The sequence below is a fragment of the Electrophorus electricus genome, chromosome 5 (genome assembly GCF_013358815.1).
Source record: "Electrophorus electricus isolate fEleEle1 chromosome 5, fEleEle1.pri, whole genome shotgun sequence".
NCBI classification, from domain to species: domain Eukaryota; kingdom Metazoa; phylum Chordata; class Actinopteri; order Gymnotiformes; family Gymnotidae; genus Electrophorus; species Electrophorus electricus.
The window spans coordinates 25,818,870-25,961,434 of NC_049539.1; the positions used below are offsets into that span (position 1 = coordinate 25,818,870).

Genomic DNA, 142,565 nt, shown 5'->3' on the forward strand with positions numbered 1-142,565 from the left:
CCTGTTTCTTTTAGTTGACACTGGACATATCTACATCAGGAGAAGTCAAAACAGCAGGTCACTGGAATTATTTTAATAACAATTTTAGAATTTTGTTGTAATTAAAGAATTGCTAAGAATTTCCACGTTCGAAAAAAGAAAATACATCGTTGGTGGAGGTTTACGTGGCTTGCGAACACAACTTGAAAATGAAAAGAGCTTTAAAAAATTTAAGATTTGGTCTGTGGCTATATTTAAGATGTGAAGATCTTCTTTTTAATAGTACAGTAGCAGGTATGGTGAGAAAATTCCCTTAGGAGTTTATAAAGTAGAAAAACCTAGAGTGAGAGACAAAAGGTGAAAATCAACAACTATGACAAATGATAGCAACCTTTTTGGCAGGTAGCCCAACATGCCATACCTAGCTGGGCAGCAAAGAATGCAGATTCTATAGCTACCTCTTCACACTAAGGTCAGGTTTGATTCAGATATGCTTGGGTCTGACTTGTAAAGCAAGATATACGAGATGTAAAATAGGTCGCCAAAATAATGTGACCTAAAAACAGGCACCCCAGAGACTTTTAGTCCTTTCACTAATAATAAACATACATCACATCACAGGGTTAATGAACCTTTTAGGACCGAAAGAGTAATACTATTTGTAATTGAAGCATGAAAATGAGCAATCTATTACTTTTTTGACTTGTTTTTGACCTATGTATGGATTGTCTGATTTGTGTACATTTCTTTAATTAGCTGAACACATGTGGACATAACCTGCCCCTCTGAATAATTTAGCAGGAACTGGACACCCACCCACAATGTGTGGGGCCATTAAATCCGCCCTCTTCCTAGAATCATGGCTGTGTTCCTTTGAAAGCTTGTCTTCCTCTGATATCCCACTCCTTCACTGGGGACTGTCTGTTCTCTGCTGGCTTCTTTCAGACCATATTTGGATAAAAGCACTTTCAGAAAACAACAAATAATCAACTCTACCTGACAATGGCCTGAAGCATTTCATTAATTTAATTTTAGGAGTTTTACTTCAATAACAATTTTTGATCACTCAGATTTATGGAAAAATGAATTACCAAAAGTTACTAAAGTAATTTAACAATTCAATTACTTTGATTAATTGCAGTTACATTTACTATTATGTAACTGCATGCTAGTTCTGTGGTGTCCCACAGGGATCTATGTGTAGACCTCTCCTGTTCAACTCCAAATGCCTTTACTAGGCCAAATCATTTAAAGCATAACTATAACTAAAAAAGCCATCATATCTGGCAGTAAAGAGCAAATATTTGAGGTGAGCCTTGACACCAGTGCCCGTATCAGCAGTCACGTCAGATCAATAGGAAAATCAGCCTTTCTCCATTTTGAGAATATGTCAAAGTTTACAAATGTCATGTCCATGCTGAACCTTGGGACCCAAATCATACCCAAGTCTCCATCAGGCTGGACTACTGTAATGGTCTTTGCACTGACCTTCCCAAGACAACAATTAAACATTTACATCCAGCTACTGATTCCCAGTAAAACCAAAAGGCCTCTCAGATCACTAGGAATCATTCAGCTAGTAATGCCTGCGATCAGAACCAAACAAGGTGACGCAACCTTTGGTCGTTATGCTGCCAGATGCTACATCGATCTTCCCGGTGATGTCAGAGTTGCCCTATAGGGATTATGTTATTGTTTTTCTCGGTGCGTTTCCATTTCTTTTCATTTGTAACATATTCTGTGTTTTTCATCTTTTTCTCTTGACACTTTACATTTTTACTTTTATTTTTCATTTTCGCATTTATTTTAATTCTTAATTTGGTTAGTCATTCATATTTTTTAACATTTTATTTTAACTCTTTGTCAACACCCCCCCCCCCCCCCCCAAAAAAAAAGCCTTTCTGAAATTATATATCTTATGATGTAAAAGGTTTTATGGTTTAATTTTTTTCCTTCATTGTTTCTATTTGGTTTTGTTAAGCACTTTGAATTGCTGTTGGCTTTCAAAGGTTCAATACATTAAAATGGGCCTTGCCTTGCTTATGAAATGATCTGACCTGGTAATTTCATAGCAGTTTTCACTGCATTTTACGATGACCTTGGACAAGCTACAGTCCAAAGTCTCCACTTAAGGGTAGTCTTAGTTAGAGAGAAATTTACTTCCTGTCCCCTACATAGAGTAGTAATATCCTCATTTGTTTTCTTATGTTTGGACAGTTAAACCAGTTACACTGCAATTTATCATGTACATTACTCCATTTTTGGCACTAACACCAATAGATCCATTGCACCCTTCATGGCAACACTGATCGAATCCAGAAAATCATCATTACAGCACATTTCTGGAACCTGTTCCATAATGACATGAGACTCGCTGACATCCTATCTTGAAGTGAGACCCGCTGGCATTCAATCATGAAGTGAGACTCACTGTCATTAACTGTGCTAAATTAATCTTCTACATAGTACTACAGTAACATGTGATAACATGAGAACTACAGACTAACAGCTTGAATGTCTGCTTACAAGGGCAATTTACACACACTGCCCCTTTGATCAGATGAAATGCATAAATTTCTTCAGGTGAAGAGATGATATTCATATCTGTCAAGGACTCAGTAGCAACTTAAAATTTCTGTATGCGCAGTTTCTATATAGTATAATAATTTGTTTTGCTAGGAAATCACTTGCTTAGTTGACTGTGATACCCGAAACAGGGAGACTGGCATCTTCCAGTTACTCACGTCTTACCTAAATGGATAAATAAACAAAAATCTCAAATGTCTTACATTAATAGTTAATGATATTCACCAATGCATTTTGCATGAGTGCCTGCAATGTTAATGAAATGTATGCATCAAGTCTCCAATGAATAAATATCAAGTGCATGAAATTAATGCAGAGCTGTTGACAGGTGTGTGTGGATTTAATTAGAGTTCTGGACGCGACCTAATAGGTGTAGACTCTTGTTATGATCGGTCCTTTCTAGGCTTTGAGAGACGGTGCGTTGTAGTAATAGTATCCAATGCCATACCTAAGTGTAGCGTAAGGCCCCCCTAGATGATTAGTGAACCTCACATATCTTTTCTAGAAAATCTGTGGCAGTGTGGAAAAGGATCCGTCAGCAGGACAGCGTATGCCCACAGAGCAGAGAATAGATTTGGGAACGTAGCCCAATGTCTGGAAACAGCACTGTGCATGTGAGGCTCCAGCCATGTGAATCTGAAGACTGGGAAAACAATGGCAGTGGAGGTTTCTTAGATTCGTATTTCTTAATGCATAGCATTCCTACTGCAGAATTCTTCAAGGGTATTCTCAGGAATCTTGCTAACACTTTACCGGAATTTTGGTAACACTTTACTGGAGGATACTGTTAAGAAGGCTACATGGCACACATATGAGCCCTTCATGACAACTGATGTAAACATACATAAACATTTATGAATGCACATTCCAACCAGCGTTAGACGTCACAAAAGCCAATTTTGTCAACTTGACACGACACTTGACAACTACGTCAAGCGACAGAGTAATGGTGACGTTACGATGCGTCATGACACTTTGTGCATGAAATGGCATAACATACTATGACAACAGACTCTGCAGCTCAACGTTTGTTTGTTGTTGATGTTGGGTTTTTTGGGTTTATCAAGGTGAAATAATGCTAATGGTATGACGCAGCTTGCCAAGTGACTCTGCTGGTAAAAATGAACATCTTTATGATGACTTCATAAAGATGCTCTGTAGTATCTCCTCTACTGTTGTAACAGTAACATGGAAAAAAAAAAAAAAAAGTGCTGACCCGAATTAAAAATACTTCAGTGAGACGTATTGTCCTGCTTTACTGTAATATAGCACTGGCATTTCTACTCTGAGCCTGTGAGGTTTCTTCTTACAGATAAGACATAGGACAAGAACACATCACTTCAATTTTTCATTTCTGGATGACTGAAAAATGCAAAATTCATGTGGGACATTTACAAAGATTGAATGGTTTACAATCACCTCTGTCCCTAAAAATGAAGGTGGTATTTTTCAAGAAAATAAACTTTTTAACCGGCTCAATTTGAAGAACCCGTCTAATAATGCGAAGACACTGAGACGTGTTGTAGAAGTAAGCGATGACCTCAGTCTGTCACTGTCAGTCCTGTGGGATCAGTAAACGTCAGTTGGAATAGAAGTGAACAGGCAGTACTGAAAGTTAGGCAGCTGAGCATCTTCAAGCCATGCCAGAACCACCCTCTGTAAAACTACTACTGCAAAAACTACTGAACCTACTACTGAAGACCAAAAATGTGCACCTAAAAATGACCATTGTATTTCGACTAATGTATAATGTATTTCGCTGATAAAATTGAGGGGAATTAACTAAATAATTATATAAATATTTTTTACACAAAGTAATATTATGATGCACATATGATTTGGAAAAGTGGCAGAATTCCAAAACCAAGAGCAGCCCATCCAGAAATCATTGCCCCACTTGAGCTATCAGACATTTTATCTCCCTTATGCTGTTAATGGAAGACATGTTTATTAGTGCCACACCACCACCAACCCCCACCCTCTTGACGTTGTGTAACTAGAGAGGTCATTCTCTTTCGCGAAGATAACAGTCCAGTCAGCCTAGTCCTATCAAAAGCCATGGGACTTCAGACCTTCATTACTGCGAGCAAATAAACACTCAAGTCTTGAGAGGCCTTGAATAAACATTTCCTCTCCAGCTGGATGGATAAAATACTCTCTGTGTTGGTCCTACAATGGGCTTTAGTTACAAATTGTATAGTAACTATCTCAAAGTTCAGTTATTAATAGTAGTAGTAATGGTAGTTTCAGCCACAATAGTGATATTATTTTATTAAGCAGGCAGATTTTTTTCATGTGCTTACTGACACCAGTCACAGGGCTCTAAAGCAGCCTGGGCGTAAGTGCGTTTTTCAGGGCTTGGATTCAGTGCCATGACATTATCAGATGGAATCAAACCCAATGACCTCATAGTTCATGACTGAACTCTCCAAACATCACATCATAGCATTAACAGGGCAGACAGATAACGCTGGTCTGCGCTTCCTATGGTGTGTTTGTGTACTTCTAAGGGTATTAATGAAAAGTGGCATTCTCTATGTGGCACTGCCACTTACTTTGTGGGTTAATCCAAGAATTAGGTTTAATCTGTGTCCAAAAATGGCCCCGAAGAACCAGGCACTATTGTGTCCGATAGACTCACACATGTGCAGCACCCACTACCATGTCAGTACCAATATCAGCTCAGCTCCCCCTGGATGGTGCATGCTGTTTCCTAGACGATGGTTGCCGGGGTTGTCCCGGTAGTGATCCAGATGTGGGATGGGTTTGGGTTACCGGGGGTCTGATGGAAGGAGGGGTCTGAGAACTTGAGGCCGCAGAGCTTTTGGTGCTGGAGCCAACCTGTACTGCAGGAGAAATGTGGCCACAATTTTGTCTGCTGTTCTTGCTGCTGTCTCTCTCTGAAAAGAGGGAGAGAGAGAGAGAGAGAGAGAGAGAGAGGGAGAGAGAGAGAGAGAGAGAGAGAGAGAGAGGGAGAGAGGGAGAGTGAAAGAGGGCGCGAGAGAGAGAGAGAGAGAGAGAGAGGGAGCGAGAGAGAGAGAGAGAGAGGGAGTGAGAGAGAGAGAGAGAGAGAGAAAGAGGGCGCGAGAGAGAGAGGGAGAGAGAGAGAGAGAGAGAGGGAGAGGGAGAGGGAGAGGGAGAGAGAGAAGATAAAAGTTCATCTGCCCAGCTGCTTCCTGACACGGTGCAGACTCTGCCCAACTGCTTCCAGCGACCCATGCGCTCACCTTTCCGCGATGCACTGCCGCCGCTCTGCCTGGTCTGTGCCTCTGCAGCGGCCGTGTTCTTGGCCTGCTCCGCTGCCAGCTTGTTCTTCTTCTTATTCTCCTCACTTTGCTGTTGAGTGGAGAATTACGGCCACAGGCAGCGTTTTTATGAGTGTGATCAAAATACAGCTGTAATCCCTCACAGCTTTCCAAATCCAGTTCTTTAGTACCACACCACTGCAGTGTAGTGTTTTCCATGCTCAATATCAACTACTTATCAAGTGAATCAAGTTTGTGGAGTGTTTTGGCTCTTCTGCACTGATGCCACAAAATTTCTCACAATTCACACACACCACACAGTCTCTCACAATTCACACACACACCACTCAATACCACAGATCCATCTCAAGCTTTCAACTTACGGTCTGGAGTTTCTTTTTCAGTTCCAGATTGACCTGCTTGTACGTCTTTGACGTGGAGTTCAGGTAATATATAGCAAGACTGAAACAACAGAAGACACATTTCTTCTGCTCTTCCATTCCTGCTTACTGAGAACATGTATTTATGATGAATGGGTGGAGGAGGAGTCCCCAGACTGATACCCACACCATAAGCAGTAGAAAAGGAAGGACCAGCCCCGGGTTGGAGACGTAGCTGAACACTTTTCCAAACCAGGCCGGGAAGTCTGTCTCCAGGGTCTCCTGGATGACATCGAACATGCGGCTTTTCCCACTACAGCAAAAAGGACCGGGTCGGAGGAAGCTGTCACTATAGAGTCATTAGTTAAATTATCTAAATGATTTTCCACTTAGCCTTTTGTTGTTGTTGTTGTTGGTTAATCACTAGTAATGGTTATTTCACCTATAAAACTGTTCTTTAAATAAAGGGAAGTTGTTCCGACATTGGACAACTGTCACGGGACACCCCCGCCCCGCCCCGCCCCGCCCCGCCCCACGAGTCACGTGGTACGGCCTGCCGCGTGCAGCGGGGTTCACCTTGTTTGTGGCCTTTTGTGATTGCGCGCACCCGCGCGGGGTTTAATGTCGCGTCTATTTAAATCTCAGCTAGTGTGTGCATGGTGTTGGTCGTTGTTATTCTGCTGTTATATGTAAAACACATTTAGTCATTGTTAAGTGTTATTTTAATTATGGAAGTCGTGTCTTTCGTTAATATTGTGTATGAGTGCCACCAGTGTTGTTTGTCTTTCCTTAATAAATGTTTCACCTTATCGAGGGAGTCTGTGCGTCCTGCTCCACGCTCATCGGCACTCGGGCCAGCAGATTCGTTACAACAACAAATTGGCATGAATAAAAATTGAGTTTTTTGGGGTGGGGGGGGATGAGATTATTTAGCTTTTCTTATGTCGCCCTCTACTGGTTAAAATGAAGACTTCCATATGTTGTCTGTTTCTTTTGAAAGGTTCCAACACCATTGTTTTTTCGCTTCAAAACAACAACAAATCTAGATTATAAGAAACCTGTACCTGACCAACATCTATTGCTGTTGTTGGTTTTACATTTGAGAAATTGTTCTGAGGTTTAAGTGCCATACGATTTCGTTCCACCCACAACCTGACCCGCTGTTCTATTCACTAGAACACCCAGAAGCACACGAATACCCAGCACAAAGGTCGTCACCACCAGACAAATGAGATGTCAATCGGAAAGCCACGGCTCTCCTGAAGTGCTTCTGGGGGAAGTAGGGCCGAGCTCCCGATACCTGAACGGCCCGCAGTCAAAGGAAGGCGGGATGGACACGACGGTGTAGATGGCCGGCAGTGTGGAGAGGAAGAGAATGACCAGTAGCATGGCCATGTAGAAGTTGTTGGAGCCGGAGGCCTTGAAGACGCGCTCCTGAGGGACATCACAGCACATGACAGCCCAGCACTGAAGGTACATGGACACATGCAGGCGCAGGACGTTTAGAGCGGGCAGGCAGGGCGCGTAGAATGCTCCCATCCTGGAAGAGAGAGCACACACACACACACACACACACACACACACACACACACACACACACACACACACACACACACACACACACAAATGAACATGCTCACACACGTGCGCGCACACACACACACAAACACGCTCACACGTGCGCGCACACACACACACAAACACACGCGCACACACACACACACACACACACACACAAACGAACACGCTCACACACGTGCGCGCACACACACACACACACAAACGAACATGTTCACACGTGCGCACACACACACACACACGCTCACACACATACGCACACACACACACAAACGAACACGCTCACACACGTGCGCGCGCACACACACAGACACACAAACACGCTCACACACGTGCGCACACACACACACACATACACACATGCACACACACACGCACACACACACAAACGAACACGCTCACACACGTGCGCACACACACACACACACATATATGCACACAGACATAATGACACACAGAACAGGTGAAATAATGTTAAAACCAGCAATGCACAAATAGATTAAATCATTTGGAAAGGTTTTTACTAAATGAAGTTCTGGATTTCTGGAATGGAATTCCATCCTACCAGATCATTCCCTGGTTGAATATGAGGCCAAGTACGTTCCCACTCACATCGAACTCCGAATATGAGGGCTAATATGGAAGCAAGAAAATAAAACTTGATGAATTTCGATTACTATAATTTCAATGCACATCCACAGATATGTGTCAGTGGGAACTGCCTCTCCCAATTAAAAGAGCTCCAGTACAGATCACGAAAAAACTGTACTGAGTTACCTAAACTGGTTACAGAAAATTACTGTCATGTTGGATTGTCATGCAATTCACCTGCACTGAGTGCTATATTTAACATACACAACTAAATCAAATTATCTTAATCTTAATCCTAATCTTAAATGTACAATGCCCTTGTGTCCCACATCTGACCGAGGAGTTGCGTTGACTTTGCTCCGTCTGAAGTGGGCGGGGCCACTCACGAAGCTGTACTCCAGGTCCCAGCACCAGCAGTAGTTGAGGAAGCGCACCAGCACGGCCCGCAGGAAGTCACCGATCAGCAGCGTGATGTAGGTCGTCATGGTGTCGGATATGATCAGGCGCACAAACTCCTGTGGTGGTGAGGGAGACCTCGGTGGGTGTCCGCACCAGGCATGGGTAATGTGGAGGAGAGGTGATGTGAGAGGTGGAGGAGAGGTGGGGGAGGGGTGGAGGAGAGGTGATGTGAGAGGTGGAGGAGAGGTGATGTGAGAGGTGGAGGAGAGGTGATGTGAGAGGTGGAGGAGAGGTGGAGGAGAGGTGATGTGAGAGGTGGAGGAGAGGTGATGTGAGACATGGAGAAGAGGTGGAGGAGAGGTGGAGGAGAGGTGATGTGAGAGATGGAGGAGAGGTGATGTGAGACATGGAGAAGAGGTGGAGGAGAGGTGATGTGAGACATGGAGGAGAGGTTGAGGGTTTCTCTGGTGGTTGCGCTCATAAAGGACAGTGTTGGCCAGACTGCTTGCAGACAGGTTCATTTTTATGCTTTATTACTGATTCACTTGATCCTCAAAAGATAAGCAACTGATCATTTTAAATGTTTTGCAATTGTGTTATTCTACTTTTAAATAAAGCGTTTTTTTACAGTAATTACTGGAAATTATAAGTTGTCAAGTAAATTAATTCGTTACTAGTTTATGAAGGGGTGAACTAAAACTTATGTCGGAAATGAAGTGAACAGTGAATAATTCATCCTTGGATTGCCGTGCTTGTTGGTCTCCCAGCAGGGGCCCCTGGCATGAGTACCTGTCCCACCATGGTCTCCCAGCAGGGGCCCCTGGGCACATCAGCAGGGTGCACTGTGATAGGAGGAGCCGTCGAGTTCTCTGGTGTGGTCCCGTTATATAGGCTGGCCTGCCATATCGTCATATTGAACTTCACTATCTCCTCTTCAGCCCTCTAGAGACACCAAGCAACAAACGAACAAACAAAACAGCTCCATTCTCAGGTACACGCCAAACCTTTAGACAGCTTAACTGACTTCTGTTTCAACCTTTGAGTTACACAAGGAAGTAGTTTTTCTATAGCTAGTTTGCTCTTTCCTATAAAAAAAAAAAAAAGAAAACAGAAGATGAGAGGGAGAGTGTTATCATGAATAACACCACAGCTGCATATATTAGATCCAACAGGCCAGGCAGAGCACTTTTCCAAACAATCAGATTGTGAGGTTAGAACTAACTTGTGAAAAAGCCTGTAATTTGAACACTGGGAAAGACCAGTAACACACACACACAAAACCATATCAATAAAAACATATATACATGTAATCTTTCACACAACGTGAAAAAATAATTCAGAGCTGGACCGTAACCCACCTCGCCGTCTTGCAGAAGACTGACCATCTTTGAGTCATTAACTTGATTATAAACCTCGACTCAAACCTGCTCTGACAGGCCATAGTGTGAATCACAAATTACAGGGACGCCAAAATGCACCCTTGAGGTGATTCTGTCGAACACATCAGGGCCTTGGACGAGGTGACAATAACGCACCTTCTCTGTGGCCTCCTTGTCAAAAAGTCAACCAGCTAACAAATGTTGCCTAAGTCAGTTGCATGTTATTCAGACCGTCTCTGAGCTAGAATATGGCTGCATACTACTGCAAAATCAACAAAACACAAGTGCGCATGCGCCTTCTCGCCCTGCAGGTGCTCGACAGCAGGATTCAACAGTGTTGCTGTGGCAACCTGTATCCCGTTCCTTGTTAATATGCAAATGTGAATGGGGCAGTTACGTCACTGATTTCTCTTCATGATTTGCTCATTATCAATTATGGAGAAAGATATTTAACAAGAATACCCTCGAGGTCTGGAAACAGAGGGTGCGAATTGTCAATGAATGGGACAGACCATTGTTTCAAACACCCAGGATGAACAACTGGTTATATAATAGCTAATATGCAAATGTGGTTACAAAATATAGCTGGCAATAACAGGGTGTTACGGTCCCAATAATTTCACACAAAATGCACAGGGGCAAAAGTTGAATGAGAACACAGAGAAAGCAGATCTAGCAGCCGAAACAGAACGAGAGATATTTTAATCAGGAGCTCGATATAGTACTTGAAGCAACTATGGCGACACACAAGGAGGAAAACTAATGGAAACTGTGTGACCATTCGGATCATGCGGGCAGAACATTTCGGAATCGAGGCGACAAACACGTCATAAGACGAAAGGGAACAGGCACCTCAGCGAGTCTGGAAATGTGCGGTATTACTGGGGAAGGCTGAGAAGGGCTTTCCATGAAGCAAACAGGGGTGCGTATTTAGAAACGTCATTGTAGTTCATTGGTGGTGCTTACGCTGGTGTGTTCACCTTAAGGTTGATCTGGTCCATGAGGGCAATGATGAAGGTGTAGAGGTTCCCCAGGAAGAGGGCGAAGATGCGACCCAGCTGCCAGCGCAGCGCGATGCGGGGATGATAGTTCTCCAGCGTGCTGATCACGTCGAAGAGCATGGGACAAAACATGCCCAAGAGAGACATCACCATGTTCACCTGGAAGACACGTGGGTTCGGACTTAAGCTTCAGGTGTTTTCATTATCCATAGCAGCTGCTGGACCAATAAACACACAGGACACTTGCTTCGTTTCTCTCCCACCAGCCGTAGTTATCCAGCCCTTCTAGGGCAAACTTCTGGGACCGGCGCACCACGAAGTAGATCAGATACCCACTTCCTGCCAGACAACACAGAACCAGGAAGTTGGCTAAGACGCGGAGGAATCGTGTCAGGTGGATGTTATCATCTTTTCTGCTCTCCTGCTCCTCTACAATGGCCTCCTGGTGAAGAAAAACATTTGAAATGAAGATTAAACACACACACTCAAGCACACATAACCTCTTACGCATGCCTCACCCTCACATACTATATGCATTATGATATATTTTAGGGCACACACTACACGCACACAGTCATAACTTCACATGCATGCTGCGCACAGTATAAATAACAACACAGCAGGAATACACACACACACACACACACATACACACTTTAAAGCTAGTTGTGATAGAGGCGAACTTGTTGTCTGCCGTCTCCACGTTCCCAATGAGGTAATCCCAACTGGTGAATATTTTCCAGCTGAAATTAAAGCTGGTGTCATCTCCTCCTCCATCTTCACTGGCGTTCCGCGCCATGCTACAGAAAACGTTTGACATCGGCGGGTGGGGGGAAGCAAATCAAACCTCAGGTAATGCTGTCTGCCTTGAATTTTACTACAGACAAAATGCAGAGATATTCTCGTCACATGTTGTTTGGTGCTAGTTCCTATCCCTGCAAACTGGAGACCAGCCAGCCAGCAGAGTATCGCCGGGTTTTCACACGCTTCTGGAGGTCTTGCTGCGCTGGATCAGGCGCAGGAAAATTGTTCATCAGTTACTTTGCTGGAGACCTCTGCTCTAGTGCAGTTCACCAACAGGCATTCTTCATCACTACATATGTTTACATTTACAGCCCTCGAGAGGCAATTTTATCCATAGCAACTTATATATTTATCAGCGCATGTACTGATAAATATCAGTATATGCATTGATAAGTATCAGTATACGTTTTAATAAATATCAGTATATGCGTATATAAATTTCAGTATATGTACTGCTAAATATCAGTATATGTATTCATGAATATCAGTATATGCATTGATAAGTATCAGTATACGTTTTAATAAATATCAGTATATGCATATATAAATTTCAGTATATGCATTGATAAATATCAGTATATGTATTCATGAATTTCAGTATATGCATTGATAAATATCAGTATATGTATTCATGAATTTCAGTATATGCATTGATAAATATCAGTATATGTTTTAATACATGTCAGTATATGCATTGATAAATATCAGTATATGTATTGATAAATATCAGTATCTGTTTTAATAAATGTCAGTATATGCATTGATAAATATCAGTATAAGCATTGATAAATATCAGTATGTTTTAATAAATATCAGTATATGCATTGATAAATATCAGTATATGTTTTAATAAATGTCAGTATATGCATTGATAAATGTCAGTATATGCATTGATAAATGTCAGTATATGCATTGATAAATATCAGTATATGTATTGATAAATATCAGTATATGTATTCATGAATTTCAGTATATGTATTCATGAATATCAGTATATGTATTCATGAATATCAGTATATGTATTCATGAATTTCAGTATATGCATTGATAAATATCAGTATATGTATTGATAAATATCAGTATATGCATTGATGAATATCAGTATATGCATTGATGAATATCAGTATATGCATTGATAAATATCAGTATACGTATACCTACTCCACCCTCCATATATTTGGCATTTATTCAGTAAGGCCCAGCTGTGATGAAGACAAAAGCATGACTAAATGACATGGCGGGAGGTGGGGATCTGACTCACGTCCTAATCACCACCATGTAACTATAAGCGGCCATGCCCACCCCGACCAGGAAGTAGGAGAGGGGCATGCGGTACTTGAGCCAGCCGATGGTTCGCTGGTTGTTGTAGTAGCCGTAGAAAAGGACCGAATACTTCGCATAGCCCTGCAAGTTGGAAAATATGCAACGGTGTAAGGTTAAGATCGCACTCAGGAGGCTGCACGTCACCGTACATCACACCATCCCTTAAACCGGTGAAAAGAAAACAGCAATACGAAGAGCAGGAATGCACTGTGCGAGATGTCTGATTATCGACTTTAAAAGATGTGACATTATTTTGGTATTTACAAACGAATCATACAATTGTGAACCAAAGTATCGACTGCTAGAGGCGCAGAGTAAACAAACCATTAGTCCGCTTACCCCAAAGTCCCACAATATGGCAAAGTTCATGGCACTCGCTTCTTCATCTCTGGGGACCGTCTTCCTGGGAATGCTGCCATATGGCCGTCCCATCAGTGCCTGCAGAGAGACAGCCACTGTCACTTGACACAGTCTTCTCCTGACCATCCAGCTTCCACCTGCTATCTAGGTCTCTCCATCACACGTCTGTTAACGTCTCCTGCAGTACATATATCAGGCAATTAATCTTTATGAACCGTGAACGTACTTGGAGAAGAGCATTAAACGCCAACTTTTTAAAAGGACGGGGGCCACGCCTTCCTTCCCATCCAAAAACCAAAAAAATACACCAACACACCAGTCAGTATTTTTTGTCACCACCATCATATGCACTGAACCATATTGAGGAGCATTTAAATGAGCATTCAAACTCAAGAGTTTTAATTTAAAAGGCATTCTTATTTCTGAATGATGAAACTGATAAGAAGACTGTCTGCTCGTCAATGATACAAGTAACCCCCAAAACCTATAAAAGGTTCCTCTCAACTATAGCAGTAAATGCAACTATTTGATTCATTACAAACATATTGCTCTTTGTCTCATAAAAATTTGAATTCGATCTGAAGATTTTAAACGATGGTACTCGGCTGTCGGCACAACCATTTATGCTAACGCTCCAGGCGTTACTCAGACATGAATGCAACTGCCCATGAAGGGTCTGAGCTAGCATGTCTCCTGCAGTACATATATCAGGCAATTAATCTTTATGAACCGTGAACGTACTTGGAGAAGAGCATTAAACGCCAACTTTTTAAAAGGATGGGGGCCACGCCTTCCTTCCCATCCAAGGAGAACATGGCTAATTGTGGCCACGCCTTCCTTCCCATCTAATGACAACACAGCTAATTGTGCTTTCTTCGACTCCCACACACCATGGTACAGGTCTCAGAAATATGAAAGAATTGTGTTTTTGTAATGTTTTACATTTTCATGCTAGAGAAAACTTTCTAAGTTCTAGTATTAATATGAAATAACCAGTTGTATCTGTTTATACACTTGCCATGTGGCCTGTTGTGACAGGTCTGGCAAACCTATCCAACAAAATCAATAAAAAGAAAGCAAAATATGTATAAAATAAATAAGTATTGAAAAATGCATTAATCAAATCAAAGATGAAAATCATATTTTTTTAATTCAAATTTCTTCTCAAATTTTTAGTCAGAAATAAAGGACAATGATGAAAGAGTTTGAGGCTAAGAGCAAAGTTTTATATGAAATATGTTCGGTCTAAGTTGTCTCTCACCTCAGGAACCATGACAAGGCCAAAGGTCAAACCAAAGAGGATCATGTTGATGCCATACATCCATCTCAGAAAGATGAAGTAGGAGGCCACGGATGAACCAAAATGACCTAACAAACATTTTGAACATGTGGAAAACCATAGAATATATATAATCAAACAGCTGAAGCTATCAATTTCTGTCTACTGGATGTAATTCAAAAACTATAGAAACAAAATAATCATCAAATGATTTTCCAGAACCTTAAATCAGACAGCAGGAGAGCATAGAAAATGCAAAATTGAACACACTTTCGATTTCTTTAATCTTCATTTCCCATGGAATGCAGGCTGTCTTGAAGTTCTCAAAGTCTCTCTGAAATTTCTTCCATTTCTGTTAGACAAAGTAATATTATACATCATGCCATATCACGGTTTTAAAATAGTTATTTTGTTTATCAAGTTCTAAAAAAAAACTACATCCTTACAGCACAATGCTAAATTGTCATCCATGCTATGAAACACATTGTGAAACACACAGAATACTTGTAGCTTACAATCAAACAAATAAGTGAATAAACAGATGCCAAAATGGTAAGGTTTGCCACTGCTACTGACAATCTGTTTGTTTTTGGGTCATGTGCCACTCACCTTCCTCAGCGTAACCTTGTAGGCATACAGCTTCCTCCCTCTGCCTTTCCCCAAAGCACCCTCAGACTTCTCCACAAACTCCTGTGACTCCCTTAGACATGGAGAGAAGGAATCACCAAAGCCCAACTGACAGAGTCCAGGGTCATGATCCATGTCATGGTCCAGAGTCATGGTCCGGGGTCATGGTCCGGGGTCATGGTCCGGGGTCATGGAGGCAAGCATGTTGGGTGTAATATGCTAAATGGTTGGGATTCATAGTCCATTTTTCAAACCAATTTGAGTCTGAAAATGCAGTTGTGACAGCACAACAGACAAGCGTTTTATGTTTCCTAAAATCACGTCAGCACGTTAAAACATCCATCTACACTCATCTGTTTGTGCTTTTAGGATCTTGCAGCTGCCAATTGCTAAATCACGTTTGTCTGCATTAAGAGAGGTTCATGGGTTGGTTTTCATCTCTTTATGGCGACAACTACCTCAACTGACACATCAACCAAAAACCAAAAAAATACACCAACACACCAGTCAGTATTTTTTTGTCACCACCATCATATGCACTGAACCATATTGAGGAGCATTTACATGAGCATTCAAACTCAAGAGTTTTAATTTAAAAGGCATTCTTATTTCTGAATGATGAAACTGATAAGAAGACTGTCTGCTCGTCAATGATACAAGTAACCCCCAAAACCTATAAAAGGTTCCTCTCAACTATAGCAGTAAATGTAACTATTTGATTCATTACAAACATATTGCTCTTTGTCTCATAAAAATTTGAATTCGATCTGAAGATTTTAAACGATGGTACTCGGCTGTCGGCACAACCATTTATGCTAACGCTCCAGGCGTTACTCAGACATGAATGCAACTGCCTGAAAACCGTTTGCCTTAATATGTCTGATTTAGCCACATATAAGAAATCTTAGGACCAACTACACAGGAACCTCTGCCTAGAGTTTTCTAGATGGCCCCACATCTCACTGTTCCCACGTCACTAAAGTTGCTGCATGAAAGGCTCAGCTTGGGGTTTTCCTCTACCTGCGACACACTGAGGAGTTTGTCTGCCTGACCCAGACTGCATAGACCCGCCGTTCGTCTGCGCGTCACTGCTCCGTGCTACATGCTACTCTCTGTTTCTCAATCCTTTTTTGACGTTTTTGTGCTTTGATCATAGATTTGTCTAATATGTACCCATCTGCCTGCTTGTTGCGATGACAGTTCCTTTTGGTTTTTGGGTTTTGGTTCTGGCTCCATCTCTCTGTTCTCTGTTCTCTAGCTGTAAACACTGCTAGCTAGCCATTATATTATTTACATCAAATAAATATTTAAGTTATATAGGAAGAAAGACTGCAGTCTACAGCCTCAGATGTTTCACTTTTCTTTTCAGCATTAGAGTGAATGATTATAAACATAAAATTATGTTTCGGGGTAGCACGGACATGTACGTTTTGCTTACAAACCCATAATGAAGTCGGTTCCATATTTTAAACATGCATTAGCGCTGTATGTATTTGCCAAAAGCAGAGGAGTAATTTACGCAGGGGACGTTGGCGACGTCTCCCCGCCACTTTCTGAAACGAGAGGATTTTATCCCCGCCTCTTTTTGAAAATTTAGGAGAAGGGATTTCTGTTTCATCTGGGCAAAGTGTTTCCTTGGAATGTTGCCTTCATTTATTCCATAATCATTTGACAACATGCTTGTGTCATTACTACTTGATCTCCTAAAGGGAACGTGAATTTGACGGGCAATTGAATTGAGTACAACATCCGTCCACATTTTTGCCCCCAGCAAAGTTACACCCGTAGTCAGAAGCCCACGGAAGGCAATGTAAATGCTTTCAAAACATGGTAAATAACTGGCCATTATCATTAATAAAAACATGATTAATGGTCATTTAAAATTATACACAGTTTCTGTACCATGTACAGAGAGGGCCAATGTGAAAAATCATGATTAGTCTATTAGTGTAATACGGTGAAAAGGTATTTTCCTTTGCCTTATTTTGACCTCATTATGGGGCACCGCAAAACAGATTTTAATAACATTGTGCGGGCGTGTGTGTGTGTGTGTGTGAGAGAGAGAGAGAGAGAGAGAGAGAGATATGGAATCAAAAGAGTTCACATGCAAGACTTTGGATGAAATCAATGTTAACTCTAAAATGTATACACTGCATCTTTCTCACGTTTTCATTTGTTCAATAACTCATTCACAATCACACTGATATGGATGCAATTTCACGTCAACCAGCAGACGAGGAATATTTACAATGTTGTGAGAAATGAAAATAACGATATTTACAGTATCCTTAATAGGAGTCTCTGTTTTAACCACCAGCTTAATGAGTGGGGTGAAAAGTGAAGTGCCCCTGACTTCTGTAACTAACAAACACAGCAGAAATTAGAGCAAATTATAACTGGGCGTGAATATCTGCTGTAGTACAATATGTGTTACTGGGTGCATGTGATATACAGTGAGGCCAACTTCATGTGCACAAATATATGCAGGTGTGTGGTGTCAGACTTTAGAAAAGTGCATTACACAAGTTTGTTTTTTTTTTTTTTTTGGCTGATTTCCCTGCAAAGATATTTACTATTAAATTAAGTACTGTGTTTTGGGTTTTTTGTACTGTGGAGGATAATAAAGTTAATGAATGAATGAATCAACCAACCTGCCAACCAATCAACCAGCCAACCAACCAATCAATCAACCAATCAGTACAGATATCTGCTTATCACATTTATCACAGAATGTCTGCTTGGAACAGATGCATGCCCAGGTTCAGGTAATCAAAATGCAACTGAAGACTAATAATGAAGTCTTCATGCATATGGATAAAAAAAAAAAAAAAAGATATTTCAACCTTTTAATTTACTTTTCTTTTTAGGTCATTTGAGTTCATAATGCTGTTTTCACAAACTGTTACAGAAGACTTCTGAGTAAGAGAGCAAATGTATTAGAATGTACTAGTTCCCTTATTCTCATGGTGAATGAGTAAATAAAAATGCTATTAATGATGTAATGATGTTCTTTTAAATGTCCAGTTGTGATGGTCAGGCTGGGAGACTTATATAATCACAGATCAAATCTGAGCTGGTATATGAATTGCTAAAATTATACATGCATGATCATTTGGTGATTCCAAAACACATTAATTACAAACGTGTTAACCTGGACACGAGCAGTTTCTTGTGTGTGTGTGTGTGTGTGTGTGTGTGTGCGCGTGCGCGCGTGTGGTGTTACCTGAGCGTGACGAGTTTCTTGCTCATGGGCCAGGGTTTCCCTCTCAGTGTACCGATTAATTTCTTTCTGTCATCCACCGCCTCTTTCAGCTTCTCCAGCTCCTCAGGACTCAGAGAGCCCAACACGACCTCCACATCCTTCGCCTCCTCTTCCTCCCCCGAAGAACATATCTCGAACTCGGACCTAAAAAAGCAACAAACTTTCAAACTGCGTAATTGCAACTACTATGAAATCGAGGCGTGTCAGGCAAACCTGCCTGTCTGGGTCAGGCATATTCACAGGCGTGATGACGTGATCCGTGAAATGTGTTACATTCATGCGGCGACTCATACACCTTGTACGGCGGCATGCACTGAGCAGTGGCCGTGTTATTTATTCGTATGTATTTGATAGCTCACGTCGTCTCTGCTGGCTTCATGCTTTTCTCTTGCTCATGTTCCTTCGCTTGTTTGAGCTCTTTGTCACTCGTCTTCCTGACCGCCTCATGCGCCTCCTCTCCGCTCAGGCGCTTCTTTTTCATCGCCTCCTCAGCTTCTTTTCCCGCCTCCCCCCCCCCGCGCTCCTCTTTTCCACGCAGTTTCTTGGTCCTCTCGTTCTCACTGTTCTTATTCTCTTTCGCCGCCCCCTCTGCGCGCTCCTCCCTTCCTGTCCTCTTTCCATCCCTCTCTCTTCCCTTCTGCTCCCCGCCTGCGCGGCGGAAGCGCTCCCTCCCCTCCTGGGATCTCTTCGGCGGCCTCCCGGTGGACGGAGCTCCCCTTCTCTCGGTTCTGGCCTCCCGCTCTCTTCTCGTTCTGGCCTCCTGCGTTCGTCCGCCGTTCGTCTCCACGGAGCAAATGCTGAGCTCCCCTTCACATTTTAAAAATGAATGTCACGAATAAGGAGACAGTAACCTTCTGGAACACGGACAATTTCAAAAAATCTGTAACCTACCATCATCCACTTCAAGGCCGACTGCAAAAACAAAATAAAACCCACATTTTAGTGGCCAGACATTCAGCAAAAAGACGCTTATATGTTTACATTTATTATCAAGTTGTATGACAAGTTATGCATGAACATTTTAGGAGATCGTAAATATTTATTTTTACTTGTAGTATTTTTGTGAGAATTTCGCAGTTGGCCAATTGCAACTCGGACATACAGTTATATTCTTTTGTGTCCACTGTAACCAGACCTGAGTGTTCTGTGGAGGTCATTACAAGCATGTGATTGTCAGAAGGCACAACGTGAGCTATAGCGAATACTCCACATACACCTGCAGTTGTGTGGGGGCAGCAGCCAAAGGGTCAATGGGCAGTCAAAGGGTCAAAGGGCAAAGACAGTCTCTCTTTTGGTCATGCTTCATAACATATACACGTTCACAAACCGATGGGCATAATTATGCGGGTTAGTCACTGAATGTTTACGCTAGGCGCATACACACCGGCACTTCATACATACATATGTACATGTACACATACATGCATACATACATACACACACACACACACACACACACACACAATCACACTCATATATACACAGATAACACAGTCAGGCCATCTGTTAAGCTGCAGATAGTTCAGTTATTTGGGTTCAGTCATTTATATATGCAATTCATGCTGTTATACATCATGCTACAATTAATAAACAACAAAGCATGAAACAACAACAACAAATGAAAGAATTGTTTTTATTTTACACTTATGGACTAAAAAGCTTTTCACACGAATGCTTTAGTTAAATGGTAACCATATATACTCACATCAGAGCACAATCATAATCACAATCATCACACATAAAAAAACAAAATAGTAGGTTAAAAGAGCTAAAAAAAAACTTGATGAAACCAAGAAAATAAATTCACAGGTTACCGTCATTCTCAGAAATGATGAGCTGTTTCTGCATGGTGCTCTTCAGTAGCCCTGCAATCAAGTGTGTGTGTGGGGGGGGGGGGGGAGTGTGTGTGTGTGTGTTTAAGGAAGATGATGCCATGCATGAACCTGTGTGTGTGTGTGTGTATGTGTGTATGTGTACAAGTGAACCATACCCTGGCCAATCCTTGGCCAACCAATGAATGGTAACGAGCATTTGGAGTTCACTTTTTTCTGTGGCCACTGAGAGACATTATCCAAGAACAATAAGCCCTTGAAACCCTAGAACTGCTCAATTTCACCCCCTGAATAATTCAGTCCAATTATGACTCTTATTTTGAAAGCGAGGGGGGGACATATAGGACCACAGGCCTGAAAGAGGATAATGATCTCATGTCTGTTACGGGATAAAGGAGGGGTATGGGATCACTCTCTGCCATACTTTCACTTCGACCACACCGGTGTTCCCCAGTAAACGCCTGAGACGATGCAGAAGGCTTTGTGGGTAATAATATTGAAAACAATTACTGTGGGGAAGAAATCTGGTCAATCTGATGCTTCTTCACAGTTTAAAAAAAGTCTTGTGTTCTAAGTAAAGTCTTGTGTTCTACGTAAAAGAGGTTTTTATTTATTTTATTTAGGAAATATTAGGGTCATGATGCATAATTAGCATATGAATGTATCCTGGCCGCAAATAAATAAATAAGCCATCAGACAAAAGGTCTATATGAAATCGTTTCAGGGTTCATCCTCTTGTCTCTGCAAATCTATTTAATATTTAAAAATAACTAAGTCAGGAATATTTTATTTCATTGTTATTGTTTATTTTATTTAGCTATAATTATTTTTACACACACACACGTGGCCCTGTGGTCAGAAACAAAAAGGTTGACCAAACTGTGCGTAGCAACGGATGTGCTTCAGCCTTCGAACGTACACCTATAAGTGAGCCTATGAAACAGATGTGCTTAATAAAGTGAGAATTTAATTTCATTTTAATTTAACTTTAATTTGTCTCCCTTAAGCAGGGGGAGCTGCAGAAGGCGAGAAACAGAGAGCAGGGTTGGAGAAGCTGCATTAATCAAAGGGCCTTGACCAATCACAGTCGCGCGGTTTTGAAGCGCCCGGTGTGTAAGTGTGAACTGCACTAGCCCTCCTGGACCCTAATGGCAAAAGTGGACAACTGGCCAAATCAATGTTGATATGTTTCACGCTTTTTACTTACCTACTGAACGAAGAAATTATGCTTTGTGAATCTTCAAGCTGGACCCTTGTACTGTGAAACTTAGAGTTTTAAACACTTTGTCTGATATCTTGTTTAACTCCCAAGGGCCCTATCACTACCAGATGAGTGTGCTTTAAAGCAGCGCAAACATTCAGCTGTGTATTTAAAAAACACTGGAAGTGGGGACCCCTTTTCCAACCTTAAACCCAGAGACACGAGTGCCACGCAGTGTCCACAGTAGCCACCAGGTGGCAGTGTAGGACGCTTAAACGCATGGGTGGCGAAGGGTAATTCTGATCATGACACATTTGCAGTGCATGGCCGCTGCCCGTGTGAACAAAGACCATTGTGGCCTGTTATTCTGTTTAAGCACATAGAGGTTTGCTAATGTATACGTATTTGTCAGTGGCTGTTATAAAATGTGGACAAAGACAGAGTGTTCAGCTGTTCTAGAAATCTGTCGTTCTACTGTGTCCTGATGAGAATTTAATGGACAATTTCTGATTTCACATGAATGGAAACCCAATTGCTTGTTTGTTTACTTTCTAATACAATTTTCTAGTTTAGTTTCAAACTAATTCAAATTTGCATTCTTGTTTACTCAAATTTAGCTGTTCCTTAGTTCTTGACTTTTGACTAACAATTTGTTTTGTATGTTCTGTTTGGCTGTCTTGTTTTCTTGCACAAACAGGTTTTTACTAGCAGCACAGTCTCTCAGAAAGGTGTACGTGTAATCATTCTTTCAGTGCTGTAAGCTAGGAAAATATATAAAAGAGACGCAAATAGCAGCGCTGGTGAAGGCAGAAAAAAACCGTCTGACCAACAGTTGTGCAACTAGACTACAATCGATGCCTCTGGGCCACCCGAGGGCTCAGAAGTCTGCCAGCAAGCTGACAGCATGAGAGTGAGAGAGAGAGAGAGAGAGAGAGAGAGAGAGAGAGAGAGAGAGAGAGAGAGAGAGAGAGAGAGAGAGCGAGCGTGGCAGGGAAGCGGACGAAGAGCGAGGGAGCAATCCAGGAACAGTGTCTAAACATTAAAAGCACAGAAAAGCCTGACAGGAACAAACAGGAGCATGAGCAGAGTGCATGTGAAGGGGCGGGGCCTCCAGCAAAGGGGTGACTAGAACATGTGAAGGGGCGGGGTTAGAACGCTGCATTCTCCAGTGACATCACAATGAACCTCCTCCATGCCATCCCAGTCCTCTCTCTCTTACTGAGTCACAGAACTGATGAATCAGAAACACTTAGGTCAGCTAGTCTGGAAGACTCCTTAGCAAACCACACAAGGGGGCTTAGAACATACACACACATAAACAGACTCCCACACTAAACGGACAAACGCCTACAAGTAGCGCACACACATATACACACACACACATACACTCATACACTCCTAACACCATGGTACCTGATGTCACGGTGGGATAAGAACTCCTTAATCTCTACTCCTGTCTATGTGTGTGCTGTGAGTCAACGGAGTTCCCAAATCTTTTATAATCCCGCCTGTTTTGTAATCCCGTCTCAGTGAATGCAGCCCGGATCAAACCATGCAGACATGCATCACCTTATTGAGTAGTAATCCAGTTCATAGAATGCAACAACCTTTCTAAACAAATTTCTGAGGATACACACACACACACACACACTCTAGGTGGTTCCAATTTTGGCGAGTCTACATTTGGGTGTGTATGTGTTTGCGCTTTGTAGCAGTACACAGTCAAGCACTGTTGTCTTCTCCCGGTTTATCTCCACGTTTGCTATGTATATTTTATAAGCATGGAGTCATTGGAACCAAAACTCCACCTCCGCCCTTGACCCCGTGTCACCCCTCACCTCACATGACCCCTACGGTCAAACAAGGCCAGCAGAACCTGCATGCATCCCATGACTCACCCACAATGTGGAGTAAGGCAGCCGGAGTGCATGGGCGGAGAGAGAGAACCACCAGAACAAAAAAAAAAACAAAAAACAACAACAAAAAAAAAAACCATAATCACAAACCGCTCTTCTTATTGGCTTCCCACAGCAACCCTGCTCTTTTCATGCTTGTTATATTTATTTTCCAATTTATTGGGCAATAAAGCAGTTTTCCAGTCATTATTAAGCCTGAGTTAGTCATGGGCTGAGTCATGCTATCACAATATAATGTAACACACTACGGATCGGTTATAAGCCAGGCCACCTTAACGAGGATGGGTTCCCGCTTGAGTCTTGGTCCTCCCAATTTTTCGTCATTAATCCGCCCAGGGAGTGTGTTCTCACCTCTGGACTTGTCATTAGGGATCTGGACCCATACTTTTGTAAAGCTGCTTTGTTGTAAATGTGGTAAAAAGTGCTACATAAATAAATTTGACTTAAAATTCTTATAAATTAGCACTGGTTATAGTTTTAGTTTGGTCTGGACAAACTGCATTTAATCTTTAACCCTTCAAACACTTCATTTAAATGCTTGAGGATAAACATTGTAACATTGTAATTTAGTCTATAATTTAGTCTATGACCAGGTGTTTGATGTTTGATAAGCAATAAAACAGACGGGGTCACTTTAAGAGAATGGGAAGGTCCTCTCTTCTGACTGAAACCACATGGCCAGTCTGACAAACCCTCACCCCTCCACTTCAGCCTGCCCACCAGGCAGTATATCCGAGCCAGATCAGGATCAGGGAATCAGGCGAAGGGCGCTTCTGGGCCCGCACTTTCGAGACGTTCGATATTTCTCTGGCCCGGAATCTCTGAAGGGACGGCATCATATTCCGGCCTGTTTATTCTATTAGTGGTCATGAAACAAAGATCACAGATCAGTGGTGCTAAATTAGGATGCTTTATGAACGCTGCCCTGGGGGCTTGTATTCCCGTACACTTAAATATCAGGAGTGCTGTGCAAAGATCAGAGATCCACTGGCATTTTAGTCAGAAAACTGACCTTGAATCTCCTTTGAATCTCCACAAGGATTTGTGAGGGTTTTCCCAAGACATACATTCAGGAAGCCTCTTAGGCTGTAAGTGTTTTGTTGTTGTTTTTTCTAAATCAGTTTATCTGGAAAGCTTAAGGAGACTGTAAACAGGAGAAACAGAAGGAATCTGATCGCAGATCTGGCCCTACACCCCCCCCCCCTCCCCAGCTGCCTGCACATGTGAAAAGCACATAAAAAGAGCAGCAACAGGAACAGGAATCTAACATGGGGCTGACGCAAAAAGAGTTGCCCCTCACATTTTCCACTGATCTGAAACCAGTTTATCCACCCCAGTTCCAAGGATAAGCCATTACATACAAAGACTCTACCGGAGTCACGCCCTCCTAATAGTAAACCCGAGAGATGAGCTAATGACCTTTATAGAGACTGGCAGGGGAGAAAGGACCAAATGTGAAATCAATACTTGCTGTCCTTCCTTAGGGAAAGGAATTTTTCTCTCTCTCTCTCTCTCTCTCTCTCTCTCTCTCTCTCTCACACACACACACACAATTCTCTCCAGCTGTTCCTAGGTCAGGCAAGAATTGTTAGACATCTTCCTTACTTGTTGCTCTTCCTGACAACAGCAGCTAAAGGCATCAGGGGGCAGCTGCCACGCCACCTGCATGCACGCCAAAACCCCCGAGCAGGTGTGACTGTGTTCCCACAGCAGAGAGGGGGTAAGGGGGGGCGGCTGAACAAACGGTGGCCTGCAAGGAGGCTGCACTCTTCCACTTAGAGCACTTTCATTACTGGACTTCAGTACACTGACTGTCTGGAGCATATGTAGTTGTCCTTCCAAAATTCTGAAAACTGAGTGATTAAACCATCCGAAATGGTATTAGGTGCCAACTGTGATAGTCAAAGAAAAAGATGTTACAAACTCCCAATTTAAAATATATTTAGCAAAGACTGATCAATTTAGCCAGACAATACTATTCTTATAGGTACCACCCACAATCTTGAGTGATTGGTAGGAACACAACAACACCAAATGGTCCAGAATAATGGCTGATTAATGGTTAAGATTAATGGTAACGACCTAATGGTTGATTTAACAATGCAGTTGATTTAACTGTTGATTAACTCAAGTGATTTAATAACTCAAACAAGTTTGTGGTCTTCCAAAGAAAGATTATCAACAAATAATTAACCAAAGAACACATGGGCAGGAAACAATGAGTTTCACGAGGGCAACTGTAGTTTCATGACGTAATAGGAGTGGCTTGGGATGAGGGCGGACACGTAAGCATTTATACTGATCAAAGATGCAGGAGAGGTGGGGCTTTTTCTGTTCATTTTTATTTACAATACTATTTTGCTTTAATGCCAAGTAAAAGGATTAAATGCAATACATAAATATGAACATGGTAAGGTTTTTGTACAAATTTGCATATAACTAATAGCTGAAATTAAAACTCAAACATACAGTTTTCACTCCCAGACCCATCGCAGAAAAGACAGAAGAAGCAAACATACTCACACCTGCACAAAGTAATGGGTTTGATTAAGGGTGCTTGTGAAACCAAGATATAGCATTCACACTCAGTTCGAACAAAACGCCGCTTCTACCGCTGTGATTCAAACATTACATCATAACTGATTCGGAAGGTTAGCTCGCGCTCTCTCTCTCTAACTGCACTCAAATTATAAAACAACAACGAAAAAAAAAATCTAAGCCCCACTGCATCTCTCCATTACGACGGTGACCACGGCCATGAGAGCATGAGTAGAACGCGGGCCACAAGCACTGCAACAGAAGCCCACGAAGGGGAACGCAGAGGGCTGGCTCATCCTCACGTGCTTCCATCAATGGAGAACGACATGTGGAACGTCACAGTAGCGTGTTCACATTAAGAAAACAAACGAACGAACATAAAAGACACCACTGACGGCACCCTTCCACTGAAACCTGAATGGCGTGACCTAATGCTCATTTTAATAACCGATGCAAGTTAAACACATTGGATATTTAAAAAAAAACAAAAAAAAAACCTAACGCATATATGAAACCATCCGGAGACCCGACCAGAAGATAATGGATACGGAGAGGCCGGGTCGATATCGACACCCCTCCCTTACGGAAACCAGACGAGCACGCAGGGCGCAAGGTCTGGATAGGAGATTTGTGACAACTGCCTGTTTGCATCCGTTCACGCACCTCTTCGGCAGCACAACAGCGACGGTTTGGCACCAAGCGGCTGCCCCTTCCCCGCTGGCTGAGGGAGAAAGAAGCAATGAGGCGGAAACGGTTCATTTCCTAAAATGTGTCCTGATCTACGCTTTAGGAAAACAAACGAAATAACTAATACGGAGAGGCATCAACTCACGCGTGCCTACAGCCAAACACACACACACACACACACACACACACACACACACACACACACATAGCAGGTGAGAGCCTAAAGGAACGAAAATCAAATAGATATTAAAAAAAAACAAAAAAAAAAAACACACACAACAGACAGAAAAAAAACGTTCACTCATGCATCATCCCCGCGCAGGACATTTGTGGGGCTTTTTTTCCGGCTCCTTTCTCGAGGTCATGTAGAAAAACACGAGTCCGTTTATCCATGTGGTCGCACTCCCCCCCCTATTCATGTCACCTTTTCAGCAGCACACTGCATCAATCCCCCCCCCCCAATTTCTTCCCGCTCTCTCCCAAACTCCGCCCTCCCTCCCCACCCCCTCTCCCAAACTCCGCCCTCCCTCCCCACCCCCTCTCCCAAACCCCAGCCTCTCCCGCTTCTTGATGAAGGCATCGCTTATATTCTCTGGATCTTGTCTGCCACCACCACAGGGTTCTCCTTTCGGATCTTGGCGGCAGCCTCCGCCTTGTAGTCGTATGTGCAGTTGTGCTTGTCCGAGTACCGGTGAATTCCGCAGAAAAGGTTGCCGCACCTGCAGTCGAATCCTAGACACACGCAAACACGGTCTTAAAAAACATGTCCTGCACAACACCTTCTCCTTTACCACATTAAGTACTCGGTGAGCTGAGCTGGGGGAGACTCACCTGTCAGGCCCACCCTCTTGCGGCAGGTGAAGCAGCGATTCTTCTTGGGCTTAGACGAGTCTGGGGTCTTTTCCTCCTCACTGGCCTGGGCTACGGGTACCGGCGAAGGGCAGGATGTGGGCTGGGTCACCACTGCAGGAACACCGAGTTCAGTAATAAAATTACACGGGAGTACAGTTGCACTGCAAAGTCAAGGACGAGAGATTTCTCGCGCGTGTGTGTGTGTAAGAGAGAGATTCAGGTTAGCTGAGATCTGGGAGCAGTTTGAGGCATCTGGAGCTTGGGATGAAGGCTGACTAGCAGTGTGGTTGCAATTTCACAAGGCTGTGCCCAAAACCTCACTCCAACTCTACCCCCCCCACACACACACACACACACACAGAGACAGAGAGAGAGAGAGAGAGAGAGAGAGAGAGAGAGAGAGAGAGGAAGATGAAAGTTTCCTTTCAAAACAATTTCCACAGTGGCTTATGAATCTCTCACATCAGGCTGCAATGCTCAGGATACCTTTTCTAGTGCTGATCTGCGTTTGCACACAGGTCTGTGAATACACCCACTAATAAACTGCTGCTTTGCTGCATGACTGTGGCACGAGTTGGAATTAATCAGTCTGTGTTTCATGTGGCTTCTTTCATGTTTTGCCAGCAGTCTAAACATCAGATTCTTGATCAACCCAGAATTGCCTTTAACCCTACCAAACTGTCTGCACACAATTTCCGGATGACACATTATAACGAGTTATTTGAGGTTTGTACCAGACTGTCTTGCTGAGTCAAACTAAATCGGATCAAATGGAACTGATCTATAAATTGGCTTCCCCATAGCATGTGTTGCCTTAGGATCACTGTCATAAAGCTGGTGCTGGTGACTGACCGATGCACCGGCTGGCCGATTAATGCCATTTCGAGAAAGCATTGGCCGATGCCTGCGCTCACAAGGCTAACTGCTAAAACAGTCTGTACTGTACTGATTAGCTCATTAACCATCGGCTGCACTTGCATTTTATTTATTGCTAGAAGCTCAAAGAGCAAAAGCAATCAGGAGCCGAAAGGATAAAAAAAAAAAAATTAACGAGCCCCTGAACTGAAGTGTAATTACCCGGTTCCACGGCGTCCGGTTGGGGAGACGGGCTCGCCTCTTCCCTGGATATGCTCATCTCGGTCATCTGTTGTGTTACAGGCAACGACGCCGTGGGCATGCTTCTGTGGAAATGGCATGCAAGGTTGTTCATTTCACGCGAGCGTGCACGCAGCCGCACGAACGCGTATGCACACGCACGAACGAGTGCGCACACACACACACGAGCGTGCACACTTACTCTCTCGTTGACTCCCCATTAGCTGCAGGTGAAGGCTCTACTTTGTTTAGGCTGGCGTCTAGTCTCTGCATCGCCGAGGCCTCCGAAGAGGGTCCACCTGCTGCCCAAGGGAGACAAAACAAAGCCCCGGTTCACGTCACGGGACCCAGACCGTCGGGCACAAACACAGCAAGACTGCATCAGCCCAATAACATCCAAATCTGATCTCTCGTCACTCAAAATCATTAACATGAGACGTTTTCAGAACAAACAAACAAACAAACAAATAAACGACACGTGACAAGGCAAGCAGACAGGGCGGCCTATTTTAAGAAGAGAGTGGCAGCGAGAGCCTACAAAAGCTGCCACCACTCCAGCATGTAACTAACAGCACGGACGTGTTAAAAGGGAAGTGGCAACAGCAAATGAGCTGAAAGCCTTCACAGTTTCTTCAAGCCTCCTTCAAACTCTGTGTCTTTTACATTGATGAGAAGTGCATGTGGGAACTAAAACGCCCTCTAAAGTTCTACAGTGTGTTCAGAGGCCATGATAAGCACATGCGTGAAAATGACAGGAAATCATGTACACAAGCGCTTGCTGTAACCAAAACAATATTAAAATTGATCAGTTAAAACAATAAAAAAATGTACTTAACTGAACTAACCCATGTCCCACCCCAGGCAGTATTAATGAAGTTGCTTGATTGTAAACAATCAGCTGGAGTGTTGCTTACCCAGAGGACTCACTGGACTACGGTCACTGCTTTGCTGTCTGCTCAGGTGCTCCTTATAGCATACAGAACACATTCCATTTGTCCTGGGGTTGCCGTAGAAACCACAGCCTGTGGTGCACAGGATGGGAACTGGGCTCTGATTGGTCTCCTGGGCCATCGCTGCCGCTATGACGTACCAATAGAATAAAGTTGAGGAAAGTTATGGCTAAAGTTGGGAGCAAAATGTGTAGTCTGGCATAAAAAAAAGTGTGGGGGATTGCACTGTAAACCAAAAGTTAACCCAGGTTGTATGAAAACTAGCTTGAATTTCAGTTGATCCAACTCTGTGTGAGTATACATTCTTGGCTTTAACTAAATTTAAGAAACATTTGTATAGTCAAAGCATTGTTTGATATAAACATGTTTGTAACTGAGACACACACGTTTTACTTCCGGCACACAAAAAAGGACGTCCTGTTTTTGCATGCTTAATCTTAACGATATAGGTCAAACACCTGACCCAAACAAATCAAGTTGAACAGGTCAGCTGAGGTCTCCGCATGCACAAGCCCGCCATTGTCTTGTCATTGCGAGATTTTGACACCTCTGACAGTTCTAACATATGAATGTAGCCCATGAGGGATCACAACACTGAGAACTAATGGTTCTGTCTCCAACCCCCAACAGCACCGGCCTTCCTAGCTGATGTAACGAGGCGTGGGAGGGAGCCGGAATCAAACGTGACTTCTGATGCTTGGGTGTGGAGAAGAAGACCTGCCCTTAGGCTTCACCGACTTTTTTAAAATGTTATTTATAACAGTCGAACAATCCACTGCGTGTCGACAGACACAATACAGGTGAACAAACCACAAATTAGCTGGTTAAATGTCCATCCAGTTTCAGCCAGTTCGCCCAGACCACCCCTGGAACTAAAAACTACACTCCAGGACCCGCAACATAACTTGTAAAGAGCCGGGAGCGAACAGAACCGCGATGTATTTTTTAAAAACATCGCTATTATTAGCGGGGTTATCAATCGCCTCGACACATGAGAATGAGTATAGATACGAGTGCGAATTTTCCTTTCTCCTTTTCCTTTGTCTAAGCCATGGAAAGGCAGCGCTACCAAGGCTCCCCCTTCACTTTAGACTTCAGACAATCCTCATCTGATCTGTTATCTCGGAACAAAAGGCTACTTCAGACACCAGCCTAGGATAAATGTTTCGTTGTGTAGATACTCTTGTCCTGATGTGCCCCCACCCCTCTCTCTCTCGCCCTCTCTCTCTCTTTATCCAAACTTGCCACCTAGCTATTTAGCCAGGACAGCCAAATCAATGAACAATAGGCAACCATCAATATAAGGCAACGGTAGTGAGTTAGCTTTGCTAACCTGTTTATTAACCTTGCTAAAAAGCGTCTGTGACTGATTCAGCTAGCTATTCTTTGAATAAAGAAGACATTTTGAGGACAACAAGCTGTCAACAGCGTCTCCGCTAAAAAGAAATCGCTGATAAAACGGATGAACGGTGAAAAGGAGGCGCTGTCCTGCCGAGCAGCCATGCTAACGACAGCTAGCTGGCTGGCCGCCCTTCGCCTCCTGTCTTCGGCCAGGCAAGTCACGTACTTGGGGTCTGCCATCCTGCGACGGTGCTGCTGACAAGTTCAAACGACTTTGCTTACCAGGACCCACGGTCAATAAATGAATTTGGTAGCCGGAACGCTTGAAACACACGTCAGATTTACAACAGAGCGACTTTGTCCTAATTCGTTATGTAGGTTAGTTAAATACAATACACGTCAGCAGACGCCGTTAATCTGGTAGCTAACTAGCTAGCTAGTTTCCTCCCAGCCATTCGACGTTACATTTTAAAAACAAGACCAAAACGTTTGATTTACCGTCGACTCTTACCTTAATTGATTCTGAAGTTGTAAAAGTGTCGATAAATGTGAAATGGGATGAATATCTTTCGAAAGTTAATAAGCACGGTTCGTTTTTTTCGGGTGCTTTGTGTCGGCGAGAGCGATAAATTAACTCCCTCTCGCGCTCGCCCGAGCTCTTCTCGCACTGTTTGTTTCCTTCTTTAGCGAGAGGCGTGGCCTGGAACGTCACGCTGCAGAGGCGATTCGCTATTGGTCACACGGCATCCGGGGGCGGGGCGGAGGAGTTAGTCTGTGACTACCTAGGTACTGATGACTAACACGACAGACAAACCGAGTTGCGTTTAAGCCAAAGTTCAGCAACAACCAACGCATTATAACATTTTTTATATTATACTTGAAAACACTGGCTGTGTATTTAACAGTTTATTTGCTCTCGGTCTTATTCACCTTGAAGTTTTGTAGTCTCAGTGTCTGTGTAGTTTAGGACATACTACACGTTGTGTCAGCTCTTAGGGCCTCAGAGCGTTTGTCTGTTCTTAGGTATCTTATAGGTCAACCATCTTTTTAGGAGTACTTTAGTACCTGCAGGCCTAGTGAAGTCCTGGTGTCTTTCATACCACCTTGGATGGACTCCTGAGAGAACGTGTGCTGGGATTCTCTATGCTCCTGCAAATAGGCATGGTAAGTTGTTGGAGGGAAGGTGGTGTGTGTGTGTGTGTGTGTGTGTGTGTGTGTGTGTGTGTGTGTGTGTGTGTGTGTGAGAGAGAGAGAGAGAGAGAGAGAGAGAGAGGCAGAAGTATTGTGTGTGTGTGTGTGTGTGTGTGTGTGTGTGTGAGAGAGAGAGAGAGAGAGGCAGAAGTATTGTGTGTGTGTGTGTGTGTGTGTGTGTGTGAGAGAGAGAGAGAGGCAGAAGTATTGTGTGTGTGTGTGTGAGAGAGAGAGAGAGAGAGAGAGAGAGAGAGAGAGACAGAAGTATTGTGTGTGTGTGAGAGAGAGAGAGAGGCAGAAGTATTGTGTGTGTGTGTGTGAGAGAGAGCGAGAGAGGCAGAAGTATTGTGTGTGTGTGTGTGTGTGAGAGAGAGAGAGAGAGAGAGGCAGAAGTATTGTGTGTGTGTGTGAGAGAGAGAGAGAGAGAGAGAGAGAGAGAGGCAGGGGGTGCGGAATGAATTCGGTTTTTAAAGAAATCTGGTTGAACTAGTTTCAGCATGTTACTTTGCTGGTGTAGTTGTGTTGGCTGGCACACACACAGACCCTTGCAGTGGTGTACCAGCTTCCTTCTAGGTGGAGTTGTGCCTACCAAGATCTCCCCTGAGAACATGAGACGATCGGTTTTGACGGGAGCTGTCATACGCTGGCAAATTTCTAGATGTGAAACTAAAAACTTTTAGCATAGAGATATTACTAAAATAGCCACACATGGTGCATGAAGTGCAAATACTAATAATCTTCACGGATGCTCTGAAAATAATGGAAAGGTTTGGCTCACGTACACGTCAGGGCCAGTTTACTCCAGTAGCCATAAGATGGGTCACGTGACAACGCCCCTTGTTTCGCTTCACGTGTGACCTGAGAGCATACTCATTCTGTGGGAAACAGACTATGATCTAGGATGTGATGTGATGGTCATTATTTGCAGAACTGTCTGATATACACGGAGCATTCCCGGCAGATACTCTTTTCGCCGTGGAGGTATGGGGCGGTGTTTGACACTCAGCAACTCAGCAGCTTTCCCACTGAATGGACATCTCAGACTGTTTTTAACTTTGTGACTTATTTATAAGTGTAAACTAATCTTCCTAATCTTTTTTCCTTCCTGCGTTCATTTAAATCAGAATTGGCAGGTACTCCATTTTCCACAGCCTTAGCCTTTTTAAACTGTATCACTTCTGTGCTCTTGCATTGACTGTTCCACTTTGATAGCAAACTTTAGAAATGCTAAATGTTATATAATGGGAAGATGTCTTCAAGTATTTTGAAGTAGGTGTGGGCAAAAAAGCAACATCACCTTTTTGGACTTACACTTAATGAAAGACGTGTACTTATGCCAGTGTATGTGACACCAAATTATTTATTGTATATGAGTTCTGCATTACTGCTTGGAACATTGAATTGGGAGTTAATTGGACCAGAGTCTGATTGACACCATTTATCCTCTGTGGAAAGGGAACACCTCCATGACGCTATTTGGCTCTGTGTACAGAACTGACCAGGAGCTCACGCCTCATATCAGCGTCAGTACCTGTTTGTTTCCACCTTTATGCCTGTTTAACAGCTCTTTCATGCCTTTTCTAATATATACGTAAAAAAGTAACGCTTCGCCACACCCACAGACGCCATTCATAAGGTGAAAGCACTCACCCCCTGGGCAAGAACTGTAGTTCAGTGATGCGTTTCGTACATCATACGTCACAGCACCCTTTAAACAATTCCAACAAAAGCACAGCATTATTGATGCTATTTTCCATCACCTGCGTGATTTATCTTGGGCCAGGATATCTGTTAGGAACTGCTACTAGAGGGAAGTATCTTTCTTGTTTCCATGTGACATATCTACATGGATATTTCACTGCACTGAATGATTTTGCTATTGTACTATTGCAGGCACAGACACACACGGACACACAAACACACACACGTGCGTGCACACACACACACACACACAGAGACACACACATACAGAGACACACGCACACACACACGCGCGCGCACACACACACACAGAGACACACAGACACACGCACAGAGACACACACATACACGTGCGCGCACACACACAGAGACGCGCACACACACACAGACACACACAGAGACGCGCGCACACACACACACAGACACACGCGCACACACACACACACAGAAACACACACACACACAAACACACGCACACAGACACACAGAGACACATGTACACACACAGAGAGAGACACACACACACACACACAAATCCCCTCACCCCACTTCTGTTTTTATGTGCAGCGTCAGCCCATGTGTCTCTGGAGGCCTAAATTTATGTAACGTTGGACGTCTGTAGTGTCTATAAAGAAAACCCATATTTACTCTTCCACATTTCCACCAACTTTCAGCTTACATTTAGGCCGTATATTCATGAATAGAGTCTATGAGATATATTCAATATTAGGATATTTAACATCCTACGAGGGTACTCATGAATTAGTTTTGAGACCTAGACGTAAGTTCTTTGTTCTTGAAGCCTTGCTCCAATGGGATGCCAGCAGTTAAACACCTGAACATCCTTCCTGATTTCTGTTTTCCTCGCTCTCGTGTGCACCGTCTCTGACACATGCACACCCACATCACAAGAGCTCAATACTGCCTGGGGGCCCCTTACACACACACACACACACACAAACGCGTGCGAGTACATGTGTAGGTACAGTCAGGCAAAAGAACATGATTAAGATATGAGTAATCCTGATTGTTTTCACCATCAGAAATGTTCTTCATTTTCTGTCCACCCCTTTCACTGTATGAATAACCATAAAAGACTTGGCACATTCTTATCCAGGTGGTTCTTAGCATTACACACTTGAGCCCTAATTTAAGTTACTGGGTAATTATCAGGCCCATAATAAACTTAATGTGAAACATTAGACAAAGTTCCCACTCGACCGAACATTTCTGTGGGTCTCCAAGGCTCACGTGACCCCCCCCCGGGTCTGAAACGTTTAGGAGCGTGTCCGATTTGCGGCCTGAGTGGAAGCGTAGCAATGAAGAGGGAATGGGACGAGGTGTCAGTAGGGATTTGGGATGTGGCCTGCCAGTCAGAGGGCCCTTCTGACATGCATTCACCAATGAGACCCTGCTAACTCGTTCTTCACGACCTGCCATCCCATCAGACCCGCCTCGTCACTCCTGTCGGTCAATTTACGAGGGCCGTTCAGTTTTCATTCACCGCCTGTTCAAACCTGCCAAGCCTCGTCTGTTTCGAAACCGCGGCTGGTTCACATCTTTGAAAAGGTGGAAAAAAAACCCAAAAGGTTGCCATACCACAGGGATCTGGAGCCCATGTTGTTATAATGATCAGACTGTAACGTTTTTGGTCAGCTTTTCAGTTTGTTGTTGTTTCTAATGTTGTGTGAATGGAAGAATAAAAACTCGCTGCAGTGTGTACCGTGAGGAGCCTGCCGGTGTGGTGGATGGGGTTCGAGGGAGAGAGTGAAAAAGGGGGAAAGATGTTGCAGGAAAGAGATAAAGAGAAAAAAAAATACACTGAGCGAGAGGAAAGTGCTCTCAGATTACACTCAAGGTCTGAATTCCTGAATGCCACAGCTAAGATCAGGAAATCGGTGTAGCACTCTGCAGGACTCAAGCAGGCATCATAGACACAGAAGCTGTACGCATGGCCTCTGTTGCTTTGTAAGGTCCACTGCAGCATGGTGTGACTTGCCAGAGCCGTTTGGTAATTATAGGGCACAGAGGAATCCAAAGGTAGGTAGGTGGGTGTGTGGGTGTGTGTCCATGTTCAAGAGAGAAAGACAGAAAGCAAGGATGAAAGTCCCACAAAGTTGAGAATGCTGTCCGTGTCAACAGATTTTAACGGAGACTTAACCACAAAAACAGAAAAAGGCCAATCCTCAAACTGATTAAAAACAAAATGTGTCTTTTTTCCAAAGTTTGTGCCAGAAATAGCTCACCAAAGCAAGCTCCTTTTAAGCAAACTAGCAGCCAGGGCGTTTTCAGTGTTTGTGTCTGGTTTAGGATTACTAAGCAATGCAGATTTAGTGAACCACAAATAAGACGCTGTCTCCCCCTATGGGTGAGTGTGTGACTTTCACTGAACTGCTGGACGGCTATAAAGCAAATGCTCCAATATGTCTCCAAAAGCCCAAGCCCTTTGGTGCTTAAGCTTCTCTGTAATTTAGTGAACCATCTACACATGAGTTGTTGTTTTTTTTTTACACTTAAAGAAAATCAACAGCTCTCACTCACATCACAAACAAGTGAAACAGACAGCTATGAAAGATCACAATCACAATGCAAGTTTGTGTGTGTGTGTGTGTGTGTGTGTGTTGAACATGCAGGTTAAACTACTTAAGTTACAAAGCCATTCGATGGTTTTATTGTTTTGGCATGTTTATATAATGAAATTATGCAAATGGTGTCCAGTTTACCTTGACATATAGGGGACATATTAGTAAGGTCTCTCATATGTGAAATAGAAAGCTATTCAGGATCTACCTTTACATGATGGCATAAACCCGATTCCTGTTTTATGCTTGTTGCAGCTAACAGCTGTCCATTATGTGCTACTTGCATTGCAGTAAGCCCACATAGACCAAAGGATACTGGTCTAGACAATACGACAAAAAGAGGCTTACATTTAGCTTTAATTTCTTAACATGTTATACACTTCAATTGAACAACAGACAAAAAAAAAGGGATGTTTATATGACTAAGAAATTGAACAAATATCAGAGAAAGAAATGGAGAGAGAGAATGGGGAAAATTAAAATCGATCTAGTAAAAATTGCAGTGAAGTACAGTGAATCACATTTCCTGCACAGCAGATGAGGGCCCTCCACATGAAATGTCTTGTTGCTCAGTAAACCTTTTTTAAAAGTAATTTTTTACTGCACTACATTGCAGTTACTCTCTGGAATGTTCTTGGGCTTGCTGAAAGGTATGATCAAATTTTTACTCCTTTCCCGAGAAAGGCACCACTTTTCTGCCAGCCACGTACACCTCAACAATGTTCCGATCGTCACCTGCAGGAGTGACACGGGGACAGGTATTAATACACATTTAATCACGTCAAGCTAACGCCAATCATTTATATTCAAACTTCTTTAAATAATTCACATTATATGTAAATACAGTTCTTGTGCCACCTTGTGTGTGTGTGTGCGTGCGTGTTGTAATTGTGCATAGGATGTCCCATTTCCTGTGTCAAACGACTAGATTCACACAAGACCCAGCCCACTCACTTCATTCCAGACACCACAACCTCACAAGCTCTTCACAGGGTTCATCAGGTAGGCACCAACGTTCGTCATGGTTTCACAGAGTTGAGCCCACAACACCTCCAAAAGGCTCGACAGTGAGGTCTGGTATTCCAGCCCAACCCCTCTCTAAGCTCACTTTAAACCAGTGACATAGAAAACCTCTTTAGGTGTAAACTCACACCGGCCTCCCTGGTGACTAAGGCCGACCAGCCCCACCGGCAACGTTAATGTGCACTCGGTGCTGCCAGTTCCATATAGACCCACCATTCTAGACACAACAATAGCACGACACAATCCATTCACCTGCGCAGGTCTCCATGTACCTGAGACACCAAACACTTCAGCCGTTCTATCTTTACAATACATTACCCCAACCAACCTGTGCTCTCATCTACTTCAGATAATTCCTTCATAGCTGCCCTTATCTTATAGCCCCTAAATCCAAATTCCAGAGTTCACCTCCACGTGGTTATTATTGAATGCACATGCCAATGCGCTAAACACCTGATTTTTGTTTCCAAGTATATTGCCCCACACATCATATACAGCTAGTATCCTCACCGACCCACCGTCCAGGGTTTTGCAGAGTTCGAAATATGCTGGAAGTCGCTCCAAGCTAAAGATTTTATGTGACTCGCATCACATTGCCCACAACTCTCGCCAGGTCCACCCGTCTAAATTCCTCAACAAAGCCATCGTCCCTGTTTTCTGTCACGGTTAGGCCCTCCCAGCTTCCGTGTTTTCCCCGTCGTGTGCATTTCGGCTCCATTCCGTAGTTTTGTTTTCTCCGCCCCTGGTTTGATTTTCCACACCTGTTCCTCATTTCTCGTCTTCCAGTTTCTATTCTAGTTCATGTATTTAAACTCTGTCTTGTGGCCTTTCTCTTGGCTGTTCATTGTTTGTTTGAATGGATGTTTGGTTGTATTGAGGTTCATTGTATTGGATGCATGTTTTGAGGTTTTGGCAAGCCTGTATCTATATGCTCGTAAATTTGAACTCTGTGCTTCCTAGTCTGTATGTTTATCCTAGTCTTCGTGTTTCCTCTGCTATAGCCGGCTTCCTTTGTCTGCCTTCGTGTGTGGGTTTTTGTTTGTTTGTTTGTTTGTTTGTTTATCATCATGTATCCCCATACTCTGCGTACTGGCTCAATGACCCTGGACTGCTCTGTCGACTCTCAATCTGGATTTGTCCCTAATAAATATTGCTCTTCTCTGCCCATGCGTCCGCCTCCTTACCGCTCACCGTTACATTTTCTCTGCGAAGCCAAAGTCGCTCGCTGTGCTTTCGCTTCCTGTTCACGAATAAAGCTAGTAATCATTTACCTTCTGTCTGGTGAGGACACTTTCCACGGATCACCTAACCAAGCCCTGCCCTTCAGCTATGCACATGCTCCACCACATCCCTGTGCTCCAGTGTGCTCTCCGCTGACCGCCCCTCCGGTCATGGACTCCACTTTCTCCTTTGTTGCCACATCCTTGGACCCCAACTCGGGTCACGACTTACCTTAGCACATTTAAATTCCTCAAATAACATAACATGTCAGCAGTAGCTTCAAAGACTCCTTTCCCAACAACTGAAACTTATACTTCCTAGGTTTAGCCTCCATCCTCACCCACATTTATTGCATTTTGCGGACACTTTTATCCAAAGCAACTTACAATTATGACAATTAGTACAATTTACGCAATGGACAGTTAAGGGCCTTGCACAGGTGCCCAGCAGTGGGGCTTGAACTGGCAATAAGTGCTGCCATAAGATTATTTTCTCTAGCAACCAATAGGTACATGACACAGCAGTCATCAGCAGAACACCATCTTGCAGACTCTTCCCACCTACAACCCCCTAATTGCATCTTTTACATTTATACCATTGAGCTGACACTTGCATCTAAAGCAACTTACTATTCTGATTGAACACAACTTGAGCACAATTTGGTGGGGCTTGAACTGGCAACCTTCTGATAACTAGTCAAGTATCTTAACCACCGAGCTACCGCTGTGGTGATACCGCCATCACAATAGTGTAGCCGGGCCTTGTCCCCATTTCCAATCAGTGCCGGATCTTCTAATCCACCAATTCCATTTCAGGGTTATTGTGGGAATAGGGTGAGCAGAGAAGCTCAGGTTTCCTCAGCCAGTTCCATCAGCTCCACCCAAGGGAGCCCAGGGCTTTCCCAGGCCCGTCAGGAAATGTAAGCCTGCTTCAGACCTGAAGGTATTGATCCACATACGCACCACTTCACAGCCAGCTGTAAACCACTCAACTGAGCACTTCCGTAATGAGGAATCCAGAAGGACATCATCGTCTGCCAATAGCAGTGGTTCAACCTCACAATCCCCCTACGGAAGCCGTCCGGTTGTCAGTTATGCCTTATTATCCTGTCCTTGAGTATTACAAACAGGAGTGGAGACAGGGCACAACCTTGGTGGAGTCCAACGCCCACACCGAGCAAGCTGGACTTAATGTCAAGAATGAGGACACAGGGCTCACTTTAACAGTACAAGAATTTAATGGCTGCTTTAGCAGCCCTGGACACCTCCCACAGATCATCTCTTGGCACTCGATCATATGTTTCTCAGGTTCCACACGTATACTGGAGTGGCAAACTGCTATGCCAACTCAACTATGTGGGAAAGGCTAAAGACCTGGATCATGGTTCCATAGCCAGGATGGAGTTCACATTGTTCCTCCTGAATCTGATGCTCGACAATTAACAAGGCCTCCATTCCAGTATGTTCTTCAGTTAAGTAACTTAAGTATTTATTAATCATAAAAATGTGTCGAGTTGAGTGTGGGAAATCATCCATATTGGAGAAAAAGAGAAATGAATGAAAGCCATGGTGTCTTACCCAGATTTAGAAATTTCTCCACAATGACCTAAAAGACACAGAAATACAACAATTCCATTACTTTGTGCAAGTTCACACTGTGCTATATTTGCTTAGCTAATCATTGTAATCTGATGCAGCAATAACAAACAAATCCAAGCCTACTCTAACTGTATAGCAGCGTGTTAGATTGTCTTGACCTCTTAAATTCTGAAACTAATATAATGTGAAGGCTGTGGAAGCCAATTAACTTATGATTACGTTAATATGAAAAAATTGAGTGAGTAACTGAGTCTCATGAGTGATGAAATCGGTCTAGGTTAATCTTGGTCTTTCTTGTACTTTTGTCTAGAAGTACCAAAAATGCCAAACGTGTCGATCTATTTGCCGTGTAAACAACTAGAACGCAAACATGGACATGTTCCAGCATTTACATTCCTCCACACATTGTAGTCCTTCAACAGTGATGTCTGTAAAATAGGGACATCAATGGGCCTTTGACGTGTAAACATGGAGAAGTGCTGTTTATGTGAATGAAGGGGTCAAACCTTGAGGACATCTTCAGGAAACACATCGAGTGGCCCTCCAGGAACAGACACGTTCACTCGCAGAGCATCAAAGTCCTTCCCCACCTCAAAATTTCCTATCCGATCATCCAATGAGAGTGCTGCAAGTGCCAGGGAATCAATAAATCCCGCCAGTTCGGCTTGCAAAATTACGTTTACAAAACATTGTCCCAGCAGTCTGCCTTTGAAAATCCTGACAAAATACAGTAATGTCAATTGCTCACACTTGGCAATGAATGATTCCATGAACATTCAGTAATAAAATTCCTATTATAGGCCTAACTGGAGTGAAACAGAACATAGCGGAAGTGATTTGGAGGTAAATTCCCCTCAGAAGGGTTATAGGAGGCCATACCCTCGCTGCCCCCGAGCGTGGCCAGCCAGAAGACTTCTTCAAAGGTTAGGGGACGCAGCTGAGGGTGCTCAATGGTCAGGACCTTGGAGGTGTCAATGGCACGACGGACTGCGTCCAGTATGGAGGCGGAGTAACCCCCTGCTACATCTGCGCCCAAGAGACAACATCGCTAAGAGACAACATCGTTAAGAGACAACATCGCTAAGAGCATCATCGCATCACTGCTGCATGAAAAAACCTTCTACCTATGCCCTCCAGGTCATTTATTCCGTACAATGCCATAAAAAAGGGTTTACAAATATCATCTTAGGGTATTGAACTGTGCATAGTTAAAGGAATTCAGAGCTCACCTGTGCCCAGGCCTAACTTCACTTTGTGTTTTTGAACATTACGAACATTAAGTATGCCACTCATTAAACTAGAGAGAGAGAGAGAGAGAGAGAGAGAGAAAGAAAGAAAGAAAGAAAGCATAATCAATCCATTATGATCCACATGACAAGCATTTAAATACATTTTTACACATTTTATACATGTACTAATCAAACAGTGAATGTGTTTAACAAAAATTTCAAAAATGTATCCTTTTTTTGTTGCATCACAACTGCAGTATGTTCTCTACTGTCAAGAGACAAGTACCCCCCCCCAAGCTGTTCGCCATGCTAAGCTGGACCAAGAGGATCCACACTTACGAGATGTTGCTGCTAGGACAGTGGGAGATTGAAGCACCATTCTTGTGAAAGATCTTCAGTTCCTCATCGGTCAGGTGGCAACCATGAGCCATCACCGTCTACCAATCACCATCATCGACATAACAGTTCCATTAACTTTAACGAATTTCTGTAAGCTTCACAACACCCAACTAAATAAAGAAACTTCAGTTTAAGAATTAGTTTTGACCTCAACATTGATTTAGAAAAGGCTGCTTAAGTGAAGGTGGCTCATCTCATCATTTAAGGGTTTTGAAGGCAATCCAAGTTTTACAACTATATATACAATGACGAAGATCAATGTCAATCTGCTTTGTAACACTAGGATGCAGTGTGGATACTCCTAGGTCACCATGACAGTCACAAAAGTTCCCTACAGACTGTACACCACATGAACTTGATTCAAATGGATTCTTAAAAGATATCAACATAGTAGCAACGCCTATGCTAACGTGTACTTGCTTGACTTGGGTCATGATGCTGTGGGAATACAGTAGCATCTTACATGTATACTGCAATGAGCAAAGCTGCTTTCAGATCATTGTGGACTTCATCACCCAAACAAACACAGATCATATAGAAACGGTGAATTTAACTGCCCACGGACTACAGCGGAGCACCATGGGTAAATCACAGACACCATCAGTCAACTTGAAACAAAAAGAAAAGAAAAAAAAAAAGTCATTATGTATTTATTTTAAAACCCCAGGAGATATAAATCTATCCCTGCTTTCCAATTAGATTAAAGTTGGTCTTGTGGGCACGTAGTGTGAGCTTGAGTTCCTGGTGATTTCCCAAAGTTCATGTACCTTCAACAATAATCATCAATGCTACTACTGCATCCTTCTATACAGCTTTGTATTAAAACAATGCTTGAAGTTATTTCAGTCATTCTATACCCTTAAAAGTTTCACTTCGATGTAGCAACAATTAAAATGCACTGACAACATTTTCCACTCAAACACAACTGCAATCTTCCACCAATACTACATGACATGCTTGCACCCAAAACACCACAAAAAGTGATGTTGCAAACTTTAGCTAGGGCTCAGCGTTCTGTTTTCTGCTAAACATCTTTGGATGACTTGACCCAGCGCTAAAGCCTGAAAAGCAACAACATGGAGCTGGTAAGAGCAGCTAACTGGCAATATGAATCAATTACAATCTACAAAATTTATGTCACAGTTTCTGTGGCATCATGGTACCATGTGGTCTGTATTTTTGTTCTAATCTCCACTCTGGCTACTGTTATGTTCTCACCTTTACTATACAGATCTTTGTCTTGTCCAGCTCTCGTTAGCCTGTGTATTTAGTAATCGAGTTTCCCTGTTCTTAGTGATGCTTGTTTATTTTATTCGTGGATACTGTTCTTTGCTTTATTTGTCCAAGGTTTTGTGTTGTTTACGGAATACCTACATTTCTGCAAGAGCCCATGTTTGGGTTCCAGTTTCTAAATCTCTAAATAAAGCACTCTATAATCACGTTTGCACTGCTTAGACGACTTCTTTGTTACAAACTGGAAATACTAACTCACACTCATTTCATTGTATCTGGAATATTGTAATGCTCTGAATTCTGGGGTCAGCCAGTCATCTCTCGCTTGTGTTCAGCTAAGTCAAAATGTTGCAGTTTGAATATTAGTAGTTGTTAAGAAGAGAGATCATGTTACCCAGATACTGGCATCCCTTCACTGGATTCCAGATCAATTTAGGATTCAATACAAGACTTTATTATTTGCTTTTAGGGCTGTGAACGGACTTGTCCCTTCATACAAGAGAGACACGCTTTCCATTCACTCTTCTCCTAGACCTTTAAAAGGTCCCCTTTTCTGTAATTTCTATAAATTACAATTAAGGGGTTCTTGACTCACGTCACGGGGATGCACCACCCTGTTGTCTATTTGATAACTCACAAAATAGTATGGGAGATACACGAGGTGATATAGCAATAAAATGACTAGAATTAGGTTAAACGAGATTAGGTAAAAAAAAAAAAAAAAAAGGTTGTGTTAAATGTGGGAATTTTCAGTTCACTGCAACAATGTTAATAAATCAGACACCATAAAAAATGGCCGACTCCCTACGCGGTTCACTACTGAACGTTGCTGCTGGTTGAGACACACCATTTGAGACATGGGAACTCGAAAGGCCTACACTAAGGCCAAATTCCTAAACATGTTAAATTTGAACAGAGGGTGAAGAGGTGAAAGAAACCCAAATGTTCAGCCCCGTCTCACCTTATCTGTGAGCAAGCCATGTTTGAGGTAGACATCCGTGTAGGATAAACAGTCTGGAAAGAGCTGCTTCACCAGTTCTACTTCTTCCTTGTTCTCGCTGATGTGGCTCTGGAAATAAAGAGCTAAGCAGTTACAACACACACAGACTTCATCTCAATATGTTAGTGCTGTCAAGGAACTATGTAAAGAACTGAGATGAAATTGTCCAAGTCAATTCTAGAAGTTGGAAATCGGAGTCAACATAAATTGAGGTGATGTAAACGACACACAACTAACACACATTTGGACTAAATGTATGCATAAATAAATACAAAAGATATCCAAGAGTCCCCATCCTCTCAGAGTAGAAGGTTTATGGTTCCATGAATGGCACAAAATAGAACTACATCTCCCATGAATCCACAGGGCTTATTTACTCTGACTAACAGCAGAGATCTGCCAGTGCAATATGAGACACTGGTATGTCCAGTTCAGACAACAGACACCTTTATTATGACAGGTAAACTACACACATTAAACAGTAAACTGAGCCTGTGTGAGCAGGAAACAAGGCCACAGATAAGGTTGTCATCCTATCAGCATTTCACCACAGGGTGGGCAAAGGGATTTCAGCAACAAGGCCATAACTTGTCTGGGTGAGTTTAGGACACATTTACCTTTATGGCCTTTAACTGACACTTTTATCAAAAGCCACTTACAATTATGACTGAATACAATTTGAGCAATTGAGGGTTAAGGGCCTTGCTCAGGGGCCCAACAGTAGCAACCTGGCGGTGGTGGGGCTTGAACTGGCAACCTTTTTTAATGGTAGTGAGTACTCGGGACATGGAGCATGTCTCTAATGCATGTAGAGGACTATGGGAACAGATGTACTATAGATAATTCAGTTGTTTTTGTCGTATCAGCAGGCCTACGTGGGTTAGCGAGTTATTTTTATATGGCAGCAATTAAGTGAATTACTTTAATTGTCCACATGGAAAATGTCCCTTTCAAAATTTCTCTCTCTCTGTGTGTGTGTGTGTGTGCGTTTGTGTGTGCGTTTGTGTGTGCGTGTGTGTGTGCGCGTGTGCGTTTGTGCGTGTGCGTGTGTGTCTCTAAGAGAGAGAGAAGTGCAGGGGCTATTTACTTGAATATGAAGGCCACTGCTCCTGGCGATTTCTCCCAGAGCATCAAGCAGTGAGGATGAGCAGGACACAGCAAAGCGAGGGGTTACCACCGGCTTCACACGAGGATACTGTCTCACACACACACACACACGCGCGCACACATATCTATATCAAGTCTAAAGTTCCACATACAGGAATGAAGTTTAATCTTTTAAGCATCATTATGAAATGTAGAAAAACTCAAAGGCACTAACTGCATCTGAAACTTAAGAAGCCACATTCAACAGCTTGTACTGTTCTTCGTTTCCCCCTCTATTTGTTTATACGAAGAGCCAGGGACTTTACCTTTTTCTGGAGAAGTTCACGGATGAAACTGGGGGGAAAAAAAAAGGTAGGACTATCGAACATTGGCAGAGTAAAACTGAGGGGGTTATTGGCCATCAGCTGGTTAGCCGTTTTATAGCAACCGATATCAATTAAACAATATTACAGAGCTTTTAAATGATTAATACAGTGTTTATATATCTGTGGTACACGGATAGGTTTAAACTGGTATTAACAGTAATCAAGTCCTATGCAGACCCAGTATGGGAAAATGTTTTGTGGTCAGCCCAGGGCTCACTAACAGAGGGGCTCGATGAATGCACATATTGTGCACTTTAGTAGCTGTAACATGACTACTTCTGCTTGAAAGCCCTTTATGTTATGATGCCAAAACTGGAACCGTCACTGGCCAGTATGTCTCAGTTGCTTTTTTTCCTCCCTTGGTCACTTGCACTGGTCACATGCATGAAAGCGCAGAAAAGATACAGCAAGTCATTCGACCCGAAGAACCACATGACGACAACACCCACCGGAGCGTCTCGTCTTTGCTTTCGTCCAGGAGCTCCTTATATTGCGGGACCATCGGGTTGATGTCCATGCACACCTTCCCCACGAGAGCCCTCTGGCCGAGATCATCTGTAAGGCAAGGGTTTAGGAGAGGTTTTCTTGGCTCATTTTAATATTTCCATCTTTTTTTTTTTAGACTAGTTCATTTTTTTGCATTTAGTTCCCACCTACATTGCATCACACAGTTAGTTCAGACCTACAGTGCAAAAATTAGAAGTAGTAAAGGAAAGGTAACAAGTGCATATTGTGTCCTGCTAAGTGGAAGCTGATGTGTACACCAGCTGTTAGCTGCATTGGTGTTTTAGCTAGAGCTCTCCAACCACCTGAAGCGTGACATTCAAGTTCAAGTTTGGTTTATTCGTCACATACATAGTCCTACACAGTATAACTCGCAGTGAAATGGTGGATTATTAAACCAGTGGTGGATTATTAAACCAGAAACTACCATGCTTTGTGAAACCCAGTGGAACATCTACAACAAAAAATAGGTATTAGAGGTCCATGTACTGGTATTTGTGATTTGCATGAGGTGAGGAGTTCAGTATGCATTATTGATGTAATGAAGAAACTCAAAGCATTATTCCTCTCCAATAGTTCAATCAAAACTATGTTTTCCTCATGTGACCTATGCAACAGGATAACGTACTAGCTCTGGGTCTTCAAACGTGAAGGTGTGCCATTACTCAATGGACAAACTCCAAAGTTTACTTTTGTTTGTTTGTGTGTGTGTGTGTGTGTGTGTTTGGGGGGGAAATATGTGAGCGGTGGAGTTACCTGCAATTTGACCAAGCAGTAACGAAGCATCTGTGTGTATAGTAGCAAAGTAACAGGCAGTTGTGGTCCCATTGCGTAGAGTTCTTTTCTATATCCAATACAAACAATATACAAAGAATAAGTTAAAACAAAAACAAACCAACAAACAACCTGGTCTCAAGCACCTACACAATTAATTTCTCACATGACTCTCGTCATGCTGCTCAGCACACAGATAACAGCGAGCAGTTCATAGCCATGCCTGAACCATTCCTAAATGCCAAAGTTACTGTGCGTTCAGACAGACGTAAAGCAAATTCAAATTCAAAACGGGGTCTGCTCCTGTTTGCCATTCTCAGAACAGCGACGTAACCACTCTGAGCACCTTTTTGGAGAGTATACCTGCAATTTTATGCTAAATTATAATTTGTACTAAATTATATTGCCATTTATATTATTCAGATAAACACTGCATGAGTGACCTTTAGAGGCAGTTCTATAAAAAAAAAGTGTATAATTACAGTAATAAAACCCAACTACCCTATTTACATCACTCCCTGCTACTCGTCCACCTCGTTCTTTGTCTCTCTGAACACATCCTGACTCCATTTTAATGATCTGTTCCTGTTTGCTACACTTTTTCCTATACATTCCTATACATTCCCCTTCTGCTTGAACTGCTAGACAGTCGTCTCGGTTGGAATGTTTTGTTGTAGCGTGTATTCGCTTAGGAATCTTCGGTGTTGTGTATTCCTGGATTTGTTTTTCTGGGTTGGCAGTTTGCCTTGTGAAACATCAAAATAATTCCACCCTACTCCCTCTGCCTGCCTCACCATATGCATTAACTGCTCCTCGATGGGATTCCAACATGCACCAACTTCAAAGCACTACATAAGCTAACCGGCTGTAGAAACAAATGGCTATAAACAATTAAAATCGGTCCATCACTGCCCGCGCCGGCGGGACTCACCACCACTTTGGTGTAGACGTCCCTGGCGAATTTGAGGTCCCGGTAGCGCGACTCCACAGGGAAGGTGTATGTGTTGAGCCACTGCAGCAGGGGAAGGTCCAGGGCAGTGCCCATGTAGGTGTACTGCGATGCATGGATGTGCGTGTCCACCATTCCCGGCATGAAGAACTCACTGTGACAGAAATGCCATCATCACCGTCAGACGTCCCCGTGGAGCAAAACCAGCGGTAACTTCGGAACAGGTCTCGTCAGTTTCTTTTTACATGTGTATGGAAGAAAGGTGTTACCAGTGTACTGTAATGTACCGCGTGAGGAGGCCGTGATGCTGAGACCAGGCGTGTTTGGGCCTGGTGGATCTTCTGATTGGCAGGCAGTGAGCTATTTTTAATCTACTTGAAGAAATAATTCATTGGGATGTTTGTAATTATTATTGCATTATTAAGGAGGTTTTGATATGCAGGTTCACTTTTTTCCTGGTTAACAGATGTAGTTGACATTGTCCTAGTCGGGATAATTTTCTATTATTGCAAACTGAGCCTAGTTGGTCCCTCAGTTTGCATTCAAAAATGCTTCATGTATTACAGAATTTTTTTTCTAACCCAGTCTGTATGCACCTTTGACCTTTATCTTTAAACTTAGCAGTAAATAATAAATTATTTTTAAACTCCGTTTGGCTAATAAGCCCCTTGTATATTAAAGTCTGGTCGTACATGTCTTTTAAAAAGGTAGACTTTGAAAACAAAGTGGGGTGATTACGACATTACAGTTTGGCACTGGGAACAGGGGGTTCCTTCCACTATAAGTTTAAACAGCAGCAGGCCGAGGTATATAAATGCGAATGGTGCAGTTGCTTGGTGCTAAAACAGTGACACTATTGTGGCGGGTGAACAAGCTCCTACAGGGTTTGAGTGCGCAGTCTACCAGGAGAAACATGTTTTGTTGTTAGGTCATCAGTGAGGATAAGCATTCTATACATGAAATGCACCAGGTATGGTTTCCAAGTTTAATACCAGAACAGACTGCTTAGGCAAGAGAGTTACCTTTTAAATACCCAGGTGTGTTTCCTAAGGCAGATGACGACCTAGGATGCACAGCATGAGATTTCCATAGTTAATGAGTTCCCAGTGTGTCAACGCTAACTACGACTTCCTCTTAATGAATATGAGGTGGCCAAGAGTCACATTAGCCAGCGTTTTGAATAGGGACTAATTAGGGAAAACAGCAGTCCATATCATTTCCCACTGGCTACCGTCAAGAAGCCACATGTACACTAAGAATGTTCGTTGATTAGCGTCAGTTGAATGAGAAAACCTTTAAGGTTATATGTATGCCTCTCGTGTTATGTACATCAGAGATTTCAGTCTCTCTTGTTACATTTAGATGATGTGCTTCCATCTGCATTTGAACAGCATCTCCAACATCTAGAGCTTGTCCTGTCCTGCTTTAAAGCGGAGTATGTTCAAGTGTGCTTTTTTGCACACTTAAAGAAGCACAGAGCTAAGATTACCTTGCAATATCTGTACAACTAGTAACTGCACAAGCGAATGTGAGGAGCCATTCATAGCCAATATCTGAAAGGTGACAGCTGATGTTAGCTAGGCTACCCAAAGGATTAGCCGTCACAGGGGGTGCCATATCCTTAAAGTGTATTTCTGTAGTAATCGATTTAAACACGTACATCAAATATGCATACTTCGCAGATAAGTTAAAGTATATTCTTTGATAAACAGGGCATAGTACATGATTTCAGACACAGCTGGTATGCTGAAATATCTGGCGGAAGCAACGCATCGTCAGGCAAACCCTGGCGTACGGGGAAAATTCAAGTTGGCCTTCAAAGCTACCACTAGCAACTTTTGGCCAAAATCAGTACATGACCAACATTAGTACATTGATTCTTGGCACACTCAAACAGAGACTGCCTGTGTAGGCCTACAAATGACATGCAGAGGAAGGTGTTCTCCTTAAGACCTGCACTGGTCACATCAAAATTGCTCAACTTTGCTCATAATGCTGCAGTTACTGTCAACAATGACACTACCATGTCGAAAATAAGAGCGGACTTGTTCGTGTGCATATTTTATGCCAGCCGTGTTTTATGCTCGTTTGCATCATGGTTTGCCTCATTTTCAAAGCAAATCAAAACCACAATAGTTTGAGGTGTGTTTTGGTATCTTGCTTCATCCCATACAATAAATCACTTTTGTGTTACCTGATTTTAGTTTATTCTCTGTGGGAAGACAGATGTGTTGTGCATGGGGAATAATTTCTGTGCATAAAATCAAATCATAACAATAAAAACACAAGATGGAATATATTCTATAGAGCCAAAACAATGAGGCAACACTAACAAACGTGTTCACAGGGTTTATTCCTAAATGTCTACCAAAAACTCGACAATATCTTTAAAAATTAAAGATCTTTAATTTCTCATCGTGTTAGAGCAGCAGCTTCCTGCTGTCACACACTCACTGACTGACTGAGCTGTGCAACATTAGCTAGATTTTTTTCCAGGTGACTTAACATTCCTTAACATATTTTCGGCCAAACAGGAATTCATGAGTGTACAACCTTGTAAAAAGTCACCTTTCACCTACGTAGTCAACTATAAATATATCTTACTATGGTACACTGCAGTTTCTTAACTGGAATCTTCTTTACACACCCACCCACCTCTCTCAGAACTGTCTCATGGGACCCTACTGTGATGGAACCAAACAAGAACAAAAGGTGAGAAATCATTTACCAACATTTTACATTTCATCCCAAAGTCCATCATTTCTAGGGACTATAAAGAGGCTTTGAGAAGGATTAGAATTTTTTTTACCAATGGCATCAAAAACTGGATCCTCCGAGTTGACAAGATGTACTAGAAATGGAGCACTGATGATCAGAGTGGTCAGAGCTCACATTTACCTCCTGTCAGACATGGGCTTAAGTCCCAGGTAGGGTGGCGGCCTTCAGCCTTTTTTACACATGGTGTTAGAAGTGGGATGGTGCTGAAGCCATCAGGAGCATGCCCCAGGTTGATGAACCCACCCCTGGTGTGAGGGGATGGTGTAGCCTAGTGTGTGGACCCCTGATGAGGGGCATGGGTGTGGCCATGGACAGCGTCACGTGCAGGGTTGCTCCCTGGAGCTCTGCTAGAGAGCTGGCTCTTTAGTCTGGTGATCAGAACTCATGTTTATCTCCTGTGAGACTGGGGTTTGAACCCCCGGTATGGTGGCTGCCTTCTGTGTTTGCTACACACCTATTTTACATGACAGTACAGAGTCCATGTGGCCTTTCCACTGACTTTGCAGAAGTTCTAAATATATAGCCTAGTCAAGTTTTAATAACTTTGGGCAGTTGGTCTTATCCAGGGTTACATATTATTCAGACTTTCGTATTCATCAGTATGACCGAATGTGTTCTTTCTTGGGTTTCAAACCCATAACTTTGGCATTGCTAGCACCTGAGTCCATCTACCAGGTGAGCTGCAGTAGGTCTAGAAAAATAATGTAAATAGATAAATGAAGATAAATGACTTCAGAGACATTGCCCTCATATAGATCTGTGACAAGATTCTGGACATTTTTAAATCAATGTGGGGGAAAAAAAAAAAGCACACAGTTCCTCAGCTCTCCACCTACTCAGAGTCTGATCATAATCTCACACACCTTGTGGCCACCTATAAGCCACTGGTCATGCAACAGATAGCCAGCATAAGGATTGTGAAAGTTTGGTCCAAGGATGCTGAGAACCTTCGAGAGTGCCTTCAGGTCAAAACTTGGAAATTGTCCCAGGATGACTATGGGGAAGACATTAAGGGTCTCTCTCTGTGAGGATACCATTGCACCTGCCAAGAAGGTTCACTGCTACCATAACAAGCCATGAATAAATAGAGAAATAAAATGTCTTCTTAACAGGAAAAAGCAGGCTTCATGTCTATGGACAAATAGGAACTTTTGGCTGTTTGAAAGGAACCCAAGAGGAAACCAAGAAAACTTAGGGAAGCTGAGAAATGCTGTAGGGAGAACACTGAGACTAGAAGGGGTGAGAACACCACAAGAGAGGTGTGGAATGGGATGAAAAGCATGACAAGCACCCTCAGCTCCCTGCATACCCCCTCCTCACCCAGTCCTACCTTCATCATCCAGGTGAAGTGGGAACTCTACAGGCTTCGTAGTAACAGAGCTAATTAACCTGAAGACATCAACCCCAGGATGTTAAAAACATGTGCTGAGCAGCTGACAGCTCCTCTACAGCACCTCTTCAATCTCCCTCTGAGTTTGAAGAAGACCTCATGCATCATTCCAGTCCCAAAGAAGAGTCGTCCATGTGGTCTTAACGACTACAGACTGATGGCTTTGACCTTACACATTATGAAAAATTCGAGAGGCTAGTTCTGCAGCACCTGAGCACTCAGGTCTCTGATGGACTTCCTGAACCCATTGCAGTTTGCCTAACATCCATAAATCAGGGTGGAAGATGCCATCATTTCATGACACACAAGGGCCGCTCTCACCTGACGAAATAGGGAAGCACTTTGAGAGTTATGTTCTTTGATTTCTCTAGTGCTTCCAATACCATCCAGCCCTGCTTCCTGAGAGAGAAACTGCTGGAGCTGCACCGGCACCCTGACACCATGTCCCGGATCACGTGCTACCTTACAGGTCGGCCACGGTAGGTCAGATGGGATGGCTGCATCTCTGAGTCTGTAAACAGTTACAATGGTACACCACAAAAGTACTGTGCTAGCACCGTTCCTCTTCACTGTCTACACTACACTGTCTACGTCAATTCTGGTTCCTGCCACCTCCAGATGTTTTTTTGGTGACTCCTCCATTATTTGAAGCATCACCAAGGACATCACAAAGGAGTACAGAGGTTTGATTGAGAGCTTCACCACATGGTGCAGTAAAAATAATCTGAAATTTAACATCAGTAAAACCAAAGAAATTACAGTGGATTATCAGAGTAAGAGAATCCTCTGTGGTTTTGTTGGGGTGATGGGATCAAAGCCAGAGATTCTAACAGACTGAATAAATGGTGAGAAAAGCACTCTCTGTGGTGGGTCTAGAGTTAGACAGTGTGGAGACAGTTACTGAGGGGAGGATAACGGACAAAATTAGAGCAATTCTGGACGATCTCCCTCATCCTCTCAATGAGGAACTCTGGCAGCTGTGCAGTTCATTTAGTCCAAGTTTAAGACAGTGTAAGACAGAATGTGTCAGACATTCTTTTATACCCACTGCAATCAGACTATATAACAATATCTGTGTATACAGTCTGTCCTCCTGCTGACTAGCTGGAGCTGCTGGAAGCTTAAAAGAATCTTATATTAATCTTAAGGAACCTTATCTTAAAATATATTATCTTAATCGTATCTTTATTATTTGTGATTAAAAAATAAATAAAAACAAAACATGTGGCAGTTAATGAGACTCTCCTTTGAGGATTTGAGAAGCAGAAATGTTTGATGGAACTCTGGTTCATGTGCACAATCTGGAAGTGTGTAGTGTTTCATTCAGGGCAGTTCACATAGTGTGGGGACTTAGACAACAAAAAAAGTCATTATGTGGCGTCACTCGCATTTTCAATATCAGTCAGGATTTTTAAAATCCTGTAGTGTGGGCCAGGTATAAGATAGGGTTGCTACTTTTCCATGTCAGAACCAGAGACTCCTATTCTTTTAGACTGACCATTAATTGTATTAAATACAATCACTGGGAATGATTGTGTCTCTTGTTTATGCATTCCTGAAAATATAGAAAAGATTAAATCTGAGTGGGCACACCCTAAACCTTGATGCTCACCTACAAGTCTAAAAATGGACCAGCCCTTCCGTACATGATGTCAATGGTCAAAGCCCAATCCATACCTCAAGTACGGCTCGGCTTGAAACACCATGCTTCAAGTCTCATGGAAGAGAAGTATCTAGACTATTCTCTGCCCTGGCTCCTTGATGGTGGAATGAACTTCCATTGGCTGTCCGGACAGGTGAGTCCCTTGCAGTCTTCAAATACAGACTGGAGACTGACCGATTTCTGGAATATTTCGAATGAACATTGATCCTGCACCTTTTGGATAACCGAAACTCTAGCACATATAGTTTTATATTGTTTGTTATTGCATTTATGGTTGTCAGAGAGAGCGTATACATGTTTTGCACTTCTAGGTGTGAACATGATCCCTGTATTTCAATAGCATTCTAGTTCAATGGTATCTTGAACTGTAACCTACCCTACTGGTTGGGAAACATTCTATGAGTAAACGAAACAGCAGTTTTGCAAATCGCTATGAATAAGAGCATCTGCCAAATGCTGTAAATGTAGTAGACCTATATTCAAAGGTGCATGTGCAGTTCTGTACCAAAGCAAATCCGAGCAAAAGCAGAGTTAACTTTATGACAGCAAAAGGAATCTGAGCTAAATAAATCTCATTAAGACTTTTTATTTTTAATAGACGCCATAGTTCAGACTGCAAGTGTGTGTGTGTGTGTGTGTAAATTTGTTTTATTTTTTATTTTTTCCTAGTTGTTTTCTTTTTTCCTTTGCCGATATACTTTGCTGCAAATATGATTTTTTTAGATGCGCACATCAATATCACGCAAGTTATTGTTTTTAAAGCTGAGCGCCTGGCTTCTTCCTAGGCAGAAGTTCATGCAAATTAATTACTGATGTCTTATGAAGTGACAAACATGAGGCAAGAAGAACAGATCTGTGAAAATAATTGTGTTTAGTATATAACAAATAGCCTCTTTAAGATAGTGGGAAAAGCTCACCTTCTTAAGATGACTAGGTTTGTATTAAAAACAAAAAATTGTTTCTTTTTCTTGTGGAAAGAACTATTAATTGGTGATGCAGTTTTTAATTAAAAAAATAAATCCTGGTAATATCTATAATGTCGACAAATTGGTCTACATATAGTGTGAAAAGCACGAAATTGTATTGTAAATAAAATCAAGTTCTCTCAAGTAGGCATACATTACAATAATAAGTCATTATAAATATTATGTTGCGATAAAGCTACTTACCCTGGCCCAAGGTTTTCGACATCGGCGGTGTTGAAGCCTTGTTCCTGTGCCAGTCTGTCCACATTTTTACCTTCCTCTATAAAGGTGATCTAACAGAGAGAGAGCAGGCACCCTTTATAGCCAGAGCTTTAAAGTAGACATGCAATAAAGGATGGGTTTCAAAAGTGATTAAACTTACAAATGGACACACTGAAACCCTCGTTCACAAAACTAAATTAGGACTGTTTGCTCATGTAGTGAGAGTGAGACCCACAGTTTACCCCATTCATATGCTCTCACCAAACACCCTTTTATTTCCAAGGGGTGATATTTCAAATAAAACAAATGATCTTGACTTACAATTGATAAAAATCATATGACATGGTACAACGCATTTTTAAAAACATGATGTATTCAACACCAAGCATTTTCCAAAATAGATGGCTGTTAGAAAGCACAATTTAGAAAGACCTCAGTAACCCACCAAATTTATTTTCCCAAGCATTTGGCTGAAATCATTCATTTCACTCTGGTGCGCCACAGTCACAAATACTGAACTTTACACATTAGTTGATTAAAACTTGAAAATAAATTTCATAAAATTAAGATGAAAGCAGGGGCAGGGTGGGTGGCTTCTTTTCCTCTGATAATCCACTATAAATCTATTGCTTTTACTGATGGTAAATTTCAGACTCTTTTGACTGCACCCTGCCGTGAAGCTCTCAATTATGCCTTGTTTACAAAAGATAATGTAAAAGGTAAACATGTCGCCTCTCTGGCCATGGGCTTCTATGACGCAACTACACACGGGCACGGTGAGAGGCCGTCTGACCAATGGCTACATCTCGGTCATGTACGTGATCGGCCAATCATCTCACATGAGGAGGCGGGGCTTATAAAAAATGGTCAAAGCTATACAGAAGCAGCTGCGGTGTATGTAGACTGCGCAAAGCCAACGCCAACACGAAAGGAGAGCCGAACCCTGGAAATGTTAAGAACTTTAAGACACATTTTAGGTCCTAAAAAAATGACGTATAGTAATCCCAGTTAATGTAAGAGACGGTGTTAGCGAAATTAGCCAGCCCAGCAACTAATTTGTCAAATACAGTACTCGTTAGTTCCAGAAGCATCCACGGTCACTGAGGGCGAATAACCAGACACCACCTCATATTCTCGCATTTAACCCTGAAATACAAACCAACCAACCGCATAAAGAAATGCAGCATTATAAATACATTAGCTATATACATTTCTGTGCCTTTATTTTCTTGCCTCGGGCCAGCCTTGCAGCCGGTGCGATGACTGCTGATACACGGGCAGCGACAGCGCCCTCTACAAACATAACATAACCTTCACCAGCCGCTACAGCTCGCTTTGAGGACCTCAGATCTCGTTTCCAGTTATTCGGTGACGCTGTGGGGAAACTTGAATGACAATACTTTTTTGGGGGGTAGGCCTTCGGTACTACGGGCGTGTTTCGCTTTTTGTTCGCGTAATTTCCTTCAGTTAATCATGCGAGGCGTTACGAAGCTACAGCTTAAACGTTTTTTAGCAGCGACTTGAAAGGTTTAATGTCGATAAGTGTTATTTGGACTTCCTCTGTGAAGCAAGGCGTCGCGTTACAGCACGTCGGAATTAAAGCACATTTGCCCAATATTAAGATGCAAGTACATAATTAGACTTATCCCAAATAACAAAATATACATCATGCGAGGTTATTATCCACTTGGATTGAAAGAAACTGCTGAAATTATAAACACGCGGTGTTCGTGTTTTCTAACGTCTCATGGAAGTAATCACGAACCTTTCCTGACTTGTCCACTCCCAGTACAAAATCATTGAGGATTTCCAAAGCTGCGTCCCGTGTGGAATGAACGAACGACCCTCGGTAAACGCGAGCGATGCCCGCGGCGGTATCGTGCCGGCCTGACATAATTGCGAAGGTTGGAAGTGCTCGCTGTACTATTGTACGGAGTGCACGACAGTGCCACGTTATTAATGTGCCTCAGAAAAAAAAAAAGAAAAAAGGCTCCACCTGCCAGGCTTACAGCTAAAGCGTTACTCCACCCATGCATGAATCAATAATTTTATTAAATTGTGCATGGACGTGTAAGCGTAACGAACAGCTTCATTACGACGATGGTTGTATAATAAGCAGAATGCATTTATTTCTCTTAAACTTTCGCAGCATGAAAGGAAACCAGTAATTGCTTAAGCTGGGGGGCGGGACAACTCTGGCTGTAAAGGGAACGTGACATTATAACTGAGCAAGTTGTGGTTTAACACACACACATACACACAAACAAAACTAAGGGCTCAGGTGTGTTTCTACTAGAATGTACTAAAAATTAAACAGGGCTGTCCTCGAACCATTTACTAAACGGGGCTGTCACTGGAACAATCTTCACAAAGCATGTGTTTCAGATAGCAAAAGAAAAAACTGGTAGCTGGCAATTTATTTGTTGTTTTGTTTGACATGCACTCCCTGTCTTGTCTTTTGTTCACATTTTTTGTTGAGTGTAAGGTGCTTGTTTCCCTCTGGCCTTGATCAACTGATCTGTCGTAAGAATTCCACAATGCTAGGCTACACCATGTGATATATATTTTAAAATCAGAAACCACGATGAAGGCTTTGTTAGCTAAACTGCGTAGGCTCTGAAAGATTCTTAAGTGCATAGACCAGTTTAAAGGCTTTTCAGATTTTTTTTTCTATCTCTCTCTCCGGCAGAAGGCGTGTGATGTGAGTTCCTGATGTGAAGGGCTCCTAGGAACTGGAGTCTGTAGCTCAGTCACAGACTCAGCTGAGCCAGCTTGGGTGGGGGGAGACGAGGCAGCAACTCTAATACACACAGACATATTTTAGAAGCCTTCATTCTCAGATACCCTTCTCAACATTCAATAGGACACTCTCTTCAGGCCAATATACTATATTAATTTGCTAAATTTAAAGGGTTGAAATAGTCTTGTAGGTGCATTAATCTTTTAAAACAGTAGTGAAGGGGGGAGGTTACACATTCTCAAATAATTAGAAAATGTTCTAATATAGTCTCAAATATGGCTCAAAGTAACTCATCTGGTAGCAGGAGTGAAAATAAAGAAACATTATATATATATATATATATATATATATATATATATATATATATATATATATATATATATATATATATATATATATATATAAAGCTAATGTATTTATAATACTGTATTTCTTTATGCGGTTGGTTGGTTTGTATTTCAGAGTTAAATGCGAGAATATGAGGTGATGTCTGGTTATTCGCCCTCAGTAACCGTGGATGCTTCTGGAACTAACGGTGTTTTACAAGTATTTTACAGATTAGTTGCTGGGCTGACTGACTTCGCTAACACTGTCTCTTACATTAACTAGGGTGACTATACATAATTTTTTAGGACCTAAAAATGTATCTGGCCAGGATTTCTAAAATACTTAACATTTCCAGGATTTGCTTTGTGCAGTGTACATACACCGCAGCTGCTTCTACATAGCTTTGACCATTTTTTATAAGCCCCGCCTCCTCATGTGATGTGATTGGTTGATCATGTACATGCCCGAGATGTAACCATTGGTCAGACAGCCTCTCACCGTGCCTGTGTGTAGCTGCTTCACAGAAGCCCATGGCCAGAGAGGCGACATGTTTATGTGGCCTAAAAAAAGGCCTAAAAAAAAAAAAAAAACAACAACCACAGAGTAAGAGTCTGTGGGTTGGATTTGTTTTTTGTTTTTTTTGCAGTGTATATTTTGCTTGTGTAAAACATGGTTGACAAAATATTCTTACATAAATCAGTCTTCTTACGCTCACATACCACCACCTACATTGTGATTAAATGACTTTTTAGACTTGTAAGTCTAATAAAACAAAAAACAGGACATGCAGTCTGGGTGTATTTATTTCTAACACAGAGTATAAAAATAAGAAACCAAAATCGACTTCAATTCCTATCTGATGAGGGCCCCGGGTGGTGGGGTCACCCCCTGCCCTCTATCCAACCCCCCGCCTGGGAGAGCAGTTAATGTAAGGTGCCAGAACATCCAACATCATGGCTTTGACTCCCACGGGGCACACATACTGTTATACTAATAAACTATGAAACCCGACAAGTCAACTCAAATGTTTTAAGGAAACCAACTGCCCCGTTTTCTCAAATTTCAGAATAAATATTTTCCTAAATAGAGCATAAACAAAACAGATGTTGATTAGTATGTAAACCAAAGTGGAGCGCTATTGTCATCACAGACATATACAGTGTGCCGTACACATTGAAATGATATAATGTTTCTCCTGGACTGAGGTGCAAGAAATATGCATGCATGTATGACATCCACAGAGATGATATTATATAAAGTTGGCAAATTAGGACACACACACACACACACACACACACACACACACACACACACACACACACACACGCACACACACACAGCCATTCCAGTATATTGAAGTAGGGGAATAGGGCATTTACATGACATGGCAGTAACATAATATGACAATAAGATGCTTCGATAAACATAAAAGGATCCATGTGGGTTGTGTGTGTGTATAAAGGGGTTGTGAACTTGAGAACAATGAGATTTCAGATTAGAGTGACATATAAAAGTGACATGCAGTATTGTGCGAGTCACAGCGTTCAAAGGGTCTTAGTGCTGCAGTCGGTAAATTCACTGAACACACACACTGTTCGAGAACCTGGCACGCAGGGGGTAGAAACCATTGGCCAGCCTGGCAGTCCTCGAGCAGTTGCTGTGGAACCATCTTTATTGTCATCTTTTTCATTGCTGGATGGCAAGGAAGCCAACAGGTTGTGCGATACGTGGGAGAGATCATCTGCAATGCTGGATGCCCTGCAGATGCTACATGAGTGAATGATATACTTCACAGGGGCAGAGGCGCATTGATGCAGAGTCCTGTGATCAGAGACAGTGCAGCGGGCAAAAATGACAGTGATACATATGGTCAGGACATTCCTTGTGGCACGCTTGTAGAACATGGTGAGGATGGGTGGGGGGATGTTTGATGTCTTGAGGTATCGGGGGAAATACAGACAACTCTGGGCTCTCTTAGCCAGGGAGTTTGTTGTTAGTCTTCCATGTGAGGTCTTTTGGAATGTGAACTCCAAACAACTTGGTGTTCATGCCTCTCTCCGTAAAAAAGGGAGATCGATTAGCACAACGATTTCCTGAAGTTGACAGTCATCCCTTTTGTTTTGCTCACATTCCAAAATATGATTATGATGATGATAATGATGATTCATGATGATTGGTATGAGTGCTATGGGTCAGTAGTCATTGAGCCTTGAAACTGCAGACTCCTTTGGCATTGTTATGAAGGTGGCAGACCTAAAGCTCTGTGGGACAATTGCTTGGCTCAGCAAGATGTTCAAGGTGCCTGTTGGGACTTCAGCCAGCTGACCCACGCAGTCTTTGGCGCTCGTTCAGGTATGGTTCACGTAGACTCCTCACATACTCTGAGGACGAGCAGAGTACCTGGTTGTTTGTGGGAAGATTCTCTCAATGCTGCAGTGTTTAGTGCTTCAACATGTGGTGGACCACTGGAGCTAATGATGTCCTGGATATGCACTGTGAGGTTCTGGAGTTGTTGAACTGGTTTATGGATTTTTTGTTCTGAATAGTTGTGCTTTGTCAACAACTCTTGCTGTTGCTGTCCTGAGAGCCACGGTACACATGCTCTTAATGCAGCTCCCTGGCTTTTCAGCACTGCGGGAACCTCAGCTATGTACTGTGGCTTCTGGTTGGTGCGTGTTGATGTGTTTGTGACATCATATGCTGTTTGATATAGCCAGTCACTGTGGCTGCATATTCATCTACATCAGTGAGATGACCTTTAGTACTGCAGTCAGTTTGTAGGAGTCCCTTGGACAGTGGACAGCCTGAGCCTAAAGATAGCTAACAAACCAAAATCAGAGGACTTTACTTTGCAAGATGGGGCATATGGGAGTTGTAGTTCAGGAGGATAGGTGGGTACAAGGCCATGTGGGGCTTTGCAGACTAGCAGCAGAATTTTATAGTGCACTCTCTCTGAAACTGGTTGCCAGTGTATCTGGTAACAAATGGGGGTAATATGGGCAGATTTCTTAGTAGGTATTAGGACTCTAGCTGCAGAATTTTGAATATACTTAAGAGAGTGGAGAATTGTAGTAGGTAAACCACAGGACAGAGGGTTGCGGTAGACAAATCTGAATGTAACGAAGGCATGCACCAGGATCTCGGGATCTTTAAAGGAAAACATCGGGTGGATTTGAGCAATACAGGGGAAATGAAGTCTTGGAAGGGATTTAATGTGTGAGCCAAAGGTGAGTCATGGGTCCAAGAATACCAAAGTTGTGACCAAGTCGCAGTGGGACTGACTGGAGTATCATCAACAGGAAATAAGTTGTCAGAGTAGGCTGAGATAGCAGATTTGGTAACAATGACCATAAATTTGGTTTTCTTGGTATTTATTTATTTATTGGTATTTATTTATTTATTTATTTTCAAAGTTAGAGCTTAACCAATACTCTTGAATACAGGAAACCAGTGTGGCAGCTGGAAATGATAAATTGGGACTGATAGATTTGAATATTGCAGCACAGCAGTAAAATTCAAGACTGTGACAACTGATAATGTTTCCAAGGCACAGGAAGTAAATGATAAACAATAAAGGGCCAAGGACAGAGCCTTGGGGAACACTCTGAGTAACAGGAACAGTGTTGGATGTGTGCCTCCCAACAGACAAAAGCCGACACAACAGACACAAGCCACTTATCTGTTGTATGATATGATCGAAACCAGGGTAGCACAGTACCATTAATGTCGGTAATGGAAAGCTGAGGAATGAGAATGACTAACCCCGTCAAAGATTGCGCTCAAGGTCAGGAAGGAAAAGAAAATAAGCAGAATCAGAGGAGAGAAAAGGATTAGCGCTGAAAAAGCAGACTGGAGTTCAGTGAAGGCCCATTTCTATGGGATGGTTGAATTCTTTGGATATTTTTCCCAAGGCGTTTACATCTAAGAGAACATGTCCCACTTCCAACTTAATTTCATTGATGGCATCATAATTGTTGTTTACCTCAGTAGCCACCGGAGCTAGTGAATACATTTGAGCTCGCATCATTTTAGGAACCTGATTTATTGTCACATTTATTCTCCTCCGAGGAGGTACAGTTGTCAGAGGGTTCTGACTCAGAGCTGTCTGAATGTAGTCTAGTTCAGTCTGGAGGCTTGTCTTTCTCAATGTAATACAACTGTCCCTCATCCCTCAGTGTGACATCAGCAAATCCTGGTATGGCTTTGCTGGCATGGCTGAGTTAGCAGGTGTCAGTCTCCTACGAGTACACTGAGCTGTCCAGTGACATCACGGTGGCTGGCTACACGTGTGCCAGAGGAAAAAATTTGCTAGCCTTTACCCGCCTGCCTTGGCGGTGTCATGCAGTGGGGGGTTGAATTAATTAGGTAGTGGGTGAAATTACCTCTGCAGAACAAGCTGATGGTAAACACATTAGTAAAGCCCATGAACAAGGCAAGCTTATCACAGGAACAGACACACAAAGTGAACAGATTGAACGAGACAACCATGCTCAAATGTAGAAATAACATTTGCCATGAGTCAATATGGCAAAAAGAGGAAACATAAATAATAAAAATGGAATTATTAGAAATGATTTTGATAACTTTTTCTACATTATATATTTGTTCTAGGTATGCTCAGCAACTTGCAGTGTTTTTTTCATAATGATTTGCTTACAATTTTGCATGGAAGAAAAACTGACTGCAGAATTTCCAAATGAATAGGTTCTAAACTTCTAAAATTAATGTTTTATGTGTTTCAGCTGTTTCTCTGAAAACCAGTGCCCACCCCATCTCATTTGTTTCCTCACAATGCAGACTGGTGGGGGAGCTCAACAGATCCGATGATTGGTCTTTGGGTCCATTTCGCTTGGCAAATGTAGATCAGTTATTTCCTTTTAAGGACGTGTTAATGGAAGGCACGTGTGAAAAACGTTTCCTCACTCGATTTCACTTCCTCCTTAGTGGTGACACAGATATGCTTCTATAGCTGGTATTCCTGTCTGTAAGCAACAGTCTGCTCACGTTCAGTTCCTCAGGCAACAAAATTCAACCTCTAGGCTAGAAGTTGCTGAGAAATAGGAAGGCATCTTCCAAGAAGTTCTGGATGCAGATGTCCCTGTTGCCCAGATGCTGGTATACATCAACCATTTCTCTATTTCATCCCTCTGTGAAAAATGATTGGCTTCTCATGCTTGTGATGTAGCCCTTATAGCCTCTGGAACTCCAGTAAAGATGACTGTAAATCCCTCTAAAACTCCTCTTAGAATGATACAGTATCCACTCAAACTTGGAGCTCTAGCTGATATGGTTCCTTCCATTGCCTCTCTGAATGAACAAGATTGTGGCCCTACTAGCCCAGGTAACACCCACGTCTTTCTGATTAAGAAACCAAGCCAAGATGAGTGGTGGTTTTTACCCCTCAAGATTTGCAAGCTGCTAATGTTGTAGTGATTCTGAGCTTCCCTGTCCCTGACCCTGAATCCATTTTGGCTATAGGTGGATAGCATTCCACCTATAGCCAAATAGTTTTCTGTTGTTCATTTATCCACTGTAATCTTCCGTATGCCCGTTAACCCAGTGATCAGTATATTTTTGCTTTCACATTTCCCCCATGTCTCACCCTTGTTCATTAATATGGAAGGCATCTTGACTTCTTTAACTCAAGATGAGTGTCGCAGCTGCTCCACTTCAATGCATTTGTCTTCCTGTTTTTATGACTGCTTGTTTAGGTCTTACTGTGGTTTCCTCACTTGCTCAGTTTCTCATTTCTAAATGCCAGCATGCCGAAATATGCGTGAAATGCTGTTCCTGCGCCCACTCGCTTTTGCTGTCATTAAGTGATAAGCCCACACTGAAGCCTCTGATCTGGTATGCACCCCATTTAACTGTTATCCAAAAGACCCTGTGTTCAAGCTATCCGTCAACCACAGAATGCAGCGAAAAGGCAGTTAGTTCCCTGCCTGAGAAAAAAAAGGTCTTTTGAAGTACTCAGAATTTACAAATTTGCCCAAAGCCTCTTTGTCTGCCATGTTCTGGAACACTGGGCAAGGAGAACTGAAAACCAAGCTTAAAAGGAAGTTACAGACATGCACTTCCTTAACGGCAATGCATCGTATTACTAGGGAAGCAAGCCTCAGCGCGTTTTCCTGCGACTGCTTTTTACTTTACTTCCAAAGCGTCACTGCACAGAACATTGCCAGGTCAAGCACACATCAAACACACCCCTCATCTACAAGGAGTCTGGTTGTTGACTGGCAGACTTCAGATATTCAGCACTGTATCCTCACTGTAAAGGTCAGGCACTGCTGACGACTCACTCTGCAGTGAAGTGCACCGGCCAAGACAAGCGGATACACTTCCCTGACTGGAAAAGGGCCTTCTCACCCTCCTAGCAACACCGCCAAATCTCACTCCTAGGGAATAGGAGCGCAGGGTTGTGGGACTATATGTCAGCAAAGGAAGTGCTAATCAACACTCCTCACTGAGCTGCTACCACCTGACCTTCACATAATGGTGTCTCAAAAGGCCAGAAGAAAAAGGCCAACATTCAAAGATGAAAAATCTAAAAATATATGCATCTATCCATTTTTATAGCTGATCTGATTGAATTTTGTCCTGACAATTTTTTTTCTGCTGTTGTTGCATCACTTTTTAGCAGTTAATGTCACCAACTGTTTTGTTTTTTTTAAATCAACATGCTCTCATCTCTTCTTCGGTCAGAGGTCTAGAAGTACGATCCCTAGTTAAGCCTGAAGACCTCTGTCTAGCCTATTTCTGACTAGTTTAGGAAACATTTTTATGCTTTTCACAGGCACAAACTTGCATGAAGTAATAGTGACTTGACGGAAAATGAATTTCACATTACTTGCATTCCTAACTTGGAACGTGACAACTTCACAATTGTCAAGAAATATACTCCAGTACTTTTCGGAGTCACATCCAGGAATGCCACACCTCCGCATGTAATTGGACAAGGTCTTACAAAGCAAAGAGTGCATTATAGCGAGACAATTCACAACCACCCCATCAGGCATCGACGTCTTGTTTCGGAATTGCCTGGGTAACTTCCTGCATTTTGTGTTGTTGGGCTTGTCACCTGTCTGGTGTCTGGGGACCTGGTCTCTACGGTTCTCCTTGGTGTGTCGAGTACTCATATACAGACCCTTTCGATCATCTCAACTGGCCTGCTTGGAATAGGAAGTCAGATCCCTGAGAAACACAGATGTTGTCCAACATCTGTGGTTCATTAAAAAACAAAAAACACCACAATAAATATTCAGATATCAGCCTCCGGCAACACCTGCAGGGGTCTATTGTAATTCTTGACAGGAAGCGGGGTGGGGGCAGGAAAACTCACTGTGCTTGGCAAAAACTTCCATGAACTGTAAACTACTACAGCGAGGATACTGCAGATATCAGGAGTTATTTTAACAGCATGAAGGGACTGTGTTGGAGCTGGAGGGACATTTGAGACTTTTACTAACTAAATACAGAATGACTATTGCAAATGTGTCTATTACGCCTTATCTACCGGTCACTTCTGCAGAGCGTGGGTTAGTGATATTACCAGCGACAATTGAAAGACAATTTAGTTGAACCAAAGAATACCAATAAAAGAATAAAATTATTTTATTTAAAATAGCTACTCTTGATTGGATGTGGGTCACTAGCTTGTTAGGATCACATCAAAAACCCTTAGGATTTCATATTAAAATCACTAGATACACTCATTTGTGTGTATGAATAATAAAAAAGGTTTCTCATTCATAACAGATAATTGGCTGACAAAAAAAAAAAAAATCACGAAAGAAACAGCCCATAATAATAAAAAAAACAAACAAAAAAACAACCTCAATTCAGGTCTGTTTGTTTCTCCACCAAATGCATACCCTATGTAGGAACTGGTGTAGCAGAAACACTGATCAACACATAACCGCAAACACCCATAAACACAAACATACCTGGTTGTAGTAATGGCTTAATTTGTAACTGTACATAAAATTAGCTAATAAACCAATAATAACTATAAAGTTCAAGTGACGTTTTAAAAGAAATACTGAAAGTGTCGTGAACAAGGAACAAACCTGCATACGCTACAAGTTCCATATGTTCTGTATGTTTAACCATAGGTCTCAAACCCATATGAAACAGTGTTAATTTCTACAAAAGGTTTTCAGAAGCAATTCGGAAATGAAAACCAGACAAAATGAGTTCTCAACCTCAGCCTCAACCCTGTGCTCTCAAATTTGTACAGAAAGTGATTGCATACAGTTAAAAAGCAACTGTAATTTGAACCACTAAAGCTTATAGCAACGCTGAAATGAACAACCTTGCTAAAAAAAGGCTCCTTCAGGGTTCGTTAGTACAGCCCCTCATCTTCATCCTAATGACTTATTTTCCTACAGCAGCTGAATCACGTTCCCCGCTGTCGCCGGCCTCTTCATCGTCCGTCCAACCGGAGTCTGCCGTCCTGTTCCCGCTGCCTTGCGGGTGCTGAGCCATGGCCTCTGCTGGCTCCTCCCCCTCCGCACCGCCCAACCTGTGACGGATAAACATCACAACACTTATGGACTCGGGTTTGAGGGACTCTCTCACATCAAATGATGGAGGAATCACAGCAAAAACAAACACCTGTGGCAAACAGACCAAAGGAATGTAAACATGCAAATAACCAGAAAACAGATTAGTGCAGTTTAATGGACGCAGATTTAGTCATCCACGATAACGCGCTTATAACGTATAACGCGCTATAACGTACTGCCATGTACTTATCACCATAACGATCTTTGTAATGTCACAAAGGCCAGGGGAAGATGGGGGAAAGTATTCCGAGCTCCGCCCCCAACAAGGAGGCGGCGTCTAGCACCTGAAGGCATGTCAGCATCCCACAATAAATACACACAGGGTCCCCAGTTTATTAGGCACACCCGTCCAACGGTGAACTGCAATTCTTGCCTTCACAACACTAAGAATCCACCTAAGCGAGACAGTTGTGTGCACAAAGCCAAAAGGATCGTAGCCGCTTGGGAGACAGTATTATCATACACATCTAGCTCTTACAAAGGGTACCGACTAAGCCCTCGTCAATGCTGAATAAACACTACCTGATACTAAAGATACTTGTCTACTGGATTTGTGTCACATGACCTGTGACCTGTGACCTATTGGAATAAACAATGTTTGTAAAATGGGAAAGTGGGGGGGGGGGGGGGTGGAACGACAGGGAGACCCAATAAACTTACAGCAGAGTGTATACGCTGTTTGTATGCACTAGCATAATAGTATTACCAGATTATACTTAACAGTTCATACCCATACTAAAGTTTTGAGAGGAAATAAAGAGAAATGGATTATAGGGAGGGAAAGGCTGACGAGAGAACGTCCTCCTGTAGACAACTGAATTATAAGTTAAATATTAAGTACTCTGGTGCCATTAGTAGCCGGGGGGTGTAGCAGGCAGAGCAGAGAACACCTGTTTCAGTAAATACTTTATAATAATGCCCACCACATGGAGCTTATACAACATTGCTCTGCTAATATCTTTCGTTACCATTTTTCCTTATTTTTCCACTCTCACACAGCAGATGAGCCATGTTCTGATGCATGCTACTGTCTGGCACCATTCGGATCATTCTGCAGGACCAAACATACTCAGATGGCTTATACTTAACTGGCTTATACAAAATATACTTAACTATTTACTAAATTAGATCATAGCCAAATGCATCTGAAATTCACCTAGCCTATCCCTAACGCAAGAGAAAATGTGATAAACTATCTAATCAATTTAAATTTTAATTAATAGCTTTCAAACTACGTAACTCTCTATGTGCCAAGAAAACATACAATATAGAACCATCACTGCAATGTTTTTAAAAAAGTCAGAAATTGCACACAGGAGATCCATATGGAAGAAACAAACTTGTCTTTGATATCAGAGATTCGCAAACATCCAAAGGCAGTGGGATGCATATCCTAATGCAAGTTTCCCCAAACATGTGTAAACCCTTCGGCCTTTTCTAGAGTAAAGTGTTAGTTGTCTGAGTAGGTACGCTGACCACGACAGATACTCACGTAATTACAATCTCCTCTTTCTTCCCGCATTTGGCGCAAAGCTCCAGACTGAGAGCACAGGACTTGCACATGATGTGATATGCATCCTTCACCGTCTTCTGCAGGCACTTCACGCTAGAGGGAGACAGAGCCGCGCGTAAGAGTCGCCTCTTAAAGACTCCGGCAGCACACATTTACGCCAGTACCACGAAAAAAAATGAAAGAGATTTAACGTTAATGCTTCTTGCTCACGTTGGTCGATAAACACTTGGGTAATATTTACTCACAGGCATGACAACTGTGCAACTAAGCCTTAAATGTAAAGCAGCGAGAAGGAAAAGTCACCATTTGCGGGGCTGTGTGAGGAACTTGTATTTGTTGTACTTGACTCTCCACTCCAGTATTTCCGTGCATCGCTGGCACAGACCGTCATGGACCTTCGCATTTGCTTTCTGCACAGGTCAGAAGACACGAGACCGTCGACACTCCGTACCAAATGTGAAAGAAAAAAAGCGACACTGCTGACTCGTGAGCTCATGAAAGTCGTTAATCGAAAACAGTGCCTTGCTATCTATCCGTTAGATAAATCGGAATACGCACGGCGCTAAACCCCTCACCTTCACTTGAGGACTGGCGCCGTATTTGTCGTTTTTAAACGCAGTGCGGTTCTGGTGCTTTTGGCTTCGCGAGCGACACTCGCCGCCTCTCTGGGAGCTCATGTCCACGTGCAGGGCAGCTTAGAATCCGCGTGACGTAATGCCGCAGTACCGGAAGGAAGTACCGAACGGCCGAGTGCTGCCGTGAAACGTTGTTCTGTATGAGTAAGCCTTAAATATCAGACACTGCAGACTCCGTCAAATCCGCAGACCAGCAACGACACAAGTCGAATTTAGGATTTCATGTTGTTAAAAGTAATCTTAAGTTTGTCTATATACCCAAATTACGACAAAAGCAGCAGCTAGCGACCTGTATTACTTATTTAACCTTGTGCAACAAAGTGAAACAAAGCTATAATTACGTGGATGTAACGATATAACGTCATTTACTGTGGTAAACACACACTGATCTGTCGGTGGCACGTTCCTCACATCTCATTGCTTAAACCAGCTGTCAGCATAGTGACGTGTACATCCGGTATTCCGTAAGAACGCGATAAATCCGTAAGTGAGCGCTGCGCGGGTCACTGCTTGGTAAGTGCTGCAGCTTCGCGTTTCCACACCGCTTGGCTTGTGATCACACATCGCTGATCATTTCGACCACATGCTGACGAGGTCCGCGGAGGAAGGTCCGGGACGGGGACGTGAGCGACCACCTTGCACCGCATCCCGGGCTCCGTTTCGCGGACCCTTTAGATCTGCAGTGATCTCGGTAACCGGACAGGTCACCGGCGCAGCACGGCGGACATTTCCACGGACCCCGGGAGCAAGGACGTCTCCCTAAAGGTATTTGATCAGGCGTGTTGGCCAGTTACCGTTTACGGTGGTTTTATTTATTGAGCATCCGGCTCCACTTAAACAATGTTGGAAAATTTAAAAAAAAAAAAAAAAACAGCGCCAAGGGTCATTTCTATCTAAAAGGAAACCCAAACCCAGCAAAAGACGAGTTTGTTAACAAGCCAACAAATGAATAATACACAGTGTCATTCCTTCACGGCGTGTTACTGACGGTGAATCTTAAAACAGCATAATGGTGCTTAATTATAGACACAACTGAAACCGAGCACTCGTAAGATCCTGGAATGAACGAAGCTGTCTTTGTGTACGTGTGACTGAACGACGGCTTCTAGTAATGGCCTGTCAAACGTCAACCACCATGTAAAACCGTATCTGTATACTTTCTTAGATGCTTTTGTAGCGCTAAAGAATTTCAGATACGAGACGAAGGGTTCCACAAGCGAAGGGTTGCATCGCTCAGTTCAGTTTCTCCGCAACTAACTTCTCTTACGATAATGACTGTATTAGTCAGCTGTGAGTCACATGGTGTGTGTGTGTGTGTGTGTGTGTGTGTGTGTGTGTGTGTGTGTGCGCGCGCGCGCGGGGGGGGGGGGGATACCAGGATTGTCCTCAGGGCATATTCCTTGCTGTCAGATACTTGGGCAGTGTCGGGAATGACGATATAATCTGTATTAAAATTCTTGTGGAAGCTTTTATGTGCGATTGTTTATAGTGTGCCACTAATTGAAATGGTCAGGAATCATTAGCTTCAAGTAGCACATCATTGTTGTAGGATTTGTTGAGTTGATTGAAGTTGTTTATGACTCTGAACTGGAGTCTGCTGAACGCCAACCACTGAACTAGAGTCTTCGAAATGGCTTTGAACTCTAGACAATGATCAGAAAGTGAGATTAATAAAGATTAACGAGATAAATTTGAAATAAAGCAGGAAGTAGCACCACCAGTATTTTTTTTTTAAATTGTCTGTTGGACACCCTCCCTCTACCTTTATTTGCCAAAAGATTCTTGCATAAACTTGGCCATGCGTGTACCTCAAAATCATTGAGCAGGGAGGGGCAGTGTTTCACAAAACCAATGAGAAACAGAGAGAGCGAAGAACAGATAGTATTGTTTGATGATCTGTTGTTGGCAGTTTGACTAATCATTGACCCCCCCCCCCCCTTCCCAACAGTGATATTAGGATGAATCATTTGTCCCTGAGTGAGCTGTGCTGTCTCTTCTGCTGTCCGCCCTGCCCAAGCAAGATTGCCTCCAAGTTGGCCTTCCTGCCCCCCGAGCCCACCTACACTCTGATGTGCGACGAGAGCGGCTCGCGCTGGACGCTGCACCTGTCGGAGCGGGCTGATTGGCAGTACTCGGTTCGGGAGAAGGACGCCATCGAGTGCTTCATGACGCGCACGACACGCGGAAATCGCATTGCCTGCATGTTCGTGCGCTGCTCGCCAAACGCGCGCTACACGCTGCTGTTCTCGCACGGCAATGCCGTGGACCTTGGACAGATGAGCAGCTTCTACATCGGCCTGGGCTCGCGCATCAACTGCAACGTCTTCTCCTACGACTACTCGGGTTACGGTGCCAGCTCGGGCAAGCCCTCGGAGAAGAACCTGTACGCCGACGTGGATGCCGCCTGGCAGGCCCTACGCACTCGGTAAGGAGCCTGTGTCTCTTTGGAAGTGGGGCTGGGGTGCTCTTGGGGGCGATTGGCCCGAAGTTTATCCCTCTCCAGGATGTGAAACCGAGGGTGCGAGTTGCAGAGTGCTGGCTATCGCCGGCCAGCAGGATCTTCTGAACATCAGAGCCAGGTATGATGGATTAGGGAGAGTGGATGGTCGTTCGCCAGGAGCAGAGTTGGAATTAACTTATGCTGGGTAGCATATTTTTAGAAACGGGCCAAGGCTCTGTATTCATTTGGCCAATTTGGATATGGCTGCTACACTCAGCCTTTGCTGCACTGTTAAATAAACGTGAAATCCATATGGCCCAGTTTACACTTGGCATTGTCATGCGTCCTGGGTGATCGGACTTTAAGCCGGCAGCCCTAAGTACGTGTGTGATTTAGGTACAATCAGTCTCAGAGATGTCATAATATTCAGAATTTCTTCTTCTTTTTTTTTTTTTTTTAAACTTTCATGTTTTCTCTGTATTGGTACTTTTAATTCTCCCCATTGATTTGTGTTGGGTCTGTTTTGTAACAATAACAATAGTAGTGGTGTTTTTGGGAAAACATTTACCTTCAAAAAATATTTGTGTGAATCCAGTATCGCGAGAGATATCATATTCATACACCCAGGCCTAGTGCGATCGATAATGTGTCCTGATGCGTCCTCGACAGCAACGAAGTACAACCCGTATCAACCGTAGTTTTTTGCGTGGCCCTTCCTTTTAAGGAAATTATGTAAACAGTCTGATCACAGGTTCAAAATGGCAGGTGTAAACAGCTGTTTGTTCTTGTCCCTTGTAATCCGATCATGAGACAGGCGTTAATACCAGGTGTTGATAACAACCAGTATGGGATGTGCTTGTTCCATATAGGTGCCAATCTCGGGTAATCGTGCTGCCAGACAAAACGCAGGCATTGTCTGCAGGCCGAGTTTGCAAGCGTGTCCATGTCTTTGTTAACTCAGAACAATCATAATTACCCAATTCTCATACTCGTACTTCCGTGGACTAAAATAGATTTTCAAAACAAGCCTCCTTGTAACTTTGGGAATAGGTTCAAGCCTGTGAACTGGGTAGTCTCTTCTTCCATGGAGAGAAGTTACTCAACTATAGGCTTCTGGCATGTTTTCATGCTCTGAAGCCATATTTTATAGACCGTAGTTCCTGTTCTTGTAGGCACTTCTTTTTGTTTCTCATAGTTCATATATGTTTAGACGAGCTAACCTGCTTGATGTTGTTCACTGAAAAGCCTTCCTTCATGTTTCCAGTGACAACCAAATCCACCGAAAAGGCAATCTAGATAGGAAACTGCCGGATACGTGTAACATAAGCATGCAGGCCATGTGTGACGGTCTCTGTAAGGCAAGCCGTTATCAGCCGGCATCTTTGTTTATCTGTGTGTCATTTATCCGTCTGCCTATGCAAACTCTGCATATGTAACCTGCGTTGAGATCCTCCTCGCTTCCGGCTTGCTGCGCCGGTGACTCCCCGAGCGGTCTCCCGGCCACCGGCCGGCAGGTTGAGCCTCGGTGGCTCCAGGCTTTCCTTTCGTCGTCTCGCACAAAGGAACACGGGGGGGGGGGGGGGGGGGGGGTCTTGGAGGCATACTGCTGCCCCACCCCCACGCACCGCTGAAGATTCTGTTGGTTGAGCACTGCGGGAAAGGGAACCTGTAAGCTAGAGACTAAGCTGAGAAACGGCGGCTGTCACGTTTTTGAGGCTTCATTCATGTGTAAATGGTCATGAAGGACACGGCACAGGGCAGGCAAGGTTTCGTCACTTAGGAAAACGGAGCCGCGCAACACGCTGTCGGGGAAAATTCCCAATAAAGATTGTGTACATCTATAAAGCCACCATCTGCTTTAATTGAAAGGCCTGCATCGTATCTACTGTTGTGTAGGTTTGCGGTCAAGTGAGAGGAAGGGAAAATGGAACGTGCCGCTCAGAACGGCCGTGTTTGCAAGTCTCTGGCCATAAGCAAGGTCTGCTTATGGGTCGTGAGAACTGTTGAGTGTAGCAGGGGATACAAAGAGGCATTGTGGGGGTGCGCATGCGTGTGATGAAGAACGTGAAAGCTTTAGTAAGTCTTTGCGACAGCAGCTTGTGTGTTTGTCTCAGGGTCTACACTGCGTGTGGGTGTGCTAAAACGCGTGTCCTCACGGGTGCATGTGCTACCAGCGAACAAGGCCGATGCTCTTGGCCTGTCCCCGTTTGACAGATGACGTCCCCGAAGCGTCCCCCAGCGTGGCCGCGCCAGTCCGTGACTGCTTCGTCCTCCATTCCGAATGCTCGGAGAGACACTCGGGGGGGCCCATAGGGCTCCAACTAGTCGGTCGACAGTCCGACAGCGTTCCCAGCCACGGAAGGAACGACCCAGATCAGCTTCGTCACTCTCCACACTGATATTTCAGGGGGTCTGGCTGCTTGTCTGAGGGTTGGAGATGTAAGCTACGGAGCTCATATCTCCTTTTCACCTAAATATCAGAGGTTTCTGCTTACTGTGCAGTCCTCCTCAGTTTTGTGTGCATGTGGCCGCATACTTGCCTTGCCTGCGGTGTGTCCTGCTCATTGTTTGTGTGTGTTTGTGTGTTTGTGTGTGTGTGTGTGTGTGGGTGGATGGCTTCTTTGTCTGTAGCCATGTTCTTCCTCTTAAAACAGGTTCTTGGCCCATATGGGATTCTCCCTCCCCCCCCTCACTCGAGCACCTTCTTTCTGACACGAGAGCTAAGCCGTTCTGGCTCCTTCCACTTTTGGCAAGATATCATTTCGCTCAGCATTTGTTCTTGCGCGGCTCCGCTGTCGGCGGTTCGGGTTGAGGGGCGTCGCGAGTGCGACTCTCTCCCTCAAAAACAGACCCGTGTCATCGGGCTCAGACGAATTATACCGGAACAGGAATCGAGCGGCCTTGAGAACCGAAGGGGGCGTTCACAGAAATGGCGCCGTTACTGAATGTGACACGGCGTCCCATGTTTTGTTTTGGCTCCTTTGCGCGTTTCTACTTGCCGCGTTAATCCAGGCGTCATACAAGACAGATAATTGACTTCTTGTCTGAAGCGAGCGCGGTTTGCTGGTTGTCGCTAGTGCGGGCTGAGTGGCCCTTCGGCGATAACCGATGGCAGCCGCCTTCCGGTCGCTCCACGACCGAGACGAGCTCTCCCGGGCCAACACCGGGCTTCGGGTGGCGGCACGTTCTTTCCCCGCTTGGCGAATTTCCACGTCCGTTTCGCGCGGCGCGCAAGCCGGCTCACACGGGACACGTGCGCTTCACGAGCTTTACGTCGGGTTTTCGCGTGGCGTTAGCCGTCACGCTAAGTAGCAGGGACTCATCGTTAGCGTGTCGGGCCTGGTTTAGAAGGGAAACGCCAGACTTGTAATGAGCGGCGACATTTCTTACCTCCATGGCACCTGCGACGCTCAGAGGGCATGGGGGAGCAGAGCGTGAAAGCGAGAGCTGCGTTTTACGAGAAAATGTCGCCCGAACAGCTACCTGAACCTGTTGACTGAAGTGTGGTTTGGTGGTATGCGGTTTGTTCTCCTTTCATCCTGTGTACACATGCTTTCTGTGAAGGATGGACACACCTTGCTACCTGGCCAGTTGAGTCAGTGATGAGTAAGCACGCAGGCACGCATGCGTGACAACCACTGCAGAAGTACCTGCAGCCCAGCGTGCACTGCAGGAAGTCTACGGAGGACTGGGATAGATCCATCTGCTTCTCCACGGCACTGGGTACAGAGGGGGGGGGGGGGAGAATGAGAGCAGGGGGGGAGGAAGAGGGAGTGGAGGAAGGCAGAAGCACAGAAAAGGCGAGCGGGGGAGCAGACAGCAGGAGTGGAGGATGGACGGCGGCCCGAGAGCGAGCGAGGGAGGACAGGAAGTGGCGCGCGGGGGCGGGGGTGGGGTGATTCACCAGGAGACAATGAAGAAGGCGGCAGTGATGTCACAGAGGAAGCCGCTCGACTCGGACCAGACGCAATGATTTACGTCCGCGGCTTAATTTTATCCCGACAATAGCCTGACAGGATGAGCGGTAGCAGGATCGGACTTGGTAGGTGTCTTATACCCAGGAGAGATGAGGAAGGGTTGTTTTTTTTTTTTGTTTTTTTTTTTTAAGCGCCGTGGGGCCGTTGAGTTCCTGGCTGCTGCTGAATGGTGCGGCCTTGACAAGTTGGGAGGGGGTGTGCCCAAAGCCAATCCTGCAAGTCAAATATTGATTGATTGCTTGGCAACTGATTCCTGATGAGTTCAGTCGGGGCAGGCCTAGTGGCAGCCATAACATGTTTTGCCCAGGAAGTAAAGAAGAACTTCCTACCAGAAACACACAGTACTGACTTTGATCCACCACAAGTGCAAAGAAGAAAAAAAAAAAAAAAGTATTATTCAATCATTTTACAACTACAACATGCAGATTATGAAAATAAATCTGAAGACTTCTCAGAGGGATCGATATGAGACTTAGTGTGTGAGAGAGAGAGACCTCCAAGACAACACAGGTGAGGTGACGTTGACCTTGCTGGCTGCGTGTAAGCAGGTTCTTCTGTGAGGTCATATGAGTTTGTAAAGGAATGGGGTCGACGCTAGAAAAAAAAAAAAAAAGAAAAAAAAACCAAACCACCCACAAAAAAAGGCCTACCTGCAGGTGGCCAGATGGCCAGGATGGAGTGTTTAAGAACAGGGCGCAAAGAGCAAATTCACTATTTAAAGACGATTAGGTGTGTGTGGGAACGGGTCGAGTTGGCCTGGAACACACTTCGCTGGTGTGTCACCTGTTGGGCCTCAGCCAGCGTGAATTACAGCTTTTGTTTCGCCTCGTTACTCTCCATGCCGAACATGATTTGTTCTTCTGTAGCATCATGTGACTCGGTGCTTCACCCCTAAATACGAGATGTGCAGCATTTTGTTTCCCACTGAATGCTTTTCCCATGAGGATTTTGTATGATCGTCAGTTTTATTTAAAGATGGTATTGACTTTTCATCTCACATTTAGCCCTTAAAAAGCACAATTTTTAATTTATTTTGGTCTTGCCCATTATTCCCCGATGATGTAGATAGCCCTGTATGCTTGATCTACTCATACCTATGCATATATTGACTAAATCATGCTTTATTATTATTATTATTATTATTATTATTATTGTGTTCAGGAGTCCACCTTTTTCTGTGGAGTCAGTTGACTGGTAATTCACTCTAACCAGTAGCGGAATGAGGCCTCCACTGCGCCACCTAGTGTTAGAAGCTGTTCCTTCACTTCACTTCTCCTCCAGTGTCTGGTCTCCTGGCTCCAGTTAGATGGTGTCCCTTTACGCTGCAGCTCCCGGTCTCGGCCAGCGTGACTGGACTCGCGTCCTTCCTACAAACAAACAAACAAAAAAAACGGCTCCCGCTGCTGACCCTGCTACCCTAGCCCTTTAATGGTCCGATGACCTCTGGCTTACAGGTCAAGCCATTGACCTCTCGTTTTTAACTACTTCTCTCCCATCCTGATGGGTTATGCATCAAATTGCAGGGTCCTCCTTGAAAAAATGGGAGTTAGGGGGTGGGGCGTTACTCATCAGGTTCTTGTGGTGTATTTTCAAATCAGGCACTTTATAGCACAGCCTTTTACGGTTTCATCCAACAGATTACTGTAGGGCTGAAAGCTTTTGGTGGGTTTAAATGTGATTTTTCTGATCATTATCACAACAGCAGTTTGTTTATGGTTGTTCTATAAATTACATGTCAGGTGTGGTATTTACTGTACACATAGTATCCACATCTACCAAGAATATTCCTCCATGAACATAAACAGATGAAGTGGTGTAACTGTCATGACCTTTTTTTTTTTTTTTTTTTTTAAAAAGCTATATTTTGAAAATATTGGTGTGATACAACAATATAATAACTTAGAAAATGGCAGAGTCATGTTAAGAATCTTAATAACATTTTAAAATAATGTGTGGTTAAGAAACCCTGTGTTCTGTGTCAACTGACCTGGCTTACTTGATGAGGGTGGGTGGGTGTGTCGAGTTTGACAAACTTGGAGAACGTAAGTGTGTGTGTGGCGTTAATGACTAACGGTCCTTTCTCCCAGGTACGGCATCAGACCTGAGAACGTGATCGTGTATGGGCAGAGCATCGGCACGGTGCCCTCGGTGGACCTGGCGTCGCGGTATGAGAGCGCTGCCGTGGTCCTCCACTCGCCCCTCACCTCGGGCATGAGGGTGGCCTTCCCCGACACCAAGAAGACCTACTGCTTCGACGCCTTCCCCAAGTCAGTGAGCTCTTCCTTCACCTTTTCTTCCTACTTAGACCAACCTTCAGCCTACTTCACGTCAGACGATAGTGTGTGTGTGTGTGTGTGTGTGTGTGTGTGTGTGTGTGTACATTGCACTTATGTGCCTGTGTGTTCTTGTGTCTCTCTCCCCCCCCCCCCCCCCCCTTTCCTTTTTCTGCAGCATTGACAAGATCTCCAAGGTGACGTCCCCGGTGCTGCTGATCCACGGCACGGAGGATGAGGTGATCGACTTCTCTCATGGCCTGGCTCTCTACGAGCGGTGCCAGCGGCCCGTCGAACCGCTCTGGGTGGAGGGGGCCGGGCACAACGACGTGGAGCTCTACGGACAGTACCTGGAGCGCCTCAAGCAGTTTGTGGCCCATGAGCTGGTCAGCCTGTGAGCTGGAGCCACCTGCACCTGTCTGCCCCCCTGACCCTGCCCCACGACCCTCTGCTCGTACCTCCGGCGCCTCCTCCCGTCGACAACTGTGAAGTCGATGGCAGCGTTCCTTTATTTCGGTTTTAGGTCTTTTGTTGGGGTGGGAACGAATGAACCGTCATAGCTGCCTTTTGAGTGTGTGTGTGTGTGTGTGTGTGTGTGTGTGTGAGGGAGATGAGATATGAGTGGCTCTCTGCTCACACCAAGCCCTAAGCAGTCCTATAGACGTCAATCATGACTCTTTTAGACTTTACTTGTCTCCATGTGCTAAACCCAGGGAGGTGTGTGTGTGTGTGTGTGTGTGTGTGTGTGTGTGTCACAGGACTGAACCAGGCGCTGGACACACACACAGTCATTACAAGAGCAATGCCAAGTTCTTCCCTGTGAACCGCTTCAACACAGGACATGTGCCGGAGAAAACATGTCTCGTGTTTTGTGTTTTTTTTTAAACACCTCATCCAGACCCTGCAGTTCAAAGGTCAGTTTACCACTTTTTCTGGAACGTGGCCATTCAAACGCACATGCCCCCTGACTGCACTCCTGCCCGACTTCTTGTGGCAGGTTGTTCAGGTCTCCACATGTTGATCACCTGCCTGTTGCCTCCCACGGGTGGTCTTATCCGTTTGTGGTGTTTTTTGTTTGTTTACCCTCCCAGATCTTTGGGGAGGGGGGAGAAAACACATGCTGAACAGTAGGACGTTTAATTGTTCTCCGTTTAATCCATATCATTTTGGAATTACCAATGCATCTCGCTTGTGTCTCATGAGAACTCGAGGCCTCCTCGTAGCCTCCGTTGTGGTTGTGCGGAGGGTGGAGGCGATGTCCACCAGGATTCTCCGAACTCCGGTTCTCCACAGCTCCTTCCGGTTGGCTGACCGTAAGCGAAACCCTGTGGCAAGCCGGATGTGCTGAAGCAGGGGGACAGCCAACCTGTACACGGGTTTTTTTGTTTTTTTTTTAGCCACTTGCCTGGGTAACTGTACGGGATCGTCTCTTCTCTCTTCTTGTGTGTTAATTTCAGCTTGTCAGGGCCAGACGCTCACCTGAGTACCCATATTGTCAGGGCCTTGTTCGGATCGCTTCGAGGCGCGGTGTTGCCGTACAATTGGAGTCACGTGTTCTGTTTCTGCGGGTTGTAGCTGACTACCACTGACAGTAGCCCACAGTCTCGCCTGTTTGCCTGGATCCACAGAAACGCACCCTCAAATGATGCCTGGCTGCTCATGAGTATGGACAAACGCGTGTGAATATATATAGATGAAGTTAAAAGAAACTCTCCATTTATCTCAGATTATAACAAATGACTGTTGTCCTATTCCACTTTGTAAATATTATTTGTTTATATGGCAATTTTTTTAATTGCTCTGTTCTTAAAACTATGCAGGTTATTACTAATAACTTGAAATTAGGATCATTTATTGCAGTGAAAGTCAGGATGAATATTTGACAGAACTGTTTGCCCTGACGTAACGTTACATTTATTACCTGCCTTTTTTTTTTTTTGTTTGTTTTTCTGTCTTAGAAACTCATGATGTGTTCTGATGCTCCAAACAATGGTTATAATAAACTGTTAAGAGGTTATTAAACGCAGAGTAAGATGAAGGGGCGCGTCTAGTCTGATTCGTTATCAGCTTGTGGGCGCGGAGAACCGGAACACGAGCCGGCGCTCCTTTTACCGCAAACGATGGGCATCTGTGAGTAACCCGAGGCGCGCGGTTTCACGTGTGCCAAACTTGTAATTAGCACTAGTAATCTTTCCCTAATTAGTAAGGAAAGAAAGTAAAGCATTTATACAAAAACATCTCAGTTTCTTCTTAAAAACAAAACAAAACAAAAAACTAATGTTTTATAGTCAAAATTCGATGTTTTGTTTATTTTTAAGAAGTGCATCCTTAACTCAATGCTATTTTTGCTATTCGTCCTGAATTAGTATTGCTCATGAATCGCAGTCCAAAATTGCTGAAATGCACCAGCTGGTGCTATCCCTGCTGCGCGTGAGCCTGTGGCGGCGCAGAGGTGCGCGTGCCGTTCGTGGGCAGTATTGCATCTGGCATACTAATGCTGCATGCTACAGCAGTGCATATACTGCATACTACTCCTTATGGTGTATTATACAGCACAGTATCCATTATGGCATTTACCAGTACGGCACTACACTGTCACCCACCCAAATGCGCACAGTTTGATGTTGATAAAACCCCAGACGGAAGGGAAGGCACCGAGTACATGTAACTTTAATGGTCGTGCTAGATTTAGTCGTGTCACGAGGCCTATTAATGTAAAAGAAGGTTTGGTTATAACCATCTCGGATCACTACTGTGCGTGTTTTAGTATCTGCTTCTGTTGACATGAAATACGGTAACAAAAATAAAGGTATAAAATGCAGCATTTTCACACATCAAGAGCGGCTTCTTTTGGTAGCACATTGCAAACCTCCTTTACGTGTTAACAGTACAGGATGTGGTCAATAGCTTTAATAGCAAGATGCCCAGATAGTTTTGCAACAGAGGAAAAAAACTAGAGACGTCCTTTTTCACTAAAGTGGAATGCCAATGTCCTGTAATAATGAATCGATAAGCCAATAGGATGTGATGTGTCGGTACTTCTGGTTTTAACAGCTACATTTGATACTTTAGACTTTAAAATGCATCTTATTTGGATTGAGGGCTTAGTTAGTGTTTCCGGAACTATGGTAAACTTGTTTTCTACATCTTTAACTGGAATTTATATATAGGTACAGGTAACCGTGTCACAAATAAGCATGACATCCTCTATGCTGTACCACGAGGCTGTGCACTCTGGGCCACTATGATTCCATTTGCATTTTAATGTATGACATGTGCTGTATTAATAAAGATTTATTATTAGCGTTGTTTGTCACCTAACTATCTGGAGTCAGTTGTTTTGGTCACGTACTCTATACTACACACTACTTTTAGCCACACTAGTAGTGTGCATTTCGAATGCACCTCTGGTTAACCCAGTCCACCTACACACCCGACTCAAGTCCCAGAATCACCCACCGAGCCGGACCAGGTGTGAACGGTAGTCGCCCGGGCTGCGATTGTGACTTGCTGGGTCTTGTAGGCGTGCGGTAACGAAAGAGTAGTGGTAGGGTGCCCTCTTGTGGTCGAGCTATATCAATGCCAATATGACCAAGAATAAAAATACATTTTATATCTGTCTTGGGACATTGAATCAGCGGGGCGGCACCACAGCCTAAAATAACTGCTTTCCATTGAAGTTCACATATATTCACTTAGCGCTACTGATGTTTACAACCTATAGGTCAGAGTTGTCAATTCAATAAGCCTGGAGCCATGACCTTTGAACTGCAGGGTCTGGGTAAGAGGTGTTTTTAAAAAAAAATACGAGACGTGTTTTCTTCCGGGATGGAGATAATCCTTCAGCGTTTTGGAGCACGCATAATGTCCCAAAACTCTGTGTGCAAAGGGTTGCTTTGCAGAATAAGCCTACCCGAGAAAGGGGAACGGGTGTTAACAAGTTCGCTGCTTAACATATTTGATGAAAAACATTACTAAACAGATTAACATCCGTTTGATATTATTTCAGCATTGATTTATTTATTTTTTTGCGGATTTATGACACTCTTGTCGCTTTGGAACGAACGCAGCGTGCGTGTGACGCGCGAGCTCGGAGGCCCCTCCTCGCGCTCCACTTCCTCTCCTCGCGCGCCTAGGACGGTGTCGCTCGTCGCTCTCAGCCGCGGGACTTCGACACCATGCGAATAAAAGCGTTAAACGCGCCCCACACACGGTTTATCCAGTTTACACGTTAAACGTTAACCTTCACCGCCCCCACCCACACCGACCGGCCGAGGAGCGGCGCAGCCCCGCCAACGGTAAGCGCCGACGTTTCGTGTCTGACAGAGATGAAGGTCTCTCCGATGAAGGGTTTACCTTCACAAAAACCAGCCTCTGAGGAAATGTCTGAGGAACAAACGGGCGTTTAGACGCGAAAACCAGAGAGGAGCTCCGCAGAGAGCCGAGGGTGTGTATTTTGAGCCGGACAAACTTTTCCTCGCAGTCCGGACTCGCGTTTGGCTGAATTGTAATTCTTGCTGGGTTGGTAGTCTTCCTGACTCGGTAGATGGTTTCACTGTAACAGCATTAGTGACAGCATTGTTGTTTCCATATTTGTCAAACATTCAATTTTTTTGGTGTGTCTACCTCACAAAGTTTGCTATACTTTGGCTGCTTGTTCAAGATAAAACGTTTTGGGCTCCTCATGCCAATGTTCTGCTCCGTTGTGCATCTTGGTAAGTCGTTCCCGTTTTTACGACGAATACAATATAACTAACTTCCCATTTGCCTTCTCATCGAAGGATATATATATAATATTTATGTATATATAAGTATATTTCATATAATTTGTGGTACTGGATAGTGCCGCAAACATGCCCTTAACACCCCAGACTCTGCAGGTTGGGCAGATGGACTACGACAGACCAACGAACAGAGCTGGTTTTGGTAGTTGAAATCGTGATTTACGCTTTTGGAGCACCCCAAAAGCAGATAACGGTTGTGTTCGTAAAAGGGACAAATCATTACAAATAGACTGAAGCTTGATGCAGTTGCGATTACGCATCCGAAAAGGAGAACGAACTTTGTCGAATGGTGGTGCGCATGCGCCGTAATCCTAGGTGGAGTAGCGATAGGTAGGGGAACGTGTGCGCGTTGAATTTTAGACCTCGTTAAAGAAGCTTGGTGCAGAAGTAACGCTAATTTTACTAACAGTGTGCTTGATGTGTTTCTGTCAGGAGAGTCGTGAGGCGTTGCTAGCCACCCCCCCCCCCCCCCCAAAAAAAAAAAAACGTCGTGTCATTTGCAGTGAAATTTATGCACCTTCCCAACCCCCCCCCCCCCCCCCCCCCCAAGTCGTCTTCACTGTGCCTGGAGGTATAAGGTTTTACGCCACGCAGATGTGTTAACTTTTTTTTTTTTTTTTTTTTTTTTTTTTGTATTTTATCAGTAAAAGTGACTGACTACTAAAAGTAGATTCCTTTCCTTAAAGTTAAGCTATACACTTAAGGATAAGTAAACCTACAGATTTAAAAATGTTCAGCAAAGGACCAATCTACATTTAACCCAGGAAGTGTAACTAAGAGCACTACTACCCTGGTGCTGTTTGGATTATTCCAAAGGTTTTCAGAGTGGGTGTTGGACTGCACCAGCTCCTGATAGCAGCCTGATATCCAACCCAGAAGTCAGAGTCCAGATTGGTGCATCTCCGGTCTTTCCCACAGCATTATTAAAGCCTGAGAAGTCCCTTTCCCCAGAGGCAGATCTGCTTCTCCTCGTCACCTCAGCCAACAAAGAGACTCGTTGATTTTGCGAAGAGAAGCCGTGGAGGACCCCCTCCTCCGGACTGAGTCGCCTGGCACTCATTCACCCCCGGCCACTGTCCGAGCTCCGGGTGGAGTGACGGCCACTCAGGCTGGACTCTCGGGACGACACGGGTAGTTTCTGAACCACAGGCGTGTGTGTGTGGTGTCGTGCCTTAATATGTTCTGATGGCACGGGAGTTTGTTTATTAGCACTGCGCCACTGAGCTGATATTTTAGTGGAGCTTTATTTCACCTAATGACTGCTGTTCTGTAAAGAAGTCTCTATCTTTTTTTTTTTTTTTTTGGTAAACAAATCGAGGCCGTTCTGCCTACTGTGTGATGGATTCAAACGCTCGCTGTCAACGACATTAGTCTTAGGAGTTGGTGTTTTGTGAACAGAATTTTAGGACATTAGAGTGGGTTCTTTTTGGCTTGAGTGGCTGGCCTCTCTCTCTCTTTGAGGATTAGTGTGTGCGCATTTTACTGAATTGGTGCCAAGTATTTGTGTAAATACCTTGAAAATGCGAAAAACTCAAAAGAGCCCTCCACCACAAAGCACACACACACAGCAGAGCTACAGACTGATATCCCGCCCGCGTGCGAAACCGCACTCCTGAAACTGCTGATGCACTTTGTGACGTCTTCTGGAGTTTGGTGTATGGCGATATCCTATCAAATTACACCTTCGCCTTCAGGATGAGAATTGAATTCTAAATACTCTCCCCCCCCCCCTCCCCTCTCCTGCAGAGTGGCACCAGGTCGTACCATGCAGGGGAATAATGGCCACCTCCCTGTTTTTGTTGCTCCGGCCAACGGCTCTGCAGGCTACACTGCGGGCAAGGTTGTGCCCGGTCGATTGCCTGTTCCTACCAAGGCTCCGCCCCCGCCACCATTGAAGCGCCTGTCCCCGCCCCCTGCGCGCCCCCCGCCCCTTCACCCGTCTGAAGACAAGGCCAGACGGGAGCACGCGCAGAACCTGCAGAGGAAGAACACTTACATTTGCACCGGTGTCTTCCTTGGGGCGTTCTTCCTCACCCTTATCTTCATTCTCTGCCTTACGTCCGGAGACGTCCTAGATGGTGAGTGAGTGAGTGCGTGCGTGCGTGTGTCTATGCACATAACTGCATGCATGCATGTTCCTGTGAGTTCATTACTTCCACAAATGCTCAATAATCTTAAACCATAAAATGTTTTTTTAATAGATAAATACTACATAGCAGTGTCACGAGTGATGCGGATTCTAATATGTTGTCTTAACATGCCGAGCCCCAGCAGATAACGGGGTTCTCGTAGGCCATGGTTTTTCTGGAATTCTATGGAAATTTAAGTATGTTCCAAACATTTAGTCAGGGAATTTGATAATGTTTTGGACAAAGTCCAAATATCTCGTTTAATCCGGTGAGTTCATTACTTCCGCAAATGCTCAATAATCTTTCTGCTAATTCCTCCCAATCCCACGCAGTGTTGAAGCTGTCCGCAGAAACTCCTAACCCCTCTCTTCCAGCAGTCTTCCTAGGCAGTGGAACAGGCCCCTGCTCCCTGTAACGGCAGTCCTGGTTCTGTTGCAGAGAACTGCCCGGATCATGACCCGACTCTGATAGACTGGAACCCGGGGACAGGCCCCAGGACACCTGCGGTGGTGCGCAGAGGGGACAGGTTCCGCCTGGTCGCCTCGGCCAGCCTCCAATCTCTCACCATCCAGTCCGGAGGTGAGGTCTGAGTGTCCGGACAGGAAGCTGAGTTAAGGAATTAGGGGAGACAGCTACCAATGTGGCACCATACCACAGATTGGAAATGGATCTTGGACCATGATGCCCAACAGATGAGCAATTCCATTAGCTAAAAAACATTAGAAACCGTAAAAAAAAAATGTATTAGATGAATACTACATAGCAGTGTCACGAGTGATGTGAGTTCTAATATGTTGTCTAACATGCCGAGCCCCAGCAGATAACGGGGTTCTCGTGGGCCATGGTTTTTCTGGAATTCTATGGAAATTTAAGTATGTTCCAAACATTTAATCAGGGAATTTGATAATGTTTTGGACAGAGTCCAAATGTCTGGGAATTGTTTGTAGCATCTTTAAATTTTAATTTCCATGTATCACAGTGTTTTCAAGCATTTCCCGTATTGTGTGAGTGGTTGCTATGGTTACTTGCTTTTTACACACCCATTCAACAAAAGTGACCTGTTTTTCCATTTATTATTGATCATGGAATTTCAGCTTTTCAGTCAAAAAAAGTCTGGGGAATTTGACATTTGTCATAGAATGGGCCTTCACCCGTTCCCGTGCTTCCTCAGGGCTGGTGGTCTTTGCCGACGACAAGGACGGCTCGAAGAACATCACCCTGCGGACGCGGCACATTCTCATCGAGGACGGCGGCGCCCTCCACATCGGCGGCCCCGAGTGCCGCTACCGCTCCCGGGCCATCGTGGGGCTGGTGGGACGCTCGGACGACGCGGGCGCCACCGATGTGCCCGGCTTCGGCCGCAAGTTCGTGGGGGTGCGCCCGGGCGGCACCCTGGAGCTCCACGGCGCCCGCCGCCTGTCCTGGACGCTGCTGACACGCACGCTGCCAGCGTCCGGCCTGTCGGCGGGTTCCTACGCCTTCCAGAAGAACTTCAGCCGCGGCATCAACCTGCGCGTGGTGGACCAGGACACGGGTGCCCGGTTGCACGTCGAGCGCTTCGACACGCACGAGCACCAGAACGACAGCCGCCGCCTCAGCCAGCTGCTGCGCTCTCTCCCACCCGGCCGCATCGTTGCGCTCGCCGTGGGTGACTCTGCCGTCAAGAGCCTCCTGGACGAGACCAAGAAGACCATCCAGGACGTCCTGGGCAGCACCTATGTTAATGAGCTCCAGTTCAGGTCAGGAACTGGAACTTCACCGCGTCTCACATAAAGGTTCACACAGAAAGCGTTCATGCATGCACGTTAAAATTGAGCTGACGGGAAGCTAATAACCTCAGATATTGGCTCAGGTGGAGCAGGAGACCATCTTTAGAAACTTCAGGGCTTAGCGAGAATGTTCCGGTCTGTGCCGTTAGGAAAGTCAGACTGGGAGGAGGGCTTGTCGAGAACTATTCTGGTTTTGATGCGGAAGATCTTTGAGATGTTGGTTTAGCTGTTAACCTCCCGGGGAGACGCTGTGTCCACGCAGCACACACCGCAAGCCGACACTCGGTGAACACGGTGCCAGGACTGCCAACGTGGAACCAATCGAGACGTGATCCATAGCTGCCTCCGGGCTCGTCTGACTGGTTAGCAGGGTTTAGTAGCTGCTCTGCATCACACCGAATTCCGAACTCCGTCTTCACACTTCCCCTTTCGCCCTGTGCTCGCATGTTCCAAGGAAAACACTCCCGATTGAACCCCCCCCCCCCCCCCCCCCACCACCACGTGTTTCCAAGATCCATATTCCTGTAGGAAACATTCACTGGAAGGTTAGCCAGTATTTCTAGCATTTGTGCTTGGGAGGGGAAAAAGCTGTTTCCTATATCTGAGTCTTCAGCAAGGCAGAAAGGGCGCTGTCTGCAGAACAGACAATTAAGAAATTCACCAGAAACTCGCGTTACGAACGGAGCACATATATAGATATATATGTATTTATTATCTCACACACACTCTGTTTTTCTTTCTCTTCCTCTCACCCAAACACACACACTTTCACACCCTCTACGCACCCCTGTTTTCTTTTTCCTCAGTTTGGGCAGAGCACTCTCAACCATTTCACTGCGAGTTATACTGTGTATGTGACAAATAAACCAAACTTGAAACTTGAAACCTTTTGGCACAAACACTTGCCAGCTCAGCCTGCGCGCGCGCACACACACACCCCATTATGTGTCCAACAGCCCCCGGCAACAAACGCAAGAATACACACAGCCCCTCCCCCACCCCCAGTGACAATGCCGTGGGGGGACGGCACTTGGCTGGCCCTTTAACAGCTCGCAAACAGCATGTGGCCTTTTCTCCCCGGGTCCGCTAGCAGAGGGTGCACTCTGACCTCTCAGGTTTGAACATGACCCAGTGTGGCGTCAGCAGCGCAGATGTCCCCGCTGACCCAGCACCCTACCCATCAAATACCCCCCCCCCCCCCCCATTATCACACAGTACCTCTACCCCTTGAGCCCTCTTTCATGGGCCTGCTTTGTGAGAGAGCCTCTGTGGGTGTGGTCTGAGCTGTTCCCACGTACCCTTATCCCACTAGAATATCTGGTTCTTTTTTTTTTTTTGGAGGCGACTGATGTGACGTGATGTGGTGATATCTGGGAGAAGTGCAAGTCTCCCCTTTTCCTGAGCTGTGGAGAAGAGACAGCCCGGGCTGCCGCGGTCTCAGATCAGGAACGCGGCGCTGCGATTGATGGAGAGAAGGCCGTTAACGTTTCATGGCCGAGAGGGAGAGCCTGAGTGTTTCTTTACTGGCCGCAGGTTTGGGGCTTTCCAAAACAGTGTTTTCGCTAGACAGAAAAGGGGATGACAAGATTCCACTGTGTTGCGAGTGTTACTTCTGATGGCTTGTGAAAAGTTCATTGGCTGCTGCTTAACTTGCAAGGCCATTAGTACGCTTTTAGTTTTTGTACTGAATTAATTTTTTTGCTGTGTGATTTATGCAGCCTTCCAGCTGGAGAGTTTTCTGTTTAGCCGCCTCAGATCCAGCATTTAAAAAGGGTTCCAGACCAGCGGAGTCCGTCTCGCGAGCGCACGTTGAGCTCAGGAGCTGTTCCCAAGAACCCGTCAGGAGGGCCCCGAGCGTGTCCCTGCAACAGTAGCGCTAATACCAGAAGCTCCCCAAAGGGGCGAAGGCAGTTTGACTAGCCCGTAAAACACTTGAGGGACTTTTTTCCTTTTCTCTTTCTTTGTGTCTTTCCTTCTCTTTGTTTGTGTTTGTTTTGTCGTTGTGATGCAACAGGAAAGCATGGAGTGATCCTTGGGCTTGGTCACTGGGGGGGGGGGGGGGGGGGGGGGGGGGGGGGGGAGGGAGAGAGAGAGAGAGAGAGAGAGAGAGAGAATGGTGAGATCAAGGAAAGGGGAAACAGAGAAGGAGAGAGGGAGACAATGGCTTGTTATTAGCCAGCACTGAAGGATATTGGAACCAAGGCCCAACATGTGTTGGCCATATGGAACCTAAAAAATCCCGCAGATCCTTTCGGAGTGACATTTTAAAAGCTCCGCTTTTCCTCTGTCTCCCCTGCAGGCCAGCAGACAAGTGGCAAACGAGCAGTTTTTACCTCCTAAACTCCACGGTGTTGCGCAACGTGCTTGGCAGCTTGTCCGTGGGGTTTGTGCGATTCTTTTTAACGGATCCCTGCCCTCAGGACTCCTTATTACCACGCAGTGAGGCCGCTGGTGTCCACATCGAGCACAGCTTTGTGCGTATGCAAGACTGCTACAGGCAGGGTAGGAACGTGGAGGGCGGATGGACGACACAGGCGTACAGTACGAGAGGCACGATCAGAGCAATGTACGAGAGACGTAAGAACAGCGTAAGGGCGAACAGAAGGTAAACGTGAAATGATGAGAACAGCAAAGCATTTTTGAGCACCTCCACTTTTTCTATTCACTTCGTCATCCGCCTCGAATTTCGATCTCCGAGTTCCGGGAAGGCCCGCAGGCCAGCCTCCACTTCCCAACCGCAGCTAATCTTCGTCACGTGGTGCTGTTTTGATCCCAGGGGTGTTTATTCAGATAGGAGCGCATGCAGCAGCAGCAGCAGCAGCAGGTAACACATTAGCACACGGAGATTCGCGTCAGACCGACGCAAAGTGTTTTCTTCGGAGTTTTATGATGGGAACAGGATGTTTAAGCCGAGTCTCGTGGTGCACCATCCCCAAGGTTTAAAGCGGGCTGCAGACGTCCAGAAAAACAACCCGCAAATGGGAACCGTGCTGCAACCTGAATACGTGTCTCCTGTTTCTCCGTAGGCAGGCGTGGGCGCTGGTGTCCGTGGTCGGCGGCGGCAACGGCTCGTGCACGGAAGCCGTGCGCGAGCACGAGAACCACGACACGCGCGGCAGGGCCCTGGCGCACCGCAACTTTGTCACCGCCGACGGCGTGCGGTTCGCCGTGACTGCCTACAGCGAGTGGAGGAATGGTGCGTGTCTCCCCCGGCAACCAGCCACACCCTCCCACGGGGGCTGCCGCCATGTCCCGGGTGTTCCGCCCAGCCTGCTCTCGGTCGCGGGCTGTCAGGTTTGGCCTCGTCCCACAACCCGCTTCCTCGCTAAACCAAGTGGTGTTGATGCAGATGGGGTTTAGCTGTGGTTCCGGGGGTGTGCATGTCTCCCGGGAGCCTCGGCGAGCTGCAATTACCCACAATCCACTTCCCTGCACTTTTTCTTCACTTTCTTTTGTTTCTGTACTTTTGAAATAAAATAATTCCTTTTTTTTCCCCCTGCCATTTAAACCCACAACCGAATCGTTTAGTAAACTCTTTAAAAAGACAGCTGTGTGCCGATGTCATTCGCTCTGGGGAGTGCGACGGCGATGACCTAGCAGGTAAGGGCAGGCCTAAGGACTTCAGGGCACTGTGACCGTGCGGGCCCTCACCGTTGGCCTTGGCTCCGCGCCTTTTGAAACGCTTCAACTTACACCGCCAGTCGCTTGGCATCTCTCAGCCTGAAGACGCGTGTTTGGAAGGCCAGCGCCATGGAACACGATCGCTCTCTAGTCTGGGAATGTTGGCCATGGAGCCAGGTTGGTCACGCTAAAGCCTAAGGATTCGGTCACTGCTGGAAATTCCTTATGCCACACGGTCCCACAGTGCCATGCCTTAGTCTGCCTTGATCCAAGTCCTTCAAAGCAAGGCTGGCCCTTTTCCGTTTACGATCACGGAAAGCCTGATTAGTGTCCGATATGCATATGGTATGACACAGCTGCGTAGGTGATGATTAGTATGGGAAATGGCATAAAAAGCTTCTTTCTGCTTTAAGTTCATTGGAGCTCTAGATTGTGCCCTAGTGGTCTGCCTGCATGCTCTAAGAGAATTCCGATCTCTTAACACAGGAATTAGACGGGTGGAATTCTCCGGTGGCTGCTTGGGGGCGTTGGTCAGCATTCCACACGGCTTCTCGCACTCGATTCCGAGTTGACACACAGTCCCGAAACGCACCACGTTGCACTCGGTATCTGTGGTCCGCCCAGCTGAGCTTCCGGAACCGGCATGCGTGAAGTGATGAGGTCACGCGAAGGACTAGGTTTACCGGAGCACCGTGACTCTCAGTCCTTCCAGAAAAGTCGTGACGTCACATGGGAACCATGCTCAGATTGGATGAGACAGCAGAAAGCCAACTGCTGACTGGGCTGGCTCGCCACAGAGACTAGCAAACGTGTCTAAACGCAGACAGCTGACATCATCTTGCACTTTTATCAACATCCCTATTTTGAATTAAAGCTTACGTAGACACATTAACTTTACATGTATGGTACTGTATATGAACGGTCAATGGTCCCTACAGCAAATCATCGGAGAAACACTCCGACATAGTCTTAGTTTGAATTAATATTTAAATCTTTTCAGGATTTTGTTTTTTTCTTTTTGAACAGGAAGATTACGGAAGTGAATTTCTGTTTTTCTGGATGCTCCCACAACAGTCCACGCAGTCATGAGGGAATTGACACAGCTTAGAGGAGTGGTTTATTTTTTTATTTTTGTTCTTGTTTTCTGACCAACGATTTATTAGGACAGTTAAATCAAATGATGGAGTTTTTTGTTGTTGTCGTTGTTTGGGGGGGGGGTGGGTTTGTCCAATTACCCCCCCTTGCATGTCCCCCGCAGGTTACGCCAGCTCGGGCTTCACGGTGGACGTGGAGGACCAGGTGGTCCTGGACTTGCAGGATGATGTCAGCAGCTGGCGTCCAGGGGAGCGCGTGGTGGTGGCCAGCACTGACTACTCCATGCACCAGGCTGAGGAGTTCACACTTCTGCCCTGCCCCCACTGCACTAAGAGGCAGGTCCGCATACAAGGTGAGGGTGTGTGTGCGCGCGCGCACTAATGAATATGAAACGCTGAACCTAACTGTTCCAGGAATCGGGCCCAAACAAAATGTGTGTTTTTTTTGGTAAGGCTGTGTGAGGGGAGTGTGTTGGAGCGCGGTATTGGTTTTCCTGTGGTTTGTAAAGTTAATAAACATGCTCACCTTCTCAGGAGAGAAGTTTCTCGGCCGAGGTCGTATTGTAACCCAACCCCGCTGTGTTTACAGCCGAGTCCCCCTCATTTGGCAGAGGCGTTCCAGCCCCTAGGGACGTTTTTATGGAAAAATAACAAAATAAAGTTTAGTTTACAGCTACCGGTAAACAAGATGGCCGAGTTTCGGATGGCAGGGGAGACCGCGTCTTCCTCTGAGGCCAGAAAAGGGCAGCGTACGTTTCCTGCTTTCAGCTTATTAGCGTCTTTAGAACAAGCAATTGGATCTTGGCTGAATGCCGCTGGTCCGGACGTCCAGATCTCCAGATGAATTTGAGCGGCTTTTGTTGGTGTGTGTGGAATTGGCACGAAGGTCCCCCACTCAGTTCACACACGTGCACGCATTGACATACACACAGGAAGCCCGTGTTGGAGAAAAGAGCCGTCTGTCTGCGTGTGTGACTTTCATGCTCCTCTCATGTTTCCTGTGGTTTGCTGCTGATGAAAGTTATTCTCCACCTGCTGCCCTTTGCAGCGGTTTCCTCAGTGACTCGGCGATTTACTCCCACAAAAGAGAATGCCTCCCTGCCTCCCCAAAGCGGGTCCGCTAACAGTTGCCCAATTTGACCCAATGTAATCGTCCCAGAGCACTTTACAGCTCGGTGTTTTCCCGCCACCGGACCACCCGTTATTTCACGCCAGCCAATCGTCGCAGCGGACGGAACTCGGAGTGTTTTAGGCCTGCGGGTCACGCGCTTGGGAGGGATATGGGCCCGCGTGCAGGATTGTGACTGCGTGTATTTGGCTGTGCGCCAGGGAAGCCCCAGTTCACCCACGTGGGGGAGATCGTGGATGGCGTGGACATGAGGGCGGAGGTGGCCCTCCTCACCAGGAACATCCTTGTCCACGGAGAGATGGAGAGTACCTGCTATGGCCAGAACAAGTGCCAGTTCTTCAGCCACGACACCTTCGGAGGACACATCAAGGTGCGTGTGCGCGCGTGCCAACCTCAACCAGCCCTGCCTGGATCCATAGCTATGGCTGGTGTCAGGGGCTCTTTTAGTCTCGAATCGGAGCGATGCTCACTAGTGATCTACGCCAAGCCTCTTCCTTCTCTGATGTGCTTTTTAGTCTGGCCTTTTTGTCCTGTCTTTTCCTTCTTTCTTTTTGTGTCTTCTGTCTGTCTGTTTTTGTGGTTTCAACTAGCTCTGCTTGCTGGTACCAACACCTGGTAACCAGGGTGGTGAAAGGTAGATGACGCGTTGCCGAATAATGACTCGGCCTCCAACGTGAATCGGACAGGCAGGTGCTGTGATTATTTCAGCCTTGTTGGTATTTCAGCGTTGCTGGTACGGTTTGTCTGAGGCGTAACGTAAAATTAGGGGCCTTCCAAGAAGCCGAGTGTCTTACGACGGACAGTTCTCAGGTTCCCACCCACCAATGAGCTACTGCTGTCAGTGGCGTACTGTGCAAACAAAGATTTACAAATCCCTCATTAGGCTCTATTCTCACAGACGGCGAGCTGATCTGCCCGGCAATTAAAGCTCTTACCAGCGTGCTAACAACCCCAAAAGATTAAGAGATTGCGGTGCTGTAATTATTGACTGGGTTTATTTAACCAAAGCTGAACTAATAAAACAGCACTTTGGGAAGAAATGATAGTCTACCATACCCAAGAAGGATACCAAGACTGTAGCTCACGCCTCGACTTTTATGCCTGTTTGAGCAGTTTAAAACAGAACATGGCTACAGGACCAAAGGTAACAAGTGAGGAGTGGGTGGAGTTCATAATCAAAAGAAACCACTAAAGTAAAGGGTCAGTAGGGTCTTGACCCCCAGACAGAACAAATGAGAACCACATGAGTTCACAGTCCACCACAGGGCAGAGATATGTAAACTTTGTTAGCTGAGCCCCGGTGTCCCCATCTGAACATATGATGGTTGTATAGGTCAAAGTGCAGCGGTCTGTATGACATGATCGCACTGCAGAATGTGACCACCTAAATGAAAAATATAACGGCAGTTTAAATTCCCTGATTCACAGGCATTGCTTTACAGATGCTCTCTGTAATGAGCGTGGCACGCAGGTCAAAAGGTCAAAACGACACCTGTTAAGATAAGGATGAAGGAATTTTAGTGTGTTTCTCAGATTGAAGAATTAAAGAGGTAACAGTTCAATCAGTCCCCCCCCCCCCCCCCCAAACCGGGCTGACCATTTTCACCTCTGCACCCTTTTTTCATCTCTCTCCAGATCCTGGGCAACTTCTCCTCGGTGCACCTGTCCCAGGTGGAGCTGAGACACATGGGACAGCAGGCGGTGCTGGGCAGCTACCCCGTCCACTTCCACCGCTGCGGGGACGTGGACCGGCATGGCGGCTACGCACAGCCCGCCTACGTGGACTCGCTCGCCATCCACCATTCGTTCTCCCGCTGTGTGGTGGTCCATGCCACCAACGGTCTCCTGGTGCGCAGGGGCGGGGCCGGGGGCGGGGAAGGGGGAGGGGCTAGGACGTAACTTCACAGGTAGCATAGGTCAGTTGTGAGCCTTTCTACTGTGTGGGGGTGTGTGCACAATTCAGGGTGAATACTTATGAAAGCTGCATTATTTCTGTTATTTCTCATTTTTTCAGAATATTTACTTTAATTTCAATATCACTTTACTTTTAAGGGTCAGTGTTAATATGACACACATCAACATATAAAATCATCATTTGTAATCCTGACAAATCAGGATATGAACACTTGAGGTCATTTACACTTACGGCATTTAGCTGACGTTTTTATCCAAAGTGACTTACAATTCTGACTGAGTACAGCTTGAGGAATTGAGGGTTAAGGGTCTTGCTCAGGGGCCCAACAGTGGCAACTTGGGAGTGGTGGGGCTTGAACCTTCTGATTACAAGTCAAGTATCTTAACCACTGAGTTACCACTGCCCTGTAATGCATTTGAAGTATTAGTGAGAGCATAGTAATGTCTGTAAACTCACTTAACAATTAGAATAATTTAGATTTGTTTTATTTATTTATTTTTAACCATGTCTGCAGTGAATTCTAACGAATGCTGCTCCTCTGTGTCCGCTGCGCAGGTCAGGGACACCGTGGGCTATGACACCCTGGGCCACTGCTTCTTCCTGGAGGACGGAATTGAGCAGAGGAACGTATTTTTCCATAACCTTGGCCTGGTGACCCGGCCCGGCACCATTCTGCCTACCGACCGCAATGACACCATGTGCACCGAGATACGAGACCGCGTGTACAAGGGCCATGTTCCCTCACCCGCGACTGAGTGCAAGTGTGTGACACACACAGACACGGAGAGAGGCACCTGAAAGAGCTCTCTCTCTCTCACACACACACACACACACCAAACAAACAAAGGCACTCCGCTTAATACTGGTCATTAATGCTAAGCTAAAACCCCATGTCCATATGTAGCAAGTGTCCGAGTAACTGATCCAAGTTCTGGTCCAGCCCAGCCGGTGGGACTGCGCCCAATAGAGTGTCTGCTGAATAGGCAGACATTGATCCCAGGCCAGGCCAGCTTTTTCTGATCCTGAGGAAATGAGCAGATGAATTTGGAAGCTGTTTTTACAATGGTTTTAGGGAATCAGCTGGGTTGAAAAGAGCCTGCTGAGGTCCATGTGAGCACCACAGCCGAGGACGGTGCTCGTGAGGGAGAGCTGTAGAAATATCTAGAAGTCCTACTAGATTGACTGTTTACAGGTCATCGTGGTTAGGTGGGCACTCAGTTTTTATTACAATCGTCCAAGGTGTGTTTTATGTATTTTCAAGATGGAAACCAAAAGCGTGTTTACACCCATATGTGCATGAAAGAATGTAACGTACGTGTGTGTGTGTGTGTGTGTGTCTGCTCTAGGGCCGTGTCCACGTTCTGGATTGCCAACCCAAACAACCACCTGATCAGCAACGCAGCAGCCGGTTCACAGGTAAACCTCACCTGCCCTGTGCTGAAGAGAAGTGCATTCTGTATTCCTGTTGAATGTCTATAATGAGTGGACGCAATTACTACACGCACAGCTCAGCTCTAGAAACACATTTTAAAACGCAGTCTGATGCTGCATCTTGGTACTTGTAAGATATGCAGTAGTACACTCCGAAACACACATGACTGCTAGAGGGTCTGGGAAATGGATTTGGAACTTGGAGAATGTATTACACTGGAGTGTGATCACAACGTACCGTTTCCAGGGGGGTTAAAACCCTGCGACATTTACGTAATCTTAACTAATCTTAACTAAATAACCCTTTATTAAGTCAGATGATCTTTCTGCTTATTTTGTGCCTTGTTGTTTGCGCTGTTTGGCATGTTAAATACAACAGAAGGTTTTGCCAACGTGGACATACCAGCAGCTCATCCTGCAGTTATTACAGTTCAGCTGTAGGGACATGAATGCTTTAAGAACCCTTTAATACGATGTGGCACTCGTCAAACTGCTAAAATTAAAGCGACACCGTCACACAAAGGGAAATTTAGATTTTAATACAGTCTCGGCTAAGAGTGAGAAGTGTTGAAATCACTAAAACGGAGCTAAAATTGAACAAAAATGAAGCAAATAAGACTCCTGGTGAAGCAAGCATGATTAACGTGGAAAATATTGACACAACCTCTCGGGATGAGGGAATGAATGGGGACTGTTACTCAGAGGTAATTCCATAGACTAGAAAATAATTACAGGTAATCAACTGCATCATCTTTGCATATGGATGGAGTTAAGAGTTTAGGGTTAGAGGAAATGGTCTTCTTGCTTGCTTCAAAGCCAGCCCTTTTCGCTCCTAGCGTGGCTGCGTCGATTTTGTAGGCAAACTCCCGAGAAGAGGTGGTGTTTGAAGTCGGATGCCGTTCTGTAACTCGTTAACTACCTACTCTGAAGATCCTAGACAAACTGTCATTGACCAAGCGCTAAAAACATCCGTCTCCGTTGGCCTTGGAGCTGTTTACCGGGCACGCAGTGGGAGCAAATTGAGTGAGGACAACAGGCCTGACAACAATTGAATAAACAAAAGACTTTGATCTAAGAAAAGGAAAGGAAACCAGTGACTTCTGATGTCCATACCGATAGGCTTTTGACTTTGGCTTTCTCTTAACTTTTCACTCTGTTTCCTTCTCCTGAGAAATTAAACACTTTTTTTTTTTTCCCCCCCTCCAATGAACTCCACCTTTTCGTAACTGCTATCCTGCTCTTGGGTATAATAGGAAAGTCTCAAGGGTGGACCATGTGCTTTTGGGTTCATGCACATTTATTTCTTTACCCATATACACTACTAAAATCAGCTAATCTAATTTTTACAAGGTTACCAGGAAATTCAGTTAGAAGTGGTTAACTATTTTCTCAGTAAATGTGGAAAAAAAATTAAAAAACGGGAACAAGAGAAGCCAAATAAGTTTTCAAGCGTAACAAAAGACCCGAATAATGTAATTCGGAGGTTCCATTAAGCTAACTAGGCATTACTTGTTTACAGTTTAAAGTCATAGTGAATACAAAGCTGAAACTACTGTCTATACTTTGTTGATAATTATACCCAAAGAGAGAAGCATAACATTACACAAGCTGGATTGCGTACTCGCGGCCCAACCTTCTTGCAGCATATCGGATATCAGCATGTTTTACCAACTGGGAAACGCACAGGATTATAGCTACTGCGGATCACCCTGTTGGTCAGTGTGCCTTCAGGTTAAGAGGTTTGTCTGATCACCCCCACTAGGGAATAATATGTCAACAGTGGGTGCTGGAGACCCCTGACCTAAAGCTGTGACGTGTGGGACGCTCTGAGAAAGTAACAGCGTTGTTTTTTGTTTGGTTTTTGTTGAGAGTCGCACGCTGGAGGCTCCCTAATTTAGTGGACCGGCCATGGTCCCACTCGAGAGAGGGGTTCTCACTTAACGTCAGTCGATTTCCTCTCATGACATCCCTGCTATGGAAGAACCCCTCCCACCATTGCCTTGGCCTCGGATAACTCGCATCCTACCCTCAGCTTTCTGTCGTCAACAGCTGAAGTTGCTGAACACAGTCAGCTCATTGTCATCAGGCTGTAAGTGTAGATAAAGAGAACCAAGCACTACTGTATTTGGCTCTCTCCTGTGTTTTCCTGTTGACCTTTCACCTGCTGAGCTTGACTCAGGAAGCCGGTGGCTTCGGTCTCATAGCATTCGATCGATGGTTTCACTACACGGGGGGGGAAAACATCTGATTTTACTGGTGGGGGGAGGGGGCATAAGGCAAAGGAGAGGGACATAGGAGAGCACGAGCACGCTTGGATTTCTGGCATTATTCCATGGCTGAGGGGCTATTCTGCGCCTAATCCACTGAACATTCGTCTCTAATAAAAACGTAATTGATCATGACCAAATGTGCAGTGTTTAGTTTGAGTTTGTTCTTTTCAGATATTAAGATTCTTGAATGATAACGACAGATCGAGACATCTGTTTCCTTTCCCTCTAGGATGCGGGCATTTGGTACGTTTTCCACAGTTCTTCCACGGGAGATTCTCATGGGCTGGTACCAGAGACGAGAGCAGAACTCACTCCGCTGGGCATTTTCTACAACAACCGCATCCACTCCAACTTCAAGGTACCGCAAGAACCTGTCGTCAAGCCCGACGTTAAAACCCGACCGCACTAACCACATAAACTGAACCTCATAAACCACTTATAATGAAGAGAAGGCTCCAGGTTGCTATGTAGCTGGATCAGACATTCTGTGACTGGAGTAACTCAATATTGTTTGACGTTTCTTGAAAGTTAATGCTTTCCATGCCCAGCAGAATCTGAGGAAACTTCGGCCTCCAGCGCTAAAATAAATAGCACTCAGCAAAACTGGCAGTTGAAATGTTAGATTTCAGTCCGTTGTATATCTCATTTCCGTATACTAATGATACATGTAGACTGTTGATCGAATGAATGAATAATTGTCCTTTGTGACGGTGTGTGTTTTGCAGTGAGGGAGAAGGGTGGGGGTACATCGTGCAATATGCTGTCATTCGTGGACAAGCATGTGGAACCAATTGATGTTTTTCATTTGTTGTGATGCATAAACAAATCATCGTTTCTTGGAAGGAATCCACTGCTTACAGAAGAACGCGCGTGCACACCCACACAGACGTGCGGGTGTTCAATATTCCATCGTCCTCTGCTCCATCTCTCCACACACACACACACACACACACACACACACAAAAGGAGTGATGTCATGAGGCAAGCCTATTTACGGCCCAGTGCCTCTCCCTCTCTCCCCACGTAACGTCACGTGTTCCGAGAAGGCGTAAAAGCGCATTTTCTGCGCGGCGATTTGTCACCCTTCAGAATTCGGCCATTTAGATCCGCCTCCGCTCTTGCCTTCGCAGAAACGCTGACTGCTTAAAGGTTCCTCCTTTGAGATGTCCCTGGCTGCCGCGTCCTGATTGGCCGCCTGATGCAGCTGCTTCTTTCTGCGCGCGTCACCGTGTTTTGCCCGTCCCACGTGCACAGAGCCTCCGCATCCATCCCCTCACTGTTCTTTTGTTGTTTTTATTTCTTTTCTTTTTTTCTTAGGCGGGTCTGTTCATCGACAAGGGTGTGAAGACGAGCAATGCCAGTGCCGCGGATCCTCGCGAGTACCTTTGCCTGGACAACAGCGCCAGGTGAGGCCACGCAGCCAAAAGATAAGGTTTGAGCTGGTGGAGCTGGGCTTAGCTTTGTTTTCATGTCATTTTCATGCAGTATTTATCTAGGAAAGCCAACAGAATCAGCCCTGCGCCTCGGAGACTCCGATCTGTCAAAATGTGTCATTGTCAGTCGCTGTGTTTGGTATAAACAATACCCACTAATCTACACGCAATGCAGAAATTATGGGACACATAGATAACGCAAGCCATGAACCGCTGGAAATACATACACACACACACACACACACACACTTGGAGACAATAAACTAGTTTTGGTTAGTCTGTAGTTAACTGAGCAGGACAACTCGGTGGGGGCCTGTCTGTGTCAGTGTGTGTGTGTTCATGCACCCTAGAGAGGTTGATTCTGTTTACTGTGAAAACACATTAGTGAAGATTAGTGCGTTTCCTCTGTTCACTCACCGTGGAATGTGCGTATGAATGGGAGTGGCTCTACGTGTGAGCGTGTGTGTATTGACTTACTGTGGTTAGTTACAGATATGTGTCATCCCAGACTTGACTTACTTAGAGCTTCTGATGGTCTAACGTGTGTGTGTGTGTGTGTGTGTGTGTTTCTACATTCTGTAAATCCTAACTGCTATGGAGAAGGTTGGTCGTTCTCACCATCTCCTCTCATGTTTCTCAGCAACTGTCCCATTCCCATCTCGCCCCCTTCTCAGGTTCCGGCCCCACGAGAATTCGGACCCTGCCAAGCCGCGCGTGGCTGCCCTCGTCGACGCGCTCATCTCCTTTAAGAACAACGACCTTGGCGCTTGGATCCGTGGCGGCGACGTCATCATCCAGAACTCTGCGTGTGTGACGCTCCCGTCGTAGGGGAGACGTGCATGATTAGAGCACGTTTGTTTCATGAAAACATGACGGTCATTTTGGGTGAATCAAATATGACTGTGCTCTGTGTTTCTTCTCGCTGCAGCTTTGCTGACAACGGTGTCGGCCTGTCATTTGCAAGGTAATGTTTTGGGGTGTTTGTGCATGCATATACATATGAACGCATATGTCTGTCTGTCTGTCTGTACATATGAATGTGTGTGCATATGAATGCATGCGAGTGCGTGTATTTGTGGTTACATGCATATGAATACATGTGCAAATGTGTGTTTGTGGGGGTATACGTGTGTATGATCAAGCGTGCACACACATTCACGTGAGTTTGTGTGCAGGCGCATGAATATCAGCTTGCTGGTGCTTTTTCATTTGCCTTTTACGTTGTTCCTGAGTCGGTGGTCCATTAATAGAACAAACGCTGCTGCCAACCGCCTCCGTCGAATTGTTAAATATTTGGGAGCCTCTGAACTAAAGAGCGTGTCTCAGTTAATGATGCAGCTTCAGCAGCAGTTTACGCTCTCTCTCTCTCTCTCTCTCTCTCTCTCTCTCTCTCTCTCTCTCTCTCTCTCTCTCTCTCTCTCTCTCTCTCTCTCTCTCTCTCTCTCTCTCTCTCTCTCTCTCTCTCTCTCTCTCTCTCTCTCTCTCTCTAGTGACGGCAGCTACCCTAAAGACGTCGGCTCCAGTCAGGAGGTGGCTGACTCGCTGTTCGTGGGCGAGAGCAAGAACCGAGGCACTAACGGCGGCCTGAACAAATACTGGGGCCTCGGTGGCGTGGACGGCAAGCTGCGGACGCTTCCCCGAAACAAGTGAGGGAGAACGACAACACGGGCCCCATGCGTCCCTTGCCCTGTGTAAGACGCCCGGGCTGAACCGCCACCAGGTCTGGGCAGTGACATTAAAGGCCCTTTAGACGCCGGTACTCTGACGTCACCGGTGGGCTTTGGTTTGAAAACCCGAACCTGCCCACCGCGTGTGAAGTGAACGCGGAGTGCGCTGTCCGAGTGAACAGACCTCTCCGCTCGTGGAGCGTTCCCGCTGAGCCTGGCCTCGGTGCGGATTCCTCCGCAGTCAGTTCTTTGGTTTGAGCAGTTTTTGAGCACTTTTTATTTATTTATTTATTTATGTATTTTAGGGTTTGAAGTTAAATGTGACGTTACTGTTTTGCCGGTGCTTTGTCTCTCTTGCAACTTATCAGAAAAGTGTCGCGTATCGTATGATCCAACGTCGTGATATCGTTGTCGGTATCGCCCACCCCTATGTGCGTGGTACCAGTTTACTTGGTTACGCAGCCGCCTCACTGCATGAGCCGCGTGTCCCCGCAGGACGTTCCCCATCCGGGGCTTCCAGATCTACGATGGGCCCGTACGGCTGCTCCGGAGCACTTTCCGGGCGTACGCCCCAACTCCCGAGCGCTTCACTAGCGCCGTGGGCTTCAACCTGAAGAACACCTGGCAGCTCACACCCAGGAACAACCTGTCCTCCCTGTCCTTCCTGTCCAGCGTGAGTCCCTTTTTAATACACACACACACACAATCAAACGTACACCTGGCAGATCACGCCCAAGAACAACCTGTCCTCATTGTCCTTCCTGTCCAGCGTGAGTCCCTTTGTCAGTGTGTGTATACGCTCGCGTTTATATAACAGAGAGAAGCGTGTGTGCTCACACTTGGGACACACACCCACCCACACACACAGTCACAAAAACAGCATACATGTGTGACAGAACTGACATGGTTTCCATGTGGTGTTAAGCCCAATACCGGTTTTATCCAGATATTTGTCTTATTTTACACACTTCCTTCTTCTTTAATGGAATCACCATATAGCTACAGCACAGATGTACAGTAGAGGCTACAACCTCCCTGATGGCATGTGAACACGAGTTGTGTTCCTTGTCTCCTAGCGCTTCATCTATGGTCAGTTTGTGAGCACAGGGTCAGTGGGGGCCGAGCGTTCTCGACACGCTCGTGGTGTGGGCTCATGTAGAAAACCCAGAGACCGTGCCAGCATTCAGACGCACGCACGCGTGCGCTATCAATAGAACTGTCTTTGGCTTAGGGTGGTTCTTCCTCGTCGTCGTTAACAGGACTAGGCTCTGCTGAAAAGCCTCACAGCCTTTCCCCGGTGCTCCGGTCAGCCGCCGGGTGGCTGGCGGAGAATGCTCCCGGCCGTACCCTTTTAGCAGCACATTATGGAACCTCCCGCTGACTCCCAGGGAGGGAGCCACTCTACCACAGGGCCTCCATATGGGCTCCAAATGGCCTGGTCTAGAGAGCGCTGCTGAATTTGAGGCTTTCGGCACTCCCTCCTCCTTTCATCTCTATCTGTCCCTGAGTGTCTGTGTCTCTCTCTGTCTCTCTCTGTCTCTCTCTCTCTCTCTCTCTCTCGGGTGTAATGCTCTCTACTATTTGTTACGAGTGTCAATGACACTGTTGGTCAGGAAGAGGGCGTGGTCCTCCCACACTCTTCTCCCTCTGATGGCTGGCGTCCATCCGTCACGCCAACGCTGAGCAAGGAGAGGGGCAGGCGCCTGCAGCCTGGGGCCCACGAAGGCCCCATGCAGAGCTCGTGATGAGTCTGGTTATGTGACATCCATGGCTACAAAAACCAGCTCCACAGAGGCCGTGACGTGCCGACGCTTCTGAGCTTTAAGCCTGGAACACACATTCCTTCCAGAACTCTAACCGGTCTTGAACCGGAGCATTCCGATTCGCTACTAAGCGTTAACCCTATTTCAACACACCTATGTGTAATTCATTAGCTAATTGCATTACCAAGCTGTTTCACGAGGCAGCAGCTCAGTCTCCTATGCTGTGATGGGAAGTTGCCAACTTTGCAGAATTAATTTTGGCAACCTGAAGAACAAAGGAGGCGATTAATGGCTTTAAATTGCTGATAAACAAAGATGTGCGTTTTTGGTTTTTTTTGTGGCTGACGTTGCGCGGCTTGAAGTTGCCGGAAGTCTCCGTTCGGTCCCCGCGTGGTACGTGTGCTGCGTGTTTATTTCCCACGTCATCGTCAGTCTCCACGTGCGATTTCCACCACCCCCAGGTGACCCTGCGGGCGTTCTTCGGCCGCCCAGGCCAGTGGTTCGAGGACAACGACCTTGACGGCGACAAGAACTCCATCTTTCACGACGTGGATGGCTCGGTGAGCGGCTACCCCGGCACGTACGTGGCGCGCGCCGACAACTTCCTGGTGCGCCACCCCGCGTGCGTGGACGTGCCGCAGTGGAACGGCTGCGTGTGCAGCGGCCGCTACGCGCAGGTGAGGTCTCCGCGGGCCGCCGCTCCTTCATTCAGCTCCTGGGGCACGACCTTAACGCCCCTCCCTTCCTTGCAGGTGTACATAAAGACGCAGGGCACGCCTAACCTCGGCCTGTCCGTCACCAGGGACGAGTACCCCGAGCGGCCCATGCTGTTGCGGGGCATCAACAGCCATGGCGCGCTCTCGCAGCAATACCAGCCCGTGCTGATGCTGACCAAGAGCTACACGCTGCATTGGAGCAGCCAGGCGCCCCGGGAGGTCGCGATCTCGCTGGTCAACTTTGATCTGTAAGCCGCCCCACACAGCACAATCCACGAGGTTTCGCCTCGTGCGTCACCGAGGCCTCCGTTTGGAGCTCCGTTGATGTAATAAAAGTAGTTAAAAGTGTGTGTGTGTGTGTGTGTGTGTGTGTGTTTTCTGCTGCTCCAGAGGAGACTGGGCTTTCCTTGGACTGTGTTACCCCTCAGATACGGTATTCCAGGTGGTGTCGGATATCTACGACAGGCAGAACAATGTGTTTGATGGCATGGAGGACTATGGCTCAGTCTCCTCCCTGGCCGAACTACAAAAACGACCCCTGGACAGGAAGTATTTTTTTGACAGCTCCACCGGGTAAGAGACAATCAGAGCGTCAGTGAGTGTGTGTGTGTGTGTGTGTGTCTGTGAGCGTGTGTACATTTATCGTATATAGGATTAATATGCAAATAGATTTAAATAAATGTCCCCGCCCCCAGGCTGCTGTGGCTGTACGTGCGGGCTCAGCATGGCCGTAGCGGCTACAGCTACTGCTCTGTGCGAGGCTGCGAGCGTGTGAAGATCACGGCCACCACCAGCACCAAGCAGACCTGCAACTGCACCGCCCGTGCCTACCCCAAGTACCGCAAGCAGCCCAGCGCCACCACGCCCATGCCCCCGCCCACCACTACGCCCTGCACCCGCTGCGGAGCCTCCAAGGTGAAGCCCTGCCCCCACCTCATGCTCCCGCCGGGGCTGGCGTGCGTGCGCGCGTGTGTGTGTGTGTGTGTGTGTGTGTGTGTGTGTGTGTGTGTGTGTTTGACAAGTCTTCTGGGCTTGCTGAAATAATATTGTCAGATGTCCCAGCTGCTGTTTTTCGTCTGCGCAGCTGGTCTTCTCCAGTGACCCGTCCAGCAGCTACCTCCAGACCCAGATCAAAGCGCTCAGTCTCGTGGAGGAGCAGAACAACGACACACGAGCCTTTATCACTGTGAGGAACTCTGCTTGACACTCCCCAGCCCAAAGCTGCTTCCATCATACCGCAACCTTTGACCTAGGTCGGATGTCGCGTCTGCCGGTAATCCCTCGCTCTTGCCCTCACGCAGGTGAACGCCAAGCAGTTTAACCTCACCCAGGTCGGCTTCCTCGTGGTCGCCGCGGATGCCTGCACTGGCAAGGTCACCAAGCAATCCTTCTTCCCAAAGCTGGACTCCAAGATGAAACAGCATTTCACCAGTGGGATCCCAGCCAGGTAAGACAACCCGAAAAGGTGGCGCGGATGAGCGGTAACCGCGGAAACCAGCTACCACGGTGGCTCGCGCACACACAGCGGTCTTGGGGGGGGGGGGGGGGGGTCCCGGAATGCATCTGAGGTGCAGAACTCTCAGCCTCCCGAGCAATCCTGAGCTCCTCATCCAGACAAGGGGTGTTTTTTGGTGGAGGAGTCAGGTGAGGTTGCAGCTGTCGCACATCCTGGCAGCACAGATCGTGAAAGGCTGAAGCATGGGCATAAAACGCAGATGCTCCCATCTCCACGCCCACCTCCCGTTCAAAGTTCTCGAACCACCACTTAAGATGCAACTTTTAATTACGGTGTGTAAGATGGTGTCATACAGGTTCATCATCTTGAAGTAAAGGGCCTACATCAGTGCAGCTGTGAAGAAGGAGTCTGGACTCCAGGACTAAAAGTCAAACTGAGAGGTCGTGTCCTCTGAACCACCTTTCTGCAGGTCGATCGTCATGCTTGCCACAAGGGGTCAGCCGGATGGATTCGCCAAGGTCGCGCCGCATCTGGTCCCCCTGGGAGCAGCCAAAGTGGCAGACCTGCAGGGCAGAGGTGAGTACCACGCGCCCGACAACAGACCCTGCCCTCTCTTAGTCCTGTGATGCAGCCTGGACCTTTAATATCTCTCTCTCTCTCTCTCTCTCTCTTTCTCTCTCTGTAGGGAGTTTCGCCTTCTTTGGCTTCCAGGGGGTGGCCACGCGCCCGCCATGGGTGTCTCTCCTGGTCGGACAGGGGGAGGAGCCTGTGGGCATGATTGAGAGGTACATCCCACTGGCGCTGGAGGAGTACTCTTGTCCTCTGGGGGCAGAGCCAGCGAAACGGAAAGATCTGGAACTGCTGAGAAAAGCGCGGCGTTAAAAAAAAAAAAAAAAAAAAAAAAAAAAGTTTCCCAAATGTGAACAAAAAATATGATGGACTGAATGTGAAATAATGAAATTTATTTATTTATGGCAAAAAAAACCAAAAAAAAGCTTGGGGGGTATTTTATAGATAAATGCGAGTATGAAAATGTGTGTGGGTGAAAGTGTGTGTGAGGGAGAATGTCTGTTCTTTTTTTTTTTTGGTCCATGGAACCCTCTGTTGCACTTCACATTAGGACTGATCCAAACAGAATTATAAACCCACGTTCTGGAAAAAAAAACGCACACAACCTGCGTTAGGGACTGATTCACTATTTTCATTTTCTGCCTTCAATCCATCTCTTATTAAAAGCCTTTCTTATCATGAGAACAGAGCGTGGAAGAACCTCTCGTTGCCCAGCGACACCCCCCCCCCCCCCCAGTCCACGGGTGCTTTGAAATAACGGGGGAAGCAGTGATTTTAAATAACCTATGGGTTGAAACAAATCCCAAAACTTTCCTTTTAAAGAAGGATCCTTAATCCCAAAGGCAGAACCATTCGCCTACAATGGCCTAGAAACCCAGGAGTGCCGCTAGAACATCACCGTGCCTGCGTCAGGAGTTAGCTTGTGGACGGGCCTCAGAGTTCATTTTGTTCAGCTTCAGTTAGAAAGCTGGTCCATCTTAAGATGTGGTGTGTGTGTTTTTTTTTTTTTTTTTTTTTTTTTTTTAAATGCTTCGTGGAATGTTTTGGAAGCCATTGCAGGGCTTAATACCTCTTACAACTTGGTTTATTAGTGAGAAAATCTTAGATAACCATGTCAGCTTTTTAAATAAATATTTTTTTAAATATACATATTTATTGTTCCTTATCAGTATGCCATGTCATGGGCATAGATTTGGCAATACTGTTATCCACAAAATAATTGCTGCTTACACACATCTACACACAACACGCAGCACGGTTTCGTGGCATTTTGAGTTGAGTTCACAGTACTGGGCCTCCAGCACACAGTGGGTCGGTGGTGATAAGGGCACTGTTTTTTTCACGGCACAGTCCAGGACGTGACTTCTGTCTTTTCCTATGGCTCTGAATAGCATGCCACTTGAAACAACCCCCCCTAGCCCCCTTTCCTAGAGGACCTCTGGTCAGGAGTCCGTGGACCCAGCGCCGGTCACGGGGGCTGCCAAAGATTAAAAAACGAACCGGTGCAGCATAACATCTCAGCCAAGACTGTCGGTGACTACTGTTGGTTTGCCATCTATGTGCTTAAGAACAGCGCGCCGTTGAAACGGTTATTCTAATGTTCATTATGGGTTAAGTGAAAAACCCAAATGTCTGTGTTTTCTGTTTAAGGGCTTACAGGGACGAGATAGTGACTCTTTGTTAACCACTGTATTGTAAAAAGAAAAAAAAGGGTTGTGTGGGTTGTATGGCGGAGTTGATAGCTGAAGAAAGCATATTGCAAGATGTGAATAGGGCTTGTTAATACTATACAAGTGCCTTTTTGCTTTTAATTTTTTAAATTGTTTTCAATTACCAGTTCTTTAATGTTTACTGTAAAAGCTTTTTTGCTTAAAATTTATATTCTGTTAAAATTGCAAAGTTGATAAAACATTTATACTTTGTCATAAGAACATACTGTCATTTTTTTTATACGTGTAACTGGCTCCGATAGCTTAGTAAGACATCTCCCTGCTAGCCTCAGACCACACCGTGTTGTCCCATGAACATGTTGAGAGCACGCTGACTCAGCTCACCAGCTGCTGGTGTGGTGGTGAAGCAGAGAAAGGCCTACACGGATGCTCCACCATCAACACCGCAGCACAACTAAGCACAAATGGCCACTGGGGGGCAGAGTTGGGTTTTTGGTGAAGAACCGAATCCAATCCCCCCCCCCCCCCCCCCCCCCCCCCCCCCCCCGGACACTGTTAGTAGATTCAATGCAAAAAAAAAAACAAAAAACGGTCTGCAATTTTGACCAAATTACGTATCATATTACCTGCCAGAGTCCAGGCCGCGGGGGGAATTTGATCTATTAAATTGGCTATGGGTTCTGACAGCCAGTCCACGGCAGCTCTGTCAGACATCGTCACTTCTGCCAGCCAAAAACACTTGTGACGGCATCAGCCTGCTTCAGCTCTGATGGTCCCACACACGGAGGATGGGGCGTTTGACGTGGCACGGGGTACACAGGGTGCCCCTTTCCCACCCCCCGAAACGGTTCTCTGCCTGCTGCTTCAGGAAACGTTTTGGTAGAAATTAGGTTTATGAATTTAATTGCTTGGTTTCCTTGGTGGGCATGTTGGGTTTCGATATTTTGATCCATTATACATTTGAAGAGGTTTAGATGTCAGGTGCGTTCCTGCGTTTCAGTCATCAGAACCAAACCAACCGCAGCAGTCGTGCAGGTGTTCAGTACTGATCAGAGTGGCTGCAGTCTGGCACTAAGTAATTATAATGACTACAATTACATTCAGAAATTTCATTTACTGACAGCACATTACCTTAATTTTATTTACGGACTTGTAAAGAGTTTAAAAGCACAGCAGTGTCAATATTCCTCTTTACCTCCAGACCAGTAGGGCTGCCTGACTCACATTGCTGTAACAGGTCTTCAATCAGTTTGTTCTGGGTGTAATCTCTTCAGCATAACAAGGGGACTACTAAAAAGTCTATGATTTAAAGTCTGAGGCAAATAAAACTACATGTATATGTGTACTGACAGAGCGGGAGAATTCTCCTGGTCCAGCAGGCTGCTGTGGCGTTACAATCGTAAGGTTTCATAAGAGTGAGCTTTCACATTAAGGCATGTGTTTGGCGTCGATAAGAGAATTAACTTACTGTCTTACTTGAATGCGCGTTTGCGGTGATGTAGATTACTGGTTAACACGTATGCAGCGCCTTTGTTTAAGCGCAGGCCTCAAGATGTTACTCTAGAAGAAAGACTTAATATCCTTTCCTGCGAAACTTTGGTTTTTATGAATACAACCTAATTAAATTCCAAGAATGAAGCTGCTTTGCTGTAATTAAGGCTTCAAGTCCTACAGTAGGTCCAAGCTCAACTAGAAACTGTTAAAGGCACGCAGCGTGTCTCCCTGATTACAGGCACGTTGGCTTTGCTGTCAGGCGCCTTGGGCCGGGATCTGCATTTTAACGCGACCAACCTGCCTCGTGTTGTGTCGCCGTCGCGGCCATTAACGTGGACAGGTTCGTCTCCTTCGCCGGCCACTGCGATTAACTTGTCATCCGGTGACGGTTACACAATTCGCCGCCAGAGCATCCCGGAGCCGCGTCAAATACCCACTCAGATACTGTCTGGGACTCATTAACCATGGAGAAGGTCGGAGCTTGCTGGCGGCCACCGAGTGACCTAATCCCATGCCTTTAAACGTCTTAAATCCTGAATATGAACACAATAACTGTGCATACGAATCCCCGCATATTTACAATCTCTCTGACTAATCCAGATTACCACACCATAGACAAGGGTGCTACTAACCCGCGGGGCTGAATGTCAAGATGCCTTCTGTATTTGAAGTTAAACTCGTTAAGATTAAGATTCATTACATCGCAGTTGCAATCGCTCCCCAGTGCTCAAGCCTCATGCAGATTCACTAAAGTGCGGCAGACAGGGTCTGCTAAAGGCCCGTCACGCGTCCTAGCACAAGCCCTTGGCAGGTCTCGCCCCTTCGCCTCGCCGTGAATGCCCTGTTAAGTTTCTGGTTTGCGTTGTTTTGTTTGTTTTGTTTTCTCACGGCCCCAAACATCCACGTTTACACGGGAGCCGCAGACCTTCGTGCGCGCGTCGCGTCACGCGGGCGACTTTGCGCGTGCGTGCGTGCGTGCGTGCGTGCTGTGCAGCAGTGGGCAAGGATGTTCCCGCGTGGTCGAGGCACGGGGCTGTGAATAATTAAATGAGTCTGAAAGCAACATGAGGGTGCGCTTCCATGGCAACGACCTCCCGTGGATGTAGCACTTGGTGGGGTAATGTAAATGCCGACGCTTAATGTCAGAGAAGGATTTAGCAAAGCACCCAAACTAGCTGTTACTCTTTCAGAAATAAGCTGCAAAAATCCTGTTGAAGGACCCGAGAGATTGTAAACCTGCACAAATTTTCTTCTTTGAAGACTCCCGGGGGCCAGTGGTCTGAACCGGTTACAAGCTCTGCAGTGTTATTTAACAGTTTTCAGCAGAATTAGTCTTAATTAAAGCACGGAGGAATCCATTTCTTTTATAGTCAACTTGTAATATTCATTGGTCATTGTAACAGAACTTAACTGCTTTATATCTTAGCAAAATAAACTGGTGCTAGTCGTGCTGTGAGCCCTAGAGCAAAGTTTAGAAATGAGGATAATGTGGATAGAGCGGGATCTCAGCCAACAACCAATCAGATCAGCAGATCACACAGAACCCTGCCTGAAGACCTGGGACGACCCCTTTTGAGTGTGAGTGCTTAAATGGTGTCTATGCACATTTGTCTGAATGACATTATAGGCTATATAATTGTTATTACAATTATATTGTGCATATTATAAGGCGTCAAATGTCCATTGTCAGTCCATTAGAGCTTCTCATAAGGCCCAGCAAGCTTACTTCATACCAGAAACCACAGACGTGTTGTAATATTCATTCATCAGGAAGTTTTCACGTGCACTTCGAGCGTATCAAAAGTTAATAAACTTAAATCTAATCAGGAGAAAGGGCTTCAAATCAAACGCAGTACTGAGGCTATTAGGACCCAGAGAATGGCATGTGCTGAGTTTTTATTCCACCAGTCACCCAGTGCCAAAGCCACCCACACAGTCCCGCTTGCGTGGCACCTCACCTTTGATTGGGTTTCAGCGGCACGTAAGGCAGCTTCGGTCTGTGAAGACTCACCGCGTCACTCCGCGTCTCTGTTTCTCTTGTTATGGGTATCGCAGCGTCACGGCGGCTCTGAATCTCAATTACAGAACGAGGGTTAGGCCTACATGCACTGAATAACCCGTTTTGATGCAGGATCACATTCCCCGGGAATTTTAATCTGGCTTCAAGCCAGTGAAACTGAACAATGATTGCTCTGCTTGTCTAGATGTTTCCATAACTTAAGGAGGCATGTATCCAGAAGTTATTGAGAACTGTGTTTTTATAAACCACAATCTAGCAACTCGAATTCAGTGCCTAATTTATCGAGTGGGTCCCCACAGGGTCCGCTGGAGGAGAATACAGACAACGGAGCACGTTGGCGAGTTTAAACTGCCCAGTCACGGCAGGCGCGACTTGATGAGATGGCAATTGTGCCGCGTTCAGAGTTTATTTTAATTCCAGTCACCCTTATGTAAGACCTCGGTGATGGAATAGCATGGAAACAAATGTGCTTCCTTCTTCCGGAACCTTCTAAGCATGACAAGCTGAATCAAACCGGGAGACGAGCTGAACCAAAGTGGGTACGCGCAAGTGTGGGATGCCGACAAAGCGTGACAATAAAGAGGACGAGAGAGGGAGAGGAGGAACGATACAAATGTTTTTAAAGATACCAGGCTACCAAAGAACTGCTGGAAATCAGTAGTCAGCAGTCAGGGAGTCAGTAAACTGAAAACAGTGATAAAGCACATTTGAATTAATATGAATATTAATCAGTAGGATCTCATTATTGTAAATTAGAATAAGCCAGCTCTGCAATGCCTCCACACGGACTTCACAGCACAAAAGTTGCACTTGGCAAAAGAAAGATGAACTAATTCTTATGATCCTTGACTATTTTCTTGGCAAGCATGAGAGAAAATTCTCTGAATGTCATCAGCCGTTATTCCAATACTCCGAATCAACGAATCCTGATAATTAAAATTCGCCATTTAGTCAGAAAATCTATTCAGTCTATGTTCTCTTCAGTTCCAAAGGATGATGTGGGAAGACGGCGTTAAGTAATCAAACCATTTATATTCATCGTGAAACCATTTTGTTCGATTCAACTTAATCTCATGTGTTTCAAGTATATAGAGGTCTTCATGAGGTTGGGTTACTGACCACTACTGACCACTTCTCTTCAGCATGGCTGCCGTTCCTGCGTCCCCACCGCCCTCCTCCTGTCCAGCCGGTAGGGAGTCGTCATTTATTCATCGCGGAGGGCGCCGTGGAATTAGCGCTCGTTAGCCTCCGACTGTTTGCTTTATTTTATTTGACATCATTAGCCCTGCCTTCCGTAAGGGACCGCTTATAGCTCCCTCGCCTAGCAACCTAGCAACCTAGCAACCTGCCTCACCCACAACACCCAACCTTGCCCCCCCCCCCCCCCGCACCTGCAGCGACTGTCAAGTGCCCGTCTGTGGTCCAGGTGCCTCCCCCGATGACGTACGCCATGCCTTCACCGCTGGGCACAGACGGACAGGCTCGCTTCCTCTTTTCTTTCCAGCCTGTCTGTCTCTCTCTCTCTCTCTCTCTCTCTCTCTCTCTCTCTCTCTCTCTCTCTCAGCATTCTCTCAATCCATTTGTGCCGGGGTTTTTCTTGCGGCCTGCTCCGCATGCGTCCGGGCGTCGGAGCTGGCTGCCGTAGCGTGATGTTGGCGACACGAGGCACGGCGCTCGCGTAAAGCGCGCTGCTCGGGTCCGGGGCTTCTCGCCACGTTCGTCGGCTCCTGCTCCCCAGAGAAGGTGGGGGCTGTCTGGGCTCACCTCGCCTCGCCCTGGTCTCCGGATGCCATGACCAGGAAGGGCCAAGCTGAATGGAAGCTCGTCCGTGTCAGCAGTGTCACGGGGTCAACGCGGCTCTTGGCTCGTGAGCGGGTGCACAGACGCCGCCATCCGCGGCCCATAAAACAGATCCACTGCCATTTTCTTCGTTAATTTGCCCTTTTTCCGGTTTTGCGTGCTTCTCTTTGGGACTCGGGAACTTCGCTCTGGCTATCAGCAGAGAACAGTGGACAAAAAGGAGAAGGACTCCAATACCGGTAAGAAGTTTGGTATTTTTATGTCTATTATCGCGGCCCAAATGACCCAAGGTGCTTCCACAGTTGGGTCAGAATATCTGCTTCCACTGAGAAGTCAGGCCGGTTGTGCCTGATGAGGATGGTAAATAAATGATAGATGTTGGTCTATGACCATCTGTCTGTGGCCATGTGCCATGAGACTTGTTACGCGCTTTCTGTAACATACTTTTTTTCTGAGGAGAAATCACGCTCTCATTCCCTTCCTTTTTTTTTTATTCTACTGCTACAGTTCCCCCTTTTCTCAACCTTTTCTCAACCTTTTTCTCAAACTTTTCTCAACCTCATCAGAACTCAGAAGATACCCCATTTCTGTTTGTTGTCATATTTGCCGTAATTATGTTTTTGCTGCATGCTAACTGTGACGTCACTGACAAACCTCACAGCCCGGGATTTCAGATTTTCAGCTTTCCTATTCCATAAGTGTGTGGTTTATATATGATATTGCAATTCAATCAAATCAAAACACACACACACACACACACAAACGCACACGTGCACGAGTGCACGCACACACACGGAGCCTGTCGATGCGACGCTTGAATTATTGATGCCCGTACACTGCTAATAATGCATCCACAACCTTTTTAGCGTTCATCAAAAGGCCAATTAGGCAGGGCTGCTCAAAGGCATTAACAGGTGCACAGGAAAACAGCCTGCGAGGAGACCGGCCACTGCACGCGTGGGAGAAGCGTTCCTTCTTCACGGCGATGGGGGACACTCTCGCCACGGAGCGTGCGCGGATAGGCACCTTACCATGACACACAGCTCCGACATTGCTGGGTGTTAGATCGGCGTAGTGTGTGTGTGTTGGGGGGGGGGGGTGAGAGATGCGTGGGGGGGGAGAAAACGAGGTATCAGACAGAAAGGGGGAAGTGAGAAAGAGAGAAAGAGACAGAGAGAGAGATCAAGGATCGCTAAGCGCTGCGTTCCTACAGCTGAAATACGGTCCTCTCTGTGCTTGACTTTGGGTGGGGGGGGGGGGGGGGGTACTCCCACCGCACACAAACTGATTTAATGGTGTTTAATGGCTTTTTAAAATATCGTTAATGTAAATCATGAAAAAAAAAAAAACGTTTGGGTAGTCAGCAACTCAGCATAATAATGGATAATGTTGTAGTAGCAGGTCAATGATCATGCACCTGTTGAGGTATTTTGGAGATCCATCACTCACCACATTGCCATGCTTCGTGGGGCCATCATGTAAGTTAGAGAGCTGATCTAGGAACAGTAACCAAGCCTGTTCATGTAGTCAAGTTCAACATGACATACAGGGCATAAGCTGATCCTTGTCCAGCCAACTGACTGTTACATTTGGTGAATGCCATTCCTGGAAGGCATGGGAAATGTTTCTGGGGAGGTGCCTTTCTCAAGATTCCAAGATTTAAAAGCATGAATGAAGAGAACTTTAGTGAACTTTACTGAAACACTGTTCATGCCTTTGAGTTTACACACACACACACACACTCACACACACACACACACACACACACACACACACACACAAACACAAACACAGTGCACAATTACAGGTTAAACCTTGCGACTAAATAGTTATTAGTTCATGTGTCACTTTTGTAAGACAATTTGCATAAACTCCTGCTTTATATGATGCTGTTTCGAATGTCCAATTTTATGCCATTCCAGGGCTAAAAGGGTCTTCCTTATTAATTCACAACTGTCGAAGGCTTTAGGAGAGAGGTGTAATTATGTTGTTAGTTTGAAAACGGTCGACACATTTCTGTTCAAACGTGCTGGAATGCTGCATTGGCCGTTTTTCTGAAAGTTTACCAGATGCATATGGGTCATTTAAACGTAGAGTGCTGAATCGAGACAAAAATCCAACCACAAACAAAAAAAGACAACCTGTTAATTCAGCCTGAGCGTCAAGCTCTGAGGAAAACATGATGCTCATGACATTTCATGTCAGTCTGCATTTCCATTTTAAAGCCTCTAGTCTAAGGTATTGCCCTTTCTTCTTAATCTGTTCTGTTTTGCAAGTGGGATTTGACCTTTGCGATGAAATAAAAAAGAGATTGCTGTTATCTCTCGTAGCCGCTCCAGGGAGTGGGACCCCACCACAAGAAAACCCCATAACAGACGGATTCCGCAAGCGCACGGCACAGACATGAAGGTAAGAAACCAGATCCAGTACGCCTGCGTCTGAAACGAGCCCGAACGCCCAGCACGGCATTCCCTCCGCCCTCCGCCTGACCCCCCCACAAACGCGTCTCTCCGTAACGTTAGGGCGAGCAGATCTGTGACATGGGTGGCCGCATGCATGCTAGGAGAACCGCATGCTAGGAGAACCGCATGTCTTGCTATCAGAATTAAATTCTCAACAGCCTCAGAACTTCTGAACCCACCAATCACGGATTGACCCCCCCCCCCCCCCCGCCTCGCACCATTATGAGCAGAGTAAATGAAACTATTGTAGAGACAGAAGGGAACGGCTCGTGTTCTCACGCCTGTCAGACTGTGAGACCACGCGGCTCGGCTGGTCGGCGTGCGCGTTTGCCGTCTAACCACCTGTGCACCTAATGGCGGAGAACTACCTCAGTTTTACCCCACGTTTCCACTGAAATAAACCCCCACCACGGCAGCGACCTTGTTGATGCGGTGCTTTCAGATTGCGCAAATTACGAAACAGCACACCTGTCTTAGTAGTGGGAATTCAGTTAATGGACTCAGATATTCTTACGCCTTGATAATGAATTTCAAGCTCTCTCTCTGAATGTGAACATAACCTGTAGGTGCCATTTTGGTTCGCCAAAACACTTTGTAGCTGACACCTACAGCAACCACCTACCCCCAGGAGTTTGGCTGCTGGTTGTTGTTTTGGTCTTGTTTTCTCAAGCAGTGTTTCGGTCGTTGATTTGTGTCAGTAAAAAGTCCTAGTTATTGCCAAGGGTGATGAGTTAGTTGTGGTCTTTGCAGCAGATTTCCGGCCCAGATTTCAACTCTTCAGAAGCTCATGCTCATAACCTTTTCAGCCTCAAAAAAGTTTCATAAATGTCAATATTCATATTTAAACTATCCAAAATATGCATTCTAAACAAAATGTTTTATGTCTTAAACATTACACAAAACCTAATAGATCTACTAAATGATGTATTAGATGACAAAGTGTGACAAAGGAAGAAGTAAATGAAAGCAAAATGTGTATCGTGTGACAAAAGAGATGCTTTATGATGGGAATATCCGAAACCATCGCACGGCCATTCCAGGGAAGCAAGTGTCGCGTCGTTCGTTGATTTCCTGACATTTGGATCAGCCCACTGGGAAGCGAGTGATGCATGACGCGTATTTCTCTGTAGGTTCCTCTGTGGTGCCTGCTGAGACATTAATGAACCAGTGAGGTTTTTAGAACTTGGCAACCCTCGGTGGCGGGTAGGCGGGCCCACTTGTGTTGCGTGCGTGTGTTATGGGGAGAAGTTGGCATGACCTTAATTGGCTCATAAGTAGCACAACTGCGACTTCTTCTCTGGTGCCACTGTTATAGCACTGTGGTCCTTCGAGCAGATCCGACAAAGATTTGAGGGTTTTTACCGTGAAGACTGAGCTCCATGTGGATGTTATGAGTTCAGTCTTTCAAGGCTCTGCTGGTTCCCGCAGTCTTCTGTTCTCTGAATTGTAACAATATAATTCCACCACACTTTCACCCCCAACTCTCACCATCAGTGGGTTTGCTCACTTAGCAGACTGCTTGGTCATATCCACTTGCTAATTGGTTTTCCATTAAGATATGACTGAATTAGTGCGGCACCACCTAATACTTTTATATACTTTTATGTCCCTTTATTTGGCAGTTGCTCTTATTTCTCTTCGACTGGCAAATCGCACGAGAGCGTGTGTCATCAATATAGAGACACACTCCAGAGATAAAGAACTCCCCTAAGCCCCTCCCCCTCCCCGTCTTGTTGCTATCGGAGACCACAACCACATCCACCATCCCACTGGGCTAAATGGTCTCTGTTTTCATATGGATAGAGGGTCTCCAGAGACCTGGTCGTTCAGAAAGGGGCAGACTTTAGCATCGGGTCTCTGTTAAAGCCTTCGCGGGTCATGGCGCCAGTTTTGGACGGCATCTGAGGCCTTTCGGAGCACACGTCATGCACACATCAAACTTCAAAGGACAACACACAGACACTTTTTGGAGCGAAATGACGGCGGTTTCAGGCGACTCCTGACGGGGGAACTTCGACTTCTGGCGAGGAACTTTGACTCGGCTGCCTTGGGCGCATTTCTCGGTCGGTAGCTGAGGCTTTGTGCAAAGGGAAAAGCGCATTCTTCTGGCGATTAAAACTGTGAACATCAGAGAAACTGCGCAGAAGGGGACCGGTGAGGGACAAAAAAACAAAAAAAGCCTGGAGCCCTCTACAGCCAGAACGTTCCGTGACATCCAGCGCCTGAAACCTCCCCGCCTCGGTCCGGACTAACTCCCAGGCACCAGGTGAGATCGACGAAGACCGGCATGGGAGTGACGGAGCGATGAAGATGGGAGGGAGGGAGCGAGTGCGTGTGTGAACTAGGGCAGGGGAGACAGAGCTGGAACGTGCCTCTCGGTTTGAAGCCACCAGGAGGTGGGGGGGGGGAGGAAATTCACCCGGCGAGGCTACACACACATACGCGCACGCACACACACACACACACGTGCATGCACACACTCACACCCTCGAGGACAGTTTCCAGAGCTCTCGGCGAAAAGGCTCACTTGCTCTCTCTCTCTCTCTCTCTCGTTCTACATTTCTACATCTCCTCCTCTCTCTCTCTCTCTCTCTCTCTCTCTCTCTCTCTCTCACTCTGTGGTACATGCAACAGGGTGTGGGAGGCGAGACCATTCTCGCTTTTGCCTCTTTTCTTCCCGAAGAGGAGAAGAGCGAGGTGAGAAAGGAGAACCAGGACGGAGATGCCCTAACACCTGTGGCTTCACGGAAAAGCCCCAGTGGTCAAGCCGTAGACCGGTTTTTCGCGGCTCCTCGCGGGGTCCGTGTCCTGCTGACCCGACTGACCTAGGGCGAGGGACCGTCCCTGAGGTCATGACCAAGCGCAAGTGGGAAGGAAGGCGAGAGGCCTTCAGGGTGAGCTCCGGCCACGAGGAGGTGCAGGCGCCCAGCCGCCCCACCAGCAGGGGGCGCTTTTCAGAGTCCTGGAAGAGGCTGAGCTCCAGACAGGGATCCACAAAGAAATCAGGACTGGCTTCCCAGCAAGCGGCGGTAAGAACCGGAGCGGCATCTGTCTGTGGCTGGCAGGGTGGCTCCGCCCACTCGAGGTGGGTGGGACACAGGGTACATGACAGGAGCAGGGGTTGCGAGCACATGCAGAGGAAGGGCGGGGCGGTGCAGGAAAGGCTTATGCAGGTGGGACCTGAATGTCCCCAACCTGCCTTGTTTATGGTTTTGGAAACTCCCATGAAGGTTTGGCATCTGGCAGCTGCAATCTCAGTGCTTTTACAAGATCCTTTCGCATTTAACGGTGTGCTAAATAACGATACCCTGTGAATAGATTTTGTTCAGGGGGAATACTATTACTGACAACATGACAGTATGCAGACATTTAAATGCTGAAACGCTGAGAGTTAGGTAGGTATGAGAGGCAAAGAACATCAAAGTTCCATCAATCTGGCGAGAGTTGTTACCTAGATACAGACCATGGTTTCTTTTTTTGAAGGACTTCCTTTGGGGGTGGGGGGTGGGGGTTGGTGGTCACGGCACACTGATGTGTTTCTATTATTTGAAACTGTGCTCACGTGTGTGTTCATTGAATGCTCAGGTGACCCTCTGTGGCTTACAACACATTGCGTACTCTCCAAGATTCCCTCTTATGTGATATTTCGCTCGCTGCCTTGAGATTCCTTTGGAACCTTTGGAGAAAAGTTTAAGACTCTGCTTTTTAATAATTTTTTGTAAATTCTCAACAGAAAGTGAAACGGTTTTACAAGATTGAAATGTTACTCCAAATTTGGTTTCCACCCGAACTTCTGATCAAGCATTACAACTGTGTAAGGAATGTCTGCTCTTGCTTGCCGTCTCCGTTGTGCCGGAGCGCGCCTGGTAGTGGTGCGTGTGACCCGGACCATCTGTCCGGTGCCAGAACCTTCCGGTGCCAGAACCTTCCGCTTCCTTCTTCCTCTCGAGCTCCATAAGTCATACTGCTCCCATCAAGCTCCCATCAAATTCTGGTGCTTTCCCCTTCCTTTCTTGCTCTTTAGGAACCAGCTGGGAATCTTTAGCAACCAGCTGGGAATCTTATCTGATGTAAGCACTCAATACCATAAAATATTTTCACTTTAGGATGTTCTCTGTTAACGTACTTGTTCTAGGGTGAGCGCTACCTAATAGGAATCGTCGGGATAAGGCCCTTTTTTAGTGAATTAATAAAATAAAAAACACCCACAACCCTTAACCGTGTACTAATTTCAAATTGTTTATAAATTCCCACAGATTTGAGATTAAGATTGAGATTAAGACCGCGTTGCCGGACAGTGAGTCATTAACGTTCGATAACGGTTGGGCTACTCTGCCCCAACGTCAGCCGCAGTTCTCCAGCTTCCTGTTCAACTGCAGCTGAGGATAGCAGAAGTACAACACTGCCAATTTAGGACACGCATCTTCATCCAAAATGCGCACTAAGGAGAAACAACCGTTTAGAACGAGCGACCTACCCTCCAACGGTGCCGCTGCACTTTTCTTTTTGTTGTTTCTGATTAGAAACAGCTTCCAGGGGCTGCAAAATGACTCCTTCATGCATGCAAGCCACTCTACAGAAGCCACATTAGACAGAGCGGTAGGGTCTTTGTAGGTGGATGTGAGATTATTGGTTGTGTTGCTATAGTAACAACTCCCCTTGGATGTTCTGCACGGAACGCGGCCCTGATATCCCTCCATGCTGTGAAGATCAGCTCTTGGAACCCTCACTGGGATGAAGTTCGACGGGTGCTCGCAGTAGGGTCCAGTCACCAAGTGCCTGGGCGCCTAGATCTACGCTGGCATGCTTGCAGTCGTCAGCGCGTGCCAACTTGTAAGGGCTGTGTTCGTAGAAAAATCATAGAAAAATTGCTTTGCCCTAAAAAAATGTAGGATTTTTTTTTTTTTGTGAAGTTTGTGAAGTTTTTTGTGGAGCAGGCCGAGCTTTGCACCCGAGTAAAAATGAATTTATCATGCGATTTAAACATCGGTATCAGTGTTGCTAGGAGGCGTGATGTTAGCGGTCTCCGCTAACAGTCTGGCCACAGTCTGGCTCTTCGGGATGTTCTACTCACTAGGTGATGGTGTAGATGTGTGTGTGTGTGTCTGTGTGTGTGTGTCCCAATAAGTGCATAAGGGAGAAAAGCATAAGGGTATTGGGAAACTGGTTCCAGTGACCCTTTGTTCAGAGTAACATCCATGGAGGAAGTGTGATTTCATGCTCGGTAGGCTGAAAACAAGGTAAGGAACACTAGTGCAAACATCAAGATCTGACAGCATACCAACATAGCTATGCTCAAACAGATAGTGTTAGTACAGAGAAGCAGATAAAGTGTGTGTGTGTGTGTGTGTGTGTGTGTGTGTGTGTGTGTGTGTGTGTGTGTGTGTGTGTGTGTGTGTGTGCATGCATGCTCATTACTCTCTAAGGAAGGAAGAATGTGTGCGTGTACATATGTGTGTGAATAACAACCTTAGCAACTGTATCTTGGAAACGGAGTTTGCCATCGACCCATTGTTTCCTTGTATTAGTTTAGCTCTGCGGTGTTGCATCGTGGGATGCTGTTTATAGCAAAGATGTGAACTTTGTTAATTCCTGTTAACTGCCATAGCATCCTCGATCTAAAATCAAGCATCAATAATACTTTTGTAGATGGAATGTTCAGAATAATGCATATAAACACATTGTAATGCATTATAATGCATTTTTATTAGGTGAAATGATTTGGGGAAACATTTTTCAGATCAGGCCAACAAGGCTTTTTAGACATTGTCTTGTTGTTTACTATATTTTAAAGTGGTTGAAAGAGGGTGTCACACTGAAGTCATTACGAAAATTGTTGTTTGACCTTTTAACTATAGTGTCAGATTATTTTACAATTCATAGTGTAGCTCCAGGGCTTCAGAAATAAGGAGCCATAGAACTGGCTGACAGCCATCAGACAGGTCTATGTTATAAGCTCAACTGCGGGTGGACATATTCCTGAAAGGGTTAAAATGAAATGTTTAAAGAAATTCTGTAGGGCCTCACCATCAGCCCTCCACCTTCACCTTTGACCCGAGCCCAAATAATGCTCCCTTTTCCTGCTCCCCCTATGTACATGAATCTGCTGTTCATAACTGTAGGCTCCTAAACATCCCTGTAATTCCTCATGGTTTGGAAATTTTGTAGAGGATGAAGGAGTCTTTAAGCAGCACTGGGCCACTCAAGCAAACAGGAGCGGATCAGTTCGGAATTAGCTGCAAGTTCCCCTCCAGGCTTGTGAGAAGTTGGGGAGGGGGAGGCAATTTTTTTCTTGCTGCCAAGGGGCATTAAGATGGGTAGATGTGGCTTACTTCAGGTTGTCATGGTAACCACCAGAGCTATTACCCAGCGCAACATTTTAAAATCGTCTACTGGCATTCAGTTCTGAGGTGTTATGAGACATAACAAAAAATTGTGTTGTTATTCTGGTTTTCTGTTAGCATTTTGTGGCTATTGCCCCCCCCCCCCCCTCAAATAAACAGTTTTAATCAAAAGCCTTTTCACTGGTAACATTCCCTCATACATATCTGCCTGGTGGTGTGTGACCTCATGATAACCTGAGACTCGGTTGGGAATTACAAATTGGTTTGTATGTAATGAACACACAACTCCATTGATAGAGATTCATTTCTAACAATTACTTCTCTTGAACACCTAGGCAGTACATTTACATTTTCATTTATGGCATTTAGCTGATGCTTTTATTCAAAGCAACTTACAATTATGACTGAGTACATCTTGAGCAATTGAGGGTTAAGGGCCTTGATCAGGGGCCCACAGTGGCAACCTAACCAGTAAAACCACCACTGTGAAGTGAACCCCTTTAGTCTGCACTGATTACCATGGCAGGTGTTAACAGTGCTTATTTTGCTGTCTGTAGATCAGTTCTAAAAGATTCCACCCTTGGGGTGCATCTGAACTACGTGAGCCCACTTAATCACGTGAGCCCACTTAACCATGTGAGCCCACTTCTGGCAGGTAGGGCCACAGTTCATGATTACGGGTCATGCCTTCAAATTCACAGAGCTGCATAACTGATTGGGGATAATATTTTACTCTTGATTAAAAAAAAAGCGAGCAGAACAATGCTAAAAAAAACCAAAACATTTGCAATTTTGAAATATGACTAATAAGAGAAATAGATTTAACGAACTCCATGACTATTTAAATTTATCTAAATGTTAACATATATGGTAAATATCATATTAATTTTTAATTATTTAATTATTAATTATTGTGGATAATTTCCATATATCTGGATGTAAAAACCTCTGTCACTAATGGTTGAGCATAGGCACTCTGTCCACGTGAGTCATCCCAAGGTGATGTGGGTAATGCCAGAGTTAGTTAACAGTTAACTTAAAGGGCCCCCATCATAGGAAAATTAGTTTCCTTCACTTTTTATTGAAAAAAAAATAAAATATATAAGTAAAATATAAAAGTAAAATATAAATATTGTTAGTTTCAAAATACACCCTTCACCCTGTCCCCAAACTGCAAAAACTGCCCATTTAATAATTTTAAATCTAAATCAAACTTATTTACATATCCCCTCTTATTCAGCCTACAACAGTTTAGCCTCATCCACTTACACTGGAATTGGGAGGCATGTTTCAGAGCTGGGTGCTTTTTTGAATAAGGCACAATACAGGACAGCCAATCAGAATGGAGCTGTTATCTTATATCTGTTGTGAAGGCACAGTAACAGAAACAGCCCAAGAGATACAGAAAGGTCATGTAAAAATGAATTTACCTGTTTGTAAGTGTAAGTTTAATTGTATAGTAAGTGTACATCTAGGAAAAATCTAAAAGAAAATGAAAAAGTATGATGTGGGCCCTTTTAATATTGCAATATGATTTATCTATTAAACTAGCTATTTGCCTTCTTAGCTATTTATTTTGACCTCAATACCACCCTGGACTGTCTGGCAAATAAGTACCATCATCTCTAAATGTGTCCTGAGCATACGTTAATGGCTGTTATTCCTATTTAACTGTGCTAACCTGTTTAGTGCAGGATGGACAGAGTCATCCTGACCACCTCACTCACACTTATTTAATGAACTCCCAAGACAAAGACTAACCCAAGGACAGTCTGCCATAGGCTTTCTTTTCTTATAAAGGCTAAACTGACCTGAGGACAGTTTCCCATGGGCTTTCTTTTCTTATAAAGGCTAAACTGACCTGAGGACAGTTTCCCATAGGCTTTCTTTTCTTATAAAGGCTAAACTGACCTGAGGACAGTTTCCCATAGGCTTTATTTTCTTATAAACGCTAAACTGACCTGAGGACAGTTTCCCATAGGCTTTATTTTCTTATAAACGCTAAACTGACCTGAGGACAGTTTCCCATAGGCTTTATTTTCTTATAAACGCTAAACTGACCTGAGGACAGTTTCCCATAGGCTTTATTTTCTTATAAACGCTAAACTGACCTGAGGACAGTTTCCCATAGGCTTTATTTTCTTGTTGTCTGTTATTGCCCTTCTGTCCCCGTCTATTCATGTTCCCTCAATTGGCAGCTGTTTAACATAAAAATTACTTTACTGAAAATCTTTAATAGATAAATTAACATATCATTAGCCATGGCATGTTCAGTTCATGACATAGGCAGGTTCTGATAATGAAATTAATAGTGGTTATTTTTCGATTTTAAAAAAAATCGACCAGAGGTCCCCAAAAGCATAGTAACACAAAGCTGATTGTTAAATCTGGTCCCAAATGTCATCGGATTCTCTGAACTGTGAAATGGCTATTTAGTCGACAAACGAATATGTAAAAGCTAAAGCTACTGCGCATTAAAATCTAGCCAATAAGATATGTGAGGCGGGGCATAGCAGTCATGGCCCCCTGTGATTGGTCAGCCTTTTGCGCAAGTTAGCTTTGTAAGGCATAAACAGAACGGCTCAGTCCGCCATGTGGCCAAGAGCAGCAGATGAATTAGATTAGCCAACGGCATCAGAGCCCATATTACCTTAAAAATAACTCTAGCTAACAAACTTATGACAACAGCAAATTAAGCAGGTACTGACTGACAAAAGTTTGAAAAGTCTAATTGTAAAAAAAAAAAAAAAAAAAAAAAAAAAAAAAAAAAAGTAGTACAGGGGAAACGCTACAACAGTGAGTGCCTCAATCTTGTTCAGTGTGGAATAATATTAACTTCGTTATCAAATTTCATTCTCCGACTGTTTAACGTCCTCGTATTTCAGTCGTTCAGAGAAATTTCTGAGAAAAACATATGTAGGACAAAACGTAGGCCTGGAATATTTTTTGACAGAGGCGATTTTTCGAAACGCTACTGTTTTACTGGCAAAAATCCTTTTACTGCTAGAGCACCTTTGGGCATAACAGCCTCAATGGTCTAATGTTTCAGTGATGATTGGCTTGAAATTTGATCTGGTCAGTTAAGGGGGGGGGTGTGTATGTTTTGGTCTCCTAATTGAAAACCGCAGCATACCGACAGCTGCACGTTTAAGACTACAAAAAGATAATTAGAGCACCTGATGCCAACACGTGTAAAGGTAAGCAACAGTAGCAGTGCTATAACAAAGGCTCTTTTAGCTGCTTTTTATTAACCGACCGTCTACATTGGCATCGCTTGGTCCACCTGACTCGAACCGAGCACATCGATGACGTTTTTGCCAGTCCCAATAGTCGAAACCTGTCGACTCGTCAACGGCGACGTGCCCTCGGGATGTCGAGCCGGCGCAGACTTCACCGGCCCGGTGTTGATTGGCTCGGCTGTGTCTGCTCCGCGGCCTCCGTCGCAAACGGCATCCCCCGGCCGCAGGTGCAGGAACGGGTGAGAATTGAAGAGGCGCTCGCCCCTGCCGAGGCACCCGGCCTCCGGGGACGGAGAGCCTCCGACAGCTACGCCGTTTCCCCCCGGGACCTCGGGCCTGCTCGCAGAGGTCTAACGAGCTGGGATTCGGCTAGTAGACGCCTCGACGTTTCAGCGATTGTGTGACTTCACACTGTGCTGGGCTCTCCGAGATCGTTAAATGGCTAATCGGTGGATTGTTTTTTTTTTTCCCCGAGGACAATTAGCGAATTAAATGAGAGGCTTTGCACCTGTTCTGCATGACACATATTTATATATTTAAAATGACCGACTAAACCCAGCGCAGAATTGCACAAAGTTTTTGTTTTTGTTTTTTGGTCTTCAAGGATAAAACCTTTTTATGTAATTTAATGTGGCAGTGCATTAGACTGCATGTGTCTGACCTAATGCAACTCAAGTCACACATCATTATCTTTATGCTGTCATATCAGCGAATTGCATGAAAGACTGAAGTTAGTTTGCATATTTTTGTACTAATTACATACATTCCCAAACATCTTAGTATAAATTTGCATTTATTAAGTGAGGTCAGGGCTCTGTTGTGCCCCGCTGATGCGACTCTGGTCGTGTCAATTATGCCAGAGGAATGACTAATGATTTCTATTCTAGCAGGTTATTCCGTCGTTAATAAGTCCACTTAGAGCGGGTTAATTTTTAGACCCCGATTTCAAGAAAAAATAAATTCAGGAAAGGTGTTTTGAAAAAGAAAACAAATCAGCAATTAAAAATGAAATGAAGGCTGAAACGACTAATAATATATCAGATACAATAAAAATAGTTGGCAATGAATCAAGTCAACAACGGTCCTAACATTTGTACTTTCTTTTTCAATCACATTGTTAATGGAGGTCATCTACAGATTGCGAAGATTACAAGTACAGCGTTGTTGAAAAATGTATAATTACTTCACTTTAATGTTATCCAAAAGATGTTTTCCTGTAAGATGCGTAAAACTGAGTCAGTCATGAGCACCTTAGAGAAAACATGCTAAACATCTTTTTTTTTTTTTTTGCAAACATAAATACAACCACATAAAGCATGTTTTTTGTGTTCATTACAGGAGGAAGACCTGCATTTTTCATAATGTGAATACACATATTCGTAGTTGCCATACTGCAGTTTCTCGTTCCCCGGTTAATCGATTGCGTGGTCCCAAAAGGAGCGCGATTCATTGATTATGAAAATCGCCATCTGTTGCAGCTGTAGACTGCAACAATGGCCAGAGGCTGTTCGAAATGTGTGCGGGTGATTGGTCTCTGTGTCATCACCCCTGACTGGTAAACGAAAGGTCCCTGCGTGCTATGAATTTATCGTCTCTGCGCTACACGCTTTTGCCGATATGACGATGGGGTGCAAAGCTGTGCGTTGGGTGTTAAACTGCGCTAAGTCTGTTCCTTAATCAGCCCCAGCCAAATCAATGGGAAAACGTTCTTCCAGACCGCTGCCCGTCCTGACGCACGAGGCCGTTGCTCTCGAAGCGCTCGCGCAGACCCCCCCTTTTCCTATTAGAGTCTAACTGCGTGGTCGTCCCGGCAACAGGACTTGCATGGGCTGGCGCAGTTCCTGCCCGGGGTCACAGCAGCATTTCAGCTTTTCCCCTGCTCTGCCAAATCCGATCAATAAGGGCGGTGCAATTATGTGAAGAGTTAAACAGGTGTGTAAGAGCAGTGAGTGCAGCACAGCGGCACTCTGCCATTGGAAAAAAAAAGCCCACCCATGGCTTAATGGCAGTGATGGGATGGAAATTGATCAATTATGTCAAATCCTCCGGGACATACGGTACATCGCAGGCACGGTTCTGGGGCAGGCAGGTGCCAACAGTCTGCAAAGACTACATTTCAGTTTATATGTAGATCGTACTTGCTCACAGTTTAAGCCTCGTTTCTGGCATGTGTATTCATATGTATCTGCACGTTTAGACAGTATAAAGTAGTTTAGTCCTAGGTCGTTGTGTGTAGTAAGGAAATCTAAACATCCTTTGTCTTGTTGGCCTTCCTTTCACATCGACATTCTATAGACATTTCTTGGCTTCTCGGAGCTGAAGCCACTCAGGCATGGTAACCCTCCATGTGTGGTCCATATACTTCACCCGTGTCTAATGCTTACCTTGCTCACTGCCTGCATTTACTCACTGACTTTGTCTAGGGGACTAGAATATGGCTACGGACCAGAGCCTCTGATCCGGCCCACTCCGCTACTTTGGCTACAAGTGAAGAAAACCCTTCACGTCATCCCAACTCTATTTCCAATTATTCACAAAGCAAATGAGCTCAGCTGCTAATAAGCAGGGTCATTCCCCATGAATGTCACCGGTGTGACATGTTTGCGTAGTGTCGAGGAGGCCATTAATGTGCAGCTGTGATTACCCGACAAAGGAGCATAAACATTTGAAGAAATGGGTTAGTGGCGTCTTGAAGGACTCATTAAAACCTAGAAGTCCCATTTCTTCGCGCATTAAGCCAGGAGTGAGCACCCCTACCCACATGTCTGCGTCTAAACGTGTTAAACGTGCATCGGGCGCCCTCCTCCCCACGAAGCGACAGAACTGTGCTCGCCGTGGCTTCAGACGCCTGCCGAATGACGTCACGCTTGCGGTGACGTTCGTAAGAAGCCGACGGGTCGGGCTCGGCGGTTAATGGGTTAATGATAATCGGACGGATGTTTGTTAGCGTTCCCTCTCTTGATAAGTGAAGCGCATTGCGAGCAGCTTAAGAGCGCTGGAATTGTTCCGTCAAGCAAAGCTCCAGTGGGTTAATAACATGCACAGCATCCCGTGTGTATTTGCACAAAATATCCCACAGACTTCGCAGACCGCGAGACCCCAGAGCTCTGGGTGTTACACAGCTGCTGTGAAGTGGGCGATGTCCGGCGTTTCGAAGCGCCGATCGCCGAGACAAAAACGAGCGCCGAGGGCGCTGGTGGGAGCCGCGCGAGACGAGCAGACGTCCCCGCACGGATTCGCCTTCCCACGCTTCTTCTTTTGTTCCCTCCCATCTGAATTCGTCAGGACAGATGCCACCCCCACACTTCTCCTGCGTCATTCTGCTAACTCGCTTCCCTCCTCTACACTATCCCACCTGTTTACTCTTTTTTCCCACCCATTTCCTGGTGTCATCCTGCACACCCATCCTTTTTTGCGCTCTCTCTCTCTCTCTCTCTCTCTCTCTCTCGCTCTCTCCCTCCCTTCTTTCTTTGTTATCTCTTCCCCTCTCCTCCTTTCTTCTCCAGGCCTCCTCTCCGGAGTCAAAAAAACCCCAACGCTCCGTTTCCCATGTTGGATCATCCTTTTGGCAGGAGGCTGGATGTTTCGCGCAGCATTGGTTTGTACCTCGTTCTCCGGTAATGAGGCGGGTCCCGCCGAGCTCCCCGAGACCCCGCAAGCCGCGCGCTGATTGGTCGTGTGCTATCCAGAGACTCCGTGAGCTGGATGAGCAGTGATTTGGACTGTTTGGAGAGGGGCCGTGTCGTGAGTCACCCGGTGTGTTGGATCACTCAGACTTTAAGATTAAGAGCCGCCGAGAAAGTGTCACTTCTTTTCCCGACAAATCCTGGTTGCTTCAGTTCTCTTTTTCCTCCAAATGTTTTTCCTTCGGTTGTTGGATGTGAAGGGAGGCCTTTAATTGGCTGCGCGACTCTAAAATCCAGAGCGTATCTTCACTGCTCTTCATCTTGACACTGTGTGTGTCGGTGCCATTGCTGAAATGGTACTCCCCCCTGATGCCGGCCCTAGGAGCCCTGGGCGTTTAACGAACTGGGTTACAGAACGCGAACCAAGTTTCGCTTCTTTCACAAGCCCACTTCAGCTGCGGACGCTGAACCACAGCAGACGCTGACGTGGCCCGAAGTGGAGGAAAGTGAATTAGCAGAGAGATGATTCCTTCTCCGACAGCCGCCTGACCTTTTCTCCAGCGCGTCCACCCAAACTGTGCCACGGCTAGAATGGCCTGTAGTGATCCCATAATACTGACCAATGACCTTTAAGGGGCTATCATTAAGACAGGCATTATGGGAACATTTACCCGAGTAAACTTTATTTTTTTATACTAGGTGTTACATAGAGTGTATATTTCATATATATGTGTGTGTGTGACTTGCTGAGCTGAATAATGATGAATACTTGCCCCTTGCTGCCCAGAGGGCTGTTGATTTTCAGTAATACACGCAGGCCAATAATGAAGGTGCTAATACATTCTGAGCAGAATGTAATAAGCTGCTCTGAGCACCCTGTTAGTCTGGAAAACAAGAACCTCACTAAAACCGTCTAATTAGGAAAAGCCACCACAAGTTACTGAAGAAAAAAGTAAAAACAGCAACTTGCTTCCAAACTGGCCACTTCCCAACTTAGCACTCATAGCGACTAACTTAAAAACCGTGCGGAATTTTAATTGGCTCTTACCGTTTTTAAACCCGTGGTTTATAGGTGAGTTAGACATTTACCAAAGAGGGAAGGAGCAAGAACATTGACCGCAAAAAAAATAGCACTGCAAAAGATTTGTTAGGACAAAAAAAAAATACCCTGAAGAATGCGGTTTATCGGGAGTCTCGCAGTTGGTGTGTTTATTTCCCAGAAAGCTCACCCGTTTCAGAGTCTTTTGGCACTAAAGAGAGCTGAGAATGGGAAGGAAAGACTGAGAAGAGAAAGAGACGAATGTAGAGACGATGCGGGGATGAGAGTAGAGAGGTAGAGGTAGAGCGGGACGAGGTAGAGCGGGACGAGGTAGGGCTGAGACCGGTCTTTGGTCTGCTTTATGACTGATTCAGGCAGGCGCCGTGAGATCCACGTGCATGAAACACGAGGAATAGAGCGAAAGGGTGCGTGCGTGCGTGCGTGTGTGTGTGTGTGTGAGTGAGAGAGAGAGTCACCATTAGTGTCATGTCAACAACGACGCCCTCTCGAAAAGGCTGCAGGCTCATGCACGGAGTTTGAAGTCGTTTCTGAAGTCCCCCTCTGTGAAAGCTCAGTCTGAATCCATCACGGTCACTCCAGCACGTATCCAGCAGTGTAACTTCCACTGTTTTGTGGGACTCTCACCCTCGCAATTACGTTGAAGCAGCTGTGGGAGCCTCGGAGAGCTCTTGGGTCTATAGGACGACACGGATTCGCTGCGAGATGGTCCGCCTCTCCTCGGCATGATGAATGGTAAATGTCTGTGCTGGGATTAGTCCTCTTCTGTGGGATCAGTCCTCTTTCCTGGGATTAGTCCTCTTCTCTGGCTGCCTCTCTGGCCTTGTGCATCATTTCGATGCTTCACTTTCTATGAGATGGGTCTGTTCTCGCTGAGGTCGTCCACCCCCGGTGTGCCCTGGCGGTGATACGGCGTGAGCGGGAAAGGACGTTAAAGCCTGCATCCCCGTTGAGACTCTTTGGTTTGCCATAATGCCCCTGACCCGTGATCCTGCAATCGCTCGCAGGTGGGCATGACCCTACCGCTGAGCCGTCTGGCCCTGGGGTCCAGAGATCTCGCTGGGTGATTAGAGCTAACTGGAGCCCACAGACTTATTGGAGCAGGGCCCTCACACAAACGCACACAGACCTGGTCTTACTTTGCAGCAGTGTTTCTGAGAGAAAGAACCAGATCCGGCATGGCGCCACATGGAACTATGGAACTCCCCAGTTCCCCACCGATCTGCTTCTCTTCCTGCGTCTCCATTACCAACACAAAGTACCCATTACTATAGCCTTTTAAAGGACTAATGACAGCTCAGTGTGCTTGAACAAGTGAACACACACACACCCTGGCTCACACACAAGTGTGGGTATGCTTTAGTGTCTGACACACCCATACACACAGATGAGCCCATACAAGCGTGTATGCTTCACTGTCTGGCACATTCTCGGTCATTCATTCAGATGCTCAATGCTGTGCACACACACGCTCAAATATGTGCAGCATTTTATTTATATATAAAGGACAGACTAACGCTGACCTGTAGCAAAATTCTTTCTTTCGTTGTGTAAGCATGTGCACATATTTTTCATATTACATTTCGAACCACTAGAGGGCACTGTGCACTGGGGCATGGGTCCAGGAAACAGGCCAGGTGTCTTAGGGAAAACTAGAAAGCAGGGATCTCCAGGTGTGAGAACATCTGGCTCTTATCACAGTTTCAGATGTTGCCTCTCATAACTCTGGAAATATATGTGCTGCCTTATGACTCTGTAAACGTGTATTTTAAAAGGATCCGCTTCCGTGAAGTATATAAATACCGCCTCACTAGTCAATGTTATCTTTCAGCATCGACCTTTTTTTTTAAAGATTGAATACACGTTAAAAACATTATCCAAGTGAACTAGCTTAGGATAAATCGCTTTGATACCACAGATAGTTTCACCGGACACTGCACCGTGTGTGCTGTGATGATGCAGTCCGGTGTGCGCGCCGAGCCAGTGACACTCGACCCGGCGCGCTTGTTCGCTCCGGAGCCGCGAGAAATTGATTTCTTTTCTGAAGCGTTACTCTCGGGGCCGTGCCGGGCGGCAGGTGGGAATTGCTTTCGCACGTTCACACTTGTCAGGGCCTGACTGTCCCCCCCCCCAACTGTCTCTGAGCGCCCACGGAGGACAGGACCCCGTACAATGTGTCCTTATTCATCGGGATATGAAAAGTGAAAAAACTGACCCCGGGTCAGCACTCTTGGAGCAACTCGTTCAGTAACTCTATTATAACTTTTGTTTGATGCACTGACCCCAGATCTAGGACAGATTTATTTTTTTTTTTTTACAGGGTGAAGGAGTCTAGTGCTGGTCTACAGAATGCTAATGGGTTCCTGGGCCTGTGTTGCAGCGCTGCAAACGAGTGCTGATCTGGGATCAGTTCTTATGCCTGGTTTACAGAGGCTAGAATGAGTGAAATAAGGCTGAAACTGATCAGAAGGGCTCTGAACACCACTGCCGCTGTCAGAGGTGTTGAGCTTGTTAGGATATGAAGGACACGATATTCACTACGTTGTGCTATTTGAATTTTAACCCTGGTCGGCAACCTCCGTCAGGAAGGTCCGGGAAAAGTGATCGTTAGAACATGAAGAAAGGAATGAAATGCTGTGCAGATTATTTATTTATTTTGTCTAGATTTATTTGGTAATTCCTCATGCGTTTCCCTAAAGTCTGCATTTCATGATATACAGCAAACACTCACAACTTCAGAGCGTCACCATAAATGCCAAGCACAGACAAGCACAGTCTGCCCTTCTGGGAGTTAGATTAGCTGCTATGTTCAAATCAGCCTCGGGCTTTTGGGGGAAAAAAGCCGAGACAAGTGAAAGGCCTCTGGCATGGATTCACCTGCCGTGCGTCGCAACTACATTCTAATTTACAGTGCAGAATAAATAAAATCTAAAAAGAAAAACGGTGTCGCACTGGATAATCTCAGTATGATTATACATAAGGTCCGATAAACAGTTGCAATAAACAGCCGATTTCTTTTAAACAGTTTGCAACTTTTCACAGACCGTTGTTATGTCTAGTCATTGTTATGCCACCGCTCGACCTCGCATGTATTCAAAAGCCGAACTGTAAGGAGTTTGTTTGAGGTTTTCCGTGCAGTGCTGAGCAAACAGTTTGAAACAAACAAACAAACAAAAATCTGTGCTAAGCATTCTCGGCTGTTTTCCGTGGGCGAATCTCCTAAGACGAGCGGCGCCGGTTGCAGCTCAAGAACGTTTTCGGCTCGTCTTGTTTTACATCGCTCCCGTCTGCGGGGCCTCGTCTGCTCGTATCATTCGTCTGCTTTCCTCTCTCATTCTCACCGACGAAGAGAAACCAGAGAATATTGCGGAGCGAGACAAAATGACACTCTCTCTCGGTTCAGTGGTGCGGGGACTTTTAATGAACTATCAAAACTGCCCATCAGCTCAGGTTATTAAATAAGCTTTTCTTATGTAATATGGTCAGCAGGGAATTTTCCAGACAAGATCAATCATACAGTAAAACTATCGGTATCACATTTCCCCCATGGATATTTGACGCTCTCCATCGTTATAAATTATTCCAAAATAAGAGTCATTTAGAGTTCTTCATTTTACAATTGCGTGTAGCTGTGACTGTGAAGTCATATGTTGGCTTACCTACACACAGTACACACTCCCGCTACACACAGTGCACACACTCCCTACACACACTCCCCCTACACACAGTACACACTCTCCCCCTACACACACTCCCCCTACACACAGTGCACACACTCCCTACACACTCCCCCCTACATGCAGCACACACTCTCCCCCTACACACACTCCCCCTACACACAGTGCACACACTCCCCCTACATGTAGTACACACACTCTCCCTACACACTCCCCCTACACACTCTCCCTACACACACTCCCCCTACACACTCTCCCTACACACACTCCCCCTACACACTCCCCCTACATTTAGTGCACACACTCCCCTACACACACTCCCTCTACACACCTGCATGCTGACAGTACCGCAGTGTTCACTAGAGAATGTTCTGTGCACTTTTTGTTTCTTCATCTTTGAGTGGTTTTATTTTATTTTTTTCATTCATCTTTCATTTGTTTTTCACTGAAGAGTAGAAAGTAGAAATCGAATTTCCCATCATCTCTGTACCGTGCGAGAAGGATTAGCATCCTGTGGTCATGACTGAAAGATATGTGTGTGTGTGTGTGCGTGCGTGTGTGTGTGTGCGTGCGTGCGTGCGTGCGTGCGTGTGTGTGTTGCCACATATTTGTTTTAGTTGATTGCCATCTAGTGTTGAACAGAAAGCAGCACACCAGAAGCAGTTGGTTTAGCTTCCTGGACAGGAGACGATATGATGTGGAGCTTGTGTTCAGTGGAACGAGACAAAAAATGGAGATAAAAGGTAAACATTTTAACGACAGGAAAGTGATTTTGCGATTTAGTATGTTATTGATGATAGAGAAAGAGCCATTATGCTTAGAACCTGAAAGATAGAGTGAAACTTGTAATGTTGTAATAAAAATGTGTAATGATATAAATCTACTCCATAGTGCCTTTCGTAAATTCCCCCTGGAGGAAACGCGAGAGAGTGCCACCTTCCTGCGCAGCTGCCTGTCAGTACCGTGACAGGCAGCCAATTATTCCCTACAATCTCGCAAACTCGTGCTAGTCCGGATTCCCTCCTGCATTTGCTCCGGGTGGGCCACGGGCCCTTGGGTGGCGTGGGTGGGGTGGGGGCCGTGAACGTCAGCCCATCCGGCTACTCCGCTCCGGCTTCGCGCTTCCCCGCCACCCAGCGCAGAGGCCCGCTCATCTCCGTGACAGGAGGTGTGCCTCCGTAACGGGCATGCTCAGGAACTCCTCCGCGAACGCAAACGAGCTCCTGTCAGCTCCTAATGTCAGCCAAATGACTGTGTAGCATTTCTTGGTGACCCTCCCAACCGTATTGCAGGAGACGTCGCCTAATTTCTTATAAAAGAGGGAGCAGAGCGCCCCCGTGTGGTGCGACAGGAACCCCCCCCCCCCCATCATGATAAAAACGTCAGATGGCTTGAGCCCCCAGTGAGCCCGAGAGAGCAGAACGGGCGCCGCTCTCTGGGTGGGAGGGACCCTTCCCCCTGTCAATCATCACGACACTAGCCAATGGTGGATGTTCGTGTGGTTTCGTGCTTGCTGACAAAGGGCAGCTAGGGAGATACTGAGTGCGCTGGGTTGCCCTCGGTTACCGTACCGGGGGAGCGCTGGTGGGGTGAGAATTGGCATAATGACTAAAGTGGAATCAATATGGGATCAAATTAAAAAAGGAGGTATTTACTTACCCACAATGCACGTTGCTTTTATTTTTTTTGTTTTTGTTTTTTTTTACCCGATCTTATTAGAGATGTGGTTACAAAAAAACCCACCCCACTCCACCGGCCGATTGCACTCCGTCGCTGCTAATCCGGACCAGTCTGCCGTCGTGCGTGAGTCTGGGGGCGTTGGATGGACACCGATTGCGACCCTGCCGAGTAGTGAGATGGGGGTGGGGGGTGAGTGGGGAGGTCCGCCTCTGAAGGTCGTCGGCACCCTACAACTACCGAACAGAGATTTCAGAGCAACAGAACAGAACGTTATCCACCCCCCACCCCCAACCAAAGCATTCGGCCGTAATGTAGAAGTGCAGGAACACACACACACACACGCGTTGTTTGTTGGAGGCGGTAATACACACAATCCCTTCACACAGACGCGGGGAGGCCGCCTGCCTGGACACTCTCGGGCCGCTACGGGTCTCGATTATGAATCGATCAGGCGATAATTACAAAAACGGAAAAGAAGACGATTGCCGCGAGGCGCGCCGCAGGCTGGAGAGTTCTGGAATGTCTCAGCGTTCGCGACTGTGTGTCCGAGTGGAAACTACCATAGCTGCACAAAAGAGGATGTTGTGAGGATGTTGTGTGTGTGTGTGTGTGTGTGTGTGTGTGTGTGTGTGTGTGTGTGTGTGTGTGTGTGTGTGTGTGTGTGTGTGTGTGTATGTGTGTGTGTGTGTGTGTGTTGGCTGTGAATACATGAATTATAAGCAGGACCCTCGGCTGTATCCGTGCACTGGCATTGCCGGTAGCTGTCAGGAAAATGCGCCCCCTGGATTAGGTGTGAAATTCCCTGAGAGCGGAACTCCGTCATCCGGTCCGGCGCACCTGACGGAAAGATCCGTGTTCGGACTTCGGTCGAAACGCCGGAGCTTCTCAGAAGGCGGGGGCTCCGTTAGACTCCCGTTAGCCTCTCGGTCGACTCGACGTCGGTTCGTCGTCAACTCAATTTAGGATGCGGGTCTGCGGCTTCACGGGGCACTCAGGACGCGCATCGTTTGGAGGACGTGGACGCACACCGAGGGGAGTTCGAGTTAAACGACGTTGTGATAAAACTGCGTGTCACAGAACTATTCTGTGTCACTCATGAACGTTTGAACGTTTATGTGCATTGCACCCTGGAGAACAACCTAGACCACATCTCCACACCACGTTAGGTGCGTCACGGCCGGTAAACATCCTCCAACTTGGGACACAAATTGCGTGTAGTGTTTCAACCCCCCCTATGCCCTTAGTGGTACAAACCATGAAAATATGGTAGCTTTTAATGGTATTGGTGGAACCGTTTTATTGGTAACAACCTTTAAAATTTCACATTAGCATTTTATAACGCCTCTACATCATGACTCTGTATTTGTGTGGCTCCACTCGCCCAGGGGCCCACACTGCGTCCAGAATCAAATCTGATTGGGGGACAGTGTCTCACCTTCATACCCATTAAAACCAATCCCACACCCAGAGGAGGCGGCACGAGTAGAGGTTGCTATGGGAACATGCCCTGGCTTTGAGACAGGCAGCTGTCTTGGATGGTTACCGTGTAGGGGCATGTGTGTTTGTGTGGAAGTGTGTGTGGTGGTCAGGCCATTATGAGGTAATCTGTAGGAACTGAAGCAAGATATCTACCTGTCTGTGTCTGTCTGTCTGTCTGTCTGTCTGTCTGTCTGTCTGTCTGTCTGTCTGTGTCTATCTATCTATCTATCTATCTATCTATCTATCTATCTATCTATCTATCTATCTATGGGTCATCCTCTCTCAGGGTCTTTTTTCTCTTTCTGACACTCACTCTTACATTGTCCATGTGCATCTGTGTCTTATTTCCGTCCTCTTCTGGTGTGTAAGTTGGACGCGTTCCGTAAAGGTGGGGGATTCGCTGTAATGCTAAGACACTGTTGCACAGAAACACCACAGGGAGGCTGTGTGAAGGGTGAGAGAGTGCCACCTGTGCACTAGTGTGATGCAACTGCGCCGTGGTCTCGGTCCAGCCACAGGCTACACACTCCACTCCCACACTCTCCCTAAACACTCCACTCCCACACTCTCCCTACACACTCCACTCCCACACTCTCCCTAAACACTCCACTCTCACACTCTCCCTAAACACTCCATTCTCACAATCTCCCTAAACACTCCATTTTCACACTCTCCCTAAACACTCCACTCCCACACTCTCCCTACACACTCCACTCCCACACTCTCCCTAAACACTCCACTCCCACACTCTCCCTAAACACTCCACTCTCACACTCTCCCTACACACTCCACTCTCACACTCTCCCTACACACTCCACTCCCACACTCTCCCTACACACTCCACTCCCACACTCTCCCTACACACTCCACTCCCACTCTCCCTAAACACTCCACTCTCACACTCTCCCTACACACTCCACTCCCACACTCTCCCTAAACACTCCACTCCCACACTCTCCCTACACACTCCACTCCCACACTCTCCCTAAACACTCCACTCTCACACTCTCCCTAAACACTCCATTCTCACACTCTCCCTAAACACTCCATTCTCACACTCTCCCTAAACACTCCACTCCCACACTCTCCCTACACACTCCACTCCCACACTCTCCCTAAACACTCCACTCCCACACTCTCCCTAAACACTCCACTCTCACACTCTCCCTAAACACTCCACTCTCACACTCTCCCTAAACACTCCACTCCCACACTCTCCCTACACACTCCACTCCCACTCTCCCTAAACACTCCACTCTCACACTCTCCCTACACACTCCACTCCCACACTCTCCCTACACACTCCACTCCCACACTCTCCCTAAACACTCCACTCTCACACTCTCCCTACACACTCCACTCCCACACTCTCCCTAAACACTCCACTCTCACACTCTCCCTACACACTCCACTCCCACACTCTCCCTAAACACTCCACTCCCACACTCTCCCTACACACTCCACTCCCACACTCTCTCTACACACTCCACTCCCACACTCTCTCTACACACTCCACTCCCACACTCTCCCTAAACACTCCACTCTCACACTCTCTCTACACACTCCACTCCCACACTCTACACACTCCACTCCCACACTCTCCCTACACACACACACACTACATCCTTCATTATCTCTCCATTACCCAGCACTGTTCTTTCCCTCTTCCTTCTTCCCACACACTCTGAACGCCCCACACACTCTGAACGCCCCACACGCTAGCCAGCATGGTGCCGTCTAGGGGGACGGAGGCGGCCCTCTCTCCTGCAGAGCTTCGGTGCAGAGCAAGAAGCCAGGAGAGGAGGGGAGTTGGCAAACGCAAAACAAAAAAGTACAAAAGGGGAAAGAGAGAGAAAGAGAGGAGGCGAGGGGAGGTATGAAAGAGAGGAGGCGAGGGGAGGTATGAAAGAGAGGAGGCGAGGGGAGGTATGAAAGAGAGGAGGCGAGGGGAGGTATGAAAGAGAGGAGGCGAGGGGAGGTATGAAAGAGGCGAGGGGAGATATGAAAGAGGAGGCGAGCGGAGGTATGAAAGAGGAGGTGAGGGGAGGTATGAAGGAGGAGGCGAGGGGAGGTATGAAGGAGGAGGCGAGGGGAGGTATGAAAGGAGGAGGCGAGGGGAGATATGAAAGAGAGGAGGCGAGGGGAGGTATGAAAGGAGGAGGCGAGGGGAGGTATGAAAGGAGGAGGCGAGACGGAGGGGGGCGCGTGTGAAAGGCGGCCGCGTAGGACGCCAGCACGCGGCGTGCACAGCTCCTTCTTGCCCCTTTATCTGTGACCTCAAAGACCCAGAAAAAGAGAGAGAGAGAGAGAGAGGGGGGGGGGGAGAGAGAGAGAGAGAGGGGGGAGGGAGAGAGAGAGAGAGAGAGAGAGGGGGGGGGAGGGAGAGAGAGAGAGAGAGGGGGGGAGAGAGAGAGAGAGAGTGTGAGAGTGATAGAGGGAGGGAGAGAGAGAGCGAGAGTGATAGAGGGAGAGAGAGAGCGAGAGTGATAGAGGGAGAGAGAGAGAGAGGGGGGGGGGGGAGGGGAGTTAAAATGGTGCACGTCAGGCCAATGCTGAAGTGTGCGTTCAGAGGCGCAGCAAAGGTTCTCCTCCCAGGAGGAGAAGTCCGGTTACCCTGTGACTTTTTCTCCGCTCTCCTCGCCTCCTGCTCAGAGCCTCCGTCGTCCTGCGTCTCGTTTTCTCTCCCCTCTCTTGCCCCGTTCCCCTCCCTTCTAACCTCTTGCTATTATATTCTCTTGTCGCGCTTTCTCTGTTTCTCTCTGCTGTCTCTTGTGCTCTCCCTCCTTCCCTCTCTCTTTCTCTCCCTCTCTCTCTCTCTCTCCCTCTCTCTCTCCCTCCCTCCCTCCTTCCCTCTCCCTCCCTCCCCCTCTCTCTCTCTCCCTCCCTCTCTCTCTCCCTCCCTCTCTCCCTCTCTCTCTTTCTCACTCCCTCCCTCTCCCTTGCTCTCTCTTTTGTTTCCACTTCTTTTCCCTCTCGATTTTCGCTCCGTCTTTCTCGCGCGCAGTTCTTGGAGGCAGGACTGCTCTACATTACGGCTGCTCTCCTGTTTCTCTCTCCTTGCTCCATCTCTCTCTCTCCCTCCCTCCCTCTATCACTCTCGCTCTCTCTCTCCCTCCCTCTATCACTCTCACACTCTCTCTCTCTCTCTCTCTCTCTCTCTCCCTCCCTCCCTCTATCACTCTCGCTCTCTCTCGCCCTCTCTCCGGCTCTCACACTCTCTCTCTCTCTCTCTCTCCCTCCCTCTATCACTCTCGCTCTCTCTCTCCCTCTCTCCGGCTCTCACACTCTCTCTCTCTCTCTGTCCCTCCCTCTGTTGCTCACTCTCTCTTTCTTTTCCTCCCTCTATCACTCTCTCTCTCTCCCTCTCCCTCTCCCCTCTGAGCTGTCCCTTGCGCACGGCTCCCTTCTCTAGCGCTCCATTCTCCCACCGTGCGTTTTGGAGCGCACGCTTCCCGACACCTCTCCTCTCGCAGCGCATCTTCCTCCTCCTCCTCCTCCTCCTCCTCCTCCTCTCCAGCTGCCGCCTCCGGCGCGCGCACTCCGGATTCCCCCGCACGCTCTGGAGCTCCTACCCCGGCCCTGCGGATCCGCGGGGCGCCCCGAGGGGGGGGTTTGCACAGCGGGGCCCGGGGTCCAGGCGAAGGGCTCGACGCGGGAGGGGGGGTGGGCGGAGGGGAGGGTTGGGCTGGGGGTCGAGCAGCGTGTGCGGTCTTCCCGTCTGGATCGAGCGAGGGTCATGCTCTTTGAGTGGAGTGGGATCGAGATTTGGCCGGACGCCGATTGCACGCCGCCGCCGTCCCGATGTGGGGCCCTTTTCCGGACACCGGGAATGTCCGGCCGGGAGCGATGAACCAGCTGGACGCTCCGCGGCCTCTCAACTGGACCATCCGGAAACTGTGCCATGCCGCCTTCCTGCCTTCAGTGCGACTGCTTAAGGTACCCACGGGAGATCCGGCTAGTGGGGGGGAGGGGTGTGTGTGTGCGGGTGGGGGGGGTCAACACATGCATGGGAAAACAAACCTTCCAAACAGCCTCTTATTGGCGCGGTTGATGTTTGAACTTTATGAAAACTATGTCTCGCTAATAATGTGGCATCTCAGGGAGCTCGGTGGAGTGGCTCACTCACCGTCTCGCAGAAGTTCGAGAGAAATTAGACTGCGAGAGGAGAGGCATGCTCTACATAGCAGGGCTTTCTGATCCGGCTCAGAGGAATCCAGAGAGGAATGGAGAGGGCAGCTTGGTGTGGTCCTGGCTGGCTTTCTCCTACCTTTGTGGCTGGCGCGTCGCAGGGAGTGTTTTCTCCCGTCTGCTCGGAGAACGACTTCCCTCACGGAGTGCATCATTAGTTTAACGGGCTGTCGGGCTGATAATCGCAGCAGCCTCGCGCGCGTGTGCTGTAGTCCTCCGTGTGTTGCCACGGCACTGCTGCAGATCGATAACAAAGCAAACAAACAAACTCGTAGTATCTGTGAGAAGTAGAATGTTTTGCTTTTTTTCTGGACTTAGACATTAAACTTCGCTGGCTGTGTGTGTCTGTTTTGGGCTGGACAGTGGAGAAGCGTGCGAGTAGCGTGCCAATCAGAGTGCTGTCATGGGTCACGTGTCACGGCAGGAGAGGGCTGACCGGCAGCCAGAAGGTGACGGAGGGCGTTCTGTCAGACTGCAACCAGAACAAGCCTGCACCGTCACCTCCGCTGCTCCACACAGGGGCCCCGTCAGTTTCCGTAACGCGCGGCAGGACGGGCAGCCAGGCCCCCGCGTTTCACAGCTGACGGTCACTCGGCGTTTCATTAGGAACACTGTTCACTGGGAGGCAAAAATACCTCCAACCAGCGCAGGCCCGCTGGGAGCGAACTGTGAGAATCTGCTAAAAATAAGTGCGAGGATAAAGCAGAGATGCCGTTCGGAGGCGGCAGGTGCTCTGGAGGGCGCGTCTGAAGCGTGAATTAACAGGTCAACGCTTGTGTTCCGGGCTCGCAGAGACGGGTTTGTGCAAGTCGGGTCTAGTTGTGGGCTAAGTTTCACGGCTTGCGTTGACACTCCAAATAAAAGATTATTTATAGTGTAGACCGATCACCACAGACTGAGCTATATTGGTCTGTGCGAAGGCCTTGATTACCCGATTCGTGTTGTGCACCCTGGGAGGGGGTCAGGTCTGATTATTATGATTGAGTGCTGGATATGTGTTGCATTATATAGCATCCTGTCGCACTGTGATGCCTTGCGTTGCATTGCACTGTGTGTTTGCATCGCTGTGCTCAATGTTGCCGTGTTTTGTGTTGTCAAACGTGTTGTGGTTATGTTGGGACACGACGGAATGCTATTGGCTGCAGGAGCCTGAGCCGCAATGCTGCAGTCATGTGACCTCACCTCTGCAGCACGCAGATGGATTTTGTTCAGCCTTCCCCCCGCCCCCTGCCCCCTGGCCCCGCCCCTGGCCCCGCCCCCTGCCCTTTCTGGCTGGCCCTTGTAATTGAGTGAGGGGAAATATCGGCATTTATGATTCACTGCTGCAACAACCCCGGCGACCCCCTGCCGAACGCCCTCCGCGAGTGATCCGCGGCAGCCACTAGTCAGATCTTGGAAGGGTCCGGACCTGGGGGTGATCCCTGACTGACGACGCCATAATGAATCAATGACCTTGGGCTTATACACGTAGGTCAAGGCCCACTGCACAAAGGACAAGGTATGTGCAAGTGTGTCTTTGCAGCATTCAACCACAGAGAGCCGGTTCACAGTAACGCTTCGTACTAACGGTCAGGGAAGCCTCCTGTTTTCAGCGGCTAATTAAAGTACAAGGGAGGAAATGCACACTGGAGAGTGGAGTAGGCAACTGTGTCTATACGTGAGCAGTGGCTAATCGACTTTACTGATACGTCCATTATTTATGAGGAAATGTTGGCAATAAATCAGCCCCCCTGACAAGTTGTGTCCAAACACTTAAGCTAACACACTCGCCTCGCCTCGCCTCGGGGTTTCCTTGTCCAATGTGGCGTCGGTGATCCTCGACTCAAAACTGTAGCTATAGCAACTTGGTTATGTAGGTTGCAGGGTCTGGGTTTTGGTGGGATCGCGTGGATCTGGTGCTGATTCCCTGTATCTGTGGTTCGATTCATATCATACCCAGGTGATTTGATGCATATCATACCCAGGTGATTTGATTCATATCATACCCAGGTGATTCAATTCATAATATATACAGGTGATTCGAGTCATATCATACACAGGGGCTTTTGATTCACATTATATCCAGGTGATTTGATTCATATCATACCCAGGTGACTCGATTCACACTGTACCCAGCTGCTCCTGAGATAAGAGTGTGAGTTCTCAGGGCACAAGACAGATTTCCACCAGATGGTCTGAAATTAAACGTTTTTATTGCAACTTTTGTATTTGTTTGTTGTGTGTGTGTGTATGAGTGTGTGTGTGTGTGTGTGTGTGGCAGGCTGGTATGTGTGATTATTGTGTTCTCTTAACTAGCAGCAGTCTGTCAGTTCAATGATAATTGAGATGAATGAGATACAAGAACATTGCTGGTTGCAACCCTTGGGAAGAAGAAAAGAAAGAGAGGGAGAGAGAGAGATGGAAGCTGGAGCCTAATGTCCACACGCACACTCTTCGATTGCATGCTGCATTGTGCACACGTGCACAGAGCGCATACGGCGCCCTGCGCTTAAACACTGGAACGCTCGCGTCGTG

At 45.8% G+C, this 142,565-nt stretch overlaps 7 protein-coding genes across 13 annotated transcripts in view; 3 read left to right on the forward strand and 4 right to left on the reverse strand.

Moving 5' to 3' along the window:
- Nucleotides 1-223: 223 nt before the first annotated feature.
- tmc1 (transmembrane channel-like 1) lies at nt 224-19,286 on the reverse strand. 3 transcript variants are annotated; one of them, XM_027030348.2, is made up of 19 exons: nt 19,153-19,286; nt 18,755-18,937; nt 15,514-15,604; nt 15,175-15,256; nt 14,887-14,993; nt 13,605-13,703; nt 13,204-13,346; nt 11,794-11,938; nt 11,386-11,580; nt 11,118-11,297; nt 9,548-9,700; nt 8,746-8,874; nt 8,334-8,401; nt 7,491-7,730; nt 6,378-6,503; nt 6,194-6,272; nt 5,793-5,901; nt 5,341-5,465; nt 224-317 (listed from the first exon to the last, which is right to left on the reverse strand). In XM_027030348.2, exons 1-19 carry the CDS (start codon nt 19,272-19,274, stop codon nt 234-236), a joined length of 2,460 nt encoding a protein of 819 aa, XP_026886149.2. In that variant the 5' UTR covers nt 19,275-19,286; the 3' UTR covers nt 224-233. The 3 variants fall into 3 exon arrangements, with proteins under 3 accessions (XP_026886149.2, XP_026886150.2, XP_026886148.2); XM_027030349.2 differs by lacking the exon at nt 224-317 and adding an exon at nt 1,890-4,126; XM_027030347.2 differs by lacking the exon at nt 224-317 and having other exon boundaries at nt 1,890-5,465.
- Nucleotides 19,287-27,513: 8,227 nt separating this feature from the next.
- On the reverse strand, nt 27,514-31,868 carry zfand5a (zinc finger, AN1-type domain 5a). Of its 2 annotated transcripts, none has more exons than XM_027030351.1 (6): nt 31,717-31,868; nt 29,829-29,993; nt 29,117-29,213; nt 28,897-29,000; nt 27,799-27,930; nt 27,514-27,699 (listed from the first exon to the last, which is right to left on the reverse strand). In XM_027030351.1, the coding sequence occupies exons 2-6, from the start codon at nt 29,983-29,985 to the stop codon at nt 27,551-27,553; spliced, it is 639 nt and encodes a 212-aa protein (XP_026886152.1). In that variant the 5' UTR covers nt 29,986-29,993; nt 31,717-31,868; the 3' UTR covers nt 27,514-27,550. The 2 variants fall into 2 exon arrangements, with proteins under 2 accessions (XP_026886152.1, XP_026886151.1); XM_027030350.1 differs by having other exon boundaries at nt 29,117-29,216.
- Nucleotides 31,869-37,014: 5,146 nt separating this feature from the next.
- gda (guanine deaminase) lies at nt 37,015-57,193 on the reverse strand. The gene is made up of 14 exons (XM_027030355.2): nt 56,865-57,193; nt 55,082-55,170; nt 48,064-48,235; nt 47,115-47,202; nt 46,304-46,409; nt 45,795-45,822; nt 45,470-45,577; nt 44,344-44,451; nt 42,090-42,187; nt 41,751-41,818; nt 41,401-41,547; nt 41,028-41,146; nt 40,501-40,528; nt 37,015-37,414 (listed from the first exon to the last, which is right to left on the reverse strand). The coding sequence occupies exons 1-14, from the start codon at nt 56,991-56,993 to the stop codon at nt 37,344-37,346; spliced, it is 1,359 nt and encodes a 452-aa protein (XP_026886156.2). The 5' UTR covers nt 56,994-57,193; the 3' UTR covers nt 37,015-37,343.
- An 8,566-nt stretch (nt 57,194-65,759) lies between these two features.
- Nucleotides 65,760-69,186, reverse strand: c5h9orf85 (chromosome 5 C9orf85 homolog). Its single transcript, XM_027030357.2, has 4 exons — nt 68,819-69,186; nt 68,547-68,653; nt 68,223-68,336; nt 65,760-66,687 (listed from the first exon to the last, which is right to left on the reverse strand). The coding sequence occupies exons 1-4, from the start codon at nt 68,918-68,920 to the stop codon at nt 66,540-66,542; spliced, it is 471 nt and encodes a 156-aa protein (XP_026886158.1). The 5' UTR covers nt 68,921-69,186; the 3' UTR covers nt 65,760-66,539.
- Nucleotides 69,187-69,375: 189 nt separating this feature from the next.
- On the forward strand, nt 69,376-80,876 carry abhd17b (abhydrolase domain containing 17B, depalmitoylase). Its single transcript, XM_027030352.2, has 4 exons — nt 69,376-69,643; nt 70,827-71,303; nt 77,383-77,562; nt 77,747-80,876. Exons 2-4 carry the CDS (start codon nt 70,837-70,839, stop codon nt 77,964-77,966), a joined length of 867 nt encoding a protein of 288 aa, XP_026886153.2. The 5' UTR covers nt 69,376-69,643; nt 70,827-70,836; the 3' UTR covers nt 77,967-80,876.
- Nucleotides 80,877-81,716: 840 nt separating this feature from the next.
- cemip2 (cell migration inducing hyaluronidase 2) lies at nt 81,717-107,240 on the forward strand. 4 transcript variants are annotated; one of them, XM_035526584.1, is made up of 24 exons: nt 81,717-81,866; nt 84,099-84,430; nt 84,920-85,060; nt 85,653-86,220; nt 89,277-89,446; nt 91,130-91,318; nt 92,295-92,464; nt 93,730-93,942; nt 94,565-94,770; nt 95,356-95,425; nt 97,940-98,068; nt 99,028-99,116; nt 99,818-99,949; nt 100,072-100,107; nt 100,634-100,789; nt 101,306-101,483; nt 103,035-103,250; nt 103,326-103,537; nt 103,680-103,862; nt 103,985-104,204; nt 104,374-104,475; nt 104,591-104,736; nt 105,215-105,321; nt 105,431-107,240. In XM_035526584.1, the coding sequence occupies exons 2-24, from the start codon at nt 84,118-84,120 to the stop codon at nt 105,625-105,627; spliced, it is 4,143 nt and encodes a 1,380-aa protein (XP_035382477.1). In that variant the 5' UTR covers nt 81,717-81,866; nt 84,099-84,117; the 3' UTR covers nt 105,628-107,240. The 4 variants fall into 4 exon arrangements, with proteins under 4 accessions (XP_035382477.1, XP_035382478.1, XP_035382480.1 ...); XM_035526585.1 differs by lacking the exon at nt 81,717-81,866 and adding an exon at nt 81,875-82,015; XM_035526587.1 differs by lacking the exons at nt 81,717-81,866; nt 84,099-84,430; nt 84,920-85,060; ... (1 more) ...; nt 89,277-89,446; nt 92,295-92,464 and having other exon boundaries at nt 91,189-91,318; nt 105,431-107,237.
- A 32,326-nt stretch (nt 107,241-139,566) lies between these two features.
- trpm3 (transient receptor potential cation channel, subfamily M, member 3) overlaps nt 139,567-142,565 on the forward strand; it is a 79,309-nt gene continuing 76,310 nt past the window's right edge. Inside the window, 1 exon segment of the mRNA XM_035526094.1 lies at nt 139,567-139,799. Coding sequence (XP_035381987.1) covers nt 139,665-139,799 — 135 coding nt within the window. The 5' untranslated portion in view covers nt 139,567-139,664.

Excerpts from the sequence above, each read along its gene's own strand:
- tmc1 (XM_027030347.2), bottom strand. The coding sequence starts at position 19,274 with ATGAAAAAGAAGCGCCTGAGCGGAGAGGAGGCGCATGAGGCGGTCAGG. Across the intron at positions 15,605-18,754 it reads AAGAAACTCGTCACGCTCAG|GGAGTCACAGGAGTTTGTGG; the intron begins GTAACACCACAC and ends TCCATGTCTAAG. Across the intron at positions 6,504-7,490 it reads TTTGACTGCGGGCCGTTCAG|TGGGAAAAGCCGCATGTTCG; the intron begins GTATCGGGAGCT and ends TTTTTGCTGTAG.
- zfand5a (XM_027030350.1), bottom strand. The coding sequence starts at position 29,985 with ATGGCCCAGGAGACCAATCAGAGCCCAGTTCCCATCCTGTGCACCACA. Across the intron at positions 29,217-29,828 it reads TAGTCCAGTGAGTCCTCTGG|CAGGTGGACCCTCTTCGGAG; the intron begins GTAAGCAACACT and ends TCCCTTGGGCAG. Across the intron at positions 27,700-27,798 it reads CAAGAGGGTGGGCCTGACAG|GATTCGACTGCAGGTGCGGC; the intron begins GTGAGTCTCCCC and ends GCGTGTGTCTAG.
- gda (XM_027030355.2), bottom strand. The coding sequence starts at position 56,993 with ATGTCAGGCCGGCACGATACCGCCGCGGGCATCGCTCGCGTTTACCGA. Across the intron at positions 45,578-45,794 it reads GTGAACTTCTCCAGAAAAAG|TATCCTCGTGTGAAGCCGGT; the intron begins GTAAAGTCCCTG and ends TGTGTGAGACAG. Across the intron at positions 44,452-45,469 it reads GCAGTGGCCTTCATATTCAA|AGCCACATCAGCGAGAACAA; the intron begins GTAAATAGCCCC and ends CTTTATTTCCAG.
- c5h9orf85 (XM_027030357.2), bottom strand. The coding sequence starts at position 68,920 with ATGAGCTCCCAGAGAGGCGGCGAGTGTCGCTCGCGAAGCCAAAAGCAC. Across the intron at positions 68,654-68,818 it reads GCGCCAGTCCTCAAGTGAAG|AAAGCAAATGCGAAGGTCCA; the intron begins GTGAGGGGTTTA and ends TGACCTGTGCAG. Across the intron at positions 68,337-68,546 it reads CTCACACAGCCCCGCAAATG|CGTGAAGTGCCTGCAGAAGA; the intron begins GTGACTTTTCCT and ends GTCTCCCTCTAG.
- abhd17b (XM_027030352.2), top strand. The coding sequence starts at position 70,837 with ATGAATCATTTGTCCCTGAGTGAGCTGTGCTGTCTCTTCTGCTGTCCG. Across the intron at positions 71,304-77,382 it reads TGGCAGGCCCTACGCACTCG|GTACGGCATCAGACCTGAGA; the intron begins GTAAGGAGCCTG and ends CCTTTCTCCCAG. Across the intron at positions 77,563-77,746 it reads TGCTTCGACGCCTTCCCCAA|CATTGACAAGATCTCCAAGG; the intron begins GTCAGTGAGCTC and ends CTTTTTCTGCAG.
- cemip2 (XM_035526584.1), top strand. The coding sequence starts at position 84,118 with ATGCAGGGGAATAATGGCCACCTCCCTGTTTTTGTTGCTCCGGCCAAC. Across the intron at positions 84,431-84,919 it reads GTCCGGAGACGTCCTAGATG|AGAACTGCCCGGATCATGAC; the intron begins GTGAGTGAGTGA and ends GTTCTGTTGCAG. Across the intron at positions 99,950-100,071 it reads GTCATCATCCAGAACTCTGC|CTTTGCTGACAACGGTGTCG; the intron begins GTGTGTGACGCT and ends TTCTCGCTGCAG.